This window comes from Procambarus clarkii, chromosome 45 (assembly GCF_040958095.1).
Source record: "Procambarus clarkii isolate CNS0578487 chromosome 45, FALCON_Pclarkii_2.0, whole genome shotgun sequence".
Lineage (NCBI taxonomy): Eukaryota > Metazoa > Arthropoda > Malacostraca > Decapoda > Cambaridae > Procambarus > Procambarus clarkii.
In genome coordinates, this window is record NC_091194.1 from 5,765,383 (window position 1) to 5,909,561 (window position 144,179).

The 144,179-nt window shown below is 39.0% G+C and overlaps 9 protein-coding genes across 12 annotated transcripts in view; 4 read left to right on the forward strand and 5 right to left on the reverse strand.

Moving 5' to 3' along the window:
* Positions 1–11,206, reverse strand: part of LOC123769810 (sodium/potassium-transporting ATPase subunit beta) — a 15,499-nt gene extending 4,293 nt beyond the window's left edge. Inside the window, exons 1-7 of one of the 2 annotated variants that reach the window (XM_045761114.2) lie at positions 10,881–11,206; positions 8,484–8,600; positions 7,965–8,060; positions 6,196–6,297; positions 5,017–5,189; positions 3,464–3,580; positions 759–897 (exon numbers count right to left, since the gene is read on the reverse strand). In XM_045761114.2, the coding sequence (XP_045617070.2) occupies positions 759–897; positions 3,464–3,580; positions 5,017–5,189; positions 6,196–6,297; positions 7,965–8,060; positions 8,484–8,600; positions 10,881–10,902 (766 nt within the window). In that variant the 5' untranslated portion in view covers positions 10,903–11,206. The remainder of the gene's footprint in view (positions 1–758; positions 898–3,463; positions 3,581–5,016; positions 5,190–6,195; positions 6,298–7,964; positions 8,061–8,483; positions 8,601–10,880) is intronic. The other variant, XM_045761115.2, reaches the window with a different exon arrangement.
* Positions 11,207–15,584: 4,378 nt separating this feature from the next.
* On the forward strand, positions 15,585–27,185 carry LOC123769809 (solute carrier family 25 member 3). 2 transcript variants are annotated; one of them, XM_045761113.2, is made up of 6 exons: positions 15,585–15,739; positions 18,019–18,147; positions 19,754–19,920; positions 21,582–21,818; positions 23,798–24,164; positions 26,650–27,185. In XM_045761113.2, the coding sequence occupies exons 2-6, from the start codon at positions 18,027–18,029 to the stop codon at positions 26,811–26,813; spliced, it is 1,056 nt and encodes a 351-aa protein (XP_045617069.1). In that variant the 5' UTR covers positions 15,585–15,739; positions 18,019–18,026; the 3' UTR covers positions 26,814–27,185. The 2 variants fall into 2 exon arrangements, with proteins under 2 accessions (XP_045617069.1, XP_069157373.1); XM_069301272.1 differs by lacking the exon at positions 15,585–15,739 and adding an exon at positions 15,854–15,902.
* A 6,990-nt stretch (positions 27,186–34,175) lies between these two features.
* LOC123770128 (uncharacterized) lies at positions 34,176–48,700 on the reverse strand. The gene is given in 12 exon segments (XM_069301033.1): positions 34,176–34,313; positions 35,271–35,336; positions 35,676–36,113; positions 36,365–36,603; positions 36,605–37,487; positions 38,898–39,037; positions 40,014–40,096; positions 40,881–41,107; positions 42,651–42,756; positions 43,377–43,509; positions 45,777–45,951; positions 48,493–48,700. Coding segments are annotated over 11 exon segments (2,535 nt in total). The 5' UTR covers positions 45,948–45,951; positions 48,493–48,700; the 3' UTR covers positions 34,176–34,264.
* Positions 48,701–48,954: 254 nt separating this feature from the next.
* On the forward strand, positions 48,955–54,540 carry LOC123769807 (uncharacterized). The gene is made up of 2 exons (XM_045761109.2): positions 48,955–49,129; positions 52,383–54,540. Exon 2 carries the CDS (start codon positions 52,451–52,453, stop codon positions 53,669–53,671), a length of 1,221 nt encoding a protein of 406 aa, XP_045617065.1. The 5' UTR covers positions 48,955–49,129; positions 52,383–52,450; the 3' UTR covers positions 53,672–54,540.
* A 3,432-nt stretch (positions 54,541–57,972) lies between these two features.
* Positions 57,973–74,422, forward strand: LOC123769803 (gamma-butyrobetaine dioxygenase). The gene is made up of 11 exons (XM_069301034.1): positions 57,973–58,115; positions 62,037–62,183; positions 64,240–64,411; positions 65,890–66,039; positions 69,490–69,617; positions 69,765–69,974; positions 71,142–71,247; positions 71,861–72,063; positions 72,701–72,726; positions 72,846–73,037; positions 74,156–74,422. Exons 2-11 carry the CDS (start codon positions 62,053–62,055, stop codon positions 74,317–74,319), a joined length of 1,482 nt encoding a protein of 493 aa, XP_069157135.1. The 5' UTR covers positions 57,973–58,115; positions 62,037–62,052; the 3' UTR covers positions 74,320–74,422.
* A 1,477-nt stretch (positions 74,423–75,899) lies between these two features.
* Positions 75,900–83,758, reverse strand: LOC123769806 (migration and invasion enhancer 1). Of its 2 annotated transcripts, XM_045761107.2 has the most exons (4): positions 83,596–83,758; positions 80,813–80,910; positions 77,782–77,950; positions 76,102–76,333 (listed from the first exon to the last, which is right to left on the reverse strand). In XM_045761107.2, exons 1-3 carry the CDS (start codon positions 83,619–83,621, stop codon positions 77,787–77,789), a joined length of 288 nt encoding a protein of 95 aa, XP_045617063.1. In that variant the 5' UTR covers positions 83,622–83,758; the 3' UTR covers positions 76,102–76,333; positions 77,782–77,786. The 2 variants fall into 2 exon arrangements, with proteins under 2 accessions (XP_045617064.1, XP_045617063.1); XM_045761108.2 differs by lacking the exon at positions 77,782–77,950 and having other exon boundaries at positions 75,900–76,333; positions 83,596–83,755.
* Positions 83,759–90,598: 6,840 nt separating this feature from the next.
* Positions 90,599–101,358, reverse strand: LOC123769804 (torsin-1A). The gene is given in 8 exon segments (XM_045761105.2): positions 90,599–90,876; positions 91,135–91,250; positions 91,252–91,280; positions 94,578–94,726; positions 95,290–95,441; positions 97,571–97,732; positions 99,489–99,592; positions 101,127–101,358. Coding segments are annotated over 8 exon segments (1,041 nt in total). The 5' UTR covers positions 101,326–101,358; the 3' UTR covers positions 90,599–90,746.
* Positions 101,359–105,732: 4,374 nt separating this feature from the next.
* On the reverse strand, positions 105,733–111,743 carry LOC123769802 (uncharacterized). Its single transcript, XM_045761100.2, has 7 exons — positions 111,587–111,743; positions 111,119–111,225; positions 110,347–110,572; positions 109,758–109,929; positions 108,959–109,174; positions 106,362–106,561; positions 105,733–106,059 (listed from the first exon to the last, which is right to left on the reverse strand). Exons 2-7 carry the CDS (start codon positions 111,219–111,221, stop codon positions 106,032–106,034), a joined length of 945 nt encoding a protein of 314 aa, XP_045617056.2. The 5' UTR covers positions 111,222–111,225; positions 111,587–111,743; the 3' UTR covers positions 105,733–106,031.
* Positions 111,744–112,594: 851 nt separating this feature from the next.
* Positions 112,595–116,731, forward strand: LOC123769801 (uncharacterized). The gene is made up of 7 exons (XM_069301274.1): positions 112,595–112,742; positions 113,226–113,369; positions 113,645–113,873; positions 114,153–114,325; positions 115,476–115,693; positions 116,105–116,317; positions 116,533–116,731. Exons 2-6 carry the CDS (start codon positions 113,243–113,245, stop codon positions 116,303–116,305), a joined length of 948 nt encoding a protein of 315 aa, XP_069157375.1. The 5' UTR covers positions 112,595–112,742; positions 113,226–113,242; the 3' UTR covers positions 116,306–116,317; positions 116,533–116,731.
* The last annotated feature ends 27,448 nt before the right edge of the window (positions 116,732–144,179 follow it).

A 144,179-nucleotide genomic window follows, 5' to 3' on the forward strand; every position in this document is an offset into this window, starting at 1 on the left:
CAGGTGAGTATGACAGGCTCACCAGAACCTGTGCTATTTGGAACTTTTTGTTCCAAGTAGCTGAATCTAAAACAACTATTCGCTCTCATCATAATCAACTTGATAATGGTCTTGAACGGACCAAAACGTCATTGTCTCCTCATCTTCATTTGTGTGTGGTTAAGTCTTCATATCTTCAGCTACGTCATTGTGACTCATCATCTTCATATGCAATAAGTTGTTGATGATGCCCACATTAATGATGTTTGAAAAGTTTATGTAGGCATTACACATATTTCTTTAGCATATGAAAGAATTCAAATACAGTACCTGTATAAAGAAAAAAATTTCAACTTACTATATAATCTAGTATGTACCAAACTCTGAGCAAAGAGTCATATAATTTATCCTCCAATCTAACCAATAATATCTGAGCATGGGGAAGGGGGGGGTTTCAATCACCACAGCCCAGCTGTTCAAATTCTTAACCCTTTAAATGTGGCTATCTTTAAAATTGTCACCACGCCTATGCACACAAATAATAAAAATACTAATAACCTTAACATTATAAAATGCAAAAAGTAGGGAAATGAACAAAAATTTTTTTTTTTTTTTTTTTTTTTTTGGGCCTTTGTGCACATCGAGCTTATCATGGGGTCAATGGGCTGGTGGCGGAAATGCAATTACCTGACTCGACATGAAAGAGCAAGGGCTCCCCCCCCCCCTCCCCATGTAGTAACAGGAGCTGTGTAAGGGTTAAAGCACCATATAACACTCACCTTTGCCTTCAAGGTTGAGAACCACTCCTACCAATGGAGGCAAATAGTCAGAACTGTTAGGATGTGGCAGGTAGTATGCTGGGAAGCCCCGAGCAGGGTCTGTGTACCTCTCTTCATTTGTGCATGACACCCATATATTCTAGAATGTAACATACACATAAAAATTTGTAAAATTTGCAACTAGAAACTGGCATACAAATACTGTAGAAACAAATGCATGGAGAGGTGCAATGCACAATTAACTTTCAATTCTTTTTTTATGTACAGTATATATATAAAGAAGTACAATGGTTTAAATACTGTACAAATTTTGGTGATTAAATGATACATTCCTATAAAGGAACTAACACACAAAGTGTGTTTCTTTTGCTTAAATCTAGCAAAATTTGCAATGAATTTCAAGTTACAAGGTGAACAGTCAATCTTAAAAGAAAAAAGTAACTGAAGAATATAGTGAGAAAAGGGAGTAATTAGTGTCAATACAATTACTGTATAATATTAATAGATGGTGATACCATAATGAAAAGTTATATTGATACATACTATAATGAAATTTTTTATTTCTAGAGAGTAAAATAATAGTCTAATTAGAAGCTCCCGATTAATTAGAACTCAGGCACCCACCCCAGAGGTGTTGCCAAGCAGCAAGGTGGTGGGGTACTGGTTGTTTCTGCTGTTAGTTGCTTGCTTGCTTGCTTGTTTGCTTGCTTGCTTGCATTCACTCACTCCTCTCCAGTTTCTTTTTCTGGCATTTTGTTCTTATGTGGGGTGCCAGGCTGCTTTGTTCTTTCTTCAGTGCAGTACCCCAAGCTAGGGAACTACTGCCAACCAGGGAGAAGGCCAGGGACACCAAACATAAAAACCGAGACTGGAACGCACTCTAAGACAAGGCCCCATCCCCTAAGCGGGAGCTGAAAAGTCACCCAGGCTGCAGCCAAGGAAGACAAGATGACAAACTTAAGGAACCCACATAGGAAGCTCAAAACGTAAAGAGGAATGAAGCAACCGACCCCTAGATGGAGAAAATCCCCACAAAGCAAGAGTAAAAATGACAGGCATAAGTTCCCATCCCAGAATTCTCTCTTTCCCCCTTCAATCCATGAGACCTGATGAAAGAAAATAGTAGGGCTCTGTAACTTTCCTGGATCATTAAGGTGGGTATAGTTTCCTTACCATTATGCATCCCATAACAGTTGCCTAACTCCTGGGTACCTATTTACAGAGGACCACTTGGTTTGCGAACCCCCTTGGGGACAAGACCCGTCAGTTATCGTGAAAGTTCGTAAACGATAAAAGGAGGAAAAAAAAATAAACGAGAAATGTAGGAAACAAATAATAGAGAAATGTCGTGTGGGGGGGGGGGGGGGGGAATCGACAGGTTCATAGCATAAATGCGACAGTATTTTGCTTGTACTCACCAATAAGAGAAGTCCTGATCCACTTGTTATGTTGATGATAATTTCAGATGTTAACGCATTTGAGTCAACATGTGACGAATCAGGTGCAGGCGAGGCAATGCAAGCTTTCTTGGAAGCCTTTGCAAAAGACCCTTTAAGTGACATTTGTTTCATTCCCTTTGATCTTCTTTTCAAAAACTTCATATACAAATTGTACTGGCTCATCATGTCCTTAGATCCAAACTCACTGTTACTCGTGTCCATAAATGCCAGAATGCCTTCAAAATGTTGCTAAACTTTTTCCATATTACATTTTTCCTTTAATGTTTCTTCATCCTCTTCCTTGCCATCTTCTTTGCACTCCTCTGACTTTTTTGCTGAACATACTAATTCTATAATTTCATCATCAGTCATGTTTTGATTGTTTGGGGCTTCTTCGTCAAAATCTATCACCTATCTATGTCATCTTTTATTGTTTCAGTCACCAGCTCTGCCCTCAGTTCTGGAGACTTAATCCCCTTGACATAGGCTGGGAGTTCCTTTTTTAATTCTTTCCTCTCACTAACTTTCTTCGCCGCAAATCCTTCAAAATCTGCATCATCATCTTCCTCAGGAAACAGACTTGACCTTAAGATGATCATAACAGTACTTTTGCTATGTTCAGTGCACACGACACTTCTCAGGCCACCGCTCTCCACCTTAATTATTTCAACTTTCTTCTCAAATGTCATCACCGACCTCTTTCTTTTACATATTCCGCTTGTTGATGCTTTTACTGACACAATGCGGGCATTTGGAGCCGACATTGTGCACGGATGTTCCTCGATTGTGCAGATATGTAAAACACAGTCACGGAATGAACACTCCAGCCTCATGGCAAATCAAAATAATGGGAACAATAGGCTGTGAATCTGTGACATCACAAGGTAGAAGGCACTCTAGATTGGTGGTGCCCGACACAGTCAGTTGGCAATGTAGGCCATCACCCACCCACCCAACCACCTACCACCCTTCGTCGGTGCGAGACTTGGCAGACCACTTCCTCGCCCGAACTTAGTTCATGTAGCGTGAAACCCCAACTCCAGTCAGCGAGAGGCTTGGCAGAACGCTTCCTCACCCGAACTTATTTCGTGTAGTGTAAAACCCCAATCCCAATTGGGAAACTAACTTTCGAATAACTTAAGTTCGCAAACCAAGTGGCTGTCTATACTGCTAAATAAACAGTCATCAAGTGCAAGCAAACATTACCCAACTATATAACCATGCCAGGAATAATATGTGGAAAACATCTGAATTGGCAAGACATACCTTAGGCATCTTCTCACTATTCTCATTGTATCTGACCCATATGTGATCCTTAAGTTTGTCTGGCATAGTTTTAGGCAACTCTTCATATTTATCATATACTTGAATAGATTTTGAGACCTGAAAAATAATTACAGTAGTTAGAATTTGTTTAAAATATACTGTACATATGGGAAACCCAGCAGTGCCCGAGTCAGTCAGTCGATCTGTCTGTTTTTCTCTCATTTTCCCCTCCCATCTGTTCTCTCCCCCTCCTTTCCATTCTCTCTCACTCTCTCCCTCCCTCCTACTATTCTCTCTCTCCCTTGCCCTCCTGTTCTCTTTCCCTGTGCCCTATTCTCTCTCTCTCTCTTCCTCCTGTTCTCTCTCCCTCCCTACCTCTCATTCCCTCCCTCCTGTTTGCTTTCTCTCCCTACCTCCCATTCTTTTTCTGCCACTCGCTTTTATAAACAAAATATTCTCTGCAAATCAAGGGACCCGGAATGTGGAATGACCTTCCCAGTCACGTCAAAGACTGTACCTCTCAACCAGTTTAAGAGAAAAACTAAGTACAGTACTACTTAATAAACTCCATATAACCTACCCTACCCCCTAAATGTCAACCTATGTGTTGTTATTTTCTCACAATATTAATTATTGATCAACTTGTTTAACTGCTGATATCCACCATGTAAAATCTTGAAGAAAATTGTAGTCTTCTGCTTATTTAGTTAAAATTACTTCCGCTATTCTGTTTCAATTTCTGCTCTTCCATCCATCATGTAGTTATTATCATTCTTTTTTCTTTTTTCTCTTTTTCAATTCAATTTATGCTTTTACCTCAATTATTGTAGTTTTAAGTTTTAGTCTAAGTGTTTTTCGCACATCTTGCCCGAAACACTGCATATTAGTGGCTTTAGGCAAGAGGATGTACTACAGTAGCTCTATCTAGAAATCCAACATTCTGTTTGTAACTCATCTTTTATGTATGTACTTTTACCTGAATAAACATTTTATTTTATTTATTTTTTATTAATATTTTATTACACCATTATTATTGAGGACCTATAAACCAATGACTGACCTTCATAGGATGCAACCCACAAGAGTCACCTAACTCACATGTGCATATTTACTGTTAGGTGAATAGAGACATCAAGTGCAAGAAAATGTTCTTAAATGTCCCACTTTTCCCATGAATTGAATTGGGGTTCAATTGGCTGTGAACCAAACGCACTAACCACAGAATAAATGACATTATCTTTGTAGTGGATTACAGTGATGTATATGACATCAGTTTTGAAGTGTATTACTGCAGTACTGTATTACAGTAGGTTACAATATAAGGCATTAGAAATATTAAATTCACTGCAATATTACAGTAGTGAATTACAATAAGGTTAATGGCTTTAATTTTAAAGAGTATTACTGGGAATTAGGTTGTATTGAGAAATAAAGTACAGTACTTTTACGAATAAGTATGATTTTTCAAATTAAAATATTAAAGATACTATACTTGTAAATAACCAAAGATAATGAAACGAGTACAGGGACCCATAAAGTACAATTCTACTGACCTTCCAAAGACTGAGCAACACACACGGATTCATGCTTCCATAGTTCCAGTCCGAAACCGGAGGACAGATACTGTAGATCCAGCTATTGTCAAAGTAGCAGAACTTGCCATCAGGAGCAGGTTTGTCATCACTGCATTCAACCACCTCTTTACCAGATTTGAATTTATTATATTCTGTTTAAAGAAGAGTATAAGCAGAGAAAAAGTTACAATAATGTAGCTAAAAGCTACTTTTTGTGAATCAGTGCAAATCATCAGGATGGTGAAAATATTTTATTAATTAGTGTACCTAACATACAAATACTGTACACCACTGTCTATGCCCGGTAATCTGAATCTTATGGAGCTTACCTCCACTCGAGTTAGCTGAACATTCATTTAAACTAGCTGAACATTCCAGCTAGCCAAACATTCATATTTCTTACCAGAAATGTCCAAAAATTAAAAAATTTGCAATTTTATGTATCAAATCCAGTTACTCCTGCCATTTACCCATGCATTTTCATCATTTACCTGCTTATTCTTGCCATTTAAAAATTTAACCATGCATGAAAATGAATTAATTTAGCTTACTCGAAGTTTCGGGTTACCAGAATTCACATTACAGAGCTCTTACAGTAGTTTATTAGCATAACTAATGTACAAACAGCTGACTAGTGTAACATCAAGTGGCTTGAGTCATAAACATGACAGGTTGCAGAGGGGGAGGGAGTTATCAGGGGAAAAGTGCCAAGCTATCATGACTATATAAGGGGGAATGGTACCCAACTACTTTGATGGTCGGGTATTTTAATACCCTATCATTAATTAGCAAAATTCTATCTTGCCTGTCGTATACCTGTCAATGTTTCCGAGCATCAAAGTCCCCACAGCCTGGTCTCTGCTCACTTTCCCACTAGCCATCATACACTGCTCTGCTCACTCTCCCACAAGCCATCATACACAGCTCTGTTCACTCTCCCACAAGCCATCATACATAGCTCTGCTCACTTTCCCACAAGCCATCATACACAGCTCTGTTCACTCTCCCACAAGCCATCATACATAGCTCTGCTCACTCTCCCACAAGCTATCATATATAGTGAGCAGCCTACATATATTCCATAATGCAAGGAAAAATTATGAATTAAATTGTATATATTTATATATACATATGTAAGAAAAGAAAGGTTGAACTAACCTAACATGAATTTGTTGAGAGCTGCCACTTCATTTTCATAAGAGCTGGGATCATGAGGATTAAAACTTATTTCTTGAGGTACAACAGCCAAACCTGTCATAACTTAGAAAATATAATTAGGATTTTATATATGATACAAAATAAAACACAAAATAATGGATAAAATTGGATAAGTTTATATCTAGGAAAGACATGGCTAAATACTGGTTTAGAAACATGGTTGTTGATTTATGGACAAATTATTGGATAATATAATAGATGTTAGATCACTGGATGGTTTCATCCGTAGGTTAGACATTTACTTGAATGAGTTTGATTGTATATAAATATGAGCTGTCTCATATGGGCCAATATGAGCTGCCTTGTATGGGCCAATAGGAACTGCCTTATATTTATTTACTTATTTCATTCTAGTTAAACAGAGACATTAGGTTAAAGGAAACATACTCAAGCATTTCTGCCCTGCCCGGGATTTGAACCTGGAATTCCCATTTGAGAGTCAAGAATGAACCCGATTGTACTACCGAGACTCTTAAACACAACCTTATAAACAGACCCTCATGAACACACTGACATTCATAGTTTTTCATGACATTCCTAAGGGACATCTAAAGCATCCTCTCTCTCTACAGTATAGATATAACCTTCAGCAATGTCACAATAACACTGTAGAGAGCTATATACTTAGAAATACAGTGGAACCTCGAGTGACGAGCACCTCAAATTACGAGCATTTTGAGTAACGAGCACGCCGATCAGTGACAATTTGTCTCGATTGGCGAGCACTCGTTTGATTAACGAGAAAACCACATGGTGCGTTCCCGCTGCTTCTCGCAGATTCTCAGACACCTCCGACGATGCAAATAAATTACTTATTTTGTTTAAATATGATGCTGGGATGTAAAGGGGTGACTGCTGTGATGTTGCATAGTATTGACATTTTTTTGTAGAATAAAAAAAAATTGAACAAATTTTAAAAAAAGATAAATGTCATAAAGGTTCGTTCAGTGTGTGCCAGGTAGGCTGCTCCATTATTAAATGAAAAATACAAAACAAATTGAACACATTTGAAACAAAGAAAGATTGTCATAATGGAGCAGCCTACCTGACAAACACTGAACAAAACTTTATGACATTTTCCTTTTTTTCAATTTTGTTCAATTTTTTTTTTTTAAGAAACATTGAGCAGCCTATCTTGAGGTTATCTTGTGATGATTTTGGGGCTTTAGTGTCCCCGCGGCCCGGTCCTCGATGAGGCCCCCACTCCCAGGAAGCCGCCCATAACAGCTGACTAACACCCAGGTACCTATTTTACTGCTAGGTAACAGGGGCATAGGGTGAAAGAAACTTTGCCCATTGTTTCTCGCCGGCGCCCGGGATCGAACCCGGGCCCACAGGATCACAGTCCAGCGTGCTGTCTGCTCGGCTGACCAAGGAGCCGGTCGGCCGAACCTACCTGACAAACACGGAACAAACCTTTTGCTATAAAAAAAATAAAAATATTGAACAAATTTGAAAAAAGAACAAATGTCATAAAGGTTCGTTTAGTGTTTGTCAGGTAGGCTGCTCCATTATTTAAAAAATTGAATATCATATTGATGTTTTTCGGTGCTGGAATGGATATTTTTATTTCCAATATTTTATATGGGGAAATTCATTTTGAAAGACGAGCATTTCATGTGACGAGCTCGGTGCTGGAACGGATTAAATTCGTTAATCGAGGTTCCACTGTATTGGAATAAGCACTATAATATGGTCATATTACTAACCTTCTTTTAGGGAAGATGAGGATTGTGAATAAACAAGGACCACAATGATTGTGATCAGCACAACTCCAAGAATAACACAAGCAATTATGGCTCCAACTGAAAGAGGAAGACAAATAAATAATAATAATTAATATATACAGTATATATATATTATATATATATATATAATATATAATATATATATAAAAAATAAGATACAATGAGTTGAGAAAGCACATATGTTGGTGATTAAGTGATATGTTCTTGCATAGCCACTAGCAAGCATAGCATTTTGGACAGGTCCTAAACTAAACAAAGTATTTGATGTGAAATCAAAACTAGACTAGTTCAAATTACTTCTGATATTCTGTTTAATATCTACTGTTCCATCCATCATGTACTTATCATTCCCCCCCCCTTTTTTTAATTCAATTAATTTTAATTCAGTTTAATGGCTACAATGAGAAGCAAATGCACCTAAACTAGAAAATTACCCACATACTAGTACGAAAGTCTAGAAGTCTTCAATACAGTACTCACTCATAAACAAAAATCTTCGTCTATCGTGATTGTTATCCTTTAGCTTAGGAAAATAAGACTCGGATGTTTCATTGCCTTTGTGTTCTGATCCAGCCTTATTGTCCGGTGGACTGCTACCTGTTTGAAGAGAATTACATTTTAATTGGCATATTACAGTAGTATAGTTATCAAGTCATTATCAGGGCTCTTTAAAACAGTCCCAATGTTCCATCCCAGTCAACACTGTTCCAAGCCAGCCAACACTGTTCCATCTCTGCCAATACTGTTCCATCCCTGCCAACACTATACCATCCCAGCCAACACTGTACCATCCCTGCCAACACTATACCATCCCAGCCAACACCGTACCATCCCTGACAACACTGTACCCTCCCTACCAACATTGTATCATCCCAATACTATTCATATTTCAATCTACCAGATAATGGAAAATATGTGATGAAAACATAAGCTATGTAGTCTAAAGCACAAACATGTCTTTAACCCAGTAATCTCAAAAGTTAAAAATTATGTTAACCTAGAAAATACACTGTGAAGCAAATACTACTACTACTAATAATAATAATAATAATAATAATAATTTATATAAAACACATACATTTGAAACATGATAGTGTGGTATTTGTAGGTACACAATGCCAATTATATAAAGTCACTAATACATGGAGTATTTTAGGCATAACATATCTAGGTAATTTATTTATAACTTTATTGGGGGTAACACTTAATAATAAATAAGAAGTAAACCAACACATTTGAATTGTTAAAGAGATAATCATCAGTGTCAAAAAATATGTGGTGTGATTTCTACATTTGGAAATACACAGTGTTTTATGTTCTTCACAACTGTCAAGAAGATCACTGTAATTAACTTAAAATTTTCCAGTTTAATTAAAATTTGCATGCATATAACAGTGGAACTGATATATCTCTCCACATAGATTAATGTCAAAGATATACTTTAATGGCTACAATGAGAAACAACTTTTTGCTTTTTTAATCAAGGAGTTAGACAACTGTTGTGGATGGCATCTTAGGTAAGGTCAGTAGGTGGCCTAGCAGGGGACCACAGTAAGCCCAAGTACAGGCTTCCTGTCCCTGACAACAAGACATTATTGCAGTAACTCATATAGACACTTCATGAGCTGTGTTCAATGTGAGTTTCAGATTAATTCCTGATTCTGCTGCTGATGCAGATTTGATTATTTTAATCATATCATGTCTTATAACTAAACTTTCCTGAATGCCATCCGAATTTACCTGAGGCCCTAAACACATTAGTTAGTGGCCTCGGGTAAATATACATATATTTGGGGTTCGAGTCTCCTGGTGGGTTGTGTCTATAAAGCTGGTTATACATATATTTATACATAAATATATGTACTGTATAAGTAAATATGCATATATTTATGGCCTATACATGAAGTACATGTATAGTATACTGTATATATATATTTTATGTTTAGTACAGTATAGCCTTAATTAAAACACTTTAATTTTAAGACAAATTAAATAACACATATCTTACAATTTGAGTAGTGACTCATTCATTGATAAACCTCAGACACCCAGAATTATAATACAGTAGTGTGATACATCAATTTTTATTTTATGAATTTGGTTATGTTAATTCATAAATGTCTAATCATTAAAATTTTATGCTAAGGTTTATCAATGTATGATTCACCACTCACATTGCAAAGTATATATTATTTATGTCTTAAAATTAAAAAGCAGTATTTTAATTATGGCTTTACATAAAGCTATATGTATATACTATGTTCATGTATAGGTCTATACATAAAGTACATGCAGTCAAAGAAAATGTTGAAATAGGAGTGAAGGAGGCACGGTGGAAGGCTAGCATGGTGGTGCCAGTGGAAGGTATTTCAATGTTTGTTTGTTTATTTATTTATATATATATATATATATGACAGTGTCAGACCACGGAGGAAAATTGAAACAGGAATTTCCTTAAGAACTTTCGTATATTAATACATCTTCAGGAGCCTTAATTACCATCTCACTCCTTCTGAAGATGTATTATTATACGAAAGTACTTAAGGAAATTCCTGTTTCAATTTTTCTCCGTGGACTGTCACTGTCACATTTTTAATCACGTGTTTATTTTCGTGATATACACACTTATATTTATACAAGAACCTTTGTACCAACCAATGTATGTACCTTTACCTGAATAAACATCTTATATAGAATGGCGTAGCAGCACACTGCTGTGTATACCTAAGCTTGTAATAGTAATAATTTGTATTCGCAAGAAGGTACAGTGTAATGGTGAGATTACAGAAGACTGGTAAGTGTACATTCTTGCCCAGCCACTGACACGCTTAGCGTATCGGGCAGCCAATAAGCACACATTATGACGGTGATACGTACCTTCATCTAACAGTGAAGACATTTTTCCTCCAAGACTGTGTAGACGGACGCTAGTGATAAGTAAGTACGTAATTGTCAGAGGAAGGCGAGGTTAGGGGGGGTGGATGGTGTTGGTCGCTGCTCCAAGTGTCTCCCGGAGTTACCGTCGCTCACACCACACCTCCCACACTATACATATATAGTTATATACTAACAACTATTGCTCGCTAATTATCGCGAGCGTGTTTATGTATTACTATATCAGGCAATAGCGGTACAGATTGATCTCTACTATTAATACGTTAGAATGAGATAAGTGGGTTACATACAGATACAAGTGTTAATTGGCATCGTCTACAAGCACCACGCCCCGCCCCTCTCCTGGATTTGTTTACAATTTTTTTTTTTGGAGGGGGTAGTGAATGAAACTCATATTGGGGTAAAATTATTTATTTATATGTATAATTATGTATGTGTGTGGTTTCGAGGGAAAAGGTATACGCATAATGTGTATGTAATGCATATATCTTTTCCCCCTTTGACAGGCGTCCGGCTCCCTCCCGGGATGGGAGGGGCCGGACGCTGTGCCAACACAACCGCTGAATCGCCGAGTGTTTGGGATAATGGTAGTGCCACACACGTATCGGACCTGTACAGTTAATGAGTTTCCCATTAACTGACAAATATACAACACTGTATTCTTAATACGCTCACATCAAATATTTATATTAAGCTCGCCAGACGTACATTGCACAATTAACGTTCAGCGTTAGAATTTAAATAGTGTGCAACTTTCATCGTACGCCGCCAACGTTGTCTTGAACCCCACTCTAAAGCATTACTCGACTCAGCTTCATGTAATTTCAGCAGCCTTTATTTCATCCGTTTTACAGCGAATCAATATCGCGGACACAAACCTAGTATAGAGTAACAGTGATTTCTGGATCAAGAGTAAAATAGAAAATGACAATTAGTGCAGATGCACTCTATGACGTCATAACCTTTCCTTGTCGACACCGCAAACTCTTTTTAAATACACTTAATCTAACCTAACCTAACCCAGCCCAACATAAATTAACGTATTCTTAAATATCCCAAGCTAATCTAATGAAAATAAGAGATACAATTTTGTGTTTTATATATGGTGTGCACGAGTTGTGTGACGTATCACCTGAAAGTGCCTACCTAAGTGTGAGAGATCAGCAGTTTGACACATCGCCCAAAGGTCCCAAGCAGTACTAGCCTTATTTTTGCCCAAAATCACGTTAGCAGCTTTATATATATATATATATATATATATATATATATATATATATATATTGGTGTATACTGGCAGCAGGTTTTCTTTCAAACATGTTTCATTGAATATGACCGCATATTCTGTATTTATTATTTTCTGGTTTAGGGCTTCAATCCCTCTAACTATTTTCTTAGCATCAGGGCTTAATTGAAATAGGAGTTCTCCAAAACTCATTTTCGTACTTTTAAGGTGAAGAAAAGAAGTGATTTACTATAGAGTGTATTACACTTATTTGTATAATTTGCACGACGTTTCGAACCTCCATGGTTCATTCTCAAGTGAACAGATCTTACAATACTAGTTGATTTTATACCCGCATTAGGTCAGGTGATAATACAATGAAGGTGAAAACATGGGGGGATACATAAGGGATAAACATAGGGGCTGCAGAAGGCTTATTGGCCCATACGAGGCATCTCCTATCTAAACACAAAGATTAATCCAGTGTAATAATCCAGTTTAGATAGGAGATGCCTCGTATGGGCCAATAAGCCTTCTGCAGCCCCTATGTTTATTCCTTATGTATCCCCCCATGTTTTCACCTTCATTGTATTATCACCTGACCTAATGCGGGTATAAAATCAACTAGTATTGTAAGATCTGTTCACTTGAGAATGAACCATGGAGGTTCGAAACGTCGTGCAAATTATACAAATAAGTGTAATACACTCTATAGTAAATCACTTCTTTTCTTCACCTTAAAAGTACGAAAATGAGTTTTGGAGAACTCCTATTTCAATTAAGCCCTGATGCTAAGAAAATAGAGGGATTGAAGCCCTAAACCAGAAAATAATAAATACAGAATATGCGGTCATATTCAATGAAACATATATATATATATATATATATATATATATATATATATATATATATATATATATATATATATATATATATATAAACTATTGAAAGTTTTCAGTTGCATATTGTCCTGGGGACCATTCAGGCTTGTTCGCATATATATATATATATATATATATATATATATGTAACGGTTCTATTGTTACGTAAAGTATGGTGACAAATAAACACAGACACTAAGATAATATATATATATATTTGGTCGAATATACAGAAGTACACAGGTGATACTTTGGTGTGAGTTGAGCGCACTGAGCGTCGGAACAGTATCTCGCAAGTGTCTGCTCTAGACCACACTTGAAAGTAGACTCTGGTTAATGTTTGCTATTCTGCTGCTTATATGCTCGGGCAACACCTCACCGTGTTGCCCGGGCAACGCCTCACCTCATTCAACTCCAAAGGTTGACAGGAATATTAACAATGCATTTGGAGCGAGTATATTATTGGGATAATAATCTACTCGCTACATATATATATATATATGTATATATATGTATATATATATATATATATATATATATATATATATATATATATATATCCAGCGCCTCAGTGTGGCAGTCCAGAGGGGAAATGCACGCTGCATCCTCGGTTCCTGCCCAACGTTGGAGGGGGTTCGAAGAAATCTACGTATATGAAACAAACTTCCTTAATGTCCACATTTTGTAACCAATGAGATATGTAACTTATCAATATGTGTGTGTGTGGGGGGGGGGGTTTATCTTATCTTGAGGTTATCTTGAGATGATTTCGGGGCTTTAGTGTCCCCGCGGCCCGGTCCTCGACCAGGCCTCCACCCCCAGGAAGCAGCCCGTGACAGCTGACTAACACCCAGGTACCTATTTTACTGCTAGGTAACAGGGGCATAGGGTGAAAGAAACTCTGCCATTGTTTCTCGCCGCCGCCTGGGATCGAACCCAGGACCACAGGATCACAAGTCCAGTGTGCTGTTCGCTCGGCCGACCGGCTCCCTATATATCAATATAGGTGTGCACATATATATCAAGCTTGAATGGTCCCGAAGCCAACATGCATCAAGAAAACTCTTGACCCCGATGGATTGGAACCCGGTCAGCCAGGGTCTCCATGCCCCTTGGCGTGTCCAGTACTATAACCACTGCCAACAAACTGTACGAGAGTATTGGAAAGTCCTGGCTGACCGGGTTCGATTTTTTCAGAAACCTTAGAAAACCGGGACGCCACTAAGATAGGTAGTAATTGTATACCATGCTGGTGAAGCTTTCACTCTGTAATGATGAACGAGTGAAGCGTACTAAACGAGTCATTGACATCTCCCTGTCCCACACACACACGCACACACACACACACACACACACACACACACACACACACACACACACACACACACACACACACACACACACACACACACACACACACACATACACACACACACAGCATCATAACCAGATGATTCTAGTCGCCCACGATACTCACTCAACAATCAGCCATAGTCATATGATAGACCCCTCATTTTTCTCTTTGTGCACCTGTATAGGGAGGGGGTGCATAATATATTGCCACTCACGATGATATGGGGTGCACAATAAACTATCACTCGTAGGATGAGTATGGGGTGGATAATAAATTATCACTCACAGCTAGGATGAGTATTAGGTACACAATAAACAATCACTCACAGGATGAGTGTAGGGTTCACAATACACTATCACTCATAGGATGAATATCAGGTGCACAATAAACTACCGATCATAGGGTGAGTATGTGGTACACAGTAGTTAATCACAGGATGAGTATGGTGTGCACAATAAACAATCACTCACAGGATGAGTATGGTGTGCACAATAAACAATCACTCAGGATGAGTATGGTGTGCTCAATAAACAATCACTCACAGGATGAGTATGGTGTGCATAATAAACAATCACTCAGGATGAGTATGGTGTGCACAATAAACAATCACTCAGGATGAGTATGGTGTGCACAATAAACAATCACTCACAGGATGAGTATGGTGTGCACAATAAACAATCACTCAGGATGAGTATGGTGTGCACAATAAACAATCACTCAGGATGAGTATGGTGTGCACAATAAACAATCACTCACAGGATGAGTATGGTGTGCACAATAAACAATCACTCAGGATGAGTATGGTGTGCACAATAAACAATCACTCACAGGATGAGTATGATGTGCACAATAAACAATCACTCACAGGATGAGTGTTGGGTGCACAATAAACAGTCACTCACAGATTGAATATGGTGCACACACACAATATAAATATATATATATATATATATATATATATATATATATATATATATATATATATATATATATATATATATATATATATATATATATATATATATATATATATATATATATATATATATATATATACAGACCTATATAGTTTTTATATAATATAAATAAATCGGGCAGCTCGTCAGCTGATCATCTTTATTATACAGAATTCTTGACGCAATGCAAACCAAGAAAGTCAAACACACAACTATTAAACCACTTGACTCATCTGCTTTTTTAATTGTTCACCTTCCTACTACTGTGTGAATAGTTAGTATTTTGAAATTTTATTAATTGGTAATAAATCTGGTCATTCAATATATTTTGTGGTTGTGACTGTAATGTGTGGTAATTTGGCCGCTGTTTTGGGCTGGTGTTCGGGGTTCAGATGCTCCTCTGCCTCTTAGACACCGCCATCTTAACCGTGAGTACTGCCGGTTATTGTCTCTCAGCCTCCATTACCCGCTAGTTTACACCTAGTACTGGTTTATGTGGCACAGGGGGGTGCAGGTGTGTGAGTAGTGAGGAGGGGCGGCGTGAGGTGAGGTGTGACATGAGAAAATGTGTGTTAGGTGATGGTGAAGCCGGTAAGCTGGCCGGGGCTGACCAGCAGCGGTGCATTGGCTTATACAGCTGATATACAACAACACGTACAACACTACTGTATTATAGTTGTAGATGCGTAGTATTATGTAGTATGATTATGAGGTGGTTTTGTGAGGGTTAGGGAGGTGGTATCCAATACTTTGGCCATGGTGGGAGGGGTCAGCTGCCCGCTATATAAACTATCATTAGGACGGGGTATTGTACACACTACGCTTACATAAGGTTCTTTCCTCTGAATATAAAAAAATATGTATGTCGTTCGGTTAGGAAGCATGTTGCTATATGTGTGAAGGAAGGGTAGCGACGGAACTAAGCTATATGTGCCTTGCCAGACCCAATTTGAAGATGGTGAGAATGTATTCTCTTAATGATGGAATTTAGCAGTCAGCGGGAGACGAGTAACAGGTCATAAGCATCGTTGTAGTTTAGGTTAGGTAATGTATTTAGGTGTTGAACTTCCTTTCATACGGTCTAGTGGAAAAATGTCACGTCGTACACAAGATTTACACAATGATTTAAAGCTTGCCTATTGAGTGACGTACACTATATGATTTTTTAATCTAAAAGTGAGCTTTGTTGAGCTGTTTTGTGTGCGATTTGACCATATCTGTGTGATTTGTATCCAATTAAAATAGAATAGGTTTAAATAGTAGCAGTGATGAAGTTTAGAAAACTGTGTAAAAGACCAGGGAGAATTGTCAGAAGACCTTACCTTTAACCTCTGGGCTGTGTAGCTGTTAACAGTTAACACCTTTCCAGTGCACAAATAAAAATTAAAAAAATACTTCAGACATTGTTAAAATACATTTCCTGATCACAGAAAAAATAAAATTGTGCGCAACTTTGGCCATGGTGAAGCCTTAAAGTCTCGTGGTATCGTACTTCATGTGCATTCATTGAGTCATAGCCCCAGGGTGTTAGTCCCGAGCCAGCTGTGAAGGGAGAATTGCCACAAAAATATTTTTACATTCCAGTGACTGAGTATATACATTTTATATACTGTATGTAACTATTTACATTTTTGTGCACCATAACAATCCAGTACTGTAAGATAGTCTGGAGGTCCCAAATTCACTGTGACATCAACTCTTTAATCAGCTACTGACACCATTTGACTGAAAAATGCTTCCAATATAGCATTCCTATATCTTAACACTATATAGGAAATGATATTGCAGACGAAGCTGCAAATCTTGCTACTAAGCGAAGACATATAGATATTTATATACCACAGAGTCTATCACAGATTAAGAAAGTACAGTAATTAGAAATAGAACAATGCAGATGATGTACACAACACAGCAGTTGCAACATCAGGATCTGCGGGTTGGTACGAGAATTCAAGCGCAGGAATTTCCCTGCCCCCCCAAAAAAAAACTTATTACCAGCATCCTGGTCACTAAATCCTGAAATTTAATAATTTTGCAGTGTATTTTTTAAATTAAAAGGGCATGAGGTTGTTTCATGATGCATAGATGCAACATACAATGGAAGAGTGCTATGGTTGTCTGTCATGCTGTGAAGCTCATAAACAGTTGTGTTCACTAATATCTGAACATCGTACATAATTCTTATCACAATCAGGATCTTCTATGATACTATCATCACCTGCTTAGGGTACGAGCCCAAGGCTGGTAGTAGCTTGTAACAGCACACTACTGTACAGTAATGATTCCTTAATTGTACTAATGATTCCTTAAGTGCCTTTTAATTATAAATACAATGTCCCATCTCTGCCCTCACATAACCGCCCTATTCATACGGCACTCAAACTTTACTTCAAGTTTAGTACTTTGAGCAAACCATACATAAATTTCTTAATATCTTGTGTCAAAACAGAAGATATAAATAAGCACTGTGTTAAATTTGTTTATTTTCCGATTTTTCCTATTCTGGGCCAATACCTGTTCCCCACATAATAGAAATGGGCTACTGAGGGGTGATGCAACTCATAGATTGTGAATCAAAATGAAAATCAGAAGGAATATTAAATTGTTGTAAAATTAAGAATGTGACTTGTACAACCTGAAATGTAAAAAAAAAAAAAAAAAAAAATCACATTTTTGGCACATTATACTAATGAATTTTTGTTTGCAGAAGGAAAAATGTTCAGCAGACTGTGGGACACGGCAAAAAATTCGCCATTTTCTCGGCCACTGGAAGCTCATTGTGATGCACCAAATAAGGAACTAATTTCAGGAAGGAGTATATCTGCTGCTGACGTAGGTATGTGCTTTCTAATCTTTTTATTAAAAAGATGGCAAACTGTATAATTTGAGGGCTGTGTATTGTAATATTTTTACATCTAGATTACTCAAGGAGTTTGTAGCTGCTACATTTTGTGGGGCTTGCCAAGTGTATTGCTAGTAAAGGGTTCTTTCCATTGCCAGCCACAATAGTGTATTGCTTCTGATAAAACTAAAAGGTAACATGAATATAATTTCAGGGCATTTAATAATGGGCAAGCTGTTATAATAAAGCATACAGGTGCAGGCAATGAGTCACAGTAACGTGGCGGAAGTATGTTGACCAGACCACACTAGAAAGTGAAGGGCTGACGACGTTTCGGTCCATTCTGGACCATTCTCAGGTCGATTGTCAATCGACTTGAAAATGGTCCAGGACGGACCGAAATGTCATCGTCCCTTCACTTTCTAGTGTGGTCTGGTCAATATGCATACAGGGTTACTTTACTGTGAGTAATATGGTAACAAAAATTTGGGGCCATATTGTGGCATCAGACTTGCACCTCTGGCCTCCCCACATCCTTCACCTACACACTCACAGTGTTGCTCCAATGTTTTCTTTTTTGCTTTATCATGCAATGGTAATTTTGATAGTATAATATAGTACAGTTATATTAATTAAAGCCATGTTATCCTTCGCAAGAGTTTTGATTATGAATTGAGTTAGTGTTGTAATGGCACGTGATGGTTTTTTGTTACACATGTGGATACAGTTAGCTGATCTGGAACAGCATAAATGATATAACCAATAAATGAGGGATTTTTATATTTTTGTAATTTATGGAGAGTTGGTGAGTACAGAGTTCATAGTCTTGAAATAATTATTTTTTCTCATCTCATTGGTGCAAATTGATACCGGTATGTATAGTAATTGTAGAATTAGTGGGATTGATAATTTTAGAATACTGTAAATTGTGTATTTTAGTATTCTCAAATTCAATGGGAAAAAGTTGTAGTGGTGGTTGCTGTGTGGTTCATGGCAGCTGCAAGAGTCTCAACAGTAGTCATGGCATGTTCATTTGTAGCTGTGGTATTAGTAAAGCGGCCTTGTAACGACTTGTCAAACTATCATATTGTGTATCACAACAACCCATCCTCCTGTTTAGAGAGTACCTGTTGTGACCGTCATCAATAGTAATAATTTGTACATACTTAGCTTTTAGATAGTACATATACTGAATAGTAAGGAATTCTTTTTAAATTAAATGAAGCTGAAACTTGCTTATATATTCCTAGGCCTAGTATAGCACACATGTCCTATATTAGGCCTCGGATATCATGTATTAGGCCTAGGGAGGTTAGGTTTAGTTTGTCACAGTAACACAAGTAAAAAATAGTTTTCCGGTTTCTCCAACTCGATTGTTCTGATTTCTACGTTTTAATTTTGTTGTACATTGGTATATCTACTATGGTGCTCATCGTTACTATTAGTACAGTACTACAAAAACAGGAAAATGGGCTGATTACCACAGCTTGTTTCTACTGTTCTTAAATCTTACTTTTCCTGCTAGCAGTATAAGCTTGGTATAATGGATGCATATTTAAAAAACATTGATAACTAAAATGCAAAAAATTTATGTTTACAGAAAATTACAGTTGTGAATATGGCTCAGGGAAATTTTATCTACTGTGTGCTTTTGGCGGACTCCTGAGCTGCGGCATCACGCACACGGCAGTAGTACCTCTGGATCTTGTCAAATGCCGAATCCAGGTTAATCCTGAAAAGTACAAAGGAATTTTCAATGGATTTAAGGTGAGGAATTATATAGCTGATAATTAACCAGACAATTTATTTTAAGGAAGTGTACATTTGTAGTACAATATGAATTGTTTTACATTGGATTTATAGGCCTCCACTTTTACAGTGAGGAAAACCTATGGTGACCCTGTAAACCTTGCTGATATGGTATCTGTTGATACACAGTGAAATAACAATATTGTAATGTAATTCTTGTATCTTTTGATGTTCATTAGTCTGCAGCAGCAGCATACTGGACATTTTAAATGTCCAGTATGAAGAGTGCACTTCACATTGACAAAAAATAAATGCCGCATTGGCCTTTGCAGTGTGAAAATTGCACAGGCGTGAAGGAAAACTCTAGTAAAAAAATTGACTAATGTTAAAATTAACAAATAACATGAAAAATATATATCACCCTGAGTTGACATACTTGGCTAGCACACGAGAAATAATAAGACAAAAATAAATAAATAATATATACATACATACACACTTATGTTAACACAAAAATAAGGGTGACTGAAATTATTTACATAATAACACTAAAACCTGCACATGAAGAAGCGGGAGGCAAGCGTCGTTCGGAGACAGTAATTTTGATTCCCCTGAGCACCTGTTGAGACTACTGAGGTGACCCGAGGTCATGGGTATTTATAACCATGATGGTGACGTTACATTGTCACCGAGGCTTGGAACAATGAGCCAGCGGTGTAACCGGTGGTTACCTATACGTAACAAGGAACTGGCTGGTCTTGCTGTCGCCATCTGCCTGGGACTCTCAGGCTGGTTGGAGGGTGTATCGGTGGTTGTGTCCAGACGTTCATCTAGGTTGAACTCCATACCGGTAGTAATATGCGGTATGTAGAGTGATGAACAACGAAGGTGAGAAGGAAGAGGCAATTTCCTCTGCTATGCTGAGGAAATGTGTGACTTCTTAAACCACTGAATTTATGATCTTTAAACTTTCTGATAACAGCAGCACCGAATATAGAAAAGTGACCAATGCAGGTAAATCTCTCTTAACGAATGAGATGTTTAGAAATGTTTTTATTAGTCAAAATTCGGTGAATGAAAACCAGACTCCCATGGTAAATATTGCTGTATGTTTAGACCCAAAATTGTTTACTGTTTAACAACTTTTTGAATAAGAAATGCACATTATGATGTGTAATAAATTAAAACAAATGTGTGTACAGTATTTGCATGACATTGTCTATGCCAACTCCCACACACTTTTGCTAATGCTAGAAAATTATTGAAGGATGACATCAGAATAGACAAAAATTTGTGGGTCATTCAGATACTAACAATATCAATGAGCATGGCATGAACCAAACTAATGCAGGGGCAGGTCCCTGAGGTACATAGATGGATGTAAACAAAGTGAGAAGCCACATTTCATAACTTAATAATGCGAATTGTAAGGATGTGGTAATTTTTTAATTAAGTAATTATTGTATAAATTGTTGGATAATTTTACAGTATACATTACAGTGAATATATGTATTGTAGGACTTGATGTGTGAGGTTTGCCTGTATTAGCTTCCAGTAAAATTAACATTGAACATGGGTTATACTTACTGTGGTAAATCCTTGCTATTGTGAGTGCTGCTTATATTATCTTAAAAAAATTACGATTCGATGTCTATTGACCAAGTTGTACTACTATTCAGGTTTCCGTCAGAGAGGAAGGTTTCCGCAGTTTGGCCAAAGGCTGGGCTCCCACTTGCATTGGTTACTCCATGCAAGGTATCTGCAAGTTTGGTTTCTATGAAGTATTCAAGATCTTTTATAGTAACATTCTTGGAGAAGAAAATAGCTACTTGTACCGAACATCTTTGTATTTAGCTGCATCAGCATCAGCAGAGTTCTTTGCTGATATTGCACTCTCTCCTATGGAGGCAGCAAAGGTAATTATTCTATAATGTCTTGTTTAATATTTTATAAATATTCCTAATGGTCATAAAAATTTATATTTAACTTACGAAATATGTCTATTTTACAAAATGTCTATTATTTAGAGAAACCTATGTATTTAACCCTTAGACAGCAGTTATTTTATGTTGATTCACAAGGTAATGTGATTATCGTGAAATGACGATTTAAACGGTTATTGTCTGGGTTTTACATGTATGATGCAGAAAGGATACAATAGCTCTGTGGATGTAGTAGCATTTACCTTGACCAATAAAAAAAATCACGCTATCGTTTCATGGTTACGTTACTATCATAAATGTTACTAGGCGAGTGCGGTCATTGTATAAAGTTTCGTTATAATTACATTATATGTATACCAATGATCATTTGCTTTTTACAACTGTATGATTGTAATGAGGTATACCAGGTACACCAATCACCCGTTGAACCACTATAGTGTATTGTGTACTAGGAGCTTCCCTATGTGGTTGTAATGAAGTATACCAGGGAAACCAATCATCAATTGGAACATTACCATATGTTATGTGAAGTATGTGATTTATAAAGTTATTCAACACACATTTTTGTAAATAAAGAGAAACAAATGATGATCAATGAATAGTTGTTGTCTCGCATACCTCAGTGTCAGCAAAGTTGGCATTGTGTATTGACAGAGCACCACATAGCCACAGTGCTGCCTTTCAGAGTGCCTCCACCCTAGTAATAGATAAATATTAATTTATTTCATGTATTCTTTACATTTTCGATACAAATTAATGATTCTACAATGAAGAATTATTTTTTTAAATTTGTTTATTTTTTTTGCATATGGGCAAGAATGACCATTTTTATATAGCCTGCTGTCCAAGGGTTAAATATTTTGTAATGTTTACATTAGTGATAAGGCGATACTAAAATTTCTGAAGATTCTGATGCCGATTTCACAAGTGTGTCTCGATTCTGATAAAATTATTGATTCCAATTCTGATTATTTCAAAACTACTGGTATAGTTGATAATATTTTTATGAAAATGTTCATTATTTTAGTTTGGACAAATTAATTATTTACATTTTTAACATGGTAAATGTATTTATAATTTTGATTTAAGAATAGAAAACAGTTGGTAAATCCACCATAATCTTCTGGAAGATACCTGAAAAGTGAAACATTCCATTATACACGCAGATATACATGCTTTGTGTACTTTACAATACCAAAAAAATAAAAATTTACTCTTGTATGAAATAGTTAACATTGCAACACTATGTTAAAGCATAATTAATTCTATTTTACTCAAAAAGTAATCCATAATCTACAAAACCCAAGAAAATAAGACATGCTGAAAACATTCCGGTACCCATCACAAGTGTACATGTTATATACAGTTTACAATACAAATTTTAATCCTTTCTCAAATAAAAGTACATTGCAATAGTAGTTCAATTAAAACAATAAATTTTTGGTTTATACTGAAAGGCAATCTTTAACTTACATAATGCAAGTACTGTACAAGTATAATGTTTCAATCTTAAACATTTATTCATATTTGAAATTAAAGCCTTTTGAAATTAAAACACATTAGCATCTTTCCTGTTTTTGCATTCATTCTGTTTCTTTTTGGTGAATATAATACTTGATTGTTAATGATCATAATTTAAAAAATTTTAATTATTACCAAAGACAAAATTTTTTAATAAACGTTCAAGAAAGCATTTTTAAGAATCTGAAATTACGATAAATTTATCTCTATTCTAATACCAATTCTTATTACTGAAAAATGATAAATTCTTCAGATTCTTCATCAATTTCAGTTAATCGTCCCATTACTAGTTTATAGTGAGATATGCTGGTATAGTGGAGCTGGGGTATTGTGCTTGATAGGCCAATAATATAAATGATAGTTTATTAATATATTTTTGAAATTTCAAGAAGTGATGTACACTAGAGATTGAAATTATTTTATTTACTCAGGTGCGTATCCAAACCCAACCTGGATTTGCGTCAACGTTACGTGCTGCAGCCCCAACAATATATAGACAGGAAGGACTTTGGGGTTTCTACAAAGGTGTAGTGCCACTATGGTGTCGGCAGATTCCCTATACAATGATGAAGTTTGCCTGCTTTGAGCGCACGGTGGAGGCCCTATACCAGTTTGTAGTGCCCAAGCCTCGAGACCAGTGCTCAAAAAGTGAGCAGTTGGTGGTGACGTTTGCTGCTGGCTACATTGCTGGTGTATTCTGCGCTATTGTCTCCCATCCTGCCGACACCATCGTTTCAAAGCTTAACCAAGACAAGGGCTCGACAGCAGTTAGTGTTGCAAAACAACTTGGCATGGCAGGTAAGACATTAAATATTTAGAACTCTTTGGTTATTAGAATTAATATATTACAAGCATGATAATGCTGAGAAAATCAGTAGGAACCATGAAGAGGATTTCAATGTATTTCAAAGCGATTTCAAGGCTAATGCAACCTGGGGTTCGTGCTTTTGATCATGTCATGGTGTAGTGGTCTTGTGCTTGGGAGTTCCCAGAGCATACGTTGAAATCCTTAAAGGCTCCTACTGATTTTCTCATTGATACATCACATTAATGTGATTCCTTTATGCAAATGCTGGTGATAACAGTAAACGTTAGACATAAAGTTCTTCACTACCAGAGAAGGACTAAGCCAAGACACGTTAAGTCACAATTAGTGTATGGAAAATCAATTGGAGCAATGCAAAGGTTTCAAATCCTCTACCTGGGTACTCCCAAGCTGCACACCTTACCTCTGGACCATGCAAAAATCTCATTAGTATGATCTTGTGGATAACTTTATTATTAAGCACATAAAAGCCAAGCAGGGAAGGAACAGTACTGACAATATTGTCACTAGCTTAGGTGTTGATACCACACTGGCCCAATCTTGGTAAGTTGGTGGATTGTCTTCCATGAGGGATGTGTGGCAAGTGATGATCTTCTCAGTTAGGCAAGGGGGATGTTGTTGAGCCAAAGGGGCAAAAGAAAATTCTGTAGATATGGGAGTTTGGTTTTGTCGCTTAGTTCTAGCATTGTTATCGATGTGGGTCATCTCTGGGAAGACGGGGCACAAACAAGCAAAGTTGGGAAGGAAAGATTGGTGATGGAATTTGGTCCCCTTAACATGGATGTTAGTCTTAAACTGGGATACATAGCTGAAGTGTAGTTACTATGGGAATTGCCCCAGGCTGCTGGTTGCTGAAGTGTTGGCCATCAGCTTGTAGTTGGTGAGGACGTGGAAGTCATGTCCTTTGAGTAAATGCCGGAAGTGTTGAGTGGCTGGGTATATGGCAAAGAGTTCCTTTTCTTGTTGATACCAAGCATGTTGAGAAGAAAGTGATAGGTCACCATGCATCTTTAATGATCTGGTATAGGACTGCTTCTAAGGCAGTGTTGAAAGAGTTGGTAGAGAAGCTAGTTGGTGCATTAAACACCAACTAGCTGAGTTTGCCGAGTATGGAATCAGGTTCCATACTCAGCAATTTGAGTATGGACTTGTTCCATTGCCTGGTAAAAAACAAAATTTGTCATGCGCCTTATCTCTATCAAGCCTATTATTTTACTCGATACAAGTTATATAAAATAAAAAATATAAAATATAAACACCACCTGGATGGGTTAGTTGAGCAAACTCCAGGTGAATACTAGCTCATCCTCTGATGACCATTTCTGGGGTATCTTGGGCAACTGCTAATGCCCATGCAGGCAGGTATAGAACATCTGAAGGTGCTATTTTCAGCAATAACATCATTGTAGGCAAAGCAAAAAGACAGTCTCTGATGACCTGGTTAGTGAAGTGTTAGCATCTATGGGTGCCATCTGAGGATGTCACACAAACCAAAAGATGTTGTAATTGATGATTTGAAGACAACAGTTGGCTCTGCTAGAATTTGGTGAAATGCTTGAACCAGGTCTAATTTAGAAAATGTGGTTGATACTAAGGGGCTCTGTATTACCCACAATTTCACCATTGTTTTCCCAGAGTTGTCTTAGGAACCATATGTAGTGGGGAGACCCTAGGAATTGTCGGAGCATCATAGAACATTGTCAGCTAGCAGCTTATCAAGTTCCTTGGCCACATGGAATTGTACTGGCAGTAGGTAGGACTCGAGGTACGATATAGTGAGGGAAAGGGCCTTTTAGTAGTAGCGTTATTATAAATGTATTAATGTTTGTTTACCTCATGTATGGGGAGGCAGTGTGTGGACTCAACTCTAGGATCATCACTTTAGTTTCTCTCATTACCAAACAAAGGCTAAGCAAACACATCAATGGTTATGCATATACAAGCCTACACAGGAATCGCGCAGAAACCCCTCTGGCCCTCACCAGGGGGGCGGTGGCCGAGTGGACAGCACGCTGGACACGTAATCCTGTGGTCTGGGGTTCAAGTCCCGTTGCCGGCAAGAAACAATGGGCAGAGTTTCTTTCACCCTGATGCCCCCTGTTACCTAGCAGTAAATAGGTACCTGGGAGTTACAGCTGTTATGGGCTGCTTCCTGGTGAAGGGGGGGGGGGGGAGTTAGTAGTTAGGAACAGTTGAGAGGCGGGCTGAAAGAGCAGAGCTCAACCCTGCAAGCACAACTAGTTGAATACGGGAAGGAGAGGCTGTCCCTAGCTTAGCTAGTGAAGCCAATAGCCCATTCTCAGTGAGTTGCTGGGTCAACTACTCTAAACCTGACTGTTGTAAGGGCAGTGGACAACACTACATTTTACTTAATGCAAAGAATTTAGATAATGCTTGTTTTACTCATATTTTAATAAGGTTAATTTTTCCAAATTACATGATTGCTTGTGTTCACAGGATTGTGGAAGGGTCTTTTCCCTCGAATCATCATGATTGGTACCCTGACTGCACTCCAGTGGTTCATCTATGATGCAGTTAAGGTAGCCCTTTTGCTTCCCCGTCCACCACCACCAGCCATGCCAGAATCACTCAGATTGAAGCTTGAAGGGAAACAATCCTAAGCTGTCTCTTCAGCATTCCATACCTTGGTCCCATGTTTGCAGTCTGAAAATTAGGTAAATAGTAGCTAAAGAGGTTTTGGAGTTTGAGCAACTACGATTATTTCTTAGTTCCGAACACACGGTGTAAAGTATAAAGATCGCTAGCTACTATCCTTCACTTCAATATGAACTGCTACGTCACTAAATGCCTGTTTTGTTCACTGGGTAAATTTTAACAACTTTGATGCCAAATAGCAGAGAGCATGTGTAATATTTTGCAGTGAAGACTAGTGTTGGAAATAAGACATTATTTGCTTATTTTTATCCAATTTATACATATGATTGTGGCATGTAAATAGTAAAGTTATATAAAATAAAAAATATAAACAATAATGACTTTATTTTGTAATAAATTTAGTGGAATCACCCTTGTAAAATTAATCCACTGTACTAGTTGAAATCAGCCTTTAAATGCTAACAGTAACATGCTTATAGCATTTTACTCTCGCATAACTATCAAAGATAAGAAGACTTATAAATGGAAAAATCATAAGTGTGTGCTATGGATGGTACTAAATAGTGATTCGGGCTTAGTGCTGCCTTCTGATAATTTAACTGCAAAACTGCAATTTTATATTGCCAGATATTACACATTAGCCAATGGTAATTTAACATAGTGACCTCGAAGTCCTGTGAAGACTGAAGATCCTCGAGTTATTTAACCTTTTTTATCCCAATTTTACGTAAATTAAATATTGGTGGTTTGTCACTTTAGCGGACAAGTTTTGCATGGTGCCCAAGCCATAATGAGATTCCTTCTGATGACCTAGTGGATGCAACTGCTAAAGAAACAATTTGTACTTCTCCAATCCTTCAGAAGCCAAGCTTTACTGGTTTTCTGTAGTCATTTGTGGGGTGATGTGCAACCTATCACCCCACAAGCCTACATGGTTAGCTACTATGTAACAAATTGTGCATCACCCAATCATGGAAGGTGGAAAACAGTTTTGGTTAGGTGACGTATCAGACACAAGATTAACTCGTGGACAAGTCATGGAACAAACTCAAAATTATTGTTCCATTTTGTATATCTTAATTTTCAGGATTTTTTTTCCCTCAATGATCCAAAATGTTGTCTTGATAAAATCAAGAAAGACTCTGATGTTAATCATCTAGTCTTCCTGGTCTTGTATTGACATCCTGAATACAATTTTGCTCTTGCTTGTTCTAATGACATATAAGCTTAACACTTTGATAATTTCTTAAATATAATTTATTCTAAACAAGCACTTTGCAGGCTAACAAAAAACAAGTGGTTTGCCGAGTATGGAATCAGGTTGTAGACTTGTTCCATTACCTGGTAAAAAACAAAATGTCATGCGCCTCAACTCTGTCAAGCCTATTTTTTTTTTTTTTTTTACTCGATACATTTAACCTACCTACACAGCAAAATAGGTAGCTTTATCCAGTAATGAATTTTTCATTGTCAAACATTTCTTTGTTCAATGTGTACTTAGAACCTGAAACTGGAAAATTTCTTAGCTCACATGCTCATTGGCCATACCAGGCCAATAACCTATTTGAAGGAAAGGAAACTTGCCTTTTATGGCCCAACTTGGATAACTCGCCTTGTTGAATGACCAGATTTGAAGAGGGTTGAGAGTTTTATTTCTTATTTGTGAGTGGTGTCTTGATGTGACAAAATAACTACAGTAATTATCAAAAGAAGGCACTGACCATGAAAGATTGTATATGTAGCACAGGATATTAAAATCATTAAACATCACTGAATACAAATTCAAGAACAAAAGGACATGAACAACATCAAAGCTATCAGCCACTATAGATTTCATTGAGGACTAGCAACCCAGAGGGACATTAGGAAAGCAAGACTTGTCATCACCCTGAGAATTAGGACAATCTAGATGTGATTTTGGTATAAAAATGCAGTAAAGATGGCCTGTGAAGCATCTGGCTTCAGGTTTGGAGTGATAAAACTTTGACCAGTTTTCCCACCTGAATGTGACCTGCATGGACAGTCCTAATTAACCTTAATCTGGATGATGAGACTACTGGTAATCTCTGGGTCCTAGGCACCAAATTCCTCCACACGCACACAAAAGGAAAGTGGTCCACCCTAGACCACTTGTCAAGGTGTGTAAAAATCAGTGTATACACAGAAGTTAGGCATGTCTACAGGTGTATACATCCCTGTACTGATTCCCATTATTGAACCGATTATATAGCCAGTGTAGTATACTTTATAAACTATAAAAGACTTAAGATTTATACAAATTAATAATATAATTTATGGATCACAAACTCTGCACATCACTAATATTTATAATTTACAGGATGAAAACACTTAAAAATCAATCAATTCCTTTAATTCAATTATGTAACAATACAGGGGCTATAATTATTGTATATACCCATATACTGGAGACAAAAATATGAAATTGACCTTATCACAGTAATCTAGCATTCAATTCAAAATAAAATTGTCATAAATTAACATTTGTATGTGACCATCTGTATGTTGCCAATTATCATTAAGATCAAGAATATTAAAGTAATTCATCTTACAGATACAATACAGTACATGCAGACACATCAATATTTTGTAAATCTTGGAAATAAACTTAAAATGTTTGCTTGGCTTCCATAAGTATTTAAACTTTAAACTAAGGTAAGAAAATATATTTTGCACGAATATAAAAATGCTGTCCTGACATGCAATGTATGCAATCACCTCAATTTGGTGTGACTTTACTGTAGATCATTATGTAGAAAAGTAATTTAAAGTAAACAAGAAAATGGTAATAAAATTTGCTCATTGGATGTCTGGGCACAGAAGTGCCATGCTATGAGAGCATCATGTAACAGTACTGTATATGGTTGTGTTATCTATTTGTCACTGTGTTGGCCACTTGCCTACCCACCAACATAACTAGAAAAGAAAGAATTCTTAAACATTCTCTCTTACATGATGAATAATTGATGAAAAAAGGTGTAATAGTGCACTGGAGAAAATTTGCTAAAATATATATACGGCACAGTATATGGGTTTCTAAATAAAATAATGGATATCTGCACAATAAAATCACAATAATATATCTGAGAAAATCTTTCGAGAAGTTGGATAGACTGCTGGAAATAAAAAGGAAAACTGCCTTAACCATTACTGGAAGGGGATATTGTTATTCAATGAGTAAAAATTAATGCTTTAGTAATGACATACACTGATATGGGTGCACTAATGCTTATTCTTCTCCCCCTGTTATTACATTTTAAAAGGCTACCACGTTCAAAATTACATGTTTTTAATGCTGATGGAGTTATTAATTCAAATTACAAAACTTTTTCCTTATTTGAATACCTATTTCTTATTGGATTAAAAGCCAAAAATCATATTTCTGTAATATTCAACCTTTAAATGCTGTTTTGTATTGCATTACTATATTAATCATGAAGACAAGGTTGATCTAATAGAGTAGAGTGGTACCTCGGTTCACAAATGCCCCTCTTTACGAACTTTTCGGGTTACAAGCCCAATTTCTTCGGAAAATTTGAATCGGGTTACGAACTTTACCTCAGGATACGCATATGGCTGACCTAGCACGTGGTGGCACAGCAATCGCGCCTCAGTTTCCCAGTGTCTCCCACCTGAATTCTTTGCAACGATTTACAGTTTTTCGGCCATTTGAACATAAAAGTTGTTATTATATATCTCGCCATGGGTCCCAAGAAAGCCAGTGGTAAGGTTCAAGTCAAGAAAACACATGTGAGAATGACCACAAGGAGCAGCAACAAGAGGCAGCTGAGGATATTTCTTCAGGGGAGGAGGAGGCAGTAGAGAATGTCCCTTCCTCAACAATTAGGAAGCAGTGTAGACTGTGGGAAGAAATGCACTTTTGTTGAAACGACTCGCCCAGAGAAAGTTGTAGTAATCCGTTACATTAACTTTTTCAATGACACTGTGATGCCTCACTATGGACAAATGTTGCAAAGAAGGGAAAACAATCTTCAATGGAATGATTTCGAGTGAGAAAATAAAGAAGTCAGAAGCAGGTCCTAGTGGTATGCAGGTAAAACATGCCAGAGCGGACCCCAGAGAAATCCTCACTGCCTGATGTTGTTATAGTGGAAGGCCCTTCCAAACAATAACACCTCTCCTCCTCACCGTCTTTCATACACCAACAGGAGTCATCAGTAAAGGTACTTAATAACTTGTACATACTTTTATAGTGAAGATTTGGGTGAATTAGGCATAAAATTTACTTTGAAGTTAATTTTTGGGGGAGTCAGGAACAGATTAATTGATTTCCCATTATTTCTTATGGGGGAATTCGCTTCGGTTTACGAATTTTCGGATTACGAAACGTCCCCAGGAACGGATTAAATTCTTAACTGAGGTACCCGTGTGTGTTAAAAATTTAAAGCTTTGCAAGTTTTTGTAAAATGTCAAAATATTTTTTTTTAAGATAAGCAGTGAAAGATTATCAAATGTGTTATGGGCTATAACTTGCATTTAGTACTGCATTAGGATTTTCTGGTCTGAGGGCCAACCTAAGATTGATCACACATTGATGCTATCACTTACAAAACCTGTACATTTTTCTTCAGTCAAGGTGGCATCATTTATGTTTATTGAAGAGTTTGAGCTCTGAAACACTATGAGGTTGATTATTAACCATAGTAGTCTTGGGTTATTAGAGCTTCAAAGCTTGTGAACTTAAATTAAATGGATGGAGGGCTGAAAGCTGTAACAACTAAGATCATTTTACACAACAAAATTGTCTTAGAAACTACGAGAAATATTCTATCAAGAGTTACACAATTCCATCTATAATATTACTATCATAATTATACAACTTTGTCTATATTATTACTATTAGTTATACAATCCTCTCTATAATCAATTATACAATTCCATCTATACACTTCTATTACCATCATTTATAAAGTTCCTTGTCTGGGTAGAAGGTTATTATTACAGTAGTGAGACAGTTGCCAATACACAAGTGATGGGGATTTTCAACCCCCTTTAGTCATTTCCTGAAACCAGGTACCTGGGGCTCATCTGATCTTCCGGTCATTGTTACTCCTAAATCAACAACACAGACGATAAAATAAGTAAGTAACAAGACGATAAAATTACAGAAATATCCAAAAACTAAAAAGCTTTTTCTTTTCTTGCCCTTCAATATTTCTTACCTTTCAACTTTCTCACTTAAATGTGCTCTCCAAGAGTAGGCCTTATGACTTTCACATAGTTTGTTTAACCCTTGAAATGAGCATACCGTTTTTAAGATGTTCTACTATACAGATAATGTAACCCTTGCGCAATGTAACAGTTAGAAGGCTATGAATTGAAGAAAATGAAGTAGCTTATCAATGGTATTGTAATTCACATGTAGTCAAGGTAAAAATATTAGCAATCAATTGGGAAAGTATAGCTTTTTCTACTACTACTAATTTCAGAGTTGTTTATAAAATCCTTGGTCATCCCACCATGGTAATCCCTTATAATTTTGTCTACAGCAACACATTCTTGCACTTAATTAATTGAACATTACCCATTTATTCTGTTTAGTTCATACAAATTTATCATAGTGTGCTCATGGTTTTAGGAAACAACAATGAAAATGACCTTTACGTTTATTTTGTTACACACTACATAGATTTTACAAAAGATTTGACATCTTTTGTAAAACTATTTGTCTTTAGTGATAAATAAAAAATTTGACCAGGATTTACATACAGGCCCATGAAATTTGTACATTTTTCCTCTAATCATGGTGGCTTAGTCTGCATTTATTAAAGTTATGACCTCTGAAGCACTACAAGGTTGTCTATAACAATAATGTAATAACTTTGGTTCAAGAAAGCCCTCACATCTTTTCTAAGCTCAAACTGTTTAATAAATACAGACTTAGCAGCCATGTTCATGGAAGTATGTACAGGCTTTTTAAGTGGGCATATAAATGCCAGATGAATTCTAGTCCTGAATAGTATTGGTTTCTCTCTCTCTCTCATATATATATATAGGTCATGTGTGGTATCTACATAAAACTGTTATGCTATCTATTATACTACAACCATTTCAATAAATAGATTTAGTAAATATCTAATTACCAGTAGTATTAACAAATATTTAAAGAGTTACGAGAAAATGCAGAAACAAAAATATCTTTCAACTTAACCATAAAGTTTGTTTCATTAAATATCTTTCAATTGTTATTAACTTTACAATAAATAATACACTTAAATGTCAAATAAATAAATAAATAATGTAAATGCTAAACCCAACAAACTGAAGATGTAATATGCAATGTTTTGGCTCAGCCAAAACATTGTCACGATTTTAATTTATCTGATGTCCAATAACACTAGTAGCCTCAACGAGGACAGGAAGCTGGAGGCTTGTCTAAGGTCACCCTGATGATCTTTTCCAGTTGGATTTTAAAATTTAACATCATTTTGGCACTTACAGCTTTGGCAGGTTAAGCAGCTCCATGAGTTTATAATCCTGTGGGTGAAAAGGCATCTCCTGTGCTTATCTCTTCACATGCTAATGGGTAGGTTGTATTTGTTTTTCCAGTCCTGATAGTGTGACTTATTCTTTAAATAATAATGTACTATATAGAGTGAATTAAAGTACATTAACACAAAAGATAATATAACAATCCTAATTATTGACAACCAAAATATATTAATATATATAGTCTTTAAGTATTTTAAAGAGCATTCTCGTGCTCAAACCTGTAACCTAGTGATAAGTTGATTATAGTCCGATGAATTGCTAATAGTGAAATTGCACATACATGCACCCAGATTGTACTTTGTAATATTTTTCTCACATCTTGCAATTTCTTTAATATATATATATGTATATATACATTACATATATAGTTTGTGCTGTATTGTGTATGTATTTGCATATACAGTATTGTATAATAAGTAATTATCCTTGCCTAGATATGTTCTGCAATTTTACTGCCAAAACTTACTGCTTAAAACTTAAGAAAACATTAAGAGAATATAAAAATCCAATTACAAACTAGTATATTGCCAAAATGATGAACGTCTTGAATTTATCTTGATGTATGTAGTATCTGCTAGTAAATGTTCGCACAGCTGTCTTCAGTCAGGTGTGAGGGGTAGTGTTGCTGCAGGTTTTGCAAGTACAGTAAAGGATTGCTAAAGGAATCATGTATAGAGAGTTGCTACAGGAGTCATGTGTAGAAAGTTGCTACAAGAGTCATGTGTAGAGTTGCTGCAAGTTTTGTGCATTGAGGATTGCAGCTACCATGCACAGAAGATTGCTGAAGGTGTTGAAGGCAGAGTGCTGCCACAGGTTTTGTGCATAAAGGATTGCTACAGACGTTGTGAAAAAGAGGATTGCTGCAGGCATCAGGGATTGAGGGTTGTTTCAGGCGGTTATATGTCTATAAGTTGCAGATAACAAATCACATTTCTCCTCCATGCTCCATTTCAAGAAACTGGTTTCCAACAAATCTGGAAAATGCACATTGGAGTTTCAGTTATGAGAGTCCACCAAAGATAGTAAGGTTAATTATTATAGATTAATAGTGTCAGCATTTAAGTCTTTGCAATTTATTTAACTGTACATAAAGTTGGGGTACACACCATTCATACAGTACTTCTGCAATAATATGTTCTGCGTGTTAATACCTTTATATAAATTACACTATGTATCTATGAATACTCCACTGTATCCTGCTTCAAATGAACTTTCTATAAATAATTATTATATTATAATAATTATTTGTAAGATAAAGGTTACTTATGGTTTATAAAGGTTTATAAGATAAGATTACAGTAGTTACTTAGCAGGTTCAGAATATGTACTGTTTATACAGCCACTAATTACACACAGCTTTGTTGGCATAACTTTAAATGATGAGTGATTTGAGTTTTACATTTATGGAGTAATACTTAATACTATATGAGAAGACACCTGATTTATATTATTGGTTAAAGAAAATGTATCAAATGATACACTATTTTCTAAAGTGATACTTTATGATAAAGGGTATAGACTACTTTAATTCAGACTCATAGCTTTAGAGTTAACTAAAATAACAGTACAGATACAGTATTAAATATATTTTATATATTCAAAAATATACACGAGAACATGATACATTTTATGTTAAAATGTGTCACTGCTCTAACTGTCAGCCGTAAGTTAGTTATGGCTGTATGCCTGTTCACTCCAGCCACAGTTGTGAGGATCTGTATGAGTCACCTATGAATGAAACTAAATATACACCTAAAAAAATATCTTCATCTGGTTTATTGGAGATTTAACCATGTTCTCATGATTAGTGATATATAACAAATAAAAATATTAACATAAAATACAATATAGCATCACTAACAAAAGAAGAGAGAAAATGTATCATAATTAAGTTAATAACTCGTCCGCTTATAAGAATAAAGTTTACATACCCAACTGGGGAATCTGGTGGGGTGTCAACAACTGAAGCAGCCCTTGTTGCTTCTTCAGCAAACTGCCTGTAGAGAATACATTTTTTTTGTCATGAATGCATCATTGAACCCTATGAAAACCATTCCTCTGCTTAACACATTTTAAATATATTTAACTTCTGCAACATATTCCTATTTATCAATCATCATGCATATCCAAGACATAATCAAGAATGCTACATTAAATACTGCCATGGCATGGACCCTGCCATCTATAACATTGGATTACTTATGTAGTCAATTAAATACAGTAATAATGAAATTGTAGCTATCTACTGCACTAAAATGAATCCATTATATGTAAATGTTGCAAGTACTGTATATTTTTTGTACATATAAATATTGAACATAAAAATATTACAGTACCTGGCAAGACTTCGCCTACACTGCGGTGGATGTTGTCTGGAAGTAGCATGCAAAGCCTTCCGAGGAGCTCCAATGGGAAACACAAATGGTCGCCCTACTGGAGTGATAAAGGACTCAAATTCAGAAGTTTCTAGCATTCCACTTGGTGATAAAACTACATTATTTATCTTCAATCTCTGGTTAGGAGTTACAATTTGCTCTTGAGATGAGCTAGATTCAAAGCTTCCTGAGATAGGTTGATCTGGGGACCATATACGTAATCTTTGGCTAGGTGTCACAACACATGAATCCGATATGCTAGATTGTAAATCTTGTGAGAGTAGCTGATCTGAACAGAGCTGCAAATTTCCTAACATTTGCTGATAAGAACACAAATCATTATTTTTTATATTACAAGTGACTATTAGGTTCATTAGTCTGCCTGTCAAGTTTATGCAACTTCAGATGGGTTTCAAGATTCATACTAGGATGAAGAGATTGCATGTTAGATATGGCTAATGACTGCTTTGGTATCTGTGTGTGCAATTTCTTGACGAGAAGAGCTGGCCCTTGCATAGATTTACTTGTGGAACAACTAGGATGTAAAATATCTGCTCTTGTGGAACAGCTAGGATGCAATGTATCTGCTCCTGTGGAACAAGTAGGATGTAATGTATCTGCTCCTTTTGTAATACACTCAAGTTTTATGGGTGTTTTTGAATCTTTCCATTTGGGATCTTGCTTCTACGCTAGTGTTGATATCAACCACAAGAGGTAAGAGGGTTGAACATACCAAACTAGGACTCAAATCCTGGTTAACTGACCCCTTCAGGTCGTCTGCCATTTTACAATCTTCTTGCGAGTTGTAATTTACAAGTGAACTAGTATCTTCTGAATCATAAGTATTTGTGTGTACACTTTTTATTATGAAATCAGACGGACTATTAAATGGAAGAAATTGGTTTACTGTATCTTGGTGGTGTACTAGCTAGTGGGCAACAAGCAACAGGCGAGCCTTTTTTTTCACCATTCTCGCTAAGAAAGTTGAACACTTTTTCTTGCTGAATACTGAAGTTTCGAGCTTTCACATACACAGTGTCTGGCGTGGTGCAAGCATGAGGTGAGCTCTCATCTGACCTGGTATACATAACCTCATCCTGAAAAATCTGCTGTGTACTTTCACATATATCTGTAGCAGTGCTAATGGACTCTATATTGGTTTTGTCAATTACTGATGTACCATTGTCTGATCTTACATCATTAGATATTCTGCTTTTGTCATTAGAACTAACACTGGCTAGTTTAATTTTAACACACTTGGTTAATGGTTGACGTAACTCAAGAATACGATCCCTGTTACTGAGCTCCGAATAACTGAGGTTCCTCTTGAAGGGCCTGGCTTCCTTTTCTTTGAATTTTGGGTCCTGTGTTCGGTTATCACAAAATTGACAACCGTTGGTTAAGAGAAAGGAGTCTTTGTTAAATAGTGAACAAGTCTTAAATTTGAATGGAGTGACTGATCTTTTGATGCTTGGAGAATGGCAAAGTCGTTTAGTATGCGGTTCCTCACACATGCTCTCAGAACTTTGTGAAAAACGTATGTTTCTGGATGTGTCAGAGTTGCAAATATCAGCTTCAGAGCTTGAGGACAAGGATCTTGATAGAATTTGTACACTTTTAGGGATGAATTTACAACTGGAGTAGTGTGCAACTGATGTACCAGGCCTTGTCTTCGGATAGTGGAGTTGATCAGCCGTTGTGTTTTCCTCAGATAACTGGAAGGTGGCATCAGCAAAGGTGAGACGTTTTTTGCCAGCTGGAGAGTATAGCTTCCTGTAACAAAACAATATAACTGGGTTAGTGTTTGAGAAATAAAGGTTGCCATCAACAATTAGTATTGACTTAAGGTGTTATGTGATATCTGGTAGGTCATTAATGTACTGTACATGAGAAAGAAGAATAGATCAAGTATACTACCCTGTGGAATGTCAGTATTAACTGGCAGTGTGGGAGAAGTAGTGTTGCTCACGCACATTTTGGTGCCTGTCACGGAGATCAAATATATTGAAGGCAGTGACCCAGACTCTATAGTGATATAATTTAGCAAGGTTATTATGGTTAACAGTGTTAAAAGCCTATTGAAGGTTAACAAATTGTTCTATCAATTACAGGTACTTATTTTTATCATTTTGAACTGAATTCCAATTTCCACGCACAAGTGAAGCGTTTGAGTTCTTTGACTTGTTGATGTTCTTCTAAAGTTATTTTATATGTGATGAGGATTGTTTGTACTCATTATATTCTTCTGTATCAAACACCTGGAATTACCTCAGTGTAGTTACAGGTTGAGGGTTGCACTTGTGGTTCCTCATCTTCCCATTAATCTTTGTTATATAATACTTTGCAGAATTAAAAAATGCCTCGAGGGTGTTGGGATAATGATGGATCATCCTACTATAAATACTAATGGATGTACTGGATGGATTCAATGGACCTAGTATGAACACAGGGGAAACACGAACAAGGAGACACAGGTGGAAACTAAGTGCCCAAATGAGCCACAGAAACATTAGAAAGAATTTTTTCAGTGTCAGAGTAGTTAACAAATAGAATGCATTAGGCAGTAATGTGGTGGAGGCAGTCTCCATACACAGTTTCAAATGTAGGTTTGATATAGCCCGATAGACTCCAGAATCTGTACACCAGTTGATTGACAGTTGAAAGGCAGGACCAGAGAGCCAAAGCTCAACCCCCACAAGCACAACTAGGTGAGTACTGATGCCAAAAATTCATTCAGGGTAAGCCACTTTTATATGATGTATTTAGTAGATATATCTACTTTTATAAAGAATACTCTAGGATCAAACAAAGAACCACAGAGCAATAAGTTTTGCTTATCCCCTGAGAGCTCTTTATCTCTTTCATAAAGAGAAAGTCAGTTGGCTAGGAATATAGCTGATGGCTATAGATAATAGGGTTTGTATACAGAAAATATGTCACAAAAATGTATGTGAGACAATTGACCCAAGCCACACACATGAAAAGAAATGAAAAGATGATGTTTCTGTCTGTCCTGGACCCCCTATCAACTTACCATGACTGGATAAGGTCCAGGACAAACCAAAACACTGTCAATGTCTGCATGCTAGAAATGGTGGAATTTTTACATACACAGTATCTCACATCAGTTTGACAACTGGTCCCTAGGCATTTATATAGAGAATACAGAGACAGTTTACTAACTGTGTTTTCCATGCAGGTGTTTTCTTATTCCCTGTAAGCACAGATGCAGGTGTAGTGGAAGGTGTTACTTCACATTTGTGTTTCCTGGGTCTTGCAGCCGCTACTGGGGTCGAAGGGCTACTTTCTATTCTTTCATCCTTCTAGTAACAATAAGACACAAATGCAATGTTTACTTTTTACACTAATAATAATAATAATTATACAGTAATAACAATAATAATTATTTTTATTTATATAAAGTACATTTGAAACATACAATGGAGTATTGGTAGGTATTCAGCATAATTCATCTTCAGCCACAAATACACAAAGTATTTCAGGCATCAAACTTTTAGGCCTTGATAGGGACAGGAAGCCCTGAGAACCATCATCTTTAGTGGTCTTGACAGGGACAGGAAGCTGGTGGCTTGTTAAAGGTTCACTGAACCTTTGACAAGCTTCAGCTTCAGACAGGAAGCTGGTGGCATTGGTCCTGAAGATTTTTTCAAGTTGAATTTTAAAATGAAGAAAGTCTTAGGATTTACAGAATTTCAATTTGGATGGATATTTGTCTTAATGTTTTTCTAGTGATTAGGGCACAGTTATGCTCCAAAAAAACTAGGTTAAAACTGAACTTGAAGTAAAACACTAAACTGTCACTCATGAGGATTCAAACTTAGAATTTTTGAGCAAGCCTCTCCCCCTCCATTCTCAGTAGCTCCCCCATAAGCCTAAGTACAGTACTAACTAATCTTGTAAATTGTCTTTTCAGCCTTACGAAGGCAAGTAATCTTGTAAATTGTCTTTTGAGCCCCACAGAAATATGTAAGCTTGTAAAGTGTCTTTTTCTTTTTTGATAAATGAGTAGGACAGTGAGAACATATATCTCAATTCACCACCAAGAGAAGCTGTTCTCCATGACACCTGAAGATCCTCCCACAGCACTCATCATGGATTTTCCTTTTGAAAATTTCAATCTTATGATGAAAAGTATAAGTGAAGAGATATACATCTTCAGTTGAAAATAACAGACATTCTGGAGTCACAGCTCCATCTTCAGTGCTAAAATAAAGAACAAATACAATACAACAGCTAAAACATGCATATATATTATCCACATCATCCTCTCTAACTAACCTGCCTTGGTGTGCAGAATCCATTCTGCTCACATGCAGTAGTGACTGATGAATACTCTAACCCATTTGCCAATTCAAAACAATCTGAAAAAAGTAAATATTAACCAGATTTTAATTCAGATTTTCTGAGTGTATTCATTATTTTCCTTATGAAGGAATCACCTTAGATGGCATATTGCAGCTTACTATAGTATTTAGGTAAATTCCAGGCATAAATTACATTCTATACTGTATTTGTAAAAATATACAAATACTGTACATGGTAATTTTCTGTGTTAAGTAGGAGCTTACATATAATACTGGGGGTACTTCTGCCAGAGACAGAAAGCCTGTTCGGTTGTTATAAAATTTTATATTTATATAAATTATATTTGAACGTGATACACTGGAGCATTCGTAGGTAAACAACGTAAATTATATAAAGTCACTATAATACTGTACAGTACATCAAGCATTTCAGGCTTTATATAATACTACTGCATGAACCAGACCCACAAAACTGAAGCCAGGTCAAGACGGGCACTGAGGTCAGATCCACATGGAGCTGCCAAGTACAGTACTCATATTCTGATGCAGCACCAGCACAAAACAGCAGTATCAAGTACCAGAAAGAGTGAGCCAGCCCAAAAAACCTGAAACACTTATCTCATCTCACACCACTCAAGCTGTTGGGAATGGCAAAGAGTGTCAACATGACGACATGGACCTAAACTCAAAAGAGATAAGATCCATATACTGTACTGCATAGTACAGCACCAGGGGCAGGTCTATGGAACATGCATAACCATCTTCCTCAGTCTCCATTCTGAATTTACATCTATAATACCATACTGTTTACACTGACAAAACAAAACATGTTTTATCTTACCCTTCGTATCTGCTTCACTTGTTACATCTTTGACTTGGGCATCTTTGTATCTTGCCGCGGTGATGAAGCTGGTTGAAGAGATACAAGCTGAGGCGGCTACAGTGGGTGTGACTGAAGTGCAGACATCAGGCTTAGTGTTTGTACAAGACTGGATCAAACTGGTGAAAAACATGCTGGCAGCACCACCCACATTGTCCACCAAGTACTGTTCCAGCTCACTAGGGGACCTGCACACATACATGGCATTTAGTACAAAATTCAGAAAAATTATAAATGGAGTGTCCCATTGTACTGTCCTGGGACATCTATTGTTTACCATATTTATGTTTATATATTATATATATTTTATAATAGAAAATTATATTATAAATAATTGTAATTATAATTATAACAAAATAATTATAATTATAACAATTGTTATAAAAATTATAAATATACAGTACAGTATTATAAATAACTGAATCCTAGAGGATTCAGGTAACTCCCAGGTTACATTGCTCTTACTATGTCGTGGTGTAGTGGTCTAGGGCATGTGCTTGGGAATATCAAGAGTGAGGGTTTGAATCCTCTTCATGGCTCCAACGGATTTTCTCATTGATACATATCACGTTAATACAATGACATACAGTACATAAGTAGGACTGCGAACAGGAGATGCTTTTTCACCCACAGGGTTATAAACCCATGGAACTGCCTACCCGCCAAAGCCATAAATGCCAAAACTCTGTTTACTTTTAAAGTACGACTGGAAAAGATCATCAAGGCAAATGGGGGGGACCTTCGACAAGCCACCGGCATCCTGTCCTCATCGAGGCCACTAGTGTTAGTGGCTCTCAGGAAAACTCAGGTAAATATATTTCTACATCATCAATACTCTGCATATTAGTGGCTTTATATACAGTGGAACCTCGAGTGACGAGCGGCTCCAGTTACGAGTATTTCGAGTACACGCAAGCCACTGGCAAAAAAATTGTCTCGACTGACGAGCTTTCCCGCTGGTTCTCGAACACCTCTGACGACAGTTTTGTTGTTGTTTCGCAAGACGAGTTTTCCACATGACGAGCTCGGTGCCAGAATGGATTAATTCGTTAATCGAGCCGCCACTGTAATTTACATTGTGAACCTATGAGTACGCCATTGTATGTTTAAAGTACATTTTACGTAAATATAAATAACTACCTGTACTGGTACTGTATTATTATTATTATAAATATAAATGAATATTATTATTATTATAAACTATATTGACTGATACTGATGACATTGCTAAAGACACTACATTGAGTTTTTTCAGAACAGTACTGTATTAACAAATAAACCAGAAAATGCGATAGAATAAGTAATTTATTGGCTGTTTATTTATTCGGGAGACTTAGGCACTGTCTCTGGGAAAGTAAGTTATGCTTTAGCTCCTGGGTCTGATCCCTCTGAATATGGAGCTAATGATTGTACAGTACTGTATCTATGTATTACTATATGCACACCCTATAATTATTTATAGTTATACATACTGTATACCTAAGTCTTATAACTTCACAAAACACATTTTACATGGATATCACTGATTTGTGTGTGATAGTGAGATAATTAGTGATGCATTACACAATGCACACATCTTGTACGAATATGCATTTCTAATCCCATATGTTATTGCCTTGCACATTGTGGAGTCACCAAGATGTGCATCTGATCCTTACGCACAATTGTCTGGCACATTACGGCATCACTCATATGCATTCCTGATCCTTGCACTTTGAGACGCAGGCATACCTTATATTCTTTTCTGCATCTATGAGGAAGCGGGCATAAGAGGCACGAGCATGGCTGAGAGTGAAGAGAGCAGAGTTGTAGATGGCGTCACCTTGGTCCACACCTGCTGCAACAGTCAAGGGCACTCACTTTAGCTGAGGTTAGTGAGGATTGTCTTTACTTCTCCATCATACAAATTACTTTTTACTGCACTTCTCTCACACAATATTGATATACAGTATTACTATACTGTACTTACAAAAACTATTGTAATCTCACCATTCACACTAACTATTGCTATTTATCTTAAACAAACAAAAATTACTGCCTTTTCTCAGGATGCAATGCCACAACAGTTGCCTAACTCCCTGGTACCTATTTACTATTAGTTGAATAGGTCTATTAGGTGAAAGGAAATGTGCTCAACCATTTCTTCCGTCACACCTGGGGGATCAAACCTGGCATCTGATTGCAAGTTGAGAATGTAGCTACTTTACTACAAGATCCTATCTATACACAAAGAACGTATATACAGTACTACATATACAGAATAATTACAAAAAACGTGCAATTTGATTATGCATAAATATCTACTAGGAAAATGAAACAAAAGTTCTGAATGTTTTGTGTTTCAACACATTATCAACACAGTTCAGAAATTTATCAAGAAAATTTCAAAGCATTTTCCTAGTGGATACATACTCACAGTACAGTATATATAAAACAAGAAAAATATCTTAAACTAACGCTTCTTGGCCAGTAGGTTGGAAAGACAGTCTTCCAGCTGGGAGGTAAGGTGTGAAGTTTCAGAGACAATCTTCCGGATGGAACGTAACTCCTCTGACATTGGTAATGCTGAGTTCAGCTGACTTACTGATTGCTGTGAGATGGACAATTATGTAACTTAGTGACACTTTAATAGACTTTGAAAAGTAGTTTTGTATAGCCCAAAGTGCAAACAAAAATGTTATTATGAAACATGAATTTAGTAAACAGCTATAATAATAATAATAATAATAATAATAATAATAATAATAATAATAATAATAATAATTTTACTTTTAAAATATACATGAGAAAATATTAGTAGTTTATTTGTACGCACACAGGTTGCAAATTAAATGAGGGCACTAATATGCAAAGTGTTTCAAGCATAATTTAAGATTAATTAGTTATTTAGTTAATTAGGTAATTATTATAATGTAATTTCTTTTATAATTCATATAATTTATCAATAATTTTTTTTCTAAAACCTTTACATACTCACTTTCTTATATTAATTATATTTATTTCAAATAATTCCTGTTGTATGGGACAGGAAGCCTGTACTTAGACTTACCGAAGTCCGTATAAGCCAAATACTGACTTTTCCCAGGATGCAATTCACAACAGTTGCCTATCTCCCAGGTACCTATTTTAATGCTAGGTGAACAGCAGCATCAGGTAAAAGGAAACATGCCCTACTATTTCTGTCCTACCCAAGTAATGAACCAGAATCCGTCGACTGTAAGCCAAGGCTTCAACCACTATGCTACAGGATACATATAGTACAGTACTGTATATGCAAAATGACATTTTAATAATAATAGTAATAATAATACAGTAATAATAATAATATGTAATAATAATATTAATATTAATAATAATAATATGTAATAATAATAATAATAATACCTGTACTGTAATGAAATTTGTTAATATTTTTTACACAAGTGTACATACATATGATACATGAACAGAGTAACATAAGTAACAGAGTAACATTTGTTACATAAGTAAGATAAGTACAATGCACAAAGCCCCTAGAACGCAGTGCATTTCGGGCACTTAAGATCGAACAGCTGATTGTTTACACACTTTAAAGGTTGGCTGAGGAAGACACTTGACACTAAACAAGAAGCAACATAAAATTGTTCAGAAATTTAGCAAACGATATACAGTTTTTTGGGAGGGCACAACTTAAAAAAAAAAAAAAAAAAAAAAGAATTAGGAGAAAATGAACGAGTGAAATGGGGGTATACTGTACTCAAGATTAAATAAGATATGGTAGCAAAATTTTAATTGTTGAAAGATTTAAAAAAACTGTATTTGATAATGGACACAGGCACTACTACTGTACATTATAGAATATGTAGTTTTAGCAATACAGTACTGTATTACAGAAATAATATTAACGTTATTAACAACAGCAAAATATACAAAGATGGGTTTTTCATATTGGATCTTCTTAAGCTGATACTCATAATGTAAATATAATGAGACATATGTGGACAGGTTCTTGGATGCTACAAGATGATGCACACATCAGGATTAACCCTCAAACAGTTTCAATGGCCATCTGCAATTACAGTACCTGCTTTGCTCAAATTACCAAATGCAATTTTTTTGACATTAGTTTTGTGAACTACTGCACTATGTGTCATATGCACTACACTGTAGGACTTAATTAGCTGAGCCATTTACCTGGTGGACACAATATCCAAGAGCAATGCCAATTCAACGTTGAATCAGCATTCTCAATGTTAATTCAACATTGAACTAATGCCACTGGGTAATGGGCAAAGGTTAGCTAGTACAGTATTCTGAAGAATGGTACACTGCTCTGTCTTTGGTGCCTTTTCACACATAAATGACACAAGAACTGGATGGCTCTTTCATTTGTCACTTTTTCATTCTCTGTGCAGTACTTGGTAAACCAAAATGTTCAACAGAATTAAAAGTACCAGAGATGAAAGTGGACAAGTATGAGTGGGAATATATTGAATGTGTTTATCCAGTAATATGTCAGTTACATACAATTGACACAGTCATTTTTGAATCTTGCAATTTTAAAAACAAGACAAGGCTATGGATTCAACCTCAAGAAACACAGGTGCCAAAAAAATATATATGAAAGTTCCTTTTTACAAAGGTTAAAACAGTTGGAATAATTTAAATGAGAAGTTGGTGGTTGCCAAAACCATTACTACAGAATTTTCAGTGACATGACAAAATGATAGAGAAAATGGGTCACCACAAGCATAGCTCTCATCCTGTAACTGCACTTATGTAATTACTGTACTTGTTACTGTACTGTATCAGGAAGTATTCACCCTTGTCATTCATTAAAACAAACATTAAACTACTAATAAGTGTTACAGCACTTACTTTGAATCTGGCAGAGTACTTGGCATTCCGAAGTGCTTTAGTAGTTTTGCGCATTATAATAGGATCTTCCTGGTCGGTTTCCCTCATGGTATCATCGTGTAGCGTGCTGCTAGCTGAACATACGTCACTCTCACCCACACCATCAGGCCAGTTTTCCAAATCTTCATTCATGATTCTGAGCAGACAGTAGAACAGGTTCTGCTTAATTTTCATTATCAATGCTTTCTCTCCTTATGCATTTCTGTGCATTTCTTTATAAAGAGCTGACAATATTTTTTTAATATATACATCCACACTTAACTTTGAGTCACATGTTCCAAAGCTAAAACAGGTTTGTACTGTCAGTATATTATCATTAATATGTACACATGAGATGTATGGAATACTCATATTATCCTGTTTCTAAAACACACTTTGACCTGATACACCTATGTTTTATAAAAAAATTCCTTGCATATACATAAACAATGTTGTCTTAACTCTACAGCAACTACAAATGTAGTTAATGTACACTGAATCACTTTTCACCATTTATTTTACAAATTCCTACTTTATCAGAGGGCCACCAACTCCTGTGGCCTTTACAGGGCCCAGAATCCAATTGCTGCCAACGATCCAATCTTTATATTATTCTGAGAGGGCTGTCTTTAGTGGCACCCCAAACTGCCTGCCTTATTAGTCAAATGTACCCTACCAGTCTAGCCCCATCAACAGAGGCAAGAGGAGTCTGGAGATACCAAATCAACCCAGGAAAAGAGGAAAAATACCACAAAAAAGGAGTGCCCCAAAACAAGCAACTGAAAGAAATGAAAAAATTAGTAGGAGCCGTGATGAGGATTCAAACCTTTGCTCTAGGTACTGGGAGGCCATAAGGGCTTCCTGTCTCTGTTGAGGCCACTAGAGTTGGTGACCCTCAGGGCTTTTTCTCTCCACCAAGGCAACTAGAAATACCAGTCTTCAGGACTGCCTGTCTCTGTTGAGGCCACTAGAGATGGTGACTTCAGGGCTTTCTGTCCCAGTCTAAGCCACTAGAGATGGTGGCCCCTCAGGAATTCCTGTTCCCGTTGAGGCTACTAAAGATGGTGGCCTTCAGGGCCTCAAACTCCCGTTGAGATCACGAGGTCAAAGATGGTAGCCCTTGGAGCTTCTTAGTTCCTGTTGAGGCCACTAAAGATGGTGGGCCATTAAATTATCCATAATGTGTGCCACATAGTGAAGGCCAATAAACTACCTAACATGTATGCCACAGAGTGAGGGCCACTAAATTTCTTGCCATGTCTGCCACATAGTAAGGGCCACAAAACTACTGTACCTGCCATGTTTGCCACAAAGTAAGGGTCACTAAACTATCTGCAATATAGTAAGGACCAATAAATTACTGTACCTGTCATGTCTGCCACATAGTAAGGACCAATAAATTACTGTACCTGCCATGTCTGCCACATAGTAAGGGCCCCTAAACTACCTGCCACAACCTAACTTCAGGCATAACTTAAGTTATACTTGAAATGCACTCTGCATATTAGTGACTTCAGGCAATGTACCTGCCTTATCTATGTATATTCCTCCGTTCATGTATCATATGTACGTTCATTTGGGTAAATAAATTATCATTATTATTATTATTACCTCCATTTTTTGCCAAATATATAGGCCTATTACCCAGCTACAAACGTTCAAGCTGCTGGCATGTGAACTTAAGCCTATGTTAACACCTTTCAAAGCTCGCCAAAAAATTAACACTATAAATCATACAGTAACCCAGATAGGCCTATGCTGCATGTGGGTGAGCAGCATAGGGTAGGCCTACCCATGTGGGTGGGCATCATGGAGTAGACCTACAAACCTACATGTGGGTTAACAGCATTAAGTATAGGCCTTTCCATGTGGATGGGCAGTTTCAAGTAGGCTGGCTACCCATGTGAGTGGCCAGTATCAACCAGGCCTACCAATGTGGGAGGGCAGCATCGACCAAGTCTATTCATGAGGGGGCCAGTGTCCAGTATGAGAAATGAGTAGGCCTTATGCATGAGGATTGGTAGTATTGTCTCGGCCTAACCCATGTGAGCGAGCAGCATCCAGTAGGCCTGCCCACATGGATGTACTGTACATGTAAGTTTGAACAGACCTATCCCTGTGGGTAGATGGCATTGTGTAGACCTATATAGGTGGGCAGAATTGAATAGGTATACCCATAAAGGCGAGCATGTAGCTCTGAGTAAACCTACTCATGTGGGTGGGTGGCATCAAGTAGACCTATTCATGTGGGTAGGCATAGTCCAGTAGGCCTACCCACGCCCACATCAGCCGACTACCCAACCACCAATACAATTGATGGTAGAATTTACTAACCCAGACATAATGAGACATCAAAACCTATCACGGTCTTAAGAGGTGATGAACCACCTCAGGTATATCAGCCGTTTCACGTTAACGAAAATAAATGCTAAATGTGAACTAAGCCTATGACAGCCTCCAGCACATACCGGCTGATATAAAGCTTCCTTACAGCGTAAATTGTTGTATGGTAAACCATCTCAAATATAGGCAGTAACAGATAAATTATAAAAAAAAATGGTCAAAATGAGTTAGGCCTATATCAGCCGTCATTGTATATATGAGGGCCTCTTATGGTTAAATGGTGAAGAAAGCCCAATATTACAACATTAATTACCGCCCTTTATCTTTAATACGGACTGCAGGGCGTTGAGGGTACCTGTGACTAGGCTAGTGTGCTGTACACGACGCTGGACGACGACGCACGACGACGCTGGACGACATACGTCTATCTTTCCCGCGCGACCTTGCCTCACTGACGTTCCAGCGTTACCACATAATATTACATATATCCAGCATTTATGACCATTATTCCCTATACAACCATAATTATTAACGTAAATCATCATCTATATTGCCCGAGGAAAGCTATAGTAACGTGTAAATGGGTTCTAATAATTCCAAAATTGGTAATTATATATGGTAGCCTCGAGGCGCCAACCCAAAAATTTGTTTTTGAAGAATTGTGTAAATATATTGATTTTTATGTTGTAATTAGCATAGAGTGAGGCAGTTCGGTGAGTTTTGTGGGAATTTCGAGGAGGGAGAATGTTATTATGGGTTATAGTTGGAAATTGGAGTAATTTAGGGATTTATGATGATAATGAACGCTGTTGGTACTGCCGGAGGGTGACGTTGCGTCCTGCTGCCACTCCTGCTGCTGAGTCTGCCTTCTGCTGCCGCTCCTGCTACTGAGTCTGCCTTCTGCTGCCGCTCCTGCTACTGAGTCTGCCTTCTGCAGCCGTGTCGACTTCTGCTGCTGCAGTGACTGACTTCTGCTCGCTCCTGCTAGCCAGGTAACAACGTTCTTAATTTCTCTTATCATGTGGGAGGCAGCCCACACGTACCTAGCTAGGTCGTGTCTGCCACTGACATGACAGCAATATATGTACCTGGTGACGTTACCATCTTCAGTCTATGGGTGGCATGGGCTACCTGGTGCCCACATTATGTGAGTTGGTGGGTGGCATGGGCTCCCTGGTGCCCACATTAGTGAGTTGGTGGGTTGCATGGGCTCCCTGGTGCCCACATTAGTGAGTTGGTGGGTGGCATGGGCTCCCTGGTGCCCACATTAGTGAGTTGGTGGGTACCATGGGCTCCCTGGTGCCCACATTAGTGAGTTGGTGGGTGCCATGGGCTCCCTGGTGCCCACATTAGTGAGTTGGTGGGTACCATGGGCTCCCTGGTTCCCACACATTATTGGGTTGGTGGGCGGCATGGGCTCCCTGGTTCCCACACATTATTGGGTTGGTGGGCGGCATGGGCTCCTTGGTGGCCACACATTATTGGGTTGGTGGGCGGCATGGATTCCCTGGTGCCCACGTTAGTGAGTTGGTGGGCGGCATGGGCTCCCTGGTGCCCACATTATTGGGTTGGTGGGTGGCATGGGCTCCCTGGTGCCCACACATTATTGGGTTGGTGGGCGGCATGGGCTCCTTGGTGGCCACACATTATTGGGTTCGTGGGCGGCATGGGGTCCCTGGTGCCAACATATTATTGGGTTGGTGGGTGGCATGGGCTTCCTGGTGCCCACACATTATTGGGTTGGTGGGCGGCATGGGCTCCTTGGTGGTCACACATTATTGGGTTGGTGGGCGGCATGGGCTCCTTGGTGGTCACACATTATTGGGTTGGTGGGCGGCATGGGCTCCTTGGTGGCCACACATTATTGGGTTGGTGGGCGGTATGGGCTCCCTGGTGCCAAAATATTATTGGGTTGGTGGGTGGCATGGGCTCCCTGGTGCCCACACATTATTGGGTTGGTGGGCGGCATGGGCTCCCTGGTACCCACACATTATTGGGTTGGTGGGCGGCATGGGCTCCTTGGTGGCCACACATTATTGGGTTCGTGGGCGGCATGGGGTCCGTGGTGCCAACATATTATTGGGTTGGTGGGTGGCATGGGCTTCCTGGTGCCCACACATTATTGGGTTGGTGGGCGGCATGGGCTCCTTGGTGGTCACACATTATTGGGTTGGTGGGCGGCATGGGCTCCTTGGTGCACACATTATTGGGTTGGTGGGTGGCATGGGCTCCTTGGTGCCCACACATTATTGGGTTGGTGGGTGGCATGGGCTCCCTTGTGCCCACATTATTGGGTTGGTGGTTGGTATGGGCTCCCTGGTGCCCACACATTATTGGGTTGGTGGGCGGCATGGGCTCTTTGGTGCCCACGGATTATTGGGTTGGTGGGTAGCATGGGCTCCCTGGTGCCCACGCATTATTGGGTTGGTGGGCGGCATGGGCTCCCTGGTGCCCACACACTATTGGGTTAGTGTATGGCATGGGCTCCCTGATGCCTGCATTATTGGGTTGGTGGGTGGCATGGGCTCACTAGTGTCCACACGTTATTGTGCTGGCGGGTGGCATGGGGTCCCTGGTGCCCACACATTATTGGGTTGGTGGGTGGCAAGGGCTCCTTGGTGCCCATTATTGGGTTGGTGGGTGGCATGGGCTCACTAGTGTCCACACGTTATTGTGCTGGCGGGCGGCATGGGCTCCCTGGTGCCCACACATTATTGGGTTGGTGGATGGCATGGGCTCCCTGGTGGTCACAGATTATTGGGTTGGTGGGCGACATGGGCTCGCTGGTGCCCACACAGTATTGGGTTCGTGGGTTGCATGGGGTCCCTCGTGCACACATTATTGGGTTCGGTGGGCGGCATGGGCTCCCTGGTGCCCACACATCATTGGGTTGATGGTTGAGCAGCTCCGTAATACCTGTTTAACTCCCAGGTACCTATTAACTGCTAGGTAACAGGGGCATTCAGAGTGAAAGAAACATTGCCCATTTGTTTCTGCCTGGACCGGGAATCGAACCCGGGCCACAGAATTACGAGTTCTGCGCGCTGTCCACTCAGCTACCAGATAAGAAATATTATGTATTATCATTATTGTTTATTAAGCTAGTCATTGTGTATTGTGTAAAATTTTCTGACAGTGTACATATAAACATTATTTTTTGTCAATTTTGCTGGAAATTACCTACTTAAAATTACCAATTTAAATTATCTGTTAGATTAAGGACCTGCCCGAAACGTTATGCGTGCTAGTGGCTTTACAAGAATGTAAAATCATCATTTCTATGTACTCTCTTAACCCCCAGTGTACCTTCTTGTATATAAATAAATAAATATCCTTCACTGACGAATTTTGTTCGAGCCACAACGCTGCAAATAATCGCCAACAGAACCTAAACACCTAACCTAACCTATGCCTATATATGCACAATAGGGTAATATATTATAATATTATTTATATATGAGAAAATTCCTGTTTTAAATGAATAGCATGTAAAAATTTATGAATTCGTCTGTGGGGGGTCGACCGCTGGATGTAATGGACTTGAGTCGAGGACGGGTTGTCCCAGGATCACACCAGAGTTGGAGACGTCTCGTTGACCCCCCCCCCCCCCCCCCAGCCTTACCCTCTAGGACCCGAACACGTCTCCATTACCCCCCCCCCCCCATCGCTTATCTGTATATATACACTCTGGCTGCCAGTCCACATACACAATTATTGTTTTCTGACCCATTATATTTTGTGTATCAATAAGTAAAATAAATAATTTACTTATACCTAATATTTCTGGGCTAGGATACAACAAGCATCATACTACCATTTATGAAACCTGTGCATGAAGATCAGGAAACAGGAGATGCTTATTCATCCATAATGTGAAGTTTGAGAACATAGTTACGAACAATAAGGGGACTTTTGACAAGCCACTGGCTTCCTGACCCTGTACGAAACCGCTACAGAGACGGTGGGACTCGGATAATTTCATATAAATTTGTAATTTGTCCTTAATCATGTTTTTCTTACAATTATTAAATAGTTTTAAGTTTAGAAATTTTACAACCCAAAGTTATTATTATTATAAACAATCTCATAGTGCTTCGGAGCTCATAAACTTAAAATAAATGTAAACACAGCCATTATGATTGAAGGAATCTGTACAGATTTTGTAAGTGGTTTTGATAATGCTCAATGACTCCTGGCTCTTATATCCACTAGCATTAACAACTCTTCTATTTTTATCTATTGCAGTTGCATGGTTCAGCATCTGCAGAAGAGATTGAAGGCGTTTGATTCAGACATTCAGCCTTTGAAAAATAATGGAACCAACAATCCCTACAAGATCTAAGGACTTTGAGAATGCCATGGATTTCCTGAAGAATCGGATGGGACCAAAAGGATCAATATCCATGTTTTTAGTTCCACGGACACCCACTAAGATGCATGTGAAAGACAAAAAGAGTCAAGGTGAAAATGTCACGGCAAATAAAAGCACAGGTAATGCTTTAGAAAAATCCTTGGATGATGGTGTACACATATGTGGTGAAGTCATTACCATACAAGAGGCTTCTGCTTCAACAAGCATGAATCCTACCAGTGACAAGAAATGTGCTCAGTTATCAGAAAATGCAGATCTTGACGAAGATGATACCAATCACAGCACATTACCTGAACAGTCCTCTCCTCAGGCTATTGCAGTTTCCACCTCCACGGAGAATGGAGCAGGTGGTGGGGATATTTTATCCTCTCCTACCCTTAAACGTATCAAGGCAAGTAACCAAATTGTCTGCATTTATTCTGACAAAGATGCTATGTCAGTGGAAAATAATGTTTCAACTCCTACTAAGGACAAAACAGCAGGGAAGAATATCAACTTGAATGATTGCCCCAAGCAAATTCTCTCAAGTCATTCCCCGCAGAAGCAACATAATGGGACCGATCGGGACCCTCAACGCGTGGGATTTTCATGCCGTGTGTCTCCAATTAAAAATGTAATTAACAAAACAACAACAGACAGCCTAGTATCATCGGGAGAGCAGTTCCATGACAGGTCTAAAAATGCAAGGAAGCTCTTGGAATCATCTAAGGACCCCGGAGATAGTATCTCTACCAGGTCTGTTTCCTATAACTTGAGACAATCTAGACAGCAGCCTTTGAGGTTTAATTACACAGTACCAACACATAATAAGCAAGTAAAAGTTCTCAAAACTCAGAAAAGGAAAACGTTCAGTATTACTCTTCCATCACTTTCCCCTGAGGCAGAGAATAATCTGTTAAGGATTTTCTTTGCCATGGCAAATTTTCATGGCTGTGAGGTTACCATAGATGGCAGATCTGTAAATGTACCAACTGTGAGGGTTCAAAGACGCTCACAAGTTTATAGTTCACGCAAACAAGTGCCCAGTCAACATTTGAAAGAGAATCTTCACTCTGACTCTCAACATGCATTATCTCAAAATGTATCATATACAAATAAGAATGATGTCGGCCTTTTCTCTCTCTATCCAGAGGTTGTTTTGTGCACTCCTCATCAAATGTAGAGTGTGCCTCTCTTATACAATGACTAAGGCCTCAATAACAGATGATTATCACAACAGGAATGTTACATTAATCGTAATGGGGTCAAAGATAAGCTGCTAGTTGGCATGCACTCACAACTCCATAAATTGGTAGAATTTTTTATGTGGTTATTCTGTCCCGTATCTCCCTAATAGTATGACTTTGACCTCATCTGCCTGGATGTTCTTTTGTAGTGTATTATCTCTGCAGCTACGAGAGTACAACTTTTATTCTTAGTGTGATTTTTTTTCTTTAGAACCAAACTGAAGGTTTGTTTTGTTTTGAGTTATGAAATGAGAGTCGATGTTATTGATATTACTATTGTTGATGTTTACCTGAGGGCCACCATCTCTAGTAGCCTCGACAGGGACATAAAGCTGGCAGCTTGTCAGAGTTGCCACTATGTTTCGCATTTTTTGTTTCATAAAGCTATGGACATGCAATTAAAGAAAGAATAATTCTTGACTCATTTTGCATAAGGATGCATTGAAAAATACCTTATCAGTTTACAGTTAATTTTTTATACACTACTAAATTCATTATAATTTGCATACAAAACTCAAAATTTAGTTTTTTATTACTAAATGGGGAACTGATCATATAATTAAAGTCACTACACAGCAGCATATTTTAAAATTATGTTTGGTTCATTTACCTTAATCACTACACAGCAGCATATTCTAAAATTATGTTTGGTTCATTTACCTTAATGTACGTGATTCTTTGTTTTTAATTTTCAAGTGTTAATTGCTTAGTGTCTGGATATGATTGCAATTTGTTTAAAGATTACTAGCCTGAAGAAAATCGTGAAATACTATGTATGTATACTGAAATAAATATATTAAATTTATTTTGTGAATTATGTATAATAATGGTATGGATAATATTTTAATGCACATTACTTATTAGGTACTGATACTGTGAGATGTGAGCTTGAAAATTAGCAGTGCTCGTTAAGTACTGGGGGATGTGAAACTTTAAAATTGATAGTGCTTATTAAGTAGGCCTGCTGTGTGAAACACTAGCATTAAAACTGTGTTCATTACATACTGCGTGAATATATATATATATATATATATATATATATATATATATATATATATATATATATATATATATATAATATATATATATATATATATATGTCGTACTAGTAGCCAGAACGCACTTCTCAGCCTACTATGCAAGGCCCGATTTGCCTAATAAGCCAAGTTTTCCTGAATTAATATATTTTCTCTAATTTTTTTCTTATGAAATGATAAAGCTACGCATTTCATTATGTATGAGGTCAATTGTTTTTTATTGGATTTAAAATTAACGTAGATATATGACCGAACCTAACCAACCCTACCTAACCTATCTTTATTGGTTAGGTTAGGTTAGGTAGCCGAAAAAGTTAGGTTAGGTTAGGTTAGGTAGTAGAAAAAACATTAATTCATGAAAACTTGGCTTAATACGCAAATCGGGCCTTGAATAGTAGGCTGAGAAGTGCGTTCTGGCTACTAGGTACGACATATATATATGTATATATATATATGTCGTACCTAGTAGCCAGAACGCACTTCTCAGCCTACTTTGCAAGGCCCGATTTGTCTAATAAGCCAAGTTTTCATGAATTAATTTTTTTTCGACTACCTAACCTACCTAACCTAACCTAACTTTTTTGGATACCTAACCTATAAAGATAGGTTAGGTAGGGTTGGTTAGGTTTGGTCATATATCTACGTTAATTTTAACTCCAATAAAAAAAATCATCTCATACATAATGAAATGGGTAGCTTTATCATTTCATAAGAAAAAAATTAGAGAAAATATATTAATTCACGAAAACTTGACTTATTAGGCAAATCGGGCCTTGCATAGTAGGCCGAGAAGTACGTTCTGGCTACTAGGTACGACATATATATATATATATATATATATATATATATATATATATATATATATATATGTCGTACCTAGTAGCCAGAACTCACTTCTCAGCCTACTATGCAAGGCCCGATTTGCCTAATAAGCCAAGTTTTCCTGAATTAATATATTTTCTCTAATTTTTTTCTTATGAAATGATAAAGCTACCCATTTCATTATGTATGAGGTAATTTTTTTTTATTGGATTTAAGATTAATGTAGATATACGATCGAACCTAACCAACCCTACCTAACCTAACCTAACCTATCTTTATAGGTAATGTTAGGTTAGGTAGCCAAAAAAAACTAGGTTAGGTTAGGTTAGGTAGGTTAGGTAGACGAAAAAACATTAATTCATGAAAACTTGGCTTATTAGGCAAACCGGGCCTTGCATAGTAGGCTGAGAAGTGAGTTCTGGCTATTAGGTACGACATATATATATATATATATATATATATAAGAAAAATTATATTTTTCTATTTTTTTGTATTTAGTAAATTTTCTAATGGCCTATTATTTCTATATTATGCAGTACAAGACTATAAATATTCCCCAGGCATAGCATATAATTATACATATAACCAATAACTGCCAAAGAAATATTTTTATTTGAAGAAAAGGAATATTTGGCATAAAGATTTTTAGTAAATTTATAATAAAATTACTGTAGTGTTATTTCTATGTATTAACCAGAATTTACCTGAAGACCACCATCACTAGTGGCCTCCATGAGGCAAGGAAGACAGTGGCTCGTCTAAGGGTTCCCATTTTTTGCTTTTGATTTTATTTACCTGAATTATCCCATTATCTCTTATCTTGATAGACTTTGAACTGCAGCAGTGTTTTGGTATTTACGCTTCGGCGAGTAGGTAGTTCCATGGGTTTATAATCCTGGGGGAGAAAAGCATCTTCTGTTTTCTGTCCTTGTGGCTTGTAGAGCTTGACGAAGTTGTCATAATTTTTTTTTTATTTCTTATATAACCATGGATTTTGGATCTTTATGTTATGAGAATCTTTTTTCGTAGTTTAGTTTCGTTGATCTGATTTCTTGGATGACTGAATTTCAAGCCCTTCTGTAGATCTCAATCTAAAGATTATGATTGGGGTGCTTTAAACTCTCAATGTATCTTGTGCTACCCACTCCCCCAATATATGTGCCTAAGTCATTTACCTTCACCATTGTAATCACTGCTATCATCTTATGTTTTTTTTATATTGAACACATATTTTACTTCATTATACCTAGAAATAATCCTCAAATTATGCTATAGTGTACCTGTTGATAATCCTCAAATTTTACTATAATGGCCCTACTAATCTTCATCAAATTTTCTTGCAATGTACCTGTTAACATTTCTCAATTTTGCTAGAAATTACCTACTTAAAATTATCTATTTCATGGGCCTGTAATTTCTTTGCCAGTCATTTTTGTAGTACCTTATCAAAAGCTTTAACAAAATCCAAATTCAAATTATTATTCAGGTAAAAATACATACATAGCTGAGGAGTTACAAACATAATGTTGGATTTATAAATAGACCTAATACATACAATACCTAAAGCCACTAATACGCATAGCGTTTCGGGCAAAGTGTAGGGGAAAAAAAAAAGACACTGACTAAAACAGTAAATGAGATTAAAGTATAAATTGTATTGAAAAAAAATACCGTAAGTACTTATTTTCTTACTTATGGTATCTGTTTTAATTCATTATTTACAACATTATTTAATATGTGTGGGTTAGGGTCTGAGTAGATGAGGGTAGTATCGTCAGCAAATGATATAGGTTTAAGAATGTTAAGAGACATTAGGCAGATCATTGATGTATATAAGAAATAGGAGAGGTCCTAGGATGTTACCCTGTTGTACTCCTACGGTTAATGGTAAAATGGGAGTGGTTATATCATTGATGGCTACATATTGGTGTCTGTCACTGAGATAGGATCGGATATAGTTTAGGGCAAGGCCTCTGATTCCATAATGGTGGAGTTTAAGTAAGGGGTAGTTATGGTATCAAAGGCCTTTCTCAGGTCAATGAAGAGTCCTATCAGAAACTCTTCTTTGTCAAGGGCTGAGTAGATTCAGCCCTCGAATTGAAAGATTATATCAAGCCGACTAATAATTTCCAAGATGGTGCTCCAATTTTAAACAACTAAAGAAAATATACTGTTATTTTAAAGACTAATATAAAGAAAGTAGCTCGGGAAATTTCTGATCAAATGGACACAATATTTGAGTGTCCCCAAACATGGGCAACAAGAGAAAATGGTGAGGCAAATCGACTGAGGAAGCGATGGTTTAAAGTTACACAACAACACGTAGAAACGACGTCCTAAAGGACTCCTCGCAATCATCGGGATTATAAATCCTTCATGCAAACTGCACATACCATCAAGAAGAAGGACTCCTGGGTTAACCTTGACGAGTGGACGTCTGGACATCTCTACGCCGGATCGCGTTCTATTTTCGCGATTTTGGATTTGATACTGCCGTTTGGTATCCCTAGTCAACGGTCCGGTTTGTACGACGCCGTGTACATGTCGCCTTGGGTCACAGGACTTGATAGATTTTGAATGTTTTCTGGCTGGTTCTCCCGACGGGGTGACGGTATCCCGCGCCGGCTTGGCCGGGAGTTTGTGGGTCTTGGTGGGTTCCTGTGCCCTCAGACGTGGTGGGCGGCTGGCTTCTGCTCTGCCGGAGGGCACCGGATGACTTTTGCGTTTTAGCTGGGGGCCGAGTTTTCGGTTTTGTTAACTGGTATTCTCTGTGTGGGGCAGGGCCAGTGCTTGTCACCCTGAGAGACTCCTGAGGCTCCCCAATCATCTGCCTGTCGGTGCGTTTCTTTGACGCCTGGCGTCTTAGTGTCTGGTGATACGCATCATTCGTTTCGCCATTAGGATTTGCGATTAATCCTTTTAATTAAGTGCACGCCGGGGCGCACCCTATCCCACGATCGTCGACGCCCCTTTGTCATAGGAACAAAAACCCACGTGTGGGCGCGTCTTTTTTTTTTTTTTTTGTAAGTGAAACGTAGTGATTAGAAAGTGCATATCATCAAGATAGGCGCATCCGATTTCTCGATCATTGTCGCCCCTCAACCAACAATATAACAAGATATGTAACTCTCACCAGTCAAGTGGTGCAGGCATCGATGAGATTAGGAGGTAATTATGTAACTAGCTCATAAAAAACAACTAATTTCAAGAGGTCTCGATAAGACCCTTGAAAAAAAGACAAAACTGTCGTTTCAACCCAACTTGAACCCATTTCAAGTTGGGTTCATTTTCGAAACACAACCTCCACAGCAAATAGATTCGGAACTACACATAATACAACAGCAGACTCGGGTGCTTAGAGCAGCAGTTACAGTCTGCTCCTGTGCCAGGTAAGTGCGGCAGGGGATCGTATTCCAGGGACCTGCCCGAAACGCTACGGTACTAGTGGCTGTACAAGAATGTAACAACTCTTGTATATATCACAAAAAAAAAAAAAAAAAAAAAAACATTTGGGGTTTAAGGCGCATGCTATGTGATGATATGAAACATTGGTTTACTGATAATTATATAACTATGTAATATGGTATTTTCCTTGTAAATTTATGCATACAGTATATGACTTTTATATTGTATATTATTTAATAAAGAGAAAAAAAGAAGGTATGGAGGCTTTGTTGCCCTCATCTAGGGGGTATAAATTGAGATTGTGCTAGAAAATGGAGCTAGAGGCAAAGAACATGGTGAGTACTGTGATCTGGACAGTAACCCACATTTCCCAGCCAGCACTGAGAGCAGTATAATTGACTAAGGTTACACACTTGGTGACTTAAATACCACCTCGTCTAGCTAGTTTGATGTATCACAGCTAGAAACCACTGAACGTGGAACCCGCCTATTAACACTTTCACTGCTAAGCATAAGGGAAGCAAAAAATATTTGAATTATGTAAAAATTACTTAACAATTTTAAACAAATCACCAACTTATTGGCTTCAGGGTTGTGAAACTTTCATCAAAATATTTTCAGAAGTTGATTTTAGACATTTTTTAAAAAGAACATTTTGTTGATAAGAACAGCTCCTATTAACTGGAACTGGTGAATAATGCAGTAATAAAGAGATGCAAGCACCTGTCTGATGCAAAAAAGAACAATAATAATAGTTAGAAGTGTCAACAAAGTGGATATACAGCTGGTGCCTTTATAGCATTGCTGAGTAATACATAACAACACAATAATGAGTATGTATGTTGTTATGCTCTATTTTGTTATATATCATAAAATACATTGCCCAATGTTTATATCTGTTACTTTCAACAATGTTCAAAAAAATTTTATTTTGAGAGGGGAAGATTTTTTTTTTTCTCTCTCCTTTGTTTATTATCTGATTTTGTTGTAACCTCTACATCCTGGAGAGTGCATACTCGTCCCTAACTATGTGAAGATAGAATAAAATTGGTCAACAAATAAATCAGTCACAACTCTCAGAACTTTGGACTTTGATTTTTTTTTGCTGATTTTTTCACAGATTTCAAACTCTATTTTCTTTGTCTCTTTAGGTTGTTTTGATGATTAGGGACTAGATCAGGGCTTTTTCACTTATACCTGTATAAAGTATTCCCTATATATATCCCATAAATCATTATAATTATACCTATTTTTTTTTAACCCAAATTACACTGGAAATAACAATTATGCCAATTATAATGATTCCAAATTACATGCACTAAAATGCACTGCCAGAAGAATTGGATTAACTTATAAAAGGACTTGCACTACTGATATGCTTAAGCTCTTTTAAATGGCCCTGGCTGCAGTCAGGGAATGTATGATAGAGCTGGGAAACTCTTGTCAGTGGTCTCAATTCTCACACCTCCTATGCTGGGCATGGAAGGATGTTATCAAGATCAAAAGGAAAAATGCTGCACAGATCTCACACCCTAATCCCCTGCACAGAGCAAATGAGCTTGTTGATTCTTGAGCCACAACTTCCAGCTTTAACAGCTTCCACACTTAACAGTGTGGAGCACATGTGAGAGGATGTAACATGATGTCTAACACATTCAAGCATTTCAGTAAGGGAGCGAGTACTGTCTGGTACTGGAGTTTGTAATTGTTCTAAGTGCTGAGTTATACTGAATAATAAGGGGTCGAAGGTAATTTTGGGTTGTAGATTCCCAGGCACTGATATCATAGATGAAATGAATGGTGAGATGAGATAAGTTGAAGTGTTACCAAGGCAGGGTGAAATATGTAGTACTGTATCTGATTTTGGAGAGAATGCCTACTGTTTTAGAGGCTTTTTGTTATTTTTATAAATGGCAATGGAAATTCAGCTTGTTAATGTGAACACCAAGGAATTTCCTATCTACTCTGCTCTTATATTGATGTTAATTCTTAGGTTAATTAGATTGTGGAACTTATTACTAAACAATATGTAAAAGTTTTATTAATGTTAAGTTAGCAGTCAGCCACTGATAGTTTTTTTTTAGTTCAGTATTCACTGTTATATAGAATAAGTGGGTTAGCATTAGAGAAAATGATGGTTGTGTCATCATCAAATATCATTGGCTAAGGTGTTGAGGTATTTTTAAGATCATTGATGAGAAAGAAGAGTGGATCAAGTATATAACCTTGTGGAATGCTAGTATTAATTGGCAGAATGGAAAAAGTAGCATCATTCACAGAAAAAATCTGGTGCCTGTTACTGAGATAAGATTACAAGTGTTGAAGGGAGTGACCTCTGACTCCATAGTGTTGTAGTTTGATAAGTACTACTGATTTTATCTGGGAAGGAGTAGAGCTGTTTGTATATTAGTTTTTAAAATATTTGGGCCAAGGTGGGGTTGATTGATATTGGTCTAAGATTGTTGATATCAGTGAGATCACCACTTTTATGGACTGTGATAACTCTAGTCTTCTTAAGAATATCTGGGAAGGCTCAAAACTCAAATAATTTGTTGCACACCAATGCTATGGGAGGAGCTGAAAACCTAGAGGCCATTTTATAAATTAAAATTGGTATCTTGGGTCATTTAATTTAGTTTTAAGTGAGGATTATATAATTAATATCTGAGGAATTTGGGATAGGTACAGAGACTTGAAACAGCTGCCAGGGAGGTAATATTTATACATTTGTTTGGGTTGCTGGGATCTCATTTGCAAGGGATGCACCAATGAATGAGAAGAAATTATTGAATTTAGTAGCAGTGTCAGTGGCTGTAGCATTCCAGTGAGGCAGCACATGACTTTCCACACTACTGCTCCAGCAGGCAGCAGAGAGGCAGCATTGTGATTATAGTTGCCAAAACAATAAAGGTCTTGCAGTTGTGAAAAATTTATTGCTGATTATTTGGTTATATTTTTATATAATATAATTTTGTTTATCTGTGTGTGTGTGTGTGTGTGTGTGTAAACTAAGAAATTTCCCTTTACCTTGATGTAGATTCTGAAGTGTGGCCATGCAAGTTTTACGACATGCATTGGTTGGTGGAACCCAACGCCATTCCTTCAGGAGGTTGGGCTGTATTACTCCTGGACTTGGGTATAATATATCATCCACTGCATGCCCCTTCAGATCATTGTTTTTAAGGTCAGTAACTAGTATTGAAGTGAGTGATTTGTTTAATAATGGGCAGTATCTTAGTTCATCCACTTGGTATGTTTGGTACAGTGACAGCCTTGCTTCTTGCAGGGCTGGCATTTGATCCCTGATAATCCAAATGGATCTTCTTGAGGTTATCTTGAAATGATTTCAGGGCTTTAGTGTCCCCGTGGCCTGGTCCTCGACCAGGCCTCCACCCCCAGGAAGCAGCCCGTGACAGCTGACTAACTCCCAGGTACCTATTTTACTGCTAGGTAACAGGGGCCTAGGGTGAAAGAAAATCTGCCCATTGTTTCTCGCCGGCACCCGGGATCGAACCCGGGACTACAAGATTACTGTGTACAGCGTGCTGTCCACTCAGCCGACCGGCTCCCATGGGCACCTTTTTTCACTTTGTCCTTCAATACCCCAGCTCCAATCTTGTACTGTACTAATATTCCTTCTAAGTGCTATATAATTGTACTGGCCTAGCACTCTCCTGATAATTACCTTACCTTAGTGCAAGAAAAAGTTATCGCCTAAATGTTCTCACCTTGCTGTGCTTACAGGATTCAACATTGCTTCTAATCCCTACCTATTACTCATTAATATTTTAATTCAATTACTCTCCTTTTTCTTAATTTATATTTTGTATTTTGAATCAACGTCAACAGCTTCACGTAATTCATTCCATATGTTTACTACTGTTTTGCTGGTATTCTTTGACATCTCTGTGGCTTATTTATGCCATTATTTTCTATCTACATTGCCTTATTCTGCAGTTTCTCAATTTCAAAATTGCTTCTCTGTGTCTTTGGTCAATTCCCCTAAGATATACACTATATTCTGAAGAGTACTGTATAATTCATACTAACAGATAACACACTTAAAGGTAAATTAATACAAAACATTGTTTACAAATGTCATCAGTAAGAATGATTTGCTTCTGTATTTCTTTATCTTAAAGTTCAAGTTCAAGTTCAAGTATGTTTGAGACAAGAAAAAAATACATCTCAAAGGGAGAGAGTAGCTTAGGCTATTTTTACCCCCCAACCTTAAAGTTTATGTAAATTTGTTGTGGTTGTTAATCCTTAGCTGGGCTGAAAGTATAGTACAAGTATATAGTAGCACAAATATGATTGGTGGCTTTAATGTGGTTTAGGAATGAAGTGTCTTGTGGTTATCGTGGTGATCAGCTATGTTCATGTCGTCCTGGTGACCAGCTATGTTCACGTCATCCTGATGACCAGCTATTTTCATGTTGTCAAGGTGACCAGCTATGTTCATGTCCTCCTGGTGACCAGCTATGTTCATGTCCTCCTGGTGACCAGCTATGTTCATGTCCTCCTGGTGACCAGCCATGTTCATGCCCTCCTGGTGACCAGTTATGTTCATGTCGTCCTAGTGACCAGCTATGTTCATGTTGTCCTGGTGACCAGCTATGTTCATGTCCTTCTGGTTATCAGCCATGTTATGTTCTCCTGGTGACCAGCTATGTTCATGTTCTTTTTGTGACCAGGCATGTTTATGTCCTGGTGACCAGCTATGTTTATGTCCTGGGACCATGTCCTCACCAATATAACCTTTCCCATCCTACCCTGACGCCTGACAGCTGGGTGGACAGCGCTTCGGATTCGTAGTCCTGAGGTTCCGGGTTCGATCCCCGGTGGAGGCGGAAGCAAAAGGGCAAAATGTTTCTTTCACCCTGATGCCCCTGTTTTCTAGCAGTAAATAGGTACCTGGGAGTTAGACAGCTGCTACGGGCTGCTTCCTTGGGGGGGGTAACAAAAAGGAGGCCTGATCGAGGACCGGGCCGGGGGGACACTATGCCCCGAAATCATCTCAAGATAACCCAACCCAACCTAACCTAAAATAAGAGATAAAATGCTCTTTTACATATGGTGTGCAGATGTGTGATGTCACCATGACACCATAATGTTCATGCAGGTACAGTACAGGCTTTAGACCCTACTATCTAATGTTGACCATTGTGGTAGAAGCCTTTGCTGAGAGCATGACTAGAGAAATCATTTACTAACGATGATTAAATTGCTTGTTTTTCCAGCTCAAGGCCCTGTTGTGGAATGGAAAGAGAAGTCAAGAAAATATGGAAAGTTCCGGAAATGAAAGTAGTTGAAGAAGCAGGAGAAAATAATAAGAAAGAGCCACTTCAAAAGAAGTCGTGCACTGTGACGGTTGCCAGTGTTACCGTCAATCACATCACACGCATGCTTGAGGTTTGGATTAATATGGAATTCTGTTATAATGGATGGTTATTATATTATTCTATAATTATAATTATATAATATACTAATTAAAAGTAGTTATAATTGTTAATTATTATAAAATACAGTATTTGTACTCGAGATGGTATAAAAATTAATATATATCAATATTATTTTAGTTATTGGGTACATTATTTACCTGAATTTACCTGAGGGCCACTAATACTAGTGGCCTCAACAGGGACAGGAAGCTGGCAGCTTGTTAAAGTTCCCCCCCATTTGCCCTAATGATTTTTTTCTAGCAATATTTTAAAACCCAGGAGAGTTTGCAGCTCTATGAGTACATGGAATAGTCTCACTTGGGCTCACCACCCAGTCAGAAACAGTCACATTGACTGGTCAGAGCTAATGCGGAGTTGGGCACATGGCCTGGAAAAAGCAAAGTCACACTGCCCAAGAAACAGCTGAGCACAGAGTCCAAAAACATATAGGCTCACAATCTGGAAACATCGAAATCCACAACCTGGGAACAACTAGACAGTGTCCAAGAAAAGCTTCGGACACAGCCCAGAAAGTGCAACCAGTGTCACAATAACATGGCTGAAGATATGATTACCAAACCACACACATCAGAAGATGGAGAAAAGATGACATTTTGGCCCCTCCTGAACCATTATCAAGTCGTATGTGAGGGAGAGATTGATGATTGCTTAAGATTAAACCAACCAGGAGGTGGCACGGGCATGAATAGCCCATGAAGGTGAGAGGAAGGAACAGGCATTAAATAAGGAAAGAGTGAGGTGAGGAGCAGTATGAGAAGACGGTAATACCTAGAAAAAGGTAATTACTAGAAGAAGATAAGAGTAAGGTGAAAGGTAAGAATAGGACGAAAGGTACGAATGGGATGAAGGAAGAATGGGATAAGGTAAGAATAAAAGGAGAGTAAGAAAAAGGATAGGCTTAAGTCAGATCTAAGAAGGTTGGAACATTTATGTTTTTACTGTGAAAGTGAAATCAAAACAGCAACAAAGCCAAGATTAAGGTTCACGTTGGGTCATGGTCATGTTCGACAAAATGTCGTCTGTGAAGTTATTTTATTTCATGTGTGTGTTGCCTTATTTTTATCTCCTTTCATCCTTTAGCCTCCTTTTCTCTGCCAGTATATAATGTACTTCACTGGAGGGCATGTTTTGAAGGTAGTCCTTACTTACTCTGCCATCCATGTAAGGGCAGCTATCAATTTGTCCCTTAGAAAGGATCATTTTGTTACACTCGCTGCTCTATTATTAATAAAAAAATTGTTAGAGAGAAAAGCCAATTTTTTCATGCATTTTACAAAGACAAGATTCAACATCATGATTTAATATCAATTTTTACAATGACATGAGTGAAGTTCAGTATTAAGTGTAGTGACATTCACTTCATTACAGAATAAAGAAAACCAATATATAATATTCAAAATCTCATTTAAGATATTTTGTTTCCAACAGGTAAACTGGACTGCAGGTGAAACAGATGTCTTCCCGTATGTGTGGTTGCGTGATAACTGTCTATGTTCAGCCTGCTTTCATGCTGTGTCCAACTCCCGCTTGCATCTCATCAAAGACTTTGACCTTCATGCCCAGCCATCTACTGTCCAGGTAGTACAGTCCTTTTAAATTAATTTTAATAACTCTTGTTTCTGGTGAGATCTCGTTAGTAGTAGCTCCTTGCTGCTTATGTGCTGGTACCAGTTACATTCTGAGGCCCACAGTGACCTACATGCTTATGTGATGGTATCAATTATGCTAAAGATCCTGGCTGACCTACATATTTACTTGCTGGTACTAATTAGGCTGAGGATCATTCCAAGCCTGACCTACTAGAAGCCAGGATCAGAATCTGGTTCACTCTATAAGGTGAGGAAAGCGTGTTGATAAGAGATATAATTGAAACTGAGGAAAACTAACCAAAGCATCATACATAACAATACCAACCAGTTACCCATGGGTGTAAAATTCTAGCCATAACTCAGCTAGCTGCATCCAGATAGTGGCCCAGCGCACCTGGAGTCCCAACACTGAAAAAAATCAAGCATTGAATGCAATAAAATTGCTCTCGTGTGTACCGTTTGGTGGCTCCCTGTTCCCACTCTTCCCTCCATTCCATGATTCTTGGGGTTTGCTTTTGGGCAACGATTTGCTTTTTATAACTGATGGAGGGAGGGCAGCTGTTGGGGGGGCCCGAGTTATTGAGGCCGCCATCTGGTGGCGAGTGTAAATAACTAGCAGTTTGATCTGGACGACAAGTGTATACAGTACATAGAGTTGTCAATGTTTTTTTTCATGCATGTTTTGGGGTGCTCCTCTTTCCTAGTGTGTTTTTTCTTTCAGTTTTTATTGATCTTGTTTCTCAGACTTTCCTTGCCACTAATAAGAGAGGGTCCAGATTCTGGTACTAGTCTCTGGTGGATGCTCATGACACTGAATGGCCTGGCGGAATGCCAGGCCATTCGGAGCTATCCACACAGTTTACTGGAATTTGACTGGAAAGGTGCTCTTAGGACATGAAGTAAATGAGATGTATGTCAAGTTTTGTGAAATATATGATAAAGGCACAAAATTTTTTATACCAAAGCAGAGATGCAGAACTAGGAAACAGGATTGGTTCAACAGAAATTGCGAGAGGGCCAGAGACCAAAAGACAGAAAAATGGAATCAATATAGGAAGAGGCCAAACCCTCAAACATACCAGCGGTACAAAGATGCGAGAAACAACAACACGGCAGTGAGGAGAGAGGCAGAAAGAAATTTTGAAAAAGGGATTGCAGACAAATGTAAAACAGAACCAGGTCTATTCTATAAATTCATAAACAACAAATTGCAGGTAAAGGATAATATTCAGAGGTTGAAAATGAAAATGAAATGTGTGAAACATTAAACAAAAAGTTCTAAAGTGTGTTTGTACAAAATGAAATCTTCAGGGAACCAGACACAATAAGAATTCCAGAGAACAACATAGAGCACATAGAGGTGTCTAAGATGAAGTGGAAAAAATACTCAAGGAGCTAAGAAAAAGCAGTTGGTCCAGATGGAGTTTCACCATGGGTTCTGAGAGAATGTACACCTGAGCTCAGCATTCCACTTCAACTGATTTTTCAGGCATCCCTGTGTAAAGGAGTTGTAGCTGATGTGTGGAAAACGGCTAACATCGTTCCAATCTACAAAAGTGGCAACACCCCCTCAATTATAGACCTGTATTATTGACAAGTGTAAGAGTCAAAATATTGGAAGAAAATACTGTAATTAAAACTAAATGGGTAGAACACCTGGAGGTGTTCTATCTGCATCTATCTGGACTTAAAAAAGGCTTTTGACAGAGTTCCACATAAGAGGTTGTTCTGGAAACTGGAACATATTGGAGGGGTGACAGGTAAGCTTCTAACATGGATGAAAAATTTCCTAACTGATAGAAAAATGAGGGCCAAAATCAGAAGCAATGTATCAGATTGGAGGAATGTCACAAGTGGAGTACCACACAGAGTTCAGTTCTTGCACCGGTAATGTTCATTGTCTACATAAACGATCTACCAGATGGAATATAGAATTATACGAACATGTTTGCTGATGATGCTAAGATAATAGGGAAGATAAGAAACCTTGATGATTGTCATGCTCTTCAAGAAGACCTGGACAAAATAAGTATATGGAGCACGACTTGGCAAATAGAATTTAATGTGAATAAATGCCATGTTATGGAATGTGGAATTGGAGAACATAGACTCCACACAATCTATAAATTATGTGAGAAATCTTTAAAGAATTCTGATAAAGAAAGGGATCTAGGGGTGGTTCTAGATAGAAAACTTATTTGAGGACCACATTAAAAACATTGTGCAGGGAGTCTATGCTACACTTTCTAACTTCAGAATTGCTTTTAAATACATAGATGGTGAAATACTAAAGAAATTGTTCACGACTTTTGTTAGACCAAAGCTGGAATATGCAGCGGTTGTATGGTGCCCATATCTTAAGAAGCACATCAACAAACTGGAAAAGGTGCAAAGACATGCCACTAAGTGGCTCCCAGTACTGAAGGACAAGAGCTACAAGGAGAGGTTAGAGGCATTAAATATGCAAAAACTAGAAGATAAAAGAAAGAGGCGATATGATCACTACGTACAAAATAGTAATAGGAATCGATAAAATTGATAGGGAAGAATTCCCGAGACATGGAACTGCAAGAACAAGAGGTCATAGATTTAAACTAACGAAGCAAAGCTGCCGAAGAAATATAAGAAAATTCACTTTTGTAAACAGAGTAGTAGACAGTTGGAACAAGTTGGGCGAGAAGGTGGTGGAGGCCAAAACTGTCAGTAATTTCAAAGCGTTATATGACATAGAGTGCTGGGAAGATGGGACACCATGAGCGTAGCTCTCATCCTGTAACTACACTTAGGTAATTACAGGTTGGTTTGTGGAGCCATTGACGGAACCCACCAGATTATTACATTCAACGCTGGATTCTTCTATTTTGTTGTGAAATCATGTGTGAACATTTACAGTAAATGTAAAGTAAAATGTATGACAATAAATATTACAAATTGGTTTAGATTAAAAACATTCAAATGCAATGACACACTAATGCCTGGTTCATGTCAGGATGCAGTGTTGGCAAACCTCAAAATACGAGTGTGTTAACCTTCAGAATGTGCAAGGGTATTACATCGGGCAGTATCTAAATGCACAAAAAGGAAAAAAAGGAAAAACAAGGTTTTTTCTTCCTATATAGTTAAAACTATGCCCTGAGTATAGGAAAAATATCCAACAAATTGTAAGTCACTTTTCAAGGTGGCAAGATAGTGGATATTTACTAGAGGCATGAAATAAGGATTGGGAACACTGAACTGTGGGAGTTTTTAATATTGCATGGTACCTAAAATGTCTTGCATAGTACCTTAAAAGATGATATGCACATCACAGGGCAATCTTATTAAGATGGTATACTCATTTTACGAGTTAATGACGTAAATATATTTCTCATTCTTCTGATAATTTGATATCCCAAAGTGATGCTAGGTGTTTACTGAATAGAGTTATTATCATCACTAGGTTCTGGGGGAAGGTAAACAAGTGGAGGTGGTATGGAGTGATGGTCATATTGGAAAGTACCCAGCGGCCTGGCTTCGCCCTCGTGCATTCAATGCCACTCAACGCTTTGCACGAACACCAAAATTAAGGTCAATTTCATTGATTGGTTATACAGGTGCAGAATATATATCTATAACTTTTTGTTAAGTTTCAATTGAAATTAATTGCATTAGAGATGTTCACAAAGCATTGGTTACAGGTTATCACTTATTACTTTTACTCTTTGTAAAATGCAGACTAAACCGTATCTATTGGGATGCTAAGTTACTTGAGAACATTCCACAAGCATCATTCCAAGAGCTTCTCCAAGATGATACAGTCTTATTGTCATGGCTACAGCAGCTCGAAGTGATGGGATTTGTCCTTGTAAGTGGAGCACCATCTGAACCAGGCCAAGTTTACAAACTCGCAGAAAGGGTGGGCTTCATTAAGAAGACTCATTATGGGTTAGTTACAATATTTACTTTTTTCTAACTCTAATTAAAACAAAAAAGGGTTATAAACAGTTTATTTATATTTTTTGGAGGCTCACTGAGGAGCTCCTCTGAGACCCACATTTACCTATCAAATGCTAGACAAGAATCTTGCTTCTTCAACAAGCAAAGGAAGCTTGGGGATTAAAGATCAACTCGTTGGTTCACGACTAAGTGTTGGATTATCTTTGAACTCTGTCCCTGCCTTCAGTCAGTTTTCTTTCCTAAGAGGTTTCACAAGTTCACTTCTTGGGATCTCCTCCCGTTAATGGGCTTTGCCCAGGATACTACAAGTGCCTCATTAACTCTGTGGGGCTCAGTGGTATTGTTTTGGGGCATGTTGTGGGTGTGTTTCTAGCCTCTGAATTTTGCCTATGCTTTCACTTGCCACATTTTCCTAGAATGAGGAATGGTGTGAGATTCACCATTCCGATATGATCGGATGAAAGTGAGAGAGAGAGCATCTACTAGGTCCTTCGGAACTTATCATTAGAGCTTGATGGATGGAATGTGTGTGTCTCAATTTATTTAGGCAACTGGTGTCCAGGGACTCAGACCTCAGACATTCACATGAGCATACAAGTGCTGATTTGATGTGTACTTCAATAGAAAGTTGCAAATTATATCAGTCATCTAGTTAAGGTATCACCACTTTGCTTTTCCAACTAGGGATTTGGAATGTTACAAGGTTAGGATTTACTGAGCATTTATGCAACCACTTATGTATCCTGTATACCTTTCCTTAATCATGGTGGCTTTGTTTATATTTATTAAACGGTCTATGAGCACTGAAACACTACGAGGTTGTTTAAAACAATAACTTCGGGTTGTGAAGTTACCAAGATCATTAACTGTACAATAAATATAAACAAAGCTGCTTTAATTAAGGAAAGATGTACAGGATATGTAAGTGGATGTGTAAATGTTTGATGAATCCTGACCAAGATCATGGTGGAATAACATATCATCAGATCCCAGCCAGCAGAATGTTGCCTAATGTAGACCCATTTAAGCCCCTGGCTCATAGAACCCATCGAGAAACCAGCTTGGAAAGGAGCATTTTATTTCACTCCATGTCCTATTTTATTTTTCATAATTTTTTTTATAAAGATTGTTATTAATCATTGCACCTGTATTTAGGGAGAGCTTCACAGTGAAGAAGAAACAAGATCCCAGCAATGTGGCCTACCTAAGTGGTCCTCTGCAGCTGCATGGTGACCTTCCATATTATGAATATATGCCTGGGGTGAGTAACCTCTTGTATTAATGGGATGAATAACTTATGGTATTAATGTATTGATTGGGTGAGTATTCTGCTGTTGCAATAATGTACTACTGTACCGATGGGGTGAGTAACCTGCTGTATTACTATATTGATGGGGTGAGTAACCTGCTAAATTAATGTACTGATGCGGGGAGTAACCTGCTGTGTTAATGTACTGATGGGGCGAGTAACCACTGTATTATTATGTATTGATCTATCATTAGAATTCCTTGCATATAGTTATAAAGGTTGCAATCTGTTGTAGGATATTTTCATTAATTTTAAAATACTTGTGTATGAGTACTGTACTGTAACGCTTGTCTACAAATATACCCAGGATAGGCAACAATGATTACAAAAACACTGATCCAAGTATGCAGAAAAAATCACATGTGAAAAATAGAGAATGCTAAATGCGTTTTTGGCTTATATCACCTTCATTAGAGTAAAGTAGAATGAACCTTCATTCTACTTTGCTCTGATGAAGGCGATATAAGCTGAAAACGGATTTAGCATTCTCTATTTTTCACATGTGGTTTTTCCGCACACCCAGGATAATATAATTATTTCTGTACTAATATACAGTATTCCTTAGGTCCAGTTCATCCACTGTATCGTCCAGTATGAGGGTGAAGGAGGGGAATCTCTCGTCACTGATGCTGTTCATGTTGCACATGAACTGAAGAGGCTGCACCCAGAGAAGTATCGCATCCTCACTGACACACCAGTCGACTGGTTTGACATTGGTACAGATGAACTTGGAGAATTTTACAAAGTACTAAAGCGGCCTATGATATGGTAAGTTATAGAGACGATGAGTCACAATAGCATGGTTGAAGATATGATGAAAAGCTACACTTTAGAAAATGGAGAAACGAAATTGTGGTCCTTTCTGGATCATGATCAAGTTGTGTCATGGTCCAGGATGGACCGAAATGTTGATTCCCATTTAACTTTGAAATAGGTGGAAGGAGCCAAATTGTTAAGAGAGGAGAGGAAAAGAAAGAACAGTTTCGAAGTATTCTATGTAGAGGCATTCAATGTCCCCCCCCCCCTTTTTTTTTTTTCCCTTTTAATTCAAAATTGTAGGAAAAAATCAGATGGGCAGATTTGGTCTGGGTTTTCAGGGCATTACCAAATAGAAAATAAGCCTTGCAGAATACCTTGTGTACCACCTGACCATACCCCTTAAAATACGGAACATAATGTTAGTTTGTTCACCCAATAAGTGTGCAGGTCATTTTGAAAAAATGTTTTACTTTATTTCCCATAAATTTTTATCTTCCTCTAAATTTTGTCAGATCCTCACTATCATCCTCTGTGCATTTATTTTCTGGGCATGTTATGTTTTGTATACTAACTTAAATAAAAATATAAGTTAGTTTTTACATAAAATACATATTTAATAAAGCCACAAGTATGCATAGTGTTTCAGGCATAACTTAGATTACCACATTATTGGTATCCTAAGTTATTTTATCAAATATCTTGAAGTTACATGCTGCAATGATATATTATTATTGGCTACAAGTGTTATATTAGTATTTATCATCATCAGCTATCAAGTAAATTTTAACGAGTTAATTTTTGCCAACTCTCTGCAGCAGTTGATGCCATAGGCGAGATTCAGCGCATCAACCTAAGCCAACCACAGCGTGACTCATTCTTCTCTATCCCAGCAAATGAAGTGGCTGGCTGGTACAATGCCATGGTTACATATTATCATCTTCTGTCCGACCCCTGCTACTGTCTTCGGTTCAAGATGGCACCTGGTATGTTAATTGCTGCTAAAAATTTAATATAAAGCTAATCTTCAAGATTTCAAGAAATTTGACATTTTCAGTGATGAACTAAGAGTTCTGTCATGGTAGAAGGTGTGTAGATTGGATACAGCATTTACATGGTAGAAGGGGTTATATAGCTTACATATTTAAATGGTGGAAGGTGTGTAGACTGGATATTTACATGATGGAAGAAAGAATTGTTCCTGTCAGTAAGTATAACACTTTTGTGTTCAAATATGTCAGCATACAGCCAGTTTCACCAATGTAATGGAAAGAAACAGGGAAGTGAATAAAAACCATCAGTATTGACAGCAGGGGGAGCGTGTGAACCAGATTACTACCATGTCTGTTAGCTTACCAAAAAGCGAGTTTTATATCAAGGAGAGAAAGGGTATTAGTAGGATTTTTAAGTTCAGATATGAAGGGAAGGCAAAGCACAAGTTACCTTGCATTAATTTAGCTTGAGCATAGGAACAGTTGATAAAATTAAAGTTGTACCAAAGATGAGAGAATGACTTTTAAAGAGAAATTTCAGAATGAAGAATTCTAGGGTCACAGATGCGTAGGGCTCAGATAAAGAGGGAAACGAGAACACCTTCCCTAATAGGAGGCTGCTGGCAGGAAAAGAAATGAATGTATGGGTCTTATGTTACCACTCTGTATAGGTTTGTGGTAGATAGAGAAGTCAGTCAGAGCTATGAACATATACTCTTATAGTATTAAGAGAACGTTATGGACACCTTAAAAGAATACCTGATCAATCAGGCTGTGAGCAGCCATGTTGAATTTCCTGGTTGACCAATCGGGAGGCCTGGTCAGACACAGAGCCGCAGGGATGTTGATTCTCGGAATCAGCAAAAGGTAATCAAAATGTAGGCATGACAATGGCAAGTGGAAAAATGACCTTTCCCAGTATGTTAGACATTTAACCCTTACTTGTAACATTATGAAACTGACAATTCCACAGGCCTATTGTCATTTAAGTGGCAGTTTTCAGGTACTGTAGTTTGCCCCCAATGTTAAATGAGGTTATATAGTACAGTACTACAAATTACACTCGGTCCCTAACGCTGATGTTTCATTTCACGCTGCATTTTATGTTTTAGGTTCCATTTTGACTTTTGACAACCTGAGAATTGTTCATGGTCGCACTGGTTATGACTTGGGTCCAGGGGAGAGACACGTTGAAGGCTGCTACATGGACTGGGATGAGGTCAGGTCACGACGACGCGTTCTTGAGGTAAAATTTGGTGTTCATTCCCCAGAATGAGCCACTTACGTAAAGCCATCTAAATTTTTATATATTTTATATTAAAGTAGTTCAGATTGATGAATACAGAAAGTAAATATTACCATAAAGCTTTTTCCTATACTGTTCTGCTTTATTATTTTTCCTGGCTGATATCTCCCAAACCCATGAAAGTGGGAGCGAGATAATGTCAGCACATCCTCCTAGATTGTACTGTCTAAGCTCCCTTATCCAAATTATACAGGTAAGGCTTCCCCACCAGGTAAGAAGAATTCTTACAGGGGTGTTCCAAAATTTACCATATTGCAATTGTACCACAATGCTTATTTCCCCACACTATAAATCAAAAATTAATTTAAAAGAGAACCTTGGGCTTACCTTATTGTAGTTTGTCGTCTTCGTGTGCAGGTCTGTTGTGACTTGCCTTACCAGAAGAGTAGTGTAGTGAAATATCTTAATAACAAGCACATTTAGGTAAATACAAATACATCATAATGTGTCTTTCTCCAACACTATAAATAAATATTTTACAGAAAATTTATTAATGAAGCCCCCTTCATTTTGATCATGGCATATGATCATGCCATGATCAGCAAGCATTGGTGAAAAATTTTGCATCCATATATTTATAATTCAATCATTATTAAAACCAAAATTGCTGCATGATTACAAACTTTCTCACTGAACTGTTGAAAGTAGGAGAGGGAGGGATCAACTCCCAGCCTCCCTCACCCCACCAAGTCAGTTGACGATACTGTGGCTCTTCACGCCGGTAGCTTAAACACTGATGACATCAATTTTGTCCAGTGAAAGGGTATTTCCACTTTAGCCCAGTATCTTTAATCATGATGCCACTGTTGTAAGACATTACTAAAAAAATCATCTGCACTATAATTTGCCTAGCACTAACATGTCTAAGCTAGGCAAGCCAACCAGCACTGGTGTTTCAACACACGTACTGGTATAAACTTGTGACTGGCAAAAACATTTTTATAACTTTTGTTTATATTACCAAGTTATGGTCTGCCATAAATACTTTTACAATAATTTGCTGTACTTTTGTCAAAGGTTTTACATAATAATATTCAAACATGCCTGTACTCTACTTCCAGTTGCTTTGGGCAAGGATAAATGTTAACGGTGTAAAATCTGTACATTGCACTTGAATACAAAGCGTTTAGACCATCCACGAATTTGTTAAGACCAAGGATCCACTGTACTGGCATTCAGTGGTTCTAGCCTTGGTTAAAACTAAGCCAGTAACAAACCCAGATAGAACAGAGCCAATGAAATATAAAGAGCATGTAATAATTATTATTGTCTATGCTCAGTAATCCAAGTCACATAGGACCCCACCCATATTTCTCACCGTGTATGTCCAAAAATTAACTTCCACAATTTACTCGAAAATGATGTCTACAACTTTTTAACCTGAATTCCTAATCAGGTTCATTCAAATTCATTCAGGTTACCAGAATTCAGATTACCGAGCTCTTATAGTACAGTAATTATCAAAAAAAGGTACCAAGCTGAGAAGACTTTAGCACAATAGATTTCATGGGATACACAAAGGGTCTGAAAAGTTATTGAAATGCTACATATATGGATTAATCTTTATTGACTATTAAGGGGCATTTAAAATGAAGCAATGTAGTGTGCTCCAATATAAATTACTTTCAGAAAAAGCTACACATCAGTGTTTGAACTATTTCCTTCATACGGATCATTGCACCACAACACATTCCTTGCATTCCTAACACCGTTTATTATAAATGTAAAAACCAGAGCTATGGAGGCACCATGGTTTACAGAATTAAATCAAATCTTAATTACTTTATCTATTAATAATCCATGACAATTTAAAAAAAAAAACTTTAAAAGATTGTGCAAGTTGATGACGTTTTCTTCACGGTGCCCACAGAGCCGCCATTTTCTGCAGCTACCACAATTTCAACAACTTCTTCAAAATTTGGGAAGCCTCCACGCTCCAGCTTTGAAAAGGTAACCATATCATTGACGGTTACTTCGAACGAACCTATAAAATAAAGAAAACCAATTGCAAAAAATGCTCACGAAAAAAAAAAATTAACACTATAAACTTTGTTTACAGTGGTTAATTAGAAGGTACATTATTTGTACATTATATAAAGCCAATAAGCACAGAACTTTGCACAAATACTATTAAATGAACAAAATCAATAATAAGGATGTAACAATTTAAAAATCATGTAGAAGACTTGCCAGATGCCATCATCTTGTTTGTATATACAGTACTCGAACTAAATTAAATAATTATCAAAAGAAGGCACCAAGCTGGAAAGAACTGAATAAATACAAAAATTGCTAAACTTTGATATCATACAACTATCAGTACTTTAATGGCAGTACCCAAAGTAAAAAAAAATCTTAATTCAAGAACAGTTAACGTGCTTGAGGTATTGTACCTCAACATATTTAGGTACATTATATTCAACTACACTGTTCAGTAAGAATGTTTAGATATGGTAGTAAATTCAGCTGTGCAAAAGAAACTATAATGTTTACCAGTAATATACCTGTAACTCTCGGGTACATGCAACAAAGGTTACCTGTATTTACATAAAAATTATACTTCAAACTACTAATTTACAATTATAAATTCATCTGACGGCTACTGCTCATAAAATCGTGATATGAAGGTCCAGGAACCTGCACATGTATAGTACAGTAATTATTATCCGCTATTTAATGATTCGTATAGTAATTGATTGTAATATGTATTTTTTATAAATCTCCATTGTTTAATAACCATGCACAAGCAGTTTCAAAACCCTCATCCCGCACATTAAATTAAATAAAGGGGATGACGTTTTGATCTGTCCTAGATGCTTGGTAAGGGCCCACAACGGACCAAAATGTCACCACTTCATGTGTTGGTTGGATTATTTGTTTCAGTCACATTGTGACATTCTTTACATTGTTTTAACACTAAGCAGCATTCTCAAAACATAACAGAAAAAGAAAGTTAAAATTAAATAAAATACAATACAGTACCCTAGTACTGGTATATCTAAAATATGGGTCAAGCTCATTCAAAAGAAAATGTTACTGTACTTACAATCAAGGCCCAGCATTTTTGGATTCTCAACGCTAAACTAGACTACCAGTACAGTAGTTTGAAAGTTTTGAATATGGAATATGCACTTAAAGAAAATATGAAAAAAGCTGAAGCATAGCAGCACCTCACGACAACATATTGGGCAAAATATGCTCAGTAATGTTTAATCAACATTGATTCAAGGTTACCGTAACGTCATTTGCCCAGATTTGCTTGGGATGAGGGGCACAAATTAAATGGGGCTAAATGCCTCGCTCCCTTTAATTTACAGCATTAACTAAAAGGCTTATCTACAAATGTATACATACTGACAACACAATTTGTAAAACAAAAACTTTTATCCCATACAATTACACACAATGCACATGATAATGGCTATAGTTCACCTGTATCACATAATACTGCATCCTTCTGAATGCGTTTTAGTAACCTGCCGTACAGGATTTCCACCTTCTACATCAGATGCAATATCTACCACCTCGTCGAAATCAGGGAAAGTCATAGTCTGTAGCTTTGAGTGCACTGGTATGTCATCAACGTTAACTTCAAATGAAGCTAGTGTGCAAAGAAAGTAAAAATAATTAACAAAGCAGATTAGTTCGACAGATACACACACACACAGAAAACGTGCCATACCATATTTATCCTACCAGTGGCTCAAATCCTTTATTGCAGCCTAGAACACCAGAACATTTGTTTCATGTTTATTTATTTCCCTTTTTGTTCCTATTTGTTATGAGTACTGTATAGCCCATTCATTTTAGTTGAGATTTTTCAAGTTTGACATCTTGTACTCACCTAGTTGTACAATTTTGTACATCTTGTACTCACCTAGTTGTGCTTGCAGGGGTTGAGCTTTGGCTCTTTGGTCCTGAAACTCAATCGTCAATCTACTGGTGTACAGATTCCAGAGCTTCTCAAGCTGTATCATATCTACATTTGAAACTGTATGGAGTCTGCCTCCACCAGAAGGGAGCCAGTCGGCCGAGCAGACAGCACGCTGGACTTGTGATCCTGTGGTCCTGGGTTCGATCCCAGGCGCCGGCGAGAAACAATGGGCAGAGTTTCTTTCACCCTATGCCCCTGTTACCTAGCAGTAAAATAGGTACCTGGGTGTTAGTCAGCTGTCACGGGCTGCTTCCTGAGGGTGGAGGCCTGGTCGAGGACCAGGCCGCGGAGACACTAAAAAAAAAAGCCCCGAAATCATCTCAAGATAACCTCAAGATAACCACATCACTTCCTAGTGCATTCCATTTACTAACTACTCTGACACTGAAAAAGTTCTTCCTAATGCGTGTGTGTGGCTCATTTGGGTACTCGGCTTCTACCTGTGTCCCCTTGTGCGTGTACCACCCATGTTAAATAATCCATCCTTGTCTACCCTCTCACTTTCCCTGAAAATTTTGTATGTGGTGATCATGTCTCCCTGTGCTCTGTCTTCTAGCGATGTGAGGTTCAGTTCACTCAGCCTATCCTTGTAACTCATGCCTCTTAGTTCTGGAGGTAGCTTAGTGGCATACCTCTGAACTTTTTTTCCAGCTTCATCTTGTGCTTGACAAGGTACAGGCTCTATGCTGGGGCTCCATACTTCAGGATTGGTCGTACATATGTGAAATACAGGGTTCCGAAAGATTATATATACAGTACATCAGGTTTCTGAAGGCAGTTCTGATGTGAGCCACCCTCGCATACTCCGCTGATGTTATGCTTTTGATGTGGGCTTCAGGAGACAGGTTTGGCGTGATATCAACGCCTAGATCTTCTCTATCCGTTTCGTGAAGGACTTCATTTCCTATTAAATTAAACGCTATTCTCATAATGTGCAAAACGATCAGGACGTGCACTGATAAAAGAATCTAGAGCCCCAGGTGTTTACGAAATTTAATCCAAAATCATAAAGGAACTAGCCAATGAAGTGTACCACTGCCACTCCTATTCAGAAGATTGCTGGACTATGATAAAGTCCTCCTAAATTGGAAATATGCAAATGTCACTCCCTTTTCAAAAAAAGGGAGAGTTTAGGATTAAACTACTGGCCAATCAGCCTATCTACAAGATCATTGAGAGAATGTAAAGGCAGGGAATTATTCACCATCAGTGCTCAATCAAATAAAATCAATGACAACTTAATTTTTTTATAATAAATTTTGCCTTACAAACCTGTTTAATTTTTTTGGAAGCAGTAACTAAGCAGCTATTCAGACAAAGGACTTCCAGTAGATGTATATACAGTACTGTATATGGCTTATCTAGAGCTTTTGATAAGGTACCACATGAAAGACTGCCGAGGACATTACAGAGAGAATAAGTGGTAGAATAATAGAATGGATAAATCAATGGTTAAAAGAGCAAAGGGCCTTCTTAAGTGGAAATTAATCAGACAAAAAATATTAAAGGATGTTAATCCAGACCACAGTTATGAAAAGGCTAATGTAACGCATACAAAAAGCAACAGGAAATGCTTTTAGCCCATAGTGTTATAAACCCATGGAACTGCCTATGCATGAAAGCCATAAAAACCCAGACATTACTCTAGTTCAAAATCCTTGAGAACAATGGGGGGGGGGGGGGTTGAAAAGCTGCTGGCTTCTTGTCCCTGTCAAGACCACTAGAGATGATGGCCCTTAGGTAAATTCAGGTATATGCACATCTATTTATGTACATACAGATGCATATGCAGTATATCACAGACATACATACCGATATACTGTAGAGTACGTACCAGCATATACATATTCAGTCAAGCCAACCTGTCAGTCACAAATGACAGTACCCATAGTTACCATGGAAGGAAATAAAATATGGACTGTTGAACCCAATAGAACACACTGGTCTTTGGCTTCTAGAAAATAAATGGTACAAAACAAAGGCAACAACTCAGTCTACTTTTACAAGGCCTAAAATAATAAGCATGTACTAAATTAGACCTAGAAAGACTTATTTAGGCTGAAGATAGATCAATTTACCCTGTTCCACTCTTTGGTATGCCCTTTAATATTTCAATATACAGAATTTAAATATCTTTAGGGGTACAAAATTCCATATTTGGTTCAATGCATTCATAAGTTCTAAAATTTCTGGAGGATGGGTTGGTCTCACATTAGTCTCTCAAACAGGCGTGCACACACTAGTAATTACACATATCAGTACCTATACTGTCTCTGGACATACCACATTACTGTAAACCTAAAATTATCCTCTGAAAGTTTTTACAGACCTACTAGCCTAAACACTGTGGATCCTATACATGCCTGAAAGGAAAACACTTTAAAAATTCTTAATTATAAACTTTTATAGTCAAAATACTATTTTCCTTACCATTCTCTTCAGAGGCCTCGATGTCATGAATATTAATTTATATGATCAAAAACATATAAAGTAAAATATACTGTAATGTGCAAGATACACAATACTTACTTCGGCGTCCAACAAAGCCAGAAACTTCCGCCTGAGGAACTTTTTGCTTAATCATTTTGGCTAGTTCCTCATAGCGGGGGGCGTACCCTCATCCACCACTGTTGGAGGGAAAAAAAATATTCCTAAACTACACGAAATACATGGTAACTCAGGATAAACGACTAAGCCAGTATGACTATATAGCACTTGGAAGGGATACAAGTACCTGTACAAGGATCTGGGACAGAGTGGGAGGAATGGTGGCCAACCACTTAAAACTACGTACATCAAAGAAAATGAAATTATATAAATGTGTTACGCAGGAAAGCAATCGAGAACGGTATCAACAGGCTTGCAACGGTGTAGAGGTGGGCATATAAAGCCCAAAATGCTATGAGTAAATTGTAGCTTTATAAAATACTGTACTTATTAAGTAATCACTGTAATTGATATCTTGAAAAATGTATCTTAAATAATAATAATTATAATGATAAATTATTACTACTGCTGCACTAAAAAAAAAAAAAAAACATTAACTTGATTTATCTGTGAAAATCAGGAGCCACGAGGAGGATTGGAATCTATACGTGCCTGGGAATACCTAGAGCATAGGGTTTAATCCTCATCATGGCTCCTACCGATTCTCTATTATTATTGTTGCTGGTGTAACCAACGAAAGCTGTAGGTGGTTATATGTAATAGAAAAAAAAAAACACTAGGAAGAAATGGTGGAGAGGTAAATGGTTAATTTGATTAATGTACAGTGTATTGGTGGGGATGGGGTCAAGTGCAAGACAAGACTGCTAAACTCCTCTAGGTGTATAAGTCACTATTATTGTTTAAACATGTTTATATACAAGGAACTTGATACATTGGTGATAGAGTGGTACATTCTTGCGAAGCTACTAACATGCATTGATTACAATGTAAATAAACCTAATTTTAACACTTAGTGTGATAGAAAGTCGAAAATATAAGTTATTAGACATGCAATAAATGAAGAACAAAGTGGGAGACAGATAGTACCACGACATTAATACATTAGAAGGTCAATTTTTAATTTATTTGGGACACAGTTCCATAGACTGGGTCTTTTTATTGGCATGGAGTGTTCATGCACACATTTAGTCTGACCCTAGGGATATCAAAGATATTTAATTCTGGTGTGGTGCTCATCTTCTATTACATCAAGGAAGACTTTCAGAACCAGATTATCATTTAGGAATAAGGTTTTGTACATGTAAATAGCACAATAGAATGTGTGGTGTGTATGTTTAACATGCTTAGGGATTTAAACAGAGGAGCTGTGTGTTGTCTGACAAGTTACAGTTATGATACCAAATTTTTCCTGCCTGATAATGGGCTTCATGTATTAACAGTGAATCCCACGCATAGATACCATATGTTAGATAGGGATAGATTAGCAAGTAGTACAGTGAAAGGAGAACAGTGTAGGGAACATAATATCCTGATTTGAGAAAGTATACCAACAGCGAGAATTTTTTGGCCGATTGTTTTATGTGGGTACAGAAGTTTGTGTATATGTATGTATAGGCCAAGAAACTTTACATCATTTTTAATGCTAATGTCTATCTGAAGGTAAATTTTGACAAGTTACTAATAAAATGTAGGTCTTTCTATGTTTAGTGAAAGTTTGTTGGCCGACATCCATGAGTGGACTGATTTATTTCTTTATTTACAATATTATTTAGTGTGTGTGTGTAGGAGAGGGGGGGGGGGGTCGAGGTCTGAATAGATAAAGGTAATATCGTCAGCAAATAGTATAGGTTTAAGAATGTAATACACATTTGGCAAATCATTGATGTACAGTAAATAAGAATTAAAAAGGTTCCCAAGATGCTGCCCTGTGACACTCCTACAGGTAATGGTAGAGTGGGGGAAGTTATGTCATTGATATCTACATACTCCAATATGTAGCTAGACGTAAATCTAGCTACAGGAACATACATATCCGAGTCTCATTAGGATACAATCGAATATACATGTAGTTTAGAGCAAGGTCTCTGATCAAATAATGATAAGCTATTAAATTCGGTTGCCATTTCTAGGTGTGTCAAGTGTGTAAGCATCCTTGGAGAGCTTCATCTGCTTGATATGCAATTGTTGTTTAGATTAGGATGTTAGAGATGGCTTTCAATGTGCTTTTCATGTTTCCATTAGCTTCTTTGAATCCACTCTTATTATAGGAAAGTAGATTTTTTTTATTATACCGATAAGCACTGACTGAATATCTTTACTAGTTTAACCAAGCCAATTATGACATTTTTTTCTGCTTGCTTTTCTGCCTTTTTTGTGCTTGTTAACTGCTATAAATATGCCGCCTGCGAGTAAGGGTTATTTTTCTTATGCAAAACCCAGTTTTATGGCATTTAAACCATACTGTATTATATACTTGCCTGAAATGCTATGCATATTGGTGGCTTTGCAATTACGTATCTTTAAATCACCAAAATATATATTTTCACACCCCTACTGTGCATGTGTACATAACAATTGTGGGAGGGCCTGAAAAAAAAAATGTGTTCTGGACTTTACAGTCTACTATGCCAGCAATCTGGAGAAGCCTAACATATCGGCCTAAGGCACAAAACCTGCTCGAATGGCACCAGATTTACTTCATTAGTGACGTCACAACGATACAGCCTACATGAATTCGCATTACAATGTGTTAATATGGAACCTCAAAACTACAGAAGCCGATGGGTCGTAAGACAAGCTACGAATGCACGATTTAACGAATTATTTGAGTTAAAGGTAACGGCAGTAACTTAAAAATAGCTTACCAATACTCCACAGTTACTTTCACCATGACGCTTTTGATGCCGTGACCTTCAAGCCAGGAATGTGAAGAGCAGCGAATTGATGTCCTCTCTCGTCTGTGGCTACTCTCACACTGGTGTAAATATTTCCTCTTGGCTGGCCCACTACCCTTCGCCAGCGACGTTTGTAACGATACGAACACTTGCCAGCGACCTTTGTAAGGGTACGAACACTTGCCAGCGACCTTTGTAAGGGTACGAACACTTGCCAGCGACCTTTGTAAGGGTACGAACACTTGCCAGCGACCTTTGTAAGGGTACGAACACTTGCCAGCGACCTTTGTAAGGGTATGAACACTTACCAATGGCGTTTGTATTTTATTAGTTCATTTATTATGCACCTCATGCTCATCCTGTAGGCCGTAATGGAAAGGGTTAGAGGCATATACAGGCTCACGGACTGAACTCCAAAAATCATTTAGCTAAGCAAGTTAAGTCTTGATAAGCTAGTTACAAAGTTTAATGTATATTATTTCAGCAGCGGGTTCGAGACCAACCACAATTACGGTCTCCAAGCTAAGCAAGCACAGTTTAGTGCAAGCAGTAAGGCAAATAGTTCACTCGCATTCGCCCAGCGCTTCCCTAGCGTTTTGGTCTGGGAAGTGGAGTCCGGTTTGTCCCGGGAGTTCGGGTTTGCCCGTGGGGGGGTCCGGATTTGTCAAGAAAGAGCCGGTTTGTCCCAGAAATCCGGATTTGTCCACTGGGACACTAACAAGCAAGTGTGTGCAGGTTACAGCAGTCGTGCTGTAGCACCTCGAGGTCCTCACGCGCGGCTTACAACTCCACCTGGGCACTTGTCTATATAATTCGTCCCCTGTCACTATTTGCCTAAAGTGATATAACAACAGTCATACGGTAATGGCTAAACAAATCAACATCGTTAAATACAGTTTAATTATAGATCAATAACCACTTAGCATTAATGGTTAAATACAGTGAATCATATTATAACCACTAAAGATCATTATATAGTGAATTATAGACGTAGTATAATCACTAAACATTAATTGTTTAATACAATGAATTGTAAATATACTATAACAATTAAACATTGTTACATACGATGATTTACATGACATATTATAACCACTAAGCATTGTTAAATGCAATGATTTATAGACATATTATACGGTAACCGCTGAACATCATTAATTAATGACTGAATATCTGAACACGATATTGTACTATCTTGCTGTAATGATCACCTTGGTTACGAAATATAAATAAAACAACAATGTATTGACTATATAATACACATTCCAACCGATTGTTGATATAATAACCAGCAAATATTATTAAGGGGGTATGATAACGTTATTGTTGACATTATATACCATCGTACACAACGAAGATATACGTTATAAGTTTATAATATTAGGCATTTATAATGCGTGTTATGGTTGGGGCCGCGATCCATGAAAGGCGATCTGTGTGGCCTGGCTAGGATCATAGAAAGGTCGTACAAGCTTTCTCTTCTATATACAGTACCGTACGCAAGCTTACCCTCCCATACTCGGTACCATGCACAAGCTTACCCTCCCATACTCGGTACCATGCACAAGCTTACCCTCCCATACTCGGTACCATGCATAAGCTTACCCTCCCATACTCGGTACTATGCACAAGCTTACCCTCCCATACTCGGTACTGTGCACAAGCTTACCCTCCCATATTCGGTACCATGCACAAGCTTACCCTCCCATACTCGGTACTATGCACAAGCTTACCCTCCCATACTCGGTACTATGCACAAGATTACCCTCCCATACTCGGTACTGTGCACAAGACATGCCACTAAGTGGCTCCCAGAACTGAAGAACAAGAGCTACGAGGAGAGGTTAGAGGCATTAAATATGCAAAAACTAGATGATAGAAAAAAATAGGCGATATGATCAATATGTACAAAATAGTAACAGAAATCGATAAAATTGATTGGGAAGAATTCCTGAGACTTGTAACTTCAAGAGCAAGTCACAGATTTAAACTAACGAAACAAAGCTGCCGAAGAAATATAAGACAATTCACTTTCGCAAACAGGTGGTAGACAGTTGGAACAAGTTAGGAGAGATGGTGGAGGCCAAAACCGTAAGTAATTTTAAAGCATTATATGATAAAGAATGCTGGAAAAACGGGACACCACAAGCATAGCTCTCATCCCGTAACTACACTTAGGTAATTATACGATTATTCTTCCCCCACAGAGTCCTGTGCACAAGCGTTTAAGCCCATATAGATGCTTAAAATATTTCAATAATAACTGAGCGGCACACGGGAGGCGACGCCGCTCTATGTAGATTGTATGCATTGATTCCAAACCGTCCTCTCGCTTAACACATCGCAATTTTTAAGGGATGGAACCATACGTTAATAATGTGACAAATTATAGCACCGTAATGTTGATGTTTTTTATGCGTCACCCTTGATTTGTTACGTTGCTTGGGTTCGTACGTTTCTGGTTATACTTAACCGTCGTATTTTTAACGCAATGGCAAATTGCGAGACAGTTGCAATTACCACTCAGCTATCACTTAGGTAGAATGATGCGAAGTTGGTTTACAACCAAGAGGTCCCGGGTTCGATTCCCACGGCAGGTCGGAGAAGTTTGGGCAGGTTTTCTTTCACCAGATGCTCTGCTCACTATAGTAGTAAATACTGTAGTACAGTACTTAAGAATTAGGCAACTGTTGTGAGTTGTATGCTAGGGGAAGGTCATTAGTTTGCCTTGGCTCTATGGGGAGCTTTCACCTGAAATAAGAATAATCTTGGGTAATGTTGGCATGGAGGATTGTGAACGTATAGTCATTGTCTTATTTGGTTATTAATGATTACTTGGCCCATTGGACATTTCACTGTGTCAAGTGATTCTGTACAAGTAATGGGTAATGGAGCTCCCTCCCAAGGCTATATAGATGTACCAAGGACCAACATTGCATTTTCTTCCATTGGCAGTACACTGTCCATAGTCTCCTCCAGTAAGAATACAAGACTAGGAAACTGCAAAAAACCTATTGGCCCATAAGCAGGCAGCAAAAATATTTTATCAAGTACCAAGAAATGCCAGCGGAAAGAACAAAGCTAACATTTCCCCCTTGTCCTAGACTACCCTAACAAATAACATATGAAAGTCACCTATGCATCTTTCAGTGACTACCTGTACCTGAAGAATAGTGAGGCTGATATCTACTGCATAGTATTTTAACCTTACACCACTTCTCATAATTTGTACAATTAGATTGCTCAATGATATAAAGTCAAATCTAACAGAATAAAATTAATTGATTTTCATCGATAACTATAGGTAGATTAGTTATTTGGCAGTGTGGAGATCAATCATATTGTGGTGGAAACATGCATATCATGATTATTGCACAAAAGTCAAGCCGGGAAGACTTTTTTAGCACCATCTTCCAACAAAGAATAAAAGTATTTATCATCATTTCAACATCTAGAACTCTAACCAAAACACTTTTTTGCATACTTCTATGACAGAAAATCTATGAATGCTGGCTTTTCTGGGACTTGATGGGTGGCTTTACAATGAATCTTTAAAAGTATTTCAGGCAAGAAAACAATCTACTTGTCTCATTCATTTATTTGAATATTTATACTTCTAATATCTACTACTTTTGTGATAAATGTTTGAAAACATTGTGATACAACCCTAACATTTCTTTGATACAGGCATTACCGCATTTCAATCCAACATTACGACATTTATAAACACAAGCCTGACATTTCTTTGATACATCCATTATCAAATTTCAAACAAACATTTTGCTTATACATCATAGTAAGCACAATCAAGATGCATTTGACTATTGCAAGGACTGAAGAAATGAGTGATTACAAATATAAGTGATTTTGAGCAAAACATAGGATATCATGTGATTATGTACTGCAGTACAGTATACTGTATTTATTGAAACTAATAAAACTAAGAAAACTTACTAATCTCTTACATCAAACTGAACAATCCAGCAATTTCTAAAAGCACTATTGTAACCTTTAAACCAGCTTAATTATCAAAATTAGATATCAGTCTGGGAAGATTATTTAGCACTGCCTTATGTAGTGGGATATTTGTAAGATACATTTTATTCAGGATACCAATGATGAGAGTACAGGTGTAAGTACTGTAATGAATTATCAATGAAAACATGAAGCTAGGATGGCTAGATAGTATGGTTTGTGCTTCAGTACTCTGAAGCACAAATCATACTATATAGCCATCCTAGATATCAGGCAAGTCATCCTTCCTTCAAGAGTCCTAGATATCAGTCAGGACACCAATACGAGAACAGAAAGACACAAGACGAGTACTGTAACGTGAAAGTTAGAAGAATCATAGAGAATGTATCGAGGGACAAATGACTCGAAGGTCTGCTAAAAACCTCCCTAGAATTAATACAGACACGGTTTCTCATTCTAGTACTGTACTTCAAAATTTCAGACTAGCAATCACTTAAAGCCCTCAAGATGTTTCCCTTTCATCCCAGGAAACAGAAATCAATGTTTACCAACATGAAATCCAGGCACAGTAATATCATGAAGATGTGATGTATCCGAGAAATTATTGAGGCCTTATGATAGGATTGAACCCACATTCCTGAATTTCCCATGGTTCAGCTGAGAGTGTGTGTCTGAGTTGTTTAGGGATGTGGGTTCAGTCCCATGGTAAGGCCTCAATATTTTTCCCATGTAATGAAAATTAACTACTTTTTACTATATAGTACACCACACATCATAAAAGTGCTTACCATATTTTAACTGTACTTAAAATATTTTTACTTAAAATCTTATACTATATTCTCTATTATGTCGTAAAGATTTATAAAATAAATAAGTCCAGTAATCTGCAAAATACAGCATTAAGACTGAATGGCTACGTAGCACTGACATGTTATTAAACATTCAAGATGCCAATACACAAGCAGAAAGACACGAGACTAGCAACGTCACAAGAGCTAGATTCACCGAGGACTTTTTCACTCAAAAGGAACAAGATTTCTAAGGAGACCCCCAACACTTTCCAGATAAATATTTTCAAAACAACATGGAAGGTTTGTATCTCTCCGAGATAAAAAAGCCAAAAAACCTAGTGTTTAATTTATATAAAATACTAATATAATGTATGCTTCTATCTGCATTAATGACAGGGCTGCATCTATTATTTTTGTCTAAGATCAATTATAATTAACTTTTTAAATAGATTTTGAATATTATTTAATATAAATTCCGGTAAAGCAATAAAAATAACCTTCTCAAATATTGAAATGGACATTGGGATAATTTTAAGAGTAATATCACAAGCAAATACATGTACTGTACTGCAATTAGTAAAAGCAGGCACCAAGCCAAGAAGACTATCTAGCACACTGCATGTCGTGGTATATACAAAAGATCCAGTACTATTTCAAGTGTATTTCGTGTATTCAATACCAAAGATTTTATAAACTATTTTATGCTCCATCACTGGAGAGAGTGCAATACATACTTTAGGGAATAAAAATCATCATTGTACTGTACTATTCTAGATACCATAATACGTAAATTCTGTATTTATCTGAATATTTTTTCCATAAGAACTCAAAACTTCAAAATGTATTGATTTTGAGGCTTGGCAGTTCAAAATACCATGCAGAAAAAAAAAAAAAACAGAAAAAATGTGTAGAAGATAAAATAAAGTACGATGCAGATGTGACCAAAAATTTGATTTAGAAAATACGGCAAGTACCAAAAGTAAATATTGCAAGACACATCACATGGTTTAAGAGAGAACTTGATAAAGACCACCAAAGGATTCCTAATCAACCAAGATGTGATTCATACGTCAGGCTGCAAGCAGCCGCGTCCAACCGCCTGGGTGATAGACCACCTACCAGGAGGCCCGGTCAAAAACCGGCCACTGGGGCATTGATCCCCGGAACCAACAACAGGTAAGTAGGTCAATAAAAATGGAAAATACAATTAGTGAAGCTGACAAAAAATAAGCATACTGGAAATGAATGGCAAATAAATAATACCATCATTATTCAATTTTGTCAATGGTTTAGACTAAGAGTTACATTATACCCTTACAGGGATACAAAAGAACCTTTGGAAAAGAAAAATGTTTAATCAAATGCCAGGTATATGCTAATAATGATAGTAGTAATAATCAAAATGATGAATCAAGCCAGAAATTCTTATTTAGTTTCTTCTGTGTTGTGGGATATTTGAATGGCCCTATTAAATATCACCCAGGAAATATCTAATAATGGAAACATAAAAATATTATATGTACTGTACTGAAAATTTTTAACAATGATCAATAACAATTTGTCTTTTGGGAAACAGAATTGACGACATTGTTTTCCGAGATGGAAAAATTGATCATCCTGAAATACTGTACTCGAACTTATTTATGCAAAACTGCACATGTTTAGCTGCAATGCTATAGCAACCAACAATGCTATAGCAACTATGATGCAATAGCAACAGTGATGCTATGGCAACCATTATGCTATAGCAAATATAACATCTTACTATAGTACATTCGTCATAATCTGTCAACGTGACTTCACCTCAATACTGATCTCTACAAAGATATTCGTAACCACTAACACTTTCCGATAGAGTGACAATCGTAGTGAAAGTTTGCCTACTTAATTTATCTACATATAAGTAATGTTACACAAATTTTTATACTTTCAATACAAGTGGATGTTATTAAGAACATTATTGAGTGAAAATGTATACAAGTGAAAGTAGTACATGTTGAAACATATGCAGAGATCATTAAAAAATATATACACAGTATTACGAACCAATAATCAATGTGCAAAATGCAAGTGAAATAAAAAAAAACTATATTACAAAAGATGTAAAAACCAAAAAGCACAATGTAATCACAATAGTGTGATATATCTATGAAAAAATCTTTTGAGGCAATGGGACTGGATTGAACTCCCATCTCGGGTCACCTGGACAGGAGTTCAATTCCATCTCATTGGTCCGAAAGATTTTCTCAAATCTAAAGTTCTTAAAAACTGCTTTTCAGTTACATTTCTCATCTTCACATTCAAAATCACATATCTTTGAGAACTACAATGACAATAATTACAAGGTTTTAACCTCTAATTAAATATATTGTCATATTCTTCATTAGCAAGTAAGAAACCCACTTTCTGGGCAACCCTCTTACAGCCTGTAGTCGAGAACAATTGATTCTCAGGTGGGAAATATATCATTTCATCGGCTACGCTTCTGAAAAGAAAAAATTCTGTAAATTTATATCTAGTACTGTATATCCTGAAAAAAAAAAAAAAGGGGGGGCAATTAATAAAATGTATGTAGAATCACATACAGGGAGACTAGACTAGGACACACAGAAAACGATCATAGAAACAACAATGCAGAACAAGAAACGGGTAAAACCACATAAAACAATATACAGTAAAAATGTTGAGGAAATTATTATTATTTTTTAAATATAAAATACCAAACACTTGCAGTGAAACTTACTTTATTAAATCTTTAGATGACCTGTGCCCACGTCGGCGAATCTCATCATGAGCACATAGCTCTACATGACGTCTTTCTAATGGCATGAATGGCACATAATGGTCTACCAGACTATGCTTGTATGAGCTCACTCTTGTGTAGGCCTCCTGAAAAACAAAATCAACATTAACCCTTCAAGTGCACAAAACAATCAGGAATGCTCTTGCCATTTATGATCTCACTGTGTGAGACGAGGGACATTTTAAAAGTACTAAACAAGATTTAAAACTCCCATGGATACAATGGGCTTACATCTGCTTCCTCAGACCTTCAGTAAACAGACACCATCTTGGGGGGAAAAAAAAAAACTGAGCATCCCTTCCTGGGTGAGAGGGCCTCATTATGGAGACAGATACCATGAGTGATGCATACAGCAGAAGTTCACTGCACTGCGGTGCAGCTCATGCCCACAGTATTGCTTAATAATGGTACTGTGGTACTGGCTGGAACAAAGGTTTGGAGATCACCCATCCTGGCCACGGTTTGCTCAACGCCCTGCAATGCTGGCTTGGAAGCGTCATAAATCCCTCAGAGACAAACTAGCATCTGCAGCCTTGCGTTAAAGAGGCTACACGACCTAGTGGATCTATAGCGATCAAAAACAACTTAACCACCGGTCAGTACCTAGAAATGAACAGGCGAGGATAGAAACATACAGTCCAGCAGTATCCGGGGCAGTTAAAAAGCAATTAACAGGAGCGGGTATTTCCCAAAACCCTGGGGATAGGAAGGAACTAACCTTGTGGGACCCAGGGGGAAGACAGAAGCATAAGGCCGAGGGGAACAAAGTGGCCACAGGCCACGAGGTTGAGTCTGAGGCCCAACAATTGAATCCTGAACAATAAACAACTGTGATTGTTTGCTTAATAATGATGAAGTAAATAAACAACTGTGATTATTTAACGATGACAGTGTCACAGATGATCCTGACTGTGATAAAAACTATGTACAAGGTTCAAATATCAGTGAACCCAATACTGATTATAATGTTCACATCATGAGGTAGATATCCACAGGCACACAGCCGCAGTTTGGTATGTTTACTCTCATAATATGGGACCTCATGTTCCTTTAGAAAATAAACATGTGGTAAATGATTCATATACATAATTTACTGACCAGGATTCTGATTCTGATAGCAGTTATGGCTAGACTATTATGCCGGAAGAACCACACGTCTACGGGTCATCCAATAAGGTTAGTAGACTTTCAAATGTTACCACTGCTAGGCTTAGGCTCGGCTACAAGTACCTCTGGGAGTTTTGTAACATCTGCTATGTAGACTTGACTAAATGTAAACTCTGTCTGCAGAACTACTTGCATACCTTGCCTTCATTATACAGTATAATGGAATGTGAAAAAATTTAAGAATTCAGAGATAACACTATCAATGGAGTCCAAGAAATGTGCAAGTACTTCATTCATAATGATGTACTGCTGGGAATCTTAAAGTATTAAAAATTTGCTTACTGTAGGTAATGTATGGATAACTGTAAAGCTGCCACCCAGTTGGGTGGGCGTGGAGCAAGACTTCACTGTGTGGCTCACCGTAGATGTAAAGAGCCTTGTATAATGACTTGTGAGCCTCTTGTTGAATCACTTGTGATATAAAAAGATTATCAATGTGAATACTGTATGTATAAATGATTGAATATATATGTACATATAACATTAATAATTGTGTAACTAGCTTCAAAAGACTGTCACTTGCTTAGCTAAATGAACTATGAGGTTCAGTTCCTGAACCGATTACGTGCCTCTGTAATCCATTCCACCACTGCCCACGTATAGGGTATGGGGTGCATAATAAAGAAAATTGAATATGGCTAGAGTTAACAATGTGCATAGTATATCGAGAGGCATTTTGTCATGTCAGGTGCCATCAGCATCTGACCGGCATGCAGTGCTATGCTGTGCTTGGATTACCATATCTAACAACTGCTTAGCGGTTTGTTATCGTGCACAAAAGTGTAGAAAGTTATACAGTAAATAACACGTATAAAAATATGTTCTTGAAAATTTGAACAATATTCTTGCTCCAAGATATAATTTGGTACAAATTAGTGACATGAATAGCTAACATCAAATGTTAGCACGTTTACTTTTTTTTATATGTACAAAAATTTTTGCATTATTGAACAGCCACTAGCACGCAAAGTGTTTCGGGCTGGTTCTTAATCCTAATTTTTCCTGGAATACAACCCACTAACTCGTTTAATAACAAGGTACCCATTCACTGCTGGGTGAACAGAGGCAGCTCAGCAAAGCACCAGGGCAAGTGTCTTATCACTGCACATATATTTCTGTTAGCAGGCTGAGAGCTGCTACAACTACACCACCAAGAACAGTCTCTAGTGGCCTTGATGATGACAGGAAGCTGGGAGCTGGCCAAAGATTTCCCCCATTATTCCTGGGTTTTTCAATTAATGTTTATTAACCTCAGTTTCAACCCTTGTCACAACCTTGGGTCAAAATGAAGGTAAAAATTAGATTACTATTTATATTTTTACATAAAAATAAAATTAACCATTAAAGTGCAGTATTGGTTATAAGTTGATTCCATGGGGTAATGCAGTTAGCATCACTTTGATTTTAGATACTATTGTCAGATTTTTATATCCATGATGCTAATATGGATACTGTACTGTATACAGTAATAGAGTAATATACTGTACAGTGATAGAATATATATGGATGTAGTGGAGCTTACCAAGACCCACGAAAATATCTTGCTAGTCATTTCACGATTGAACCGATAGGAGGATTACTACACAAATTAAAAATTACTACACAAATCAAGTGATCATTATGTATGTTATTATGCCAAGTGTGGCAATCACGGTATAAAATTTCATTATAATTGTATGATTTGTACACTGATTATATTACGCATGATTTTCACAACTCTTGTGTAATGAAGTTTACCTACTATGAGAACCATAGATTTCAGTACATGGCAGAAGGCCTAGTGGTCCATATGAGGCAACTACTTATATCATAAATAAAATTGCAGAATGGGGGGGGGGGGGTAAAGAGGGATGAGGGGATGGGTAAAGAGGGAGGGGGAAAGAGGGTTGAGGGGGGGAAAGAGGGTTGAGGGGGGGAAAGAGGGTTGAGGGGGGGGGAAGAAGAGGGTTGAGGGAGGGGGATGGAGAGAGGAGGCAGGGGGAGAGGGAAAAAGAGGGGGGAAAGGAGGGAAGAGATTTAGGCAACAAGCTGTAGACATACATATAAAGAACACGTAATATGTGCATAAAAATGTTGGGGTACGTATATAAGGAAGAGGAAATGAAATCAACTATTATGTGTACTAGTCTGGAAATACCTTCAGACTTCAATGTTTCAAACAGGCTTTCCATACAACTCACTTGGTGCCAACGTGCGTAAGCACACATTAACCCTACCTTCCTCATTGAATGCTCCACGCTGAATTAGGTGTTCGAGGTCCATCATGGTGATATCGTCTCTATTTTTCCCATCACGCCACATCTTCAGCATTGCTCTTGTAATGTCTGGACCGCCAGTGTTACTTAAGAAGATGAATATAGACTTCCTAGGAAGTATAACAGTATATTTAGATATATTGTTAAGGGATAGATTAGCACACAAGTCATATACTGTACTGTTAAATTCATTCAACAATCTCAAAACTTTTGACATATGGATTAGCAAAATATAATGCTGTATGGGGTAAGGATTCATCAAGCATTGACGTGTCTGCTTACGTAACCTGTACATCTTTCCTCGATACTAGGGGCTTTGTCTACATTTATTGAAATAGTTTACATGCTTTGAAATAGTTTGAAACTTTGCAACCCAAGGTTATTATTGTTAAAGACAACCTTGTGGCACTTTGGTGTTCATAAACTTCAATAAATGTAAACACAGCCATCATGATTGAGGAAAGATGAACAGGCTTCACAAGTGAATGCATAAATGCTTGATGAATCCTGGGTTTGGTAAATGGGACAATTTAAAAAAAAAAAAAACTGTATATGAATACTGTATGCTATTGTATAGCCAACTACAGTATTAGAATCTAAATATAATTAACAAGGTCAATAGGCAAGGTAAGATAATTATGGAGAAAGTGCTAAGCCAGTAGGACTACTGTACCTGAAATCTACTCCATTGATGGATTCATGGTAGTCAATGAAAGGTTTGATGCCATTAATCATCCCAAGTGGCATTTTGTCAATCTCATCGAAGATAAAGAGAGATCTCTCGCACTTGCTCACGTTACTGCGGATCCAATCTTGCAAATTCAGCTGTAAAATAAAACATTAAAAGTTATGCATGTACCTGAAGAGTTGAGGAATGCAGATTTCATCCCATAGCAAGTTTCAATATTTTCTTATAGATACACAACACAGTATTACATTCTTGTGATTTCATTGTGCACATTAAAAAAAATTCTTATGTGATATGACAACTCTAGATACAAATTATGCAGTTTGACCATGGAGCTGTCTTCAGTGAAACCCTTCAAACTTATTGTTTCTCATGTGTAAGTGAAAGATATTTGACAATCAGAGAAATCACAAGAAAAAAGGTAAGGTAATTATGTTCAAAAAATATATGCAATAATATATAAAAAAAATTGAAAGGGCCAAGTTATTTTAATTATCGGTATACATAGCTGAGAAAGGATACAAGGACAAGGAGCCGGGCTATGGGGACAAGGAGCCGGGCTATGGGGACAAGGGGCAGGGCTATGGGGACAAGGGGCAGGGCTATGGGGACAAGGGGCAGGGCTATGGGAACAAGGGGCAGGGCTATGGGGACAAGGGGCAGGGCTATGGGGACAAGGGGCAGGGCTATGGGGACAAGGGGCAGGGCTATGGGGACAAGGGGCAGGGCTATGGGGACAAGGGGCAGGGCTATGGGGACAAGGGGCAGGGCTATGGGGTCAAGGAGCTGGACTATGGGGACAAGGAGCTGGGAGTTATGATGATGGAGTGAAAGAACGGTGCCCAGCCAATATCTCATAAGAGGCCAATGAGAGTTCTTACTTTGTGCCATGTACTATATACTATCATCTATTCTAGCTCGCAAGTAAAGAAATTAAGGATTTCAAAGATGACCTTAGCAAGTAGAATGTCCACTGAAGGATATACTGTTTTTACCAACATATTTTACACTGGATATATACATTTTTAGTATGTTTCATCCTACAGTACATTCAATGAAATTGATTTTACAAATGATTTTGTAAAATAAACTATGATTTTATACATGTAAATACAATATATACTTGGTTGATGGCGAACCAAAAACCCACATTCTATCAATGTGGGTTTGACCAATGACCAATGTAGTCAATGTAAATTTGCAGTTACTGTATAGAATTTGAAATTCTGCGAGGAGAGATTTGCAGGTGCAGAAGCTGGTGTGAGATGTTTAAAACATGTCAACATTTTACTTGAATACAGTACATTATTTGAACTATTTGGAAGCTGGAGCCCAAGTGGATTAAACAACCACAGTCTGAGTCTTTGTATTACAAACCATAACAAATGTGCTGGTGAACCATTAGTTCAAGTGATTTTGTCAGTGTAATTCCACGTGATCAAGCAGCAGTTTGGACACCTAGAAGGGCCAGCTAATTAGTCAGGATGATTGTTTATTCCCATTGTCAAGAACAACAAGCCTATAGAGCACTTAGGCTTATCAAAGTACCCTTAGGCAAACTACTGACCTTTACAACCAAAGTTGCAACCCACAACAGTTACCTAACTCTTGGGTACCATATTATTAACTGCTTGGTAAATAGAGGCATCAGGTTAAAGGAAATGTACTAAACTTTTCCTGTACTGCCTGTGGACTGAACCTGGGTCTCTCGATTGTGAGGGAGGACAGATTGCTGTGCTACTGGACCCATTTGTCAAAGTTTGTAATTATTATTATTATTTACAGTGATAACTTAGTGTACTGTTTACTATTTTTCTCACACCCTTCTAAACTGTGAATCAAGAAATTCTATAAATCACACCAATAAGGTGATGAACATATGTTATGGGGTAATTAATAAAAGGAGTCAGTTACCTTGCAAAGACTTGTTTTATATTTTGGATAATTTCTGCAATAAGCTAGAATGCAGAAGAAACTAGTATGTGAGCAACCCGAGGGAATGTAGAGCCTACGAGACTTACGGAATGAAGAGCACTACTGTATACATCTTCTTATGAAATAGGTAATAGTGGTTGGGCATGGAGGGAGTTGGCTGCAACAGTCACCCTGACAATATCTCACTTAGTTACGCCATCGAATATTTCAGCCCATCCTCTAGAAATTATAGTACTTATAGCAACTATTTTTTTCAAACATACAAAAATAGACTTAAAGTTTTTAATCACATCTTGTACTTTTGTAAAATGATCTTTCACTGCATACAAACCTTGTAAATATCAGCTTTTTCTCCGTGAGGAAAATCAACTGTGCTGACAAACATGTGAACATACTGACTTTTCATCCCCAGCTTGTATATGGTCTGGGCAATGAACTTGGAAACATAATTCTTACCCCCTCCTGTCCATCCATGAAAGCTCATTACCAGTGCCTGTATAAAAAAAAAAAAAAAAGTATTACCTTGCATACAAAACACAAAAAGAAGAGAGATTTAAGAAAAAGACGTTGAGAAAAGCAATACAACAGGCAAGCCTAAATTTGTTATAGAAAACTTGCTAAAGTGCCTATATACAAGTACTTGACCAGTTAAAGAAATCATCATTACTCAGATACTGTACAGTTAACTCACACACACAGAAAATACATGTAAATGAAAGAGACCATTTCAGTCCGTCCTGGACCCTTATCAGAATGGTTCAGGAGAGAATGGAAGCATCATCTCATTTATTTCATGTGGGAGCACTGGGTATTTGTTTCAGCCATATTATTGTAACTTTTTTTCTGCACAGAAATAGTAATAGCTCTACTCTATATTAAACCATAAACTTTACCTACTACTCTAAAAATATATGTAGTTTTAACCACCTGAATAGATATTTCATAACAAAATCATTAACAGATGAAGTTCACAATGCTGCCACAATGTATACAAGTTTTGCAGAGAATATGGCACAATAATGTAGCTGAAAATTAAAGTACAACACACACAAATTGAAAGGAATAATGAAAAGTAACAAAAGTGACTTTATACTTGACTGACAACATTATCACTTTCCTTTTTTCACATGTGTGGGTCGGGTATTAATTTTAAAAAGTTTTCTTTGTATGCATCTCATTTACAATAGGCTCAAATCAGAGGCTTTATATCCATGGAAGTCGATACTTAAAATGTTTACTTGTCAAACTGAGATACAGTAATGATATATTGGATCAAATTAATTATGGACTTACTAGTCCATGTGGTTAGGATCCAGAAAAGAAAGGAAAGTCATCTTGGTGTCCCAGATTAACCCGAACCAAACAAGACTGAGCAGAATGCATCTGGGGCTTGCAAAAATTCACAAGAAACCTGAAATAAGCAAACTAACACAGAACCAAATTCCCGACTAGCAGACATATTGCAACTCCCGAGTCCAAATCAATTCAATTGTTGAGGCAAGCCAGAACTTTGATCACCTGGAGCCACAGCTTTCAGAGATCCACCCGAGTCAATCGGGTAAACATCCTAGGTGCCAAGTTTAGCCCGAAGAATAAAGTCCAAAAGTTCTAGTCAATGTGTCCTGAGTGGAGAAAACAGCCTGTTGTCACACCCAAAACTCCAGCTAATCCCTAAATAATGAATAGATGGGAATGTGCCAATAGATATCCTGTAGGTCCAGAGAAACAATCCTAAGCTGGTTAATCATCACCTTGCAAATCAAGGAAATTTTAAATACTGCATAGACATAGGATATGGACATAGGATATGAATATTCTACTTAAGAGTTCACTACTGTATTATAAACTGGGGTTTACTGAAATCTTTCTTCACCACTGGTAACTTTTGAGGTATGACTTGAAGAAAGCAAGTCAAGGTTAACACACCCTTGTCCAATATGTTGTGAATGATAGTGTAGGAAACGAGTCAATACAGGGTAGGACAAAAAGACAACAGAGGTGGGACCAGAGACCAAAACCAAGCAAATTGAGAGCCATATATTGGGAAACAAATTAAATGATACATAAATTGTGAAACAATTAAAATGAGCCATACATTTTGAGACAATGTAGAAGAGCATAAACTCTGAAACAAAATACAGAAACTCTGGGGATGGGGGACAATTAAAAGTACCATAAATATCAATAATACTAATATATTTTTTAAGATGCACCACATTAAAAATGTACAGTATATAATAAATCATTACCTTGTGAGGCTGATCATTAAACAAGTGAGCTTTCAGCGCCCTGGGGACTACTTGATGCACGATGTGTTGACCATAGAGGTTCGAATCAAGAGCAGCAATCAAAGCTGAAGCAGAACAACTCACATTAGACACTAAATTACAAAAAAAAAAAAAAAAAAAAAATCTGAAAATTAATTTTGGTGCCAGTTGAGGCCATATAACATCAAAATATTTTTATAAAAAGTACAAAAACAATGCAAATTTTTTTTATTTAAATCTCTTATATTATTGCCCAAGATCTCCATATGGGTAAATTACAAAAAAATATTACAATTTTGAAAAGTTTATTAATGTAATTTTGTTTACTAAAGCAGGCCATATGACAAGAAAATCAAAAGTACAAAAAAAAAAGAAAGAGGCGGCACTGTTGGCATGGTATGGTCGAGATATTACCACATCTATTTTGGATTTCAAGGTATTGAATTCTTACCCAAGATCTCCATATGGAGATTACCTTGTCCAATACCTAGACTACTTGTTTTATATGATGAAGTTTTTTGTTTTATACCCCATTGTTGTGGACAGGAAGCTTGTAAGTAGACTTATCGAGGTCCCTATAGGTCAAACTACCGACCTTTCCCAGAATGCAACCCACAAGTTACCCAACTCCCAGATACCTATTTACTGCTAGGTAAGTAGAGGAATCAGGTGAAAGGAAATGTGCCCAACCACTTGTCCTGTCCAGAGATTGAACCCGGGCTCAATGAGTCAGTCAACAACGAATGTACTGTACTACAGGACCTGTGTAGAATTAGCAAGAGGTCCTGATATGTGCTCAATATTTAAGAGCATTTGAGGATAACTAGTTATTTGAGGTTGATTTTGGAACCGATGTTTGAAGCAGCCGAGGAGAAAATGTTTGATCATCTCTGGAACCTGGCAGTAGATTCAGTTTTTAATAACATCTGTCAAATTTATAGCCGTGTGTTGTATTTGTAGTCCAGCTTATTGCTTTGCTTTCCGTGTATTTGGAGACTTACGCACACACACTAAAACTAGTTCATGTACTAACCTATTGTCACATACTGACAATAGGTGTGTGTTTAAGGGCTCACTGCAAAATAAAAAAATTTATTACTACAGCAGGAAAGCATCTGGACACGTTACTGATATTGGCAGTTACACGTCACTTCGTACCCAAGACGATTTGCAAATGGATTTTAAAATCAACCCAACCAAGGCTAACACAAGCAAACACAGCCTAACTTGTTTATAAAAATTAACAATTTGGAAACAAGGCCTGTCAAAACTCCTGTACATAATTTGACTGTAACCCCACCTCAATACCTCCAGCAAACCATCAAGCAAAGAATTATCAATTATTTACTATTCAATAATTATTTGGTATATGATCTAGATAAAATAATGATACGGAAAGTGCTTAGCCAATATGACTATATAGCACTTTGAAGGACTAAGATGGGATGCGAGGACAGAGTGAAGGAAGTGCCCAACCATTTGGACCATAGGGGGATGGAACCCCGACCCTACAAGAAGCAAGGCCGTCGCTGTACCAACCAATCAAGGTGGTTGGTCTACAAACACGTTAACAATATATTAAAAATATATTGCACTAGTAGACACCACCACCACCATCACCTGAAATGTTGGGTTTGATCCACTCTGCTCTTGGAGAGCAACACTCGTAGAAGGTACAGCGTAATCTATCGAAGCCAGCATATAAAGCGGCCCCAGCGAAGCCTACAGCAGTAACTCCGAGTGATATGGAGCCATGACAGGTGAAGACAGGCAGGAAGAGCATCAGCAGGTAACATCGTACAAGTGACCGCAGCTCCATGTTGTTTACAAGTCACCAATGGCGCCGCCAGGGAGCTACGCGCCTATACTCTTCTCCTCATATTTAAATAATAATAGTTTATTTATTACCAAAATTACTTTGTAATTGTAAATAAAACAAAAGCATGACTTCACTAATTTTATTCGCACTTATAACAATTTAAATGATTCTGTGGGACCAATCCACAATTGATTTGATTGTTGCCGCCGGAGGCGTCTATTTTATTGTGCACCCCATACTCATCCTATGAGCGGTAGTGCAAAGAAGATTACAGAGTGCACAAAAGGTCCTTATCAGACCTCAACGGAGAATATTATAATATTATATATATATATATATATATATATATATATATATATATATATATATATATATATATATATATATATATATATATATATATATAATATATATATATATATATATATATATATATATATATATATATATATATATATATATATATATATATATATATAACAACTGAAAACATTTAGGCTTGTTCGCATATATATATATATATATATATATATATATGTCGTACCTAGTAGCCAGAACGCACTTCTCAGCCTACTATGCAAGGCCCGATTTGCCTAATAAGCCAAGTTTTCATGAGTTAATTGTTTTTCGACTACCTAACCTACCTAACCTAACCTAACCTTAATTTTTCGACTACCTAATCAAACCTAACCTATAAAGATAGGTTAGGTTAGGTTAGGTAGGGTTGGTTAGGTTCGGTCATATATCTACGTTAATTTTAACAACAATAAAAAAAAATTGACCTCATACATAATGAAATGGGTAGCTTTATCATTTTATAAGAAAAAAATTAGAGAAAATATATTAACTCAGGAAAACTTGGCTTATTAGGCAAATCGGGCCTTGCATAGTAGGCCAAAAAGTGCGTTCTGGCTACTAGGTACGACATATATATATATATATATATATATATATATATATATATATATATATATATATATATATATATGTCGTACCTAGTAGCCAGAACTCACTTTTTGGCCTACTATTCAAGGCCCGATTTGCCTAATAAGCCAAGTTTTCCTGAATTAATATATTTTTTCTAATTTTTTTCTTATGAAATGATAAAGCTACCCATTTCATTATGTATGAGGTCAATTTTTTTTTATTGGAGTTAAAATTAACGCAGATATACGACCGAACCTAACCAACCCTACCTAACCTAACCTAACCTATCTTTATAGGTTAGGTTAGGTTAGGTAGCCAAAAAAGCTAGGTTAGGTTAGGTTAGGTAGGTTAGGTAGACGAAAAAACATTAATTCATGAAAACTTGGCTTATTAGGCAAATCGGGCCTTGAATAGTAGGCTGAGAAGTGCGTTCTGGCTATTAGGTACGACATATATATATATGTCGTACCTAGTAGCCAGAACGCACTTCTCAGCCTAATATGCAAGGCCAAATTTGCCTAATAAGCCAAGTTTTCATGAATTAATTGTTTTTCGACTACCTAACCTACCTAACCTAACCTAACCTAACTTTTTCGGCTACCTAACCTAACCTAACCTATAAAGATAGGTTAGGTTAGGTTAGGTAGGGCTGGTTAGGTTCGGCCATATATCTACGTCAATTTTAACTCCAATAAAAAAAAATTTACCTCATACATAATGAAATGGGTAGCTTTATCATTTCATAAGCAAAAAATTTGAGAAAATATATTAATTCATGAAAACTTGGCTTATTAGGCAAATCAGGCCTTGCATAGTAGGCTGAGAAGTGCGTTCTGGCTATTAGGTACGACATATATATATATATATATATATATATATATATATATATATATATATATATATATATACCATTTAATATTTTCAATGAAACCAAATTATATAGCTTTTCTTGGTTGCAATACTGATTGTAGTGTCCCTGGGAATATTGTGAACCGCTTGCATATGTGATTGTTCCGATGAACAGCAGATAACGGAAGACTGTTCTACACCAAGGTTACTTACTGGGAAATTTAGATTAAACAATATACATATAATAGAATATATGCCTGACTGGTTCATTCACTGCTCTGCTCCAGTCATTTTCTCACCGACATATACGCTATTGTGATATCATTGTGTATGCCTCTCTGTCCAAGGGCTGGAGGCCAGACGTAGGGGATAACCTCACCCAACGTTGCATGGTGATTGCTGTTGGATACGTGCCCAACATGGGCGGATTAGAGTCGGCACCCTTATAGCTGGATGTAAATTTTATCTGATTAGCACACTCACGTTAGATGTGTTTGTCAAGGTTTGTATGCAAAAACACTTCAAATTAGATGCTTGTCAAATTGTAAGATCACACTGAACATGAAATGAACTAATAAGTAAGATTTATAATGCACATTATCAAATAAAGACAAAAAAGCTAGCAAACTTAATGTATATCATGCCACAAAACACCAATAACAATAACGTTGATCAATCAAATTTTAAATATATAATTTGCAGAAACGTCAAACATACAAAAACGAGTAATTGGAAAAAACACTTTAAATTTTAGACCATGAAATTAATTTATAAAATTATAATTCAAAAATTGACAATTTCAATACATAATTGTTGATTAGTTTTATTAAAATTAAATCGCTTATTATTATATTTAAATAAATGTATGTGTACAAGTAACTTGTGGGTAAACCCACTCATATGTAACATTATAGTTCACACCTATTCCACTTGTGGTAATCTATCTATACTAATCTATGCATACTATTTATACTAATTTATCAATACTAATCCACGTAATCCATCGAGAGCCACATGGCTAGCAACACTGAGGCATGACGGGGGTTGATCTTATGGAAACTTAAAATATTGAGCAGTTTGAATGATGTTAATCCAGACAAGTTGTTCAAAAAGTCAGATGTAACACATATGGAGCAACGATTACAGCCTCAAGAAGCCACAGTGTAGGATTGAAAACAGGAAATTCTGTCACCAAGAGGGTTATAAACCCATGGAACCGCCTACCCGCTGAAGACGTAAACGCCAAAACTATCTTGAACTTTAAAATCTAGCTGGAAAAAATCCAAAACAAATGGATGACCTTTGACAAACCGCCGTCTTCCCGCCCTCGTCGAGGCCACTAGAGTGTTAGTGGCTAAAGTACCCTTACATACATACACACATACAACATACCTTTTGCAGGCGATGAGTCACAATAACGTGGCTGAAGTATGTTGACCAGACCACACACTATCGACTTGAGAATGGTCCAGGACGGACCGAAACGTCGTCGTCCCTTCAACTTCTAGTGTGTGGTCTGGTCAACATACCTTTCAGTCCACCCCTACACACACAAATTATAAAAATATTCGCACTATCTAGAAAAATATATATATTTAGAAAACTATTTACACTATTTACAAAATACTTTTCTACACTATTTAGCAAATAGTTTTCTACGCTATTTAGACAAATATCCACGTTATTGAACTAATTCCTACCTCCAAATCCGGCCCCAACTTATTTCCATCTTCCATGAAAGAAGTGTGTGGGGACGAAGGACCGCGCGCGGACGTGGACCACGTGCATCCTGGAGAGCACTAGGCCACAATTCTTGCCAATGGGCTGGATCAGGGTCATGCAGAGCACATCCATTATGGTCTCCAACATGGCGGATATGTTCTCCAAACACACCGTGATTGGATTTAGGATCCATACCGCCTGTGGGGGTGTGGGGGAGAGGAGGAGGAGGACAGAGTACGTTAGGATTTCGCTGTGGTATGAAACAGCACCACATGGCGTGCTGTGCTCCCATCTCATGTACATGAGACGGTTTGCACACGACTCACAATTGATTTCGTTCGAACACTTCCGGAACAAGTGCTTTGCTGACGACTTTTGTTTGAACCACAACGCTGTAAATGCTTCACCCACGTACTACAAATACAAATAATCGCCAACAGAACCTAAACACCTAACCTAACCTAACATATGCCTATATATGCACAATATGCTAATATATTATAATATTAATTTATATTTGAGAAAATTTCCGTTTTGAATGAACAGCATGTTAAAATTTATGAATGCGTCTGTGGGGTCGACCGCTGGATGTAATGGACTTGAGTCGAAGACGGGTTGACACATACAAATAATCGCCAACAGAACCTAACCAATGCCTAAATATACACAGTATGCTAATATATAACAATATTAATTTATATGTGAGAAAATTGCTATTTTGAATGAACAGCATGTTAAAATGAATGAATGCGTCTTTGGGGTCGAACGCTGGATGGAATGGACTTGGTCTGAGGACGGGTTGATATTATAATTCTTCTTATGTTCTCTTCTGAACATTGGATTTTGAAGAGACAGAAGGAGAGTGGGACATAGTTAAAGAACATCAATAAGGTAGAGAAAAACAACTAGTTTCATGTATATAATTAATTAATTCCAAACACCACATAAGGTTACGTTCTCGGCTTCTGAATTTGTGACGTAATCCTGAACGTTCATATATATGGTGACGTCATCAAAGTTTGAAAAGTGACGTCATTACCAACGTTGGAAAAGTGACGTTAGCAAATGTCATTATAAACATTGAAATACTGACGTCTCCATCTACGTCGAAAGAATGACGTTCCGGCCACGTCACCATCAGCCACGGTAGAGTGACGTCAACATCAAATACGTCATGGACATCGTGAGCAATGGATCAGCTGGGTCGCTTAGTGTCTCCCTATTGGATCGTAGAACCTGTTGATAAATGTAGTCAGGTGGGTGTTGATGTATTGATGAATATACAGGGTGTATAAATGTAATGTATACACGAGCATATGATGTTAGGTTATGTGATACAATGTTATTTTTATTGTATATATCATTGATTACTGTTATGACACTTCCACACACACACACACTCTCACTCACTCTCTCTCTCTCTATCTCTCTCTCTCTCTCTCTCTCTCTCTCTCTCTCTCTCTCTCTCTCTCTCTCTCTCTCTCTCTCTCTCTCTCTCTCTCTCTCTCTCTCTCTCTCTCTCTCTCTCTCTCCCCCACCTTGAAGCCACCCCAGCATACACGGAGGAGACGTTCTTGAGTAGCTCCCATGAGTGCATGACATCAGTGACCTTGGCGGTCATGAAGACCTCAACCTCTTGCTCCTTGTGCATGGTATAGAGTTGACAGTGGTCCTCACAGTCAGTGGTACCGTGTAACTGCTCGCAGGAGGACGTCTGTCCCGTCACCAGGTCTGTGGCCTGTGTGAAAGACAATGATATATATATATATATATATAATATATGATCTTGGATGTAATATTTCCAGGAACTAGAAGGCCGAAATACAAATGGATTCACAGGCTCCAGCACTGGGACTCTGCCAGCAGATGGTGAAGATGTAACACGGGTTCGGGTTCCTCTCTCTTTACTTCCTTCTTTCTACTCCCTCTACCCGTATTCTTACTTTTATTTCTAAACCCAGGGACTCCAAAACTTTTACCAAAGCCAACTCCACGCCACGTGGTCCTAAGACGATTGACCGACTTAGGATTCTACACCCAGTATGACGTGACCTAAGCTCTGAACAAAACCCTAGAGTCACCTCTGCTGCCACCACCAGACCAGTAATACAAGAGCAATGATCGAGGTCTGGATCGATCACGCTAATTAATCAACCTAGGGGCTTGATCCCCACTATAAACGATGACCTTGAGTGTGGAATAAATTACACGGTAATGATAATTCCGATTCGATGTTAGAATCGGCGCCCAATGCAACTCTGCCTCGTGTGGACCACGTGACCAGGACAAGTATACACATAAAACACATGGAAACAATAAAATGCAAATTAATAACAAATTTAATTTATTAAAAGAAAACTAAAACAAAATCTAAATATGTTCACTCCCTATTACTTTAACACTCCCTACTTGACCTGAGTGGCAAATGAGAAGACTATTTCTATAATTAACAATAGCAACTATACCTTGGGCGACCAGCTGGATGTCTTGGCTGGTCTAGGGGAGAGGTAAGATGTTTGACCTCTCCTAGCTGCTTCCGTGACCACACTGCTTTGTCCTCGTCTGGCCTAGCCCAGACTAGAACCTTGTATCCTTCCGCCTAGTCAAAGTTCTACCCAGTTACTAGCAAGGTTCAAGTTATAACAATTAAACTCGGTTGTACTTAATTGATCCAGACTGGTTGAATTATTTTACTGAAATAAATTACACAAGCCTCTAACGGCAGAGCTGTTCCCGATCACAAAAATGGTTATTAAAACTTTGAGAAATATTAGACATGTCAACCCTGCTGACCTATGACCGCCGGTCACTCCGCTTTAAAAGTTAGATCTGATTCGTGACGTCACTGATGGTGACTTAAACTCAATAATTAGAATACTCTTGATATTGTATCCGGTACTATTATACAATACAATTTTAATGCAAAATGAATAAAGGCTAATTTTCTCTAAATTACTGAATACTATAGGATGAGTCATTATACGCAGCTTTGAACAAAGCGTCGGTTATTTCCACCGCGAATTCCCCTGGGGGTCAGGTCACCATGCGGCTCAGCTTCCCATTCTCTTGTCGATAAACCACTCTGGATAATTCTTACAACAGCCTAGTTTGTTACAACCCCCCCGCACAAGCACTTAGTAAACCTTGTTAATTTGTTAAAATTCACGAGGTTTAGTATCCAAACCCACAATTCAACTCATGCCACAAACAAAAGCTAACCTAACTAATAAAATTTGACAAATAATAGTCCAACATCATAATGAACATGTTCATATTTCATAAATTTCTCAGCTGTCAACTGACAGCAATCCTCTAATATCAGGAAACATACATCCTATCCTTACTGACATAGCTAAATAACATGTCCCTACTCTACCATCAAAAACTAGCTATTAAACTCTCTTGGCTCTTCACTAGCTAAGTCCATGTGTCCTCTAGAGCCGGCCACACCGTGCTCAAACAAACATTAAAGTATATCTTCAGACTGAACTTTCAGTCATCCGGGAGCGTACTACGGAACTATCAAGCTCACATCCGTGTACTAACCACTCCCCATCAATGTCAACCTTGACATGTTAAGGAACACACCTAATGTTTATTAAAACTTTGAGAAATATTAGACATGTCAACCCTGCTGACCTATGACCGCCGGTCACTCCGCTTTAAAAGTTAGATCTGATTCGTGACGTCACTGATGGTGACTTAAACTCAATAATTAGAATACTCTTGATATTGTATCCGGTACTATTATACAATACAATTTTAATGCAAAATGAATAAAGGCTAATTTTCTCTAAATTACTGAATACTATAGGATGAGTCATTATACGCAGCTTTGAACAAAGCGTCGGTTATTTCCACCGCGAATTCCCCTGGGGGTCAGGTCACCATGCGGCTCAGCTTCCCATTCTCTTGTCGATAAACCACTCTGGATAATTCTTACAACAGCCTAGTTTGTTACAAAGAAGGTAGTGGTCCTGGTTATTTACAACCCTCCAGCGAACAACAGAAGACCCAGACAGGAAGACGATGACAACATAGTATGCATAAATGAAGTGCAGAGAACACCAAGAGCAGCAGGCACAAGGAGAACTAGGCTACTAGTCATGGAGGACGTGCAAATGGCATGACTCACAGTGAAGACATCGTAACACTCGGCACCAATCCACTCCCAGTTGGTGCACGACCCATCAGCATAGTCCTTCTCGCAGGTGACCATCCCCAGGCGCCAGCTCCGCAGCTCCACCTCTAGTTTCTTCCCGTAGTCTATGTAATGGTCCAGTTGCTCATCCAGATCCACCCACCAGCGGGAGGGAGACTGGCCCTCTACTGAGTACGTTTCTGCCACGTCCTGTAGAATGATGGGTGAATGAGGTTTGGGTTACGGAGGGAGGGAGGTCTGGGTTTTGCTGGGGGGGGGAGGTCAAGGTTATGGGGGAGAAGGTCTGGGTCCTGACAGGGAAGAGGGGAAAGGGGGTCTGGGTTAGGAAAGGGGGTAGTAGGAATGGAGGCGATGGGGGTCGAAATCACACCTCTAGAATAAATATTCTGACATACAAAATAAGCAGTACAGATAATACTTTTTAGAAAGTATATGAGAAAAAATGAGACACCAAGACACCAAAAGACTTCTGTTTGGTCCATGAGAGGCAATTTCATGATTACAATTATGTTTAGTAATAGTTCACCTTATGGTTCCCCGTAGACGAGGACAGGAAGCCTGTTAATCTTATCGAGGGCCTTCTATGTCAAGTATACCTTACCCAGGATGCAACCCAGAACAGTTGGTGAATAGTTGGTACCTATTTACTGATAGGTGAACAGAGGCACAAGGCGAAATAAAACGTGCCCAACCGTGTCTGTCCAGCCTGTAGATCGACTCCAGGGAACCTTAGTTGTGAGAGGAGGATGTAGCCTACTACTCTAGAGCGCACCTTGAGCACGACGACGTGGATGGAGGAGATGTCCTCGAAGTGGAGGATCATTGACTGGGGCAACTCAGCCGCCTCCACCAGGTACCGGTGGGTGACAATGGAGGTGGAGAGGGCGGCAGCTTGCTGGTTCTTATCCGGATAGGTGTCGCTCTGTACGGGCGCCTGGTTGTACCTGTGACGGGTGTGAGGGTTACTTGTGACCACCTGCCCTCGTACTTCATCCTCACACACACACACTATATCCTCAAAGTAGCTTTGAATTATGACACTAGACACTAGCTTCTCCATATATGTCAGTTGCTTAATTTAGAAACTGTACTTGTGGTCGGTCTCGAGCCCATTGTTGATGTGACGATGTGCATTGACTCAGTCAATGCACATCGTCACCCTAGTTCAGTCTTAGTCACCCTAACCTAGCTCAGTCTGAGTCACCCTAACCTAGCTCAGTCTGAGTCACCCTTACTCAAAGTCTGAGTCACCCTAACTCAGAGTCTGAATCACCATAACTGAGAGTCTGAGTCACCCCTAACTCAGAGCCTGAGTCATCTTAACTCAGGCTCTGAGTTAAGTAAGCAGTCTTTCACCTCACCTGTCCATCAGCGTGACCAGGTCACTCTGATATACCTCGACTTCGTGCATATTGTGCTCATTGATGTACTGTCCGACCAGAGCCATGACCTCATCCTTGACCTGTCCCCAGTAGTCGAAGTCCTCTTTGGTCAAGGCGTCGATGATAGTGTAGATCAGGTCCTGAACCGTCTCATTGGGGATGAGGCCAATAAGTTGATAGGCGATGGCCAAGGCGATGGTTGTCTCTGGTGATGGATAATCAAACATAGTGGGTTCAGTAGACATGTTTTGCATAATTTAAGTCTACAATGACATCATCAATCACAAGAATCATTCATTTATCTCTGAACGATTATACTGTACTATCTCTGTTGGTGACGGTGATGGCCAATCAGGTTAACCTATTCAAACAGACTTTTTTTTTTGTATTATTTTAAGCATTAAAGGTCTACCGTGACTCAGCAGATAGTTACACCAGCCCCACCAATCATTCAGTTATCTCTTATGTGTTAGAGTAGATGACATTGTGTTTAAGTGTTGAAATAACTACCTCTGAGTGGATTACTCCTCTGCCTGGAGGGAGGGAGGTCTCTATTGTGGGTTGCAGCCGGGGGGGGGGAGAAAGTCTAGTAGTAGGCTTAGGACCCTAGATGGACCTTACACCTGATGCCTCTGTTCACCTAGCAGTAAATATGTACCGGAGAGTTAGGCAACTGTGTGGGTGCTACGGTAAATCCGCTTAACAAAAGCATAGATGTCCCGCTGAACATATATATATGTACGATACTTACTGCTACCGTCAATGTCCTGACCAGGGCTGTTGTTAAGAGGAACTGTAGCCGCCATGGCCGCCAGCAGCACCACCACCACTGTACTCACCACTGTAACCCGCATCTTCCTGTAACCACAACCACACAACCCTCGTTAACATCTTCTTACTGAGATCCAAGACTTTTTTATTTGTTTTAGCTGGTTTTAAACGAAGCCTAGCAGGTGTTAAGGAATGCCTAGCAGGTGTTAAAGTATGCCTAGCAGGTGTTAAGGAATGCCTAGCAGGTGTTAAGGAATGCCTAGCAGGTGTTAAAGAATGCTTAGGAAGTTTTAATGTATATCTAGCAGGTCTAATTTAGGCTAGCAAGATTAACAGTTAGCCTAGCAGGTTTTAAACTTTGCCTAGAAGTTTATAAAGTTAGCCTAGCATGTTTAGAGAGTTGAATGAAACTCTACATTAGAATGACTATGAACTAGAAAAGTTTTACCTTAGCGCAGAGGCTCAATAGACGACTCGGGTGCTAGGGATGGAAGTGCCTGAGTGGGTGGTTAGCAGGTGGCACTCTTGGCTGCTTCATACGGCACTCTTTGTTGATTGGTGCACTCTGGTGAGCCCTGATTGGCTGCGATTGTGGTAGATGGTGACGGGGAGATAAACCAACTGGTTCTCATGATGTGACGACGCCTTAAAAATACAAACTTTTTTTTATCTTAATAAAAAAAACAGAGGTAACTAGCCTATCGAGGCTGATGCTTAAGAAACATCAATATTAGGGTGCTATAATTTCCACTAATGCGTTGTTTATTTAACTGATTGGCGGAGTCCGTTAAAAATGCGACGTTTTAGATGAGAATCCGGCTTGGGAAGGCTTCACGGTCACTTGTACTCAACAGCTGTTCGGTTTCAATGAGGGAGAGATTTGTCCACTTAAGGTGGGGGGGGTGATTTAAGGCGCTAATTACTGCGTAAATCGTTATTACTGCGCGGTTTCTAATTCGTTTAACTAATGGAAGTAATTAACAAAATATTCACGTGAAAATAAGTTATATTTATGGAACAAATTATCGGGAGGGAGGGAATTATCAGGGGAAAACGCCAAGCCATTAGGACTATATAGCACTGGGAAGGGGTTTGGATAAGGATTTGGGATGGGACGGGGGGGGGGGTAGGAACAGTGCTTAACCACTTGGACGGTTGGGGATTGAACGCCGTCCTGCATGAAGCAAGGCCGTCGCTCTACCGTCCAGCCCAAGTGGTTGGATACATTGGGACATAGTAAACGTAGGATCACTGGATTGTTTCAAGAGTAGTATATATATATATATATATATATATATATATATATATATATATATATATATATATATATATATATATATATATATATATATATATATATATATATATTTTCTAAGACGGACACACCTGGAAAGAAAAGACACTTTCCCACACTGGCAGTGGTGCCAGATGTGGCACTCTCATGCTTGGGGAAGAAGAGGTAACCCCATCTACCCCCAGTTAACTACCCCTCCCCCCCCCCATCGTCCTGGGGCACCACCAGTGCCCACCTCCAGCTTAGTAGCCTCAGAGTTCCACACAGACCCACAACGACCAGTCGTGACTTTTCAAGCTTTGGGTACAAGGTATGGCCATACATCTTAATAGTATAACCAGAGTTAAGTCTGTTAGACCGTTGAGTGCCTCAGAGCTCTGTCCTTGGAGTGTGAGACCGTTGAGTGCCTCAGAGCTCTGTCCTTGGAGTATGAGACCGTTGAGTGCCTCAGAGCTCTGTCCTTGGAGTGTGAGACCGTTGAGTGCCTCAGAGCTCTGTCCTTGGAGTGTGAGACCGTTGAGTGTCTCAGAGCTCTGTCCTTGGAGTGTGAGACCGTTGAGTGCCTCAGAGCTCTGTCCTTGGAGTGTGAGACCGTTGAGTGCCTCAGAGCTCTGTCCTTGGAGTGTGAGACCGTTGAGTGCCTCAGAGCTCTATCCTTGGAGTGTGAGACCGTTGAGTGCCTCAGAGCTCTGTCCTGGGAGTGTGAGACCGTTATTACTCGTGATAGGTCACTGCTGTGGGTTACATCCTGTCGGAACTTTACACCTAATACTTCTCCTCACCTCACCTGCAGCTCCGCCGTCAGGAAAGATGAGAAGCGCATGGTTATGGATGGTGGCGGGAGCTTGGATGGGCCTCCTAGGAATATCCTTCGTCACCCGCCCCACTGACGCCTACGTCACCGCCTTCCCTGACGAACCTGATATTGATGGTATCTGTGAGTATCTGGGGTATAACACTGCGGACTGCTAAGATATTCTTAACTGTTTCTGCTTGAACTGAACAAAGGGAAGAACATGGAAGTGCTGACGTGTTCTTCACGCAAAGATCCCATATAACTCAACATTAGACGAACTTTTGGAAAGAATTAAACCAAACTGGAATGAACTACTATTAATTAAAACTGGCATGTACCTAACTTAATCTAACTTAGTATAAGCTAACCTAACTTAACATAACCTAGCATAATGTATCCTAACTTAATCACAACAGTAGTGACCGTGGGCATTGCTGTGACCAAGTTCCTAGCAGGTCTAGTGCCTTACCCCACTGTATCAGCCTTGCTCCTAGCCATCATCAATGCCTGGGAGCCTAGGCCTGAGGACAACTACTGGGAACACGTGAAGGACAACGTGGCTCAAGTGTGTGGTGAATTCATCAACGAGCACAACCTTCACCAGGTCGAGGTCTACAAGCAGGACCTCATGTCACTCATGAATCAGTGAGTATCCACAGTGGGGTCTCTACTTATGCCAGTGAATATCATAAGGCTCGTATTCATGTCAATACACAGCCAGTAAGTATCAAGTAAGGGGTTCTCATGGCAATAAGTGGGCTGGATGTAAGTGTATAAGGCTATATTGGGGTGTACGTGTTGCCAGGTTTTGTCCCAGGAGTCCCAATCTTGCTATGGGACAACAGAACCCATCTACGAGAGACCCAGACCTCTCAAAGATTGCCGTGGATCCTGACCTTCCTGTGACGTCTCTCTGGTCCTCAGGTACTCTCGGGCGGAGGTAGTCAGTGACGGAACATACCCGGACAAGAACACAATGGCCGACGCCATCACAACCTCCATCATCACCAACCGCTACCTGGTGGAGGCCTCAGAGATGCCTTGGTCCATGGCCATCGACTTTACAGACATATCCAGCGTCCATATCCTCATCCTAAGGTCAGAAGCATGACCACGGCCAGGGCTAATCAAACGCCCACTTGCGAAGCCTGTACATCTTTCCTCAATGATGGTGGCTTCGTCTAAATTTATTAAACAGCTTACAAGCTTGGAAACACTGTGAGATCGTTCTCGGTATTATTGTTATATACGACTTCGCAGCGCTTCGGAGCTCTTAAACTGTTTAATAACTGTAAACAAAGCTGCCATGATTTTGGAAAGATGTATAGGTTTCGTAAGTAGCCAAAGAGGTTTCAGGGGGATACATACGTCTGTGGTCAAGAGCACATCTCCTGGTATACTCTTGCCCATAGAGTATATATATATATATATATATATATATATATATATATATATATATATATATATATATATATATATATATATATATATATATATATATATATATATATAGTCAACAAATTCAAGTGAATTATATGTATTTATACAAGACTGAAAGTGTTAACAATATCGTAGCAGTGATCACCATAATTAAACACTACATATACCACACCTATCCATTGTCCACTATAACACTTGCTGAATAAATAAAAAGATTGCAATAGGAGGCCTGGTCAGAGGCCGGGCCGTGGAGATGTTGATACCCGGAACCTACAGCAGGTAATCAAAAGGTTGTCACAGTAATTATTACGATTATAATGACATTAATATTTACATTATAGATGCCAGGAGACAGGTAACCTGGGTAAATACTAGCTGGAAACAGATGTGTTGATTTTTGGAACAGGTTACCGGGTAACATAATGGACGTGGGATCGCTGGGTTGTTTCAAGCTCAGGTTAGACATATAAATGTGTTTGGGTGGATGTAAATAAGAGCTGCCTCGTATTCGTCAATAATAGCTGCCATGCCTTGGCCAATAGGAGATGCCTCGTATAGGCCAATAGGCACTCTGTAGTTTCATTTACGTTTAAAATTACGCTATTGGCATCCAAATATTACTCCCGTGTATAGTGCAATCACAAGAACGATATATATGCATGAGAAAACGCCGAGGCCATATGACGGGATCGAACCCGCGTCCCTGGACTCCACCAACACATGCATGCACAGGGTGCAGTTGATAGTGTGTGTTCGATCATATTATACAGCGTCAATATCTCCTCTTTTCTTCCTTCAACCTGCGCCAGGATGCCGCTGACTCCTACACAGTAGTGGGGGGCGAGGTGTCCCGCTGGTGGGTGGACCTCTCAAGGCAGCTCCAGCACTACATCCAGTACGGCCTCTGGCTACAGAAGGAGACGATGACCTGGAGGAATACTCAGATCGAGTGCTACTTCGATGCGGCTGATGGAAGCTGTCTGGCCTTCGAGTGGACGGGCGTGACCTGCTACGACCTTTACAGGGTTAGTAGACTCGCTTGACCTTTATAGGGTTAGTGGATGAACTTGACCTGTATCTGGTTAGTACGTAGGCTTGACTTTTATAGGCCCTGGTAGAAGTGAAACTCCAACCGTGTTCCCGTACCCTGTGACTCCCTCTCCACCAGACGGCCATCTTTGGACTCCTTCTTCTCGCAGGCCATTAAACTGACTAATGACACCTCGTACACCCTAAGAGCTTAATATGTGTGGTTATTTCCAGCACAACCGTGACCGACCACTGTCAATCACAAACAGGTCCCTTTCGTAACGGAATGAATGCATTTTGGGAATACTTGAAAATCTTCGTTCCCCTCCGGGAGAACAAGAAGAACTGTTACAAGTGGATGGGTATGATAGAGGAGGATGGCTTTACAGAGCAAGTACCGTCCACAGATAACGGACTCAGTACGAGGCTACCAGGAGACCTGCCAGCAGCTCCATCCAGACAACCAGGAGGACGGGTCGTGTGCCAGCTTCTGCGACCTCTACCAGACCCAGGTCGACCGCGACTCTGCCCTGTGGCTCAACGCTTATCTTGACGCCGTGGTTGATGAGTGGTCCTTCCTCAAGCTTAAAGCTGATGCCCTCGCCTAACCAGGCCTCCAGGTACGGTCTCTCTATATCTGTAGTTGACGTGTAGTTTAGCCTTAAGCTTAAGGCAGACACGGAGCCCAAGAGCTAAGTCGTGCACATGAGGGCACTGACCGAAATCGATATATTGTAATTGTGAAATATAACGAATATTAATGAAATGATAAAAATCACTACTTTATACGTTTTGTTATTACTCGATGCTCTTTTGTTTTTGTTTTTATAAATAGGTATTACAACCCACTGACGAAAGATGCGTAGGGAGGATGGGGCACACCTGTGACGACCAGGTGTTTCAGGTTTCCCCTCCCCTACACCTGCGGCCTGGCCAGGTGTGTCAGGTATACTTCCCCTCACCACACATGACTTGAAGCCTCGCCATCGTTTGCCTAAAATACTTTTTTCTTTGAAATAAAGTTGAAATTTGAATTTTTGTGTTTTTGCAACATTTCTTTTTGAAGAATGTTGCCAAGATGACCATTAATATTTTATTTTGAAACCTATACTGACTCCCTGTGACCACCTGTGGCTCTGTGGGACCTATCCCGGCCTTGTGGGACCTATCCCGACTCTCTGGGACCACCTGTGACTCTGTGGGACCTATCCCGGCCCAGTGGGACCTATCCCGACTCTCAGGGACCACCTGTGGCTCTGTGGGACCTATCCCGGCCCTGTGGGACCTATGCAGGCTCTCTGGGACCACCTGTCCTGTTTATAACGTGGCCTGCCGTTAATGAAATCAAAGACACACCTTGGGGGAACCACGGCAACCAACCCTTGTAACCATCAATTGCAATTTCCCAACACCATTGCTCTCCTGTGACCTTAAACCCACCCGGGTACATTGTTACCCCATAACCACAATAATGTCATCAATTAGACACCTTAACCAGGATTCATCAAGCATTTGCGTCCACCTACGAAGCCCGCACATCTTTCGTAAATCAGAGCGGATGTGTTTACATTTTTTAAACAGTTTACGAGCTTGGAAACTTCACAACCCAAGGTTATTATTGTTATAAAGATCCTCGTAGTTCTTAAACTTGTTCATAAACTTGTTTAATAAATACAAACTAAGGCGCTATGGTTGAGGAAAGATGTACAGGTTTCGTATTTTGACGCGAAAATGTTTTATGAATCCTGGTCATGCTTTGACCAATAGGAACTGCCTCGTATGGACCAATAAGAGCTGCCTCATATTAGCTTATAGAAGCTGACTCATAAGGACCAATAGGCCTGTTCTCAAGTGGGTGACTCGAAAAACAGGCCTATTATATATATATATATATATATATATATATATATATATATATATATATATATATATATATATATATATATATATATATATATGCGAACAAGCCTGAATGGTCCCCAGGACTATATGCGAATGAAAACTCACACCCCAGAAATGACTCGAACCCATACTCCCAGAAGCAACGCAACTGGTAACTACAGGGCGCCTTAATCCGCTTGACCATCACGGCCGTCAAAAGGAAGTGATAGCCGAGGCTATTTGAGCCACTTCCCCGACGGCAACTCGGATGGTAATCTTGGGCATAGCATTTCACCAAAACACCTCATTCTTTGGGGCACACGTGAGGAACATATTCATATATATATATATATATATATATATATATATATATATATATATATATATATATATATATATATATATATATATATATATATATATATAATATATATATATATATATATATATATATGTCGTACCTAGTAGCCAGAACTCACTTCTCAGCCTACTATTCAAGGCCCGATTTGCCTAATAAGCCAAGTTTTCCTGAATTAATATATTTACTATAATTTTTTTCTTATGAAATGATAAAGCAACCCTTTTCTCTATGTATGAGGTCAATTTTTTTTTATTGGAGTTAAAATTAACGTAGATATATGACCGAACCTAACCAACCCTACCTAACCTAACCTAACCTATATTTATAGGTAAGGTTAGGTTAGGTAGCCAAAAAAAGCTAGGTTAGGTTAGGTTAGGTAGGTTAGGTAGACGAAAAAACATTAATTCATGAAAACTTGGCTTATTAGGCAAATCGGGCCTTGAATAGTAGGCTGAGAAGTGCGTTCTGGCTATTAGGTACGACATATATATATATATATATATATATATATATATATATATATATATATATATATATATATATATATATATATATATATATATATAGATATATATATATTGTGTAGTCCGTCAGCCTCTGATGGTAATTACGTGCGTTGACTGTCCAGTTCATCTCTTGAAAACCGGAAACTCCATATCATTGTGCAATTCTATTTGGTATATTTTTTACTCAAATATTAAAGTTAAATCACTAAACTTATAATAGTTAATCTCTAGAATATAAAAGAAAACTTTTCGTCAAAGAAAACACAAATAATGTATGGGATAACTAAACATATACAAGTAAATGTAGACAGCCATAGTAAGCTGGGGAACGAGGTTATGTTATTAAATAAAACACAACGGTGTAAATGGTACTTTCTCGCAAAGCTAAAAATAAGTTGTACTATAGCCTTAATATCTCTTAGAAAACAAATTATAATAGCTTGATGTTCCAAGTTTCTATGGGATTTCATTTAACTTTCTAAGTTATTTTTGAAATATAAATGAAAAATCCTATTTTTAATACACAATACATTAAAATTTATGAATGTATCTTTGGGACCACAGCTTTAACGAGCCTGGCCTGAGGACGGGTTGCATATACAAATAATCCCCAACAGAACCTAAACACCTAATCTAACCTACGTCTAACTATACAAAGAACTTTAATATATAATTATATTAGCTTATATTTGAGAACGAAATTATTTTTTTATACACAGTACGGTAAAATTGATGAATGCGTCTTCAGGGACGGCCACCACTTCAACGAGCCTAGCCTGGTTATTAATAAGTGTAAACAATGCAACCATGATTGTGGAAAGATGTACAGGTTTCGTAAGTGGATGCATAAATGTTTGACGAATCCTTAACCAGCTGGTCTCTTGTTGCTATGGACGACCTCGTTATACTTTAAAGCTTATAAAGTGTTTAGTAAACACAAGCTAAATCGCCATGATTAAGATCAGATGTTCAGGTTTCGTAAGTGAACAAATAAATGCTTGATGAAGCCTAGTTCAGGTAGGCTACACAGCTGCTGTTTTGTCCCAGCACTTAACACAGTGTGTGCCTGCTGTGGTGGGGCCCCAGCCTTCTGTAGTAGGCCCCCAGCGACCCCTCCAGACCCCTTCTGGCGTCCCGTGGAGCAACACTTGACCCCCATCATCGCCTGCTGCGAGCCTTCCTCAGAACCGTCTCTGTACCAGCCATTTACCAGAATTTTCCACGTTTCATGATCCGTAACCATCTCTCGTGGTCTGTATTACCACTACTACAGTTACCTACACCACCACTACACCTGCCACACCACCAGTACAGACGTATTGGTGGTACTGTGCCTCACAGTACCTCAGATATAGTATCTACAGATATAGTACGGTACTACAGAAATAGCTGAAGAATACCTACACCTTCACCACACCTGCCACACCACAAGCAGACCTATAATCCGCCAGGTGTGCCCCCAAGAGCAGCCTAGGACTTACCCAAACCAGATTACCGGGAGTGGAAGAGTGGCCTCGAGGTTCACTCACAGCTTCCCACCTGGATTCTCTCTCTCTTCTTTGTCCGTCAAATCCCGAGTGTAAACAGGTATATGGGACGCGTCTCTCTCTGCTACAATTTATTCCCCTCTCATTTTACATTTATTAGTTGGAGGTAACTAGTACATAATGCCTGAGAAGAACCGTGTTTCAATACGTGTCGAAACTACCAACTCTGATAAATAAAAATAAGGTAATGTCATGCAAATATATGCAAGTAGGCCCCTAAGAAAATGCAAGAGCCCCGCCAACTGGGTCACCTGGACCTTCAAATTCAAATTCAAATTCAAATTCTCTCCGTGCACGCCTGCCTTCAGTAACCTCACACTTTTGCAAGGCGTGGAAAGCCAGGCAAACTGTAAATAGTTAAATTGACGACTTTAAATATTCAACTGATTATACATCTTCAAGTGACATTGTGTAGACACAACGGTACACTCACTGGCCATCAGGAACACTCCTCAGATGATATGAAAATATCTGGGAACAATTAAGAGAAAACCAACATAAGATTTAAGGAAACCGCAGGAGAGCTATTGGGCCATACGGGGCAGCTCCTATGTATATTATGAGTCCATCCATACTCATTCATACGCATGTCTAACCTACGCTTGAAACAACCCAGTGATCCCACGACTATTATGTAACCCGGTAATCTGGTCCACAAATCAACAACCCTGTTTACAAACCAGTATTTAATCAGGTCATTCCTAAACTTAAACTTATCCAACTTACATCCATTTTTCGTGTTCTATTATGTGTTGGATATATTTAGTACCTGGTCAATGTGTCCTTTGTTACGGACATTCATCCACCTGTACACCTCACTCATGTCACATTAACTCTTTACTCTAGAGAATATCAAATAAGATGTTTTTAGCTCTTCATCTGGAAGGTTTCTAATTCCTGAAATATTTACCTGTAAATAAAATATTACGTTAGTAATTAAAGTATAATTACGTTAATTATTAACGTAATTAGATGTCGATTTGGATAAATGTACGTGTTTGATTTTAGTCATATTTCGTTATAAAAGAAGTATGGTTTCATCTACTGTGAGTAATCACGATCAACTTTCATTACCAATGGCCACCCCAAAACTCCTTCCTCGGGAGTTTTGGGGTGTATTATCTATCCCTATCTACACTACCCTTCCATATCTACACTACATCAGGCCCAAACCTCTACCCAAACTATTACATCAATCTCTGACAAGCTTAGAATCCAGCAATTATCATTTTATACCAAAATCCATCGCATGCTCCGCCAATCAGCCAGCAAGACCAGTAATTACCAATTAACGAGCTCAAACTAACGATAAAACCTCCCTAATCGCTACCGCAGAGAAGATATAATTGCCATTTAGCTGGAATGTTTTCCTGGCGGGGAGATTATCTGTTGAGCTGCTAGGGAAAGTTCTGAACGATGAGGGAGAAAATCCTGTCATTTGAGGGCAAAATAATCACAACACAAATAATGCAACTCGTTCTCGCACTTGCTTACAGTCAATATTGGCTTATTTAATAAGTGCATATGTGACATACTAATTGAGTGTGAATAATTTAGTTTACCTTGAAAAGCTTCATAGAAAACACCGACCTCACCTAACCTTCTTAGATAAGCCTCTTACTGCTTCTTATTTACAATTATTACTTAACCTATCAACGGTATAGGTTAAGTAATAATTGCAATTAAGAAGCAATAAGATGCTTATCTTAACATACTAAGAAGGTTAGGTGAGGTCGGTGTTTTCTATGAAGCTTTTTAAGGTAAACTAAAATATTCACAATCAATTAGTATGTCACATATGCACTTATTAAATAAGCCAATATTGACTATAAGCAAGTGCGAGAACGGGTTGCAACAATGTTAGTGAGATCTTACGTGTGTTAGAACAACCTTACTGAGCGTAAGGTAACGTCAAGACACTCTCTATCCAATAAGTGTTTTATTCTCCCCTATCAGAGATCTCGCTTGAGCTGATCCACTGGCGCTGTTGTTGTGGGCTTCGTGCAGCATAAACTAGATACAGCTTATAAATGTTTACATTTGCCCGATGGCTGCTTGGTATGGTTTACTGAGGCAAGGGTTCGATATTCTTAGAAGCTCGAGCGTAAATATACCGGCACACATGAACTTGTATACATACACCAGTAATAGTATATGTATACAGGAGAGATTGATAATATACATATACATGAGAGATTGATAGTATGTGTGTGTATACTGGAGGGTCGAGAAGGGCTTTGGAGCACATCATGGGCTGTGATGCTGTTATCATGGGCTGTGATGCTATTATCAGGGGCTGTGATGCTGTTATCATGGGCTGTGATGCTATTATCAGGGGCTGTGATGCTGTTATCATGGGCTGTGATGCTGTTATCATGGGCTGTGATGCTGTTATCATGGGCTGTGATGCTGTTATCATGGGCTGTGATGCTGTTATCATGGGCTGTGATGCTGTTATCAGGGGCTGTGATGCTGTTATCATGGGCTGTGATGCTGTTATCATGGGCTGTGATGCTGTTATCATGGGCTGTGATGCTGTTATCAGGGGCTGTGATGCTGTTATCATGGGCTGTGATGCTGTTATCATGGGCTGTGATGCTGTTATCATGGGCTGTGATGCTGTTATCATGGGCTGTGATGCTGTTATCATGGGCTGTGATGCTGTTATCATGGGCTGTGATGCTGTTATCAGGGGCTGTGATGCTGTTATCATGGGCTGTGATGCTGTTATCATGGGCTGTGATGCTGTTATCATGGGCTGTGATGCTGTTATCATGGGCTGTGATGCTGTTATCATGGGCTGTGATGCTGTTATCATGGGCTGTGATGCTGTTATCATGGGCTGTGATGCTGTTATCATGGGCTGTGATGCTGTTATCATGGGCTGTGATGCTGTTATCAGGGGCTCTGATGCTGTTTCATGGGCTGTGATGCTGTTACCAGGGGCTGTGATGCTGTTATCATGGGCTGTGATGCTGTTATCATGGGCTGTGATGCTGTTATCATGGGCTGTGATGCTGTTATCATGGGCTGTGATGCTGTTATCATGGGCTGTGATGCTGTTATCAGGGGCTGTGATGCTGTTATCATGGGCTGTGATGCTGTTATCATGGGCTGTGATGCTGTTATCAGGGGCTGTGACGCTGGTATCATGGGCTATGACGCTGGTATCGTGGGTTGTGATGCTGTTATCATGGGCCTATCATATGGGTTATGGGTTATCATGGGTTATACCCAGGTATATATATGCACACAGCACTCATGCAGACATTGTCATCCTACAGTCATGGCAATGATGTGTTTGAAGTAACTCAGAAGGTACAAAGGCCACTACAAGAATGTTAACCAGTTAGTAGCAGCAGAGGGATTAAGGCTACTATGGGAGTAATTATCTCCAGTAGCAGCAGAGGGATTAAGGCTACTATGGGAGTAATTATCTCCAGTAGCAGCAGAGGGATTAAGGCTACTATGGGAGTAATTATCTCCAGTAGCAGCAGAGGGATTAAGGCTACTATGGGAGTAATTATCTCCAATAGCAGCAGAGGGATTAAGGCTACTATGGGAGTAATTATCTCCAATAGCAGCAGAGGGATTAAGGCTACTATGGGAGTAATTATCTCCAGTAGCAGCAGAGGGATTAAGGCTACTACGGGAGTAATTATCTCCAGTAGCAGCAGAGGGATTAAGGCTACTAACAAGGAAATTATGAGAAAGCATTAGGGTAGTATGAGACAATATAAAACTTGATTTGAATGTAAAGACAAGGAATATGAGGGTGCGGTGAAGGAACGGTGTTCACCAACTTGGACCACTGGGGATCGAACACTGACCCTGCAAGAAGCAAAGGTTCCGCTGTTATACCAACTAGCAACTATACTTGAGTTCTGAACATAGTTGAACATTCAAGTATACCTCTCTGTGATCAGTGACTATCATGTATTAAATTTATATATATATATATATATATATATATATATATATATATATATATATATATATATATATATATATATATATATATATATATATATATATATAGGAGTAGAAAATTATATTAATAGGCTTCGTATTTACAAATAAAATAAACATGTATTTATGTAATTCAAGTTTCCGTCGTTGGGAGTAGATTGTAAGATTGTCTCTCAGGTTAATAACCTCATTCCAGCTGCCAGTGATGGTGAGGTGATAATGAGGGGGGGGTGATGGGGTTGTGGTGTAGGGGGGGGTGGGTTATAGTCGTCAACATATACCTGGACTAGAGTACTGGGGCTACACTTGATTCCTATAGCACAGTAGTCTGCATCCTAGAGTGAGGGTCCCGGGTGCCATCCTTGGGCGAGACAGGGAAGGTTTCCTTACTCCTGATGCCGCTGTTCATCCATCTGTAAATAGATACTCGGGGTCTAGGCAACTGTTGTGGGTTGCAGTGTGGTGTATATATATTGCTGGTGTGGTGAGGGTTTGTGTGGTAGGTGGTTGGGGAAGGTGGTAGTTTATACGTGCTAGTTTTGGTGTGGTAGATGATAGTGGTTGGTATGGTAAAGGGTAGTGGTTGGTGTGGTAGATGGTAGTGGGTTGTGTGGTAGATGGTAGTGGTTGGTGTGGTAGATGGTAGTGGTTGGTGTGGCAGATGGTAGTGGTTGGTGTGGTAGATGGTAGTGGGTGGTGTGGTAGATGGTAGTGGTTGGTGTGGTAGATGGTAGTAGGTGGTGTGGTAGATGGTAGTGGGTGGTGTGGTAGATGGTAGTGGGTGGTGTGGTAGATGGTAGTGGTTGGTGTGGTAGATGGTAGTGGTTGGTGTGGTAGATGGTAGTGGTTGGTGTGGTAGATGGTAGTGGGTGGTGTGGTAGATGGTAGTGGTTGGTGTGGTAGATGGTAGTAGGTGGTGTGGTAGATGGTAGTGGGTGGTGTGGTAGATGGTAGTGGGTGGTGTGGTAGATGGTAGTGGGTGGTGTGGTAGATGGTAGTGGTTGGTGTGGTAGATGGTAGTGGGTGGTGTGGTAGATGGTAGTGGGTGGTGTGGTAGATGGTAGTGGTTGGTGTGGTAGATGGTAGTGGGTGGTGTGGTAGATGGTAGTGGGTTGTGTGGTAGATGGTAGTGGTTGGTGTGGTAGTGGGTGGTGTGGTAGATGGTAGTGGGTGGTGTGGTAGATGGTAGTAGGTGGTGTGGTAGATGGTAGTAGGTGGTGTGGTAGATGGTAGTAGGTGGTGTGGTAGATGGTAGTGGGTGGTGTGGTAGATGGTAGTGGGTGGTATGGTAGATGATAGTGGGTGGTGTGGTAGATGGTAGTGGGTGGTGTGGTAGATGGTAGTGGGTGGTGTGGTAGATGGTAGTGGGTGGTGTGGTAGATGGTAGTGGGTGGTGTGGTAGATGGTAGTAGGTGGTGTGGTAGATGGTAGTGGGTGGAAGCTGGTGTGGGTGGTTGATGTGGCAAGTGGTTGTGGACCGTTAGAAGCGGTTATTGTGGTAGGTGGTAGTGGTTGGTGACCGTTGATAGCTGTTGAAGAAACATGTGTCGGCGGCTAGTGACTGGAGAGAGGAGGGGGGGGGGGGAGGGGGGGTTGTTTGTGGTTGTAAGGGGGGGGATAGAGATAGGGGGGATGATGGGGAGGAGTTGACCAGGGGGGGGGATGGGTCTGACTACGGGCGGTGGGTTACCTGTGCTCTGACTCATCAACTCGTCCCAATCATCTCTCGTCACTCTGGCTTCGGCTACTATAACCAACAAACGCCCACCGCAATGTTGTGTATTTCTATTATTTGAAGTTGTGACGATGTATTAATGTTGTTAAAAGCTTGTGATTACATTGTCTGCTTCTCTCGTGGAAACATTCAATTAAAAAATATATTATTATTATTATTAGTAGTAGTAGTATTTACACAGGTGGGTACAGGAGCAGACGACTGCTGACTCCTGTTAGCAGGCTGAGAGCTTTCCCTTCCCATAGCTCATGGTAAGCCTTACCCTACTAGTTTTACACACAGGAGGGTACAGGAGCAGACGACTGCTGACTCCTGTTAGCAGGCTGAGAGCTTTCCCTTCCCATAGCTCATGGTAAGCCTTACCCTACTAGTTTTACACACTGGAGGGTACAGGAGCAGACGACTGCTGACTCCTGTTAGCAGGCTGAGAGCTTTCCCTTCCCATAGCTCATGGGTAAGCCTTACCCTACTAGTTTTACACACAGGAGGGTACAGGAGCAGACGACTGCTGACTCCTGTTAGCAGGCTGAGAGCTTTCCCTTCCCATAGCTCATGGTAAGCCTTACCCTACTAGTCTTACACTGGAACGCGACCCGCTAATTAGTTTACTCCCAGATCTCCAATTACTGCTCTGTGAAGAGGTTGAGAGCAATTATAGGCATGTTCCCAATCAATCCTCAAAGGGTTTAGTCAAGAGGCGAGTCCTGTGTAACGAATAAAACGGTCCTATTTAATAGAAGAAAACTGACTTGTATTATAGAAAAAAATGTAAAGTGTAATAGAAAAATGGTCCTATGTAATAGGAAACTGTTCTATTTAATAGAAGAAAGCGGTTCATTATAATAAAAACTGTCCTATTTAATAGAAGCAAATGGTTCTATATAATAGAAAATGGTCCTATATAATAGAAAATGGTCCTATATAATAGAAAATGGTCCTATATAATAGAAAATGGTCATATATAATAGAAAATGATCCTATATAATAGAAAATGGTTCTATATAATAGAAAATGGTCCCCCGTAATACAAGAAATTATTTTCGTTACTCGAATAATACAGTTAATATTTCTCTAAATATTTAAATCCATTCATTTTCACAGTTACAAATGACAAAAAATTAAACATTTCCTCAGTATTGAAGATTGAGCCAGGATTTATTAACATTTTATGCAACCACTTAGAAACCTGTACATCTTTCCTCAATCATGGCGGCTGTGTTTACATTAATTAAACACTTCATGCGCTTTGAAACTTCACAACCCAAGGTTATTATTGTTATAAACAACCTGGAAGTGCTTCGGAGCTCATAAGATGTTTAATAAGTGTAAACAATGTCGACATGATTGAGGAAAGATGTACAGGATTCGTAAGTGGAATCCAGGATACACGAGAGTATTTCAGAGGGATCGAAGCCAGAGCCACGAGTGAGGGTCGGGACGCTGCTTGGTTTACCTTGAACCTGGCGTCGACGATGTCTGGACCCGGTTTTTACTCATGCTCCTTCAACACAGTTTTCACTCACCACCTGTAGTTTTTGTTCTCTACCTGGACTCATCTTCACTCAAGGATGAGTAAATAGAGATTCCTTGGGGTAGTGAGGAGAGTTGAGGGGGGGGGGTTCGTGGAAGTTGAGAGGGAGAGTTGGAGTGACCACGAAAAGGGGGTTTTGTGGGGTGGTGAGGGGGGGGTAAAATAGGGAGGGAAGGGGTGTGGAAGGGGAGTAATGATGGGTGGGGGTTGCCCCTCACATATGTGGACAACTTCCACCACTCTAATGGAACAGACGGCCCTGTCTGTCTACCTCATACCTCGCCTGATTCCTCACCTGATCCCTCACCCCTTACAAACTCCCTTACATCTCCTAATCCCTCAGAAGGAAAGGAGGAGAGGGGACATGATGACGAAATCCAAGATACTTAGGATAATACAGAAAATGTAGAACCTCCATAAAGTAAGAGCACATGGATTAGCGAATAAGAAACAGCGGGGATATGATCACAACATACAAGATACCGAGGGGAATACACGATGGAAACAAATGCCTCGTACAAATTTAAACAAAATACTCCCACCCTTTAAGAGGTGGCCAACACGTGGAACGCACTGAAGGAAGAAGTTGTAGAAGCCACCTCCATCCACACCTTCAAGACCAGACTCCGACCAAGAATATGAACGTCAGAACAGTGTGTTAAATTATAAAGCAACAGGTACAACAAGGACACGGAGAGCTGGACCTCACACCCCCGTATAGTCGCTGATAGGTAAGATAAGGGGAGATAAGGGAAAGGTAAGCACCTTGCCTTAGTCCTAGCCACCTCTTCAGAAGCCTTCCCTCCATATTCTCCATCCTGGGTTATGTTTCCTTACCGCCTTACCCTATATAGGGTAAACCTCCTTACCCTATATACCCTTCCCCCTCCCTCCTCTAGCTCCCAGGCCTCCGATGTTGGTGTAAGGGAGAGAGAGAGAGAGAGAGAGAGTCAGACAGACAGACAGATATACACACAGATAGACAGACAGAATAAGAAAGAGGGAGACAATTATACCAGAAAGACCTTCTCCGTCTTGGCAGGCGGGGCTATGGAGCTGAAGCTTGACCATATCATCACATTTCGGTGAGTATAGACACACACACACACACATTAATCAAACAAGCGAACCACCATTACGTGATTACCCAACTGGTCCGTCAGTGACCCCAGAGGGGACCCCATTCAACATGTAATCCGCTATATCCAGCCTTCCGTTATACACTGATCCTCGTTAACAGTGACGTCGTCATACTAATGATAGTGATGATAGGTCGCGGCCATCTAGGTGTATTATCTAGGATAATAGTATATTAAACATAGTTAAATATTAAACACTAGTAAACATCATGGAAATGGGAGATAAACTAGAGAACAGTAAGGAAATTGGATGTAATTTGGAAAAAATTGTGTGTGAAAGGAAAGTGTCAGGGTCTTATATTTTTGTCAAGGGGATTATGGGTGATTACAGTAGGCCTAGCGTGTGAGGAGTTGACAGCCTTGGGAATAGCTGTGTGGGCCAAGTTGGCGGAGTATAGAGATCTCATCTCACAGAGGGTAGATATAACCTAAGTTACTCTATTCTTTGAGATGTATTTTATCGTCTCAATACACGTACTTGAACTTGAACTTGATCTCATACCCCCCTCGTGGTCTCTTTCAGATAAGCACTACACCACCACCACTACCACCACAACCACCACCATCACCACCACAACCACCACCACCACTACCACCACAACCACCACAACCACCACCACTACCACCACAACCACCACCACAACCACCACCATCACCACCACCATCACCACCACAACCACCACCACTACCACCACAACCACCACCACAACCACCACCACTACCACCACAACCACCACAACCACCACCACTACCACCACAACCACCACCACCACTACCACCATAACCACCACAACCACCACCACTACCACCACCACTACCACCACAACCACCACCACAACCACCACCATCACCAGTAAGACAGAGAGCTAGCAAGACAATCAGAGAGTAAACACGTGTGTGAGAGCAGAGAGGAACACAAACAGGTGTCAGGGAGTTCCGTGCAGTACACCACTGCACCGAGCCAGGGTATCAGGGACACTCGGCCAAAGGGAGAGAAAGAGAGTGACAAGGACAACAACACCCGACCCTAACAAAATTGGTCATGGACCAACAGGAACAATTATCCATTGGGAGGAAGGCAAAGCAGCCCAGTACAGATGAATAACATTAATCTTATGTACATATATGCAGATTAAATTACAAATAAAGGGGCTGAATTGCAAGGAAGGGTGACAGATGTACAACCATACTATAGCAGTAATAGTAACAAAACTGACAAGAGTTATAGTGACTGGAACCATCCCACAGGAGGATATTAAGTAATATAAACAGAGGGAACAGTTGGAAGCAGCGCTCCTGCCGTATTCCTCCACCTTCCAGGAAGTACAAGTATTAGAGGAGCCTTGTCGGGAGAGAACATACCAGGCATACCGATAGTTGCTGGCATGAAATTTTAATTTAATTTTGCCCCTAGAGGCGAGTTTATGAGCCAGCGCCACTCATCCTGTGAGTGGACATACCGCCATAGCAGCATATACAACACTCCCCAATGGGAAGAAAACCCGCTGGGTTGTTCATCCTGTCACTTGTACCCCAGACACAGCTGAGCACTTGCTTAACTGTCTCAAGTGAACAGCTCCTCAAACAAGAAGTAATGGCAGCAGTGATTGGACAATATCCCACTAAACAACAACAGGCTCAGGGAAAAATATAATAAATGCAAAGAGATTGCCTAGATAATCCTAGGTAATCCTAGATGATAGGATAAGATTATAGTATTTGGGGGATTTCAATTACAGAGAAATAGACTGGATACATAAGGATCTCTCCACGGGGGTGTTGAGACATGGAGAGCAAAACTGGTAGACGCAGCAGACAAACATTTCATGAAGCCACACATTACAGAGCCGACAGCAGTAAGGGGGGAGGACCCGCCACCAACATTAGATCTGATGTTTACCTAAAACTAGGCAGAGACGGAAAGTAAAGAGCAAGCAATGCCCCCTTGGAGCTAGTGACGACTCCATACCATACTTGAACCATAATCGGTTCAGGAACTGGGGCCAGATTCACGAAAGCACTTACGCAAGCACTTACGAACCTGTACATCTTTTCTCAATCTTTGGCGGCTTTGTTTCCAATTATTAAACAGTTAATGAGCTCCGAAGCACCAGGAGGCTGTTTATAACAATAACAACAATTGATTGGGAGGTTTTCATGCTTGTAAACTGTTTAATAAATGTAACCAAAGCCGCCAAAGATTGAGGAAAGATGTACACGTTCGTAAGTATTTGCGTAAGTGCTTTCGTGAATCTGGCCCCTGAACTCTCTAGTTCGTTTAGCTAAGCAAATAAAAATTTTTGACGCTAGTTACAAAATTATTAATGTTATATATACATGTACACGAGAACACATTGGTGGGAAGTGTACAGTGGCAGCGGTCGTGTTCCTCCCACACAAGAGGCAGGTGGGTGATACAAGTACAGAACATCCCGGGGTCAACAGGCGAGCTAACCAGAGCCAGAAATTAATTAACCAAAGTCAGGAAGGCTAGCTGAGAGGCAATTTGAAAACAGCATAATTGCAGTAAACGCTAAAGACCAACCCAAAGCGTTATATAGCCACATGAGGACAACATCAGTAAGAAACCATGTGATCAGGTAGAAGAGAAAAAGTGGAAGTCTCACAGAAAACGACAAGGAGGATATGTGAAGAACTCCCTAAAAGATTTCAGAAGGTCTTCACAAAAGAACCAGCATGGAGACCAGACTAGAGAGAGGAAAAGCCAGAGGTAAAGCTGAATAATTCTATATTCTATGAACAATAATAAGTTCTATGACAAGGTTACTCAACTACGACAGGAAAAGGAAGGCTGGGTAGATTGCATTTTCCTAGATTGTCAAAAAGTCTTTGACACTGTTCCTCGTGAGACGCTGGTGTTCAAGATGTAGAAGCAAGTTAAGATATCTGGGAAGACACTCAACTGAACAAGGGAATACTGAAGGGTAGACAAGTCAGAGATGAAGCTTCGACTTAGAAGACGGAAACTACTGGAGTTCCTCAAGGGTCGGTCTTGGGACCACTTATGTTCCTGATTTGTGTGAATGACTTTCCTGAGTAAGCGAGCTCGTATATATATTAATGTACGAGCTACGAATTCACCTAGCGGTAAATATCTACCTGGGAGGAAGGCATCTGTTGTGGGTTGCATACTGCTAAATGTCAGTAATGGGCATACCAGCCTCTGTAACTTGTTTAACTTTCTTCCCCACACGCTCGTAACTTACCCAAGTTACCCTCCACTGACCCTAACCTTCAGAATTGGGTAAGTGGGTATATGGCCTTACCTTACAGACTCCCCCATCATAGTATCAGGGGTCAAAGGTCTCATACCTTAGGCCTGCCTCTCAGGGTTAGGTAAACATGCCCCTTGGGGAGGGCAAGTGTTCCTCCTCAACTTCCTTAGTTATTTTTTCTTCCTTATTCTTCCATCGACACTGTTTTTCAATTCTTCACCGTTTCGTAGTTTTAATAAGAGATATTGTCCTGGGACCGCTGCTGTTCCTAATGGATGTGAACCACCTACTCCAGGGATTGAGCTTAGACATTTCAATGTTTCTAGACGATGAAACGCTGATGAGGAATGTGAAAATTCAAATTCAAATTCAAATTTTTATTCACCATCACAGCCTATGATAATAGCAAATTCAAATTTTTATTCAGGTAAAAGTACAGTACATAGATGATGAGTTATAAACATAATGTTAGCTTTATATATAAAGCTAGTACATACAATACCTAAAGCTACTAATACTCACAGCGTTTCTGTCAAAAGATCGCAAAAGCTTCAAGAGACAAATTTAATGTGATATCAACCACCGGATTTCCTCTCTCTACCTGAGTCTTGAGGAATTTCATCACGCCAGTTGGTATACCTTGTGTTCGGCCTCCTGCTCCCTTCACCTATTTCCAATGCTATACACTTGATTGAGTTAAATTCTAATAGCCATTTGTTGAACCATTTCTTCAGTTTGTCCATGCCATTTAGAATTATATTGCTATATTCTTCTATCTTAATCCTTCTCATAATTTTTTGCGAGTGCTTAGGTACGTGTATACATGTGTGTGTATGTGTATGTGTGTATACATGTGTGGGAATCATTATAGGCCTATTTATACACAAATTGAAAAAAAAGTAACTGTCCTTGCTACTGACACACTTAACAGTTAACAACTCCTGTCCCTGACAGACAATTAACAAGCCAATCACCGAATCACACGAGCAGAACGCTAAACTATTATCTGTAACGACCATAGTTAACAACCGTGAACAACTTCTAACAAGCACGTCGCCCCCTAATTAGACAGGTATAATCAGTCATTAGGGAGACTGTATATGACTGTATCGAGCTTAGGATACTCGGGTGAAGATATGCACACAACCACTTACGAAACCTGTACATCTTTCCTCAATGATAGGCGGCTTTGTTTACATATATTAAACCGGCTATGAGCTCCGAAGGACTATGAGGCTGTTTATCATAACCTTGGGTTGTGATAAAGCTCGTAAACTGTTCAATAAATGTAAACAAATCCGCCATGATTGAGGGAAGATGAACAGGTTTCGTAAGAGGTTGTGTAAATGATTGATGAAATCTGAGCATCTTTCATGGAATCTTCCTTTAATAAACACAACTTTATTCGTTGCTTGAGATCTTCTGTCTTATTTATTGTTTTTTTCTGTGTTGTCAATTTTATTTTCTTGATAAGTATATTGTTTTTTTTTATTTTTAGAAATACCATAAAATTTTCTGAGTTCTGATTTTATTTTAAGACGAGCGTCGTTCATCCTACATAAACAATGTGATGAGCGTCGTTCATCCTACATAAACAATGTGATGAGCGTCTTTCATCCTATATAAACTATGTGATGAGCGTTGTTCTTCCTACATAAACAATGTGATGAGCATTGTTCTTCCTACATAAACAATGTGATGAGCGTCTTTCATCTTATATAAACAATGTGACGAGTGTCGTTCGTCCTACACCAACAATGTGATGAGCGTCGTTCGTCCTATAAAAAGCAACGAAGGCCAAAAGGAAAATACGTGAATAAGAAATCTAGAGAGAAAAAGGGTGAGAGCGAGCAGTGATAAGTGAGGAAGTAGTGAGAAGGAAACAACAAAATGTGGAAAGAAAGATACAAAGGACAGAGAGTACGGAAGAATGAGTCGGATAGAGGAGCAAAGAATGAGAAAAGCGCGGAAAGAATGAGGAAGGAGTGTAGTGAGGAGATTGGGAGGTGACGGAGGCATTGGGGAGGGGGGGTGGGGGTATGAGGGGGGGATAGGGGGGGAGGGGGGGCTGCACAATTATAGAAGAGTAGCATGCTGGTCACCCCCCCCTCCCCCCCACCCCCCCATCCACAACCCCCCCCATCCACAACCCCCCCCCCCACTCAACCCCCACAACCCCCCCACATCCCCGCATCACATTGCTAAGCTGAGAGTGGGAGAGCTGTATGTACTCACCTAGTTGTGGGTACAATTGTGTGTATTTACTATTTGTATTTACGATTTGTATCTGCAGAATCGAGCTCTTGGACCCCGCCTTTCTAACCAATTAATTTTTCCTGTATTATGTCTACACTACATATATTTATCTTGCATACGTACATACACACACACAGGAAGCAGCCCGTAGCAGCTGTCTAACTCCCAGGTACCTATTTATTCTTAGGTGAACAGTGGCATTATGGTGAAAGAAAATTTTCGGGGTACATAAACTTGTTCGCCAGGCGTAGGAACGCCAGGCTGTCTCTGTGTGCATGATCTTGGTTGCCAGATAGATGTTGGACCACCGAGCTCAGTCGCCAGACGTTGGAGCGCCAGGCTCGGTCGCCAGACGTTGGAGCGCCAGGCTCGGTCGCCAGACGTTGGAGGGCCAGGCTCGGTCGCCAGACGTTGGAGCGCCAGGCTCGGTCGCCAGACGTTGGAGCGCCAGGCTCGGTCGCCAGACGTTGGAGCGCCAGGCTCAGTCGCCAGACGTGGGAACGCCTGGTGCATGAGACAGTTTGCTCTTTGCTGTAATTAAATTGTTGACACGAGGTGGTGGTGGTGCTGCTGCTGCTGATGGTGGTGGTAGTGGTGGTGGTGCTGGTGGTACTGCTAGTGGTGGTGGTGATGGTGGTGGTAGCTGGTGGTGGTGCTGGTGGTGGTGGTGGTGGTGCTGGTAGTACTGCTAGTGGTGGTGGTGGTGGTGCTGCTGCTGATGGTGGTGGTGGTGGTGCTGCTGCTGATGGTGGTGGTGGTGCTGGTGCTGGTGGTGGTGGTGCTGCTGGTACTGCTAGTGGTGGTGGTGATGGTGGTGGTGCTTACCTAACAGTGTCTTCGGGGGAGTGAGGACTAGCTGTCCATGCCTCACCTACCTGCCCTGTTGTACCTGCTGCAGAACTACTTTGACGTTGAAATTCTTTGTCGAGTCTGGCCTTAAAGTTGTGGCTGGAGGTGGCCGGGCACCTCCAGCCATACTGAAGGGGGATAGACAAGGTGGACAAGGACAGCCTCTTTAAAGTGAGAGAAAATAGAACAAGAGGACACAGGTGGAAGTTGGAAACGGAATTGAGCCGAAGGAATGTCAGGAAATACCCTGTACCCTGTACCCTGTACGGCTGGTCAACACGTGGAATGTCCTGGAAGGAGGAAGTTGTGGAAGCCACCTCCAGCCACAACTTTAAGGCCAGACTCGACAAAGATTTTGAACGTCAGAACAGTTAAATTATAACACAACAGGTACAACAAGGCTGGTAGGCGGGGCATGAAGAGCTAGGAGCTCACTCCTCCGTAGTCACTTATAAGGTAAGTACTGTTAGGGAAGTACCACACACGCCAACTACCACTACAATCTGCCGCATCAACACCCCCCCCCCCTCACATACCAGCAAAACCACTATATGAAGCATAATACACCACCATACCATCCATGAATACACCACCATACCATCCATGATACACCACCATACCATCCATAATACACCACCATACCATCCATAATACACCACCATACCATCCATGATACACCACCATACCATCCATGATACACCACCATACCATCCATAATACACCACCATACCATCCATAATACACCACCATACCATCCATAATACACCACCATACCATCCATGATACACCACCATACCATCCATGATACACCACCATACCATCCATGATACACCACCATACCATCCATGATACACCACCATACCATCCATGATACACCACCATACCATCCATGATACACCACCATACCATCCATGATACACCACCATACCATCCATGATACACCACCATACCATCCATGATACACCACCATACCATCCATGATACACCACCATACCATCCATGATACACCACCATACCATCCATGATACACCACCATACCATCCATGATACACCACCATACACTCAGCTCGTGTGAAAATATACACACACCATGCCCCCCCCCCCTCTCCTCTTCTCAAAGAAACCCCTTTACAAGTGCCTATTGAGAGACCCATCCTCCTTCATAACCACTACTCACACCCCTATTATGTCTCTCATCTTTTCGTTTTCATACATTCCTTTTCCTTTGGGACTGTTTCGTTTCTAAGATTGAGATTAAGATAAATCAGTTTCCTTTTTTCATCTTTTTGGGGGTCAGTTTGTGTGAAGGTTCAGCGTGAAGCAGACGATCTTCGGCCTTAACGTGTGGCAGCATTTGGGTGGTGTTGGCGTGGATGGTTGGTGGGTGGAGGGTGAAAGGGGCACTAGGTTGTTCTAATTTCATGCCTTTAACAGTGTAAATGGTGAGGCACCAAGACGTTCCTGCCCTCTTCCCACGGTGCTTGGAGAGGCTCGGCTCACTAGTTATAGATTTGGCTCTCTAATTCTATATTTCAATATTCTTTTCTTTCTCGAAATCTTTTTATTTCTCTTTCTCTCAATCTCTTTCTATCTTTCCCTCAGTCTCTTCGCATTCCCCCCCCCCCCTTACCCTTTTTTTTTCTCTCTCTTTCTCTCTACAGCTTCCTATCTCTCAATAATTGTTTCTATCTTTGTCTCTAGGTCTCATCCCATCTCTCTCTCCTTCACTCGCACTCAATGTCCTCCCATCACCGGTATGTCCACTCACAAGATGAGTGGCGCTGCCCAATAAACTCGCCCCTCGGGGCAAAATTTAAATTTAAAAATTTCTATTTCCCGAGTGCTTCCCATTTCACCCTCGTCCCCTCTCTCTCACCTTCCCTCAGGTGAGGTAATACCTCACAGGTCAGCCTACCTCATCATGTCTGAGACGCTTATCGTCTCATCTCTACAACGATACAAACACAACACTTTTGGCCCCGAAACCTGTAAAGGGAATTACATGCTTTGAATAAACCTTTTACCAAGGTATTTTCTTAATCGTCGGCCTTAGGATAACGATCATTGGTGCGGTGGTCACGGTACTGTGTACGTTTAGGGGTGATCCTGGACAGTATGGGTTCGAATCCTGGCCGGGTCAATTAGAGTTCTTAGTCAAGTCTAAAGCCTAATGTCTATAACCTAAAGTCTAGTTTAAAGCCTAAAGTTTAGTTTAAAGCCTAAAGTCTTGTTTAAAGCCTAAAGTCTTGTTTAAAGCCTAAATTCTAGTTTAAAACCTAAAGTCTAAAGCCTAGCATCTCTATACTCTAAAGTCTATAGTCTAAAATCTACAGTGTAAAGGGGCCTAAAGTCTGCACCAGCTCGAACATCATAACATCACCGTGACGTCACTCCTCGTTCACACTACACATATAGAACACAATATTTTATCTTTATTTTCTTTAGGTTAGGATAGGATAGGCTGTGTTAGAAATGGTAAGAATAGATAGGTTTATTATGGAGCAACGATGACTTAGACGAGTACGTGGCTTACACACACACACACACACACACACACACACACACACACACACACACACACCATACTTACCCATTTGAGTGGTGCCCTCACTACCCCGCTGCCCCACACATACCCCAGCCACTCCAACCATGGTATTTTAACTGGCACGACCATCACATTCCTCCAATTAGTGTAATCCTCTGAGTGAAACGTAAGAGCATCGTTCCTATGACCCCTTTCATCAACGCATTTGATGCGTTTTTGTTATTTCAGGTTTCTTTAGATGCCTTTAGAGAAATATTAAAAAAATCGAAAATTGTGAACATAAATGGCTTATTGTAACGATACACGGAAAAAATATTTATAATATGATTAAAAATGATATTTAGATTAAAACAAACATTTACTCCTAGTGGGTAACACTCGAGTGTTGACATATGAAGCGCCTCTCTTATCTTTTTGCCTCGGAGTTCTACATTCTTGACCTACAGATGGCGCTAGTGCACAGCTGTCCGTTGTCAGCATGATCACCAGGCAACTAGGCCATTATAAGGCGGCATGTTTAATTTAGTCCACCTACTTGAACTGGTGGGTAGAGCTACGGCCTCGCTTCTTGCAGGGTCGGTGTTCGATCCCCGATGGTCCAAGTTGTTGGACACCATTATTTACTTCGTCCTCATATACCAACTCCTTGTCCTCATGTCCCAGTTCCTATCCTCACTGTCAAGCCGCCATCTGTCGGCAGTCACCTGATTTCACGTCAGGTCAAAGGTCATAGTAAGCAAAATCAGTGCAAAGCGCAAGAAGTCAGACAGGGCAAAGGTCAGCAGTCATTACCCAGAGCGGAGCTGGTCACTATCACACCCTGGGCTCTGGTAAACAAGGTCACGACTGCTGTGTGGGGGTCACGGGGCTCTCAATGAGAGCTTGTGGGGGGTGTGTGTGTCCACGGGGCTCTCAATGAGAGCTTGTGGGGGGGGGGGGGTGTCCACGGGGCTCTAGCCTGGGGTCACGAGACGAGAGCTTGAGGTCACGGGCCTCTAGCCTGGGGTCACGGGCCTCTAGCTTGGGGTCACGAGACTAGAGCTTGGGGTCACGGGCCTCTAGCTTGGGGTCACAGCCTGACTGAGAGCGCAAGAAGAGGCTATACGACTAAGTGTCAGCAGAGCACCCCTAGACCACATCTGTGTACACAAGGACAAACAGCTTGGAAGATGATCAAAAAGTGACCTTTAAGCACTCGGGTACCAGAGACCATATTTGTTTGAACACCGAGAACGATGTGTGTGCGTGATAGTTGGGGAATTTGAATCTATCTGAAGTCGTTTCGAATGACACCATATTTACGTTGTGTGAGATGTAAACAGTGGGTAGTTTGCACTATGTGTAGTGGGCAGTATACACTGTGCAGTGTGGGTCGTTTATACTGTGTAGTGGGTACTATACACTGTACAGTGTGTGTCGTTTACACTGTGTAGGGGTAGTTTACACTGTGTAGTGGGTAGTTTACACTGTGTAGGGGGTAGTTTGGTTCTTTTTGGGTTTGGTGCTGGGTTTAAGGTCTATCGTCCAGCGATTATTAAGGCCACCACAATACCTTACTGGCCAACCACCAACGTTGGTGTTGGGCTTAATAATTTAGGTGTAATGTGCAAGCATTGTTTTACAAGCAATGAGTGTATGACAAAAAATCAGAAAGGACATTAGCAGTGCTCGGTGTTCCTTCGGAAATTTAGGGATAGACAATGTCCTATGAATTAGAGAAACTTTTCCATGTACTTAGTAAAATATTGAGTAGAAAGTAGAATTAAATATTGAACTCAGTATAAGCCATTTGAAATGAATATGTGCAGGTAGAAGGAATATAATTATTTGTGAGAATATTGGAACGGCGGGCGGGAAGGTGAGGCGTCAACACGACACAGAGGAGAGGCGTGGAGGACATGTTCTCATTCTGGGACGTGTACACGCCACCACTCCACGCTATGGACTGCCGGCCTGGGGCCCTTGTAAGCCTAAGTATACTGGATACTGTTTCCTGTGGTGTAATAAGGTTGATAGATTAGGAGTTAGGAGAAGTGATGGCATTATGTGAGCCACTGGCCAGGGCCGCCATGCTGGACCAGGCGAGCAGCGTTAATGGCCATTAATACCAGCTTGATCAGTGGTCCTGTAAGTGTACCACTGCATGTATGATGTGTGTATGTTGTATAGCGATACCTCAGGGCCTACCTCTCCTCCCCAACCTGTTGCATAGTTACCTATCCATCCTTACCCTGGAGGGAGCCGGTCGGCCGAGCGGACAGCACGCTGGACTTGTGATCCTGTGGTCCCGGGTTCGATCCCAGGCGCCGGCGAGAAACAATGGGCAGAGTTTCTTTCACCCTATACCCCTGTTACCTAGCAGTAAAATAGGTACCTGGGTGTTAGTCAGCTGTCACGGGCTGCTTCCTGGGGGTGGAGGCCTGGTCGAGGACCGGGCCGCGGGGACACTAAAAAGCCCCGAAATCATCTCAAGATAACCTCAAGATAACCCTTGACATTCAACTGAATATTTATCACAATAATTATAGTAATCCTATTCAAAATAATGTTTATCAAGAACAGCAGAATAATAAACACTTGAATATAAGAATAATGTACAGCGGAAGTAAAGTGTTTAAACAGGGGCGACAAATTCTGTGAATAAAGAAAATGTCAAGATTAAAAGCCTTATTTTCCCCATGAGGAAGACGTCGTACTGGGGGCGGAGACCTTTTTTAATTAAACTCATATGCAATAATAATTTTGACCTGTTGTGTTTGTAGAGGGAAGGATTCAATTTCTTTATTATGCACCCTATACCAAATGAGAACTCGCACTTGTATCACATAAATACAACTGTTTTTGTAGATATAACATTTTGTAGATATAGATAGTTTTTGTAGATATAGATAGTTTTTGTAGATATATATAAATATATATATATATATATATATATATATATATATATATATATATATATATATATATATATATATATATATATATATATATATATATATATATATATGTCGTACCTAGTAGCCAGAACTCACTTTTTGGCCTACTATGCAAGGCCCGATTTGCCTAATAAGCCAAGTTTTCCTGAATTAATATATTTTTTCTAATTTTTTTCTTATGAAATGATAAAGCTACCCATTTCATTATGTATGAGGTCAATTTTTTTTTATTGGAGTTAAAATTAACGTAGATATATGACCGAACCTAACCAACCCTACCTAACCTAACCTAACCTATCTTTATAGGTTAGGTTTGGTTAGGTAGCCCAAAAAGGTAGGTTAGGTTAGGTTAGGTAGGTTAGGTAGTCGAAAAACAATTAATTCATGAAAACTTGGCTTATTAGGCAAATCGGGCCTCGCATAATAGGCTGAGAAGTGAGTTCTGGCTACTAGGTACGACATATATATATATATATATATATATATATATATATATATATATATATATATATATATATATATATATATATATACATATATATATATATATATATATATATATATATATATATATATATATATATATATATAAGATAGATAGATAGATAGAGGGGTACCACCTCTGGCGCAATTATAGGGACCCACAGCCTCAGAGAAGGGAACACAGAGCATTCAGGGAAAAACTTGCCATTTAACTCTGAATACGTAAGAGTGTTCGCTTCTCCTACCACCCCCTTATATATATGTCGTACCTAGTAGCCAGAACGCACTTGTCAGCCTACTATGCAAGGCCCAATTTGCCTAATAAGCCAAGTTTTCCTTAATTAATATATTTTCTCTATTTTTTTCTTATGAAATGATAAAGCTACCCATTTCATTATGTATGAGGTCAATTTTTTTTAATTAGAGTTAAAATTAACGTAGATATATGGCCAAACCTAACCAACCCTACCTAACCTAACCTAACCTATCTTTATAGGTTAGGTTCGGTTAGGTAGCCAAAAAAGTTAGGTTAGGTTAGGTTAGGTAGGTTAGGTAGTCAAAAAAAACATTAATTCATGAAAACTTGGCTTATTAGGCAAATCGGGCCTTGCATAGTAGGCTGAGAAGTGCGTTCTGGCTACTAGGTACGACATATATATATATATAATAATAATAATTATTATTATTATTATTTCCCCTCATTGGAAAGGCCTATCAACCTCTGGAGGGTTATTTAGGCCACCACAATAGCCCCTAGACGCGTTGTGTAACAAATGTTATTTAAAAAAATGCTATAAAAAGCCACAAAAAAGAAAAATCCCACAACCACAATAAAAATAATATAAATAATAACTCAAAAAAAGGCAAAAAAGGAAATATCCTCAGGACAGAAAAACACAGAATCGAGTCAAAAACAGCTCAATTAAAAAAAATGAATTTAGCGTAACATACGTTTTGCGGTCCTGGATGGTCGAGCTTGGTAACGTCACAACCCAAGAGTTGTAGTTTTCTAAAACAACCTCGTATAGTGCTTCGGGGCTCATAAACTGTTTAATAAATGTAAACAGCCGCTATGATTGAGGAAAGATACACACGTTACGGAAGTGGCTGCTTGATAGATCATGACCAGAAAGATCATATATATATATATATATATATATATATATATATATATATATATATATATATATATATATATATATATATATATATATATATATATATATATATATATATATATATATATATATATATATGTGTGTGTGTAATATATAGAGCTAAATTATGAGGTGTGAGCAAAGTGTAGAGGGCGCTAGAGGTCAATGGACGTAAGCCACATCCGGGAGATAAATGCAGTGTGAAGCTTGAGTGTTTAGTGGCAAGTCACTGTGGGTTAGGTCTGGTGGTGTTCCCTACTGCTCGGTCTTGGATCTATAGATATTCTGAGGGACATCAAATATAGATTCCTGTAAGAAACGGAAAATACATCTTGGCCATCTGCTCTTGTATCTTGATTTAATTATTTAATTGGAAGAGGATTTCTCCGAAGGTTATGAACAAATCCACAAGGGCTGTGACGAGGATTCGAACCTGCGTCCGTTGAAGAAAAGTAACAGAAATTAGCTGTATAATATATTATACTTACCATGATTTGCACAACGTTTCGAATCCACAAGGTTCATTCTCAAGTGAGGATTGACAAGACATGAGGAAATGTGTGATTAATGACACTGATGTCAGGTATATACAAAATTACGTCAGGTGAAGGGACGAAAGAAACAGGAGTACAAGAAAAGCATGACTAGTGGGCATTTGGTCTTGGGCAGTAACGTACTCGTCGTCGACTTGTTCGCTTCCAGGTCTTGCTCTCACTCTCATGGTGGGAAAGTGAATAATTCTGTTATTTAAGGGTTTATGGGGGATTATTATTATTTTATGTGTAGGGCTTCAAGAATTTGTAATCTCCTTACATCTTCAGTAACTGCCAAAGCGGTGCAGAATTTCAAAATATATCTGGAAAAGATCAAGGCAAATGGGAGGACCTTCGACAAGCCGCCGGCTTCCTGTACTGTACAAAAATCTTGGGCTTTATCTAATATGGAAGTGTTTTTTCAGCATTTCTCTTGTTAGGGATGATGTCATGGGATTCTCTCATGTGATTCTTAGGGGCAGGTGTGAGTGACACAGGTTTAATGCCTCGTGTACTGGGTTGACGTCATACATAGGGGCAGGTGTACACACATAACCACAGTCAAGTGCTGCAAAAGGTTTTCCGTTGGCTTCGGGCTGTTTATAATGAACATGTCGGCGGGTTTGTTTAACAGTATATGATGATGTCTGTGTTTTGGTTAGGGGCTGTGCTTTTTACTCCGGTACGGATTACTGTATTTCTGTCATTATTCTTTCTTTTCTCACTGTGCATGGTAGACTTGTAATATAATTTTAGTGCAGGTGTTGAAGAGTATTGTTGGCTGAGGATTGTACTATCGGTCCAGGTGTCGCCTTATAATGGTACAATCCTGAACCAAGAGTAGAAACTACAACACCTCCACTAAAATTATATTACAGATCTACCATGATTACGTATCTAACACTCGTGAGCACCTAACACTCACCGTAGACACCTAACAATCACGTAACAGCCATTCTTGGGCACCTAACAGCCACTCTTGGGCACCTAACAGCCACTCTTGTGCACCTAACAGCCACTCTTGTGCACCTAACAGCCACTCTTGTGCACCTAACAGTCACTCTTGTGCGCCTAACAGCCACTCTTGTGCACCTAACAGCCACTCTTGTGCACCTAACAGCCACTCTTGGGCACCTAACAGCACTCTTGTGCACCTAACAGCCACTCTTGTGCACCTAACAGCCACTCTTGGGCACCTAACAGCCATTCTTGGGCACCTAACAGCACTCTTGGGCACCTAACAGCCACTCTTGTGCACCTAACAGCCACTCTTGGGCACCTAACAGTCACCGTAGACACCTAACAATCACGTAACAGCCACTCTTGTGCGTCTAACAGCACTCTTGTGCACCTAACAGTCACCGTAGACACCTAACAATCACGTAACAGCCACTCTTGTGCACCTAACAGCCACTCTTGGGCACCTAACAGCCACTCTTGGGCACCTAACAGCCACTCTTAGGCACCTAACAGCCATCTTGGGTACCTAACAACCACTCTTGTGCACCTAACAGTCACCGTAGACACCTAACAATCACGTAACAGCCACTCTTGGGCACCTAACAGCCACTCTTGGGCACCTAACAGCACTCTTGTGCACCTAACAGCCACTCTTGGGCACCTAACAGCACTCTTGTGCACCTAACAGTCACTCTTGTGCGTCTAACAGCCACTCTTGTGCACCTAACAGCCACTCTTGGGCAGTCTAACAGTCACTCTTGTGCACCTAACAGCCACTCTTGTGCGTCTAACAGCCACTCTTGTGCACCTAACAGCCACTCTTGTGCACCTAACAGCCACTCTTGTGCGTCTAACAGC

What these genes read in the sequence shown, in the direction of transcription:
- LOC123769809 (XM_069301272.1), top strand. Translation starts at nt 15,869, where the DNA reads ATGAGAAAATGTGTGTTAGGTGATGGTGAAGCCG. An exon ending in GAATTTTCAATGGATTTAAG is followed by an intron (nt 19,921 to 21,581) that starts GTGAGGAATTAT and finishes ACTACTATTCAG; the next exon opens with GTTTCCGTCAGAGAGGAAGG. An exon ending in AAAACAACTTGGCATGGCAG is followed by an intron (nt 24,165 to 26,649) that starts GTAAGACATTAA and finishes TTGTGTTCACAG; the next exon opens with GATTGTGGAAGGGTCTTTTC.
- LOC123769807 (XM_045761109.2), top strand. Translation starts at nt 52,451, where the DNA reads ATGGAACCAACAATCCCTACAAGATCTAAGGACTTTGAGAATGCCATG.
- LOC123769803 (XM_069301034.1), top strand. Translation starts at nt 62,053, where the DNA reads ATGCAAGTTTTACGACATGCATTGGTTGGTGGAACCCAACGCCATTCC. An exon ending in ACATCACACGCATGCTTGAG is followed by an intron (nt 64,412 to 65,889) that starts GTTTGGATTAAT and finishes TGTTTCCAACAG; the next exon opens with GTAAACTGGACTGCAGGTGA. An exon ending in CTAAAGCGGCCTATGATATG is followed by an intron (nt 72,064 to 72,700) that starts GTAAGTTATAGA and finishes ATAGTGTTTCAG; the next exon opens with GCATAACTTAGATTACCACA.
- LOC123769802 (XM_045761100.2), bottom strand. Translation starts at nt 111,221, where the DNA reads ATGCGGGTTACAGTGGTGAGTACAGTGGTGGTGGTGCTGCTGGCGGCC. An exon ending in TCAGGACATTGACGGTAGCA is followed by an intron (nt 110,573 to 111,118) that starts GTAAGTATCGTA and finishes ATCCATCACCAG; the next exon opens with AGACAACCATCGCCTTGGCC. An exon ending in TCCACGTCGTCGTGCTCAAG is followed by an intron (nt 109,175 to 109,757) that starts GTGCGCTCTAGA and finishes ATCATTCTACAG; the next exon opens with GACGTGGCAGAAACGTACTC.
- LOC123769801 (XM_069301274.1), top strand. Translation starts at nt 113,243, where the DNA reads ATGAGAAGCGCATGGTTATGGATGGTGGCGGGAGCTTGGATGGGCCTC. An exon ending in ACCTGATATTGATGGTATCT is followed by an intron (nt 113,370 to 113,644) that starts GTGAGTATCTGG and finishes TAATCACAACAG; the next exon opens with TAGTGACCGTGGGCATTGCT. An exon ending in CCTGCTACGACCTTTACAGG is followed by an intron (nt 115,694 to 116,104) that starts GTTAGTAGACTC and finishes TACCGTCCACAG; the next exon opens with ATAACGGACTCAGTACGAGG.